Source organism: Lontra canadensis, unplaced genomic scaffold (genome assembly GCF_010015895.1).
Source record: "Lontra canadensis isolate GAN:19392208 unplaced genomic scaffold, GSC_riverotter_1.0 scaffold134, whole genome shotgun sequence".
Classification (NCBI taxonomy): domain Eukaryota; kingdom Metazoa; phylum Chordata; class Mammalia; order Carnivora; family Mustelidae; genus Lontra; species Lontra canadensis.
In genome coordinates this window covers 1,604,052-1,748,230 of record NW_022631128.1, presented here as the reverse complement: position 1 = coordinate 1,748,230, position 144,179 = coordinate 1,604,052, and the positions used below count along the sequence as shown (strand labels likewise).

Sequence of the window (144,179 nt, the reverse complement as noted above, 5' to 3'; positions counted from 1 at the left end):
GAAAACAGTATGGAGGTTCCTCAAAGAGTTAAAAAAATGGAGCTACCCTATGACCCAACAATTGCACTACTGGATATTTACCCCAAAGATACAAAAATACTGATTCAAAGGGACACATGCACCCTGATGTTCACAGCAGCCATGTCCACAATAGCCAAACTATGGAAGGAGGCCAAATGTCCATCGACTGGTAAGTGGATAAAGAACATGTGGTATGTATATACACACACACATATATGTATACATATGTACACACAATGGAATATTACTCAGCCATCAAAAAGAATTAAATCTTGCCCTTTGCAATAACATGAATAGAGCTAGAGGGTATTATGCTAAGCGAAATCAGAGAAAGACAAATACCATAGGATTTTGCTCATATGTGGAATTTAAGAAACAAAACAGATAAACATAAGGGAAAGGGGGAAAAAGAGTGGGAAGCAAACCATAAGGGACTCTTAGAGAACAGAGGGGTTATCTGGGGAGGTTGGTAGGGGGGTGGGTTAAATGGGTGATGGAGTCTAAGAAGGGCACTTGTTGGGATGAGCCCTGGGTGTTCTATGTAAGTGACAAATCACTGAATTCTACTCCTGAAGCCAATATTACACCATGTGTTAACCAACCAGAATTTCAATAAAGATTTGAGGGAAAAAAAGGAAGAAGAAATGGGGAAAAGACTTGAAGAGACATTTCACCAAGGAAGACATACAAATGATTAAGAAGCATATGAGAAGATGTTTATCATCAAGGAAATGTAAATTAAAGGCACAACTGAGATACCATTTTATAACCTACAGTTAAAATGACTGACCATACTGAAGGTCAGCAAGGATATAGAATGACTGGAACTCTCATAATTGACACTGGGGAAAGTAAAACAGTGCAGCCACTTTGGGAAACAATTTGCTAGTTTCTCAAAAAATTAAACATACGCTTTCCATCCAACCAACCAGTTTACTACTAGATATTTACCCTGGAGAAATGGAACATGTGTTCACATAAACACCTGTATGCGGAAGTTCATAGCAGCATTATTCATAATTTGGAAGCATTCCAAATGTTCACCTCCTGGTCAATGTATAATATGGTACATTCATATAACCAAACACTATTCAAAAATAAAAAGGAAAGAACTACTTATACAGGGGTGTCTCGGTGGCTCAGTGATTAAGTGTCTGCCTTCGGCTCGGGTCATGATCCCAGGGTCCTGGGATCGAGCCCCACATAGGGCTCCCTGCTGGGCAGGAAACCAGATTCTCACTCTCCTTCTGCCGCTGCCCCTGCTTGTGATCTCTCTCTCTGTGTCAAAGAAATAAATATATTTTTAAAAAAGTACTTATACACGTAACAACAGGAACGCATCTCAAAAACACTTTGTTAAGTAAAAGAAGCCAGACTCAAAAGAGTGTGCAAGTGTGTGTGTAGTATGATTCAATTCATGTACAATTCCTCGAAATGGTAGATCTGTGGAGACAGAAAGCAGACGGATCAGCAGGGGAGGGGGTTGGTTTAGGGGTGGGGACGGACTGCAACCTGGCGTGATGGAAACTCTTGGTGTGAATCGAAGTGTTCTAACTGGTTTGTGTGACAACCGTGCAAATTTGCTCAACATCACAAAACTGTCCATTTACAATGTGAGTTGTATGGGGTGTAAATTATAATTTCGAGAAAGCTTTCAACATTTTGAAAAGAATTTTTTTTCAAAATTGCCCTGTGGTCATGCAAGTGAATGTCCTCATTCCAAAGAGATTCACAAGTAAGTTTTTAAGGGTAAAGAGTCAGAATGTAGGGATGCCCGGGTGGCTGAGTCAGTTAAGCGTCTGCCTTCAGCTCGGGTCATGACCCCAGGGTCCCAGGATCAAGTGCCACATTGGGCTCCCTTCTCTCTCTGCCTGCCTGCTGTTATCCCTGCTTGTGCTGTCTCTCTAACCAATAAATAAATAAAAATCTAAAAAAGAGTCAGAATGTCTGCAACTTAACTATCAAATGGTTAAAAAAACCAATAAGCTGGAGATTGAGAAAAATGAAGGATATGGGGCAAAAGGTAAAAAATGGGTGAATGTGGATAAAGTGATATTGGATTTTTCTGAGCTATTCCTGTAATTTTTCTGTAGGTCTGAAATACTTCTCTTAGAAAGTTAAAGAGATTAATTGAAAAATCATGTATTTTGCATGGAAGGTTTTTTTAGGACACAATTTCTCCACCAGTCTGTGCTAAGTCTCCAACTCACCCTATGTTATTCACTGGGACCTGAAGAGCTAGAACAGGCAAGGGGAAATTTTTAGAAAGCTGCTTTGATTAAAAAACAAACAAACAAAAAAACGTTCTATGAAAGCTCTTGCACATTCCCAGATGGGGTATCAAACCTGGGCAGCTTAGGTGAAAAACGGGACTCCTACCTACTAGACCAGGGTTGGCAACCTGTGGTCTTTGAGCTAAGCAGAGCCTGCCACCTGTTTTTGCATGGCCTAGGAGCTAAGAAAGCTTTCCCATTTTAAAGTGATTGGAGGGCACCTGGGTGGCTCAGTCAGTTAAGTGTCTGCCTTCAGCTCAGGTCATGATCCCAGGGTCCTGGGATCAAGTCCCGCCCCCAGCTCTCTGCTCAGAAGGGAGCCTGCTTCTCCCTCTCCTACTCTCCCTACTTGTTCTTTCTCTCTGTCAAATAAATAAAATCTTTTTTGAAAAGTGGTTGAAAATAGTCACAAGATCTTGGGACATGTGAAAATGTTGTGAAATTCAAATTTTAGTGCCCGTAATTAAAGTTTTGAGTATGACACAGCCATCCCTGTTTGTTTTCAAATTGTCCAAAACTGCTTTGCCATTACCACGGCAGAGCTGAGTAGTTGTGACAGACACCACACACGGCCCAGAAAGCCTAAAGTAGTTACTACCTAGCCCTTCATAGAAAAAGTTTGCCGACTCCTATGGTAGAGGACATGAAACATCGTTTCTTCAGATCAGTGGTTCTCGGCTGGGGTCAGTTTTGTCCTTCAGGAGCCATTTGGCAATGCCTAAAGACTTTATTTCATTGTCACAACTGGAAAGGATGCTACTTTATCCAGTGAGAGGCTAGGGGGGCTGGCAAACATCCTTCGATGCACAGGTCAGCCCCCACAACAAAGAATGATCCAGACCCAAATGTCAGTAGTACTAAGGTTGAAGACCCTGGTCCAGAGAACAGAGACAATGACATGTTTAAGACTGGATACCACGGCCTCACCCTGAATAAACTAAGTACTTTATGCCTACCCTTGACTCCACCTCTATGTCTAGCCTCTCCATCCCTACACTACACTCACTACAGCCCGACTCTCTCCAAGGTATGTTCCCAGCAGGTCCTGCACACGGCCCTCACAATTCCTCGTCAGCCTCATTAACCTTCCATCCTTGCTGCCATGCTTTGCTGTCCTCTGGGATCTCATCTAATTCCACACAGCATCACCCTTCCAGTCTCAACTGGTCAGGCTATGTCAGTTCAGGCCCACCCCCCTTCCCTGGCTACCTACCCAGCTGGCTCTCCTGCTTCTCGGTCATTCCCCAGGCCCAGGCTGGGAAGGTCTCAATGGCAAGCCCATTTCCAGGGCTGGGAGGGGCAGAAACTGCACCTCATACCATCTTGATGGACCCACTCCCAATTTTTGCCCTGGGGAATGTTGTTTGGTGCAGAGCAGAGTCAGAGCTAAGTATTCAGGGATCTGTCCTCTTCCGTTATCGCCCTCCACCCAAAACACTGGTGCTGAAAGTGCAGTGGGGGATTATGTCATCAAGAGAGTGAGCATGCTGCATAGTGGCCTAGCTATTAGGTCCAGCTTTAGGGCTCCAGTCACCCACAGGAATCTCTGAATCCTACCTCAGATGCTGTGACAAGGGAACACCTGAACACCTTATTGCTAGGCCTTTTTGAGACTCCATTTTCTAATTTTTGAGTAGACAAGGGTGATCACACACACATGATGTGGGATGCCTGTGAGGTTTATAAATACCAAGGATTATCAGGGCACTGATAGTATCACTGGGGTGCCAATAATATTAGTCAGTTGAATGTCTGACTCTTGATCTCAGCTCAGGTCTTGATCTCGTGCCTGAGTTCAAGCCCCACAGGGGGCTCCATGCTTTACTTAAAATTAAATAAATACCAGGGATTATGATTATTACTGAAATATGGTAGTAAGCAGAGCATTCAGAACGAGGCTGTAAGCATCCTGAGGAGCCTATGGGGGTTTCCAGGGCGAGAATGGGGCATTCTGATTGGGGGGGGGATAGGGCTAGGCACTATATGGTAATAGAAATAATAATAGCCAAGGCCCACATAGCCTCTATTATGTTTCATGATGTCCTGTGCTAGGGGCTTTCTACCAAGAAGTTTGTTGAATCCTCCGCAAAGCCCTGTGAGGTAAATATCCCAACTTCACGTGTCAAATGTTTTAGTCACCAGTGCCATCTCCCAGCTCTCAGAACCCAAGAAGTAAAAGCTCTGAATGGAAAACACCAACCTGCACTACCCAGGTGCACGGGGAAGCCAGCCTCACCCATGGACACCAGCACAGGGCTCCTGAGAAACAGCAAGGCTCCTCCAGCCGGAGGGACAGCCACATCCTCAGAGGGCACAATTTGTAACCACACATTCCTGTCCACTCTGGTGATCAACACTGGGCAGTGTGGAAAACACAGGTGGGGATTTCTCATTGCTTTCCTAGACACACTGCTCTGGGGTGGGGGCGTGGGGGAGTTAGGTAGGGTTCCTACCCTAGAACAAGTCTGTGTTACACCTTGGGGAGAAACAGAAATCAAGAGAGGAAACGATGCCTCTAGATAGGAGGCCCGGAGAAGGACAGGGCCTCACTTCTGTGACATTCCTACCAAAGGTACAGAATCTGAAACCAATCAGGAGAAAACACCACACAGATCCAAACAGAGAGCTGTTCTAAAAGCAGGTAGAACCTTCAAGAGGGTTGAGGTCACGCAAATCAGGGATATTGCTTTGCTTGGGACACCATAATGAAGTACCACGGGCTGAGTGGCTCCAGCAGAGATTGATTTCCTCACAGTTCTGGAGGCCGAGAAGACCAAGAGCTCTGGTTTCATTCTGAGGCCTCGCTCCTTGGCTTGTAGACGGCTGCTGTCTCTCAGTGTCTTCCCATGGTCTTCCCTCTGTGTACATCTGTGTCCTAATTTCCTTTCCAAACTCTCAAATGGTTTGAAAAAAAATAGGTACAAAATACATATGAACGTGTATAGAGAGGGAAGGAGAGAGGGAAGAATCTTAAAGCAAATGTGTCAAAACACTAACAACCATGGAGAATAAAGGAGTTCTCTGTATTGTTTATGGAAATCATCTCAAAGTTTGAAATTACTTGTAAATAAAAGGAAAATTAACTGGTTAGTTCCTTTGGGGTATGGGATCATTAGGAATTAGAGCTGTATTTTTGAGCAATATTTATGGCATCTTTCCAATTTGGCTAGGTTCTCTTTATTGAAGATGATCCCCTTACTTGCCCACAATCTCGGTACCTTGTTCCTACACTTTTAGTGACCCTATCTTACTTCACGCTCTCTGCAGTTCTGTGTCTATAAGATAAGCAGCTTAGCATTATTCTAAAGACGAAGGTGTTGCAGCTGAGTGGGTCACCCAGGTCATCTTCATGAACGACCCCAGCCTGCTAGGATGGCTACTGCCCTGAAATTCACACAGGCACTACAAAGCATTTCCCTGTTCCCTGCAGGCACTTCGAGACATCTGTGTGTGTGAGACAGCGCATGGGTCCCTGACTGTGCCCGTCTAGAATATGACAAGGACTCAGGACACTTCCTCTTACCACCTCCCCTCTCCGTCTCACCCAAACCAAAAGGCCATCACCTTGACCCTAGAACCCAGTGATGCCACTTTGTGTCTCCTGTCCACAGGAAGGCAGAGCCCAAAGTCTTCCACATCCTGGCCCTGGCCGGGGAGATGGGACATGCTCAGAACCCTTCTGGAAGAACCCAGCTAGCTTCCACCTGGCCTCCAGGTCATGGTCAAGGCTCTCTCTGCTGCTGAGGGTGGAGGAGCACCCTTGTCAGCTCCCTTCACCCAGAGAGCCTCTTGGGGCCCATTCCCTAAGGGTCATCCAGCCCTGCCCTCCCCCCAAGTCTGGGAAACCTCTGCCCACACCCTCTTGGAAGAGTGACCCCTCAGCCCTTCCTGTGTGCAGTGTCTGTCTGTCCGCAACCATTGCTGCAGCTACTCTGCCCAGCACAGAAAAGACTTAAATTGAGGGGGAAGACTCTTCTGGGCCCCCCTGACCTCCGGCTGGGTGATCCCCCTCACTCCCCCCTCCCCGCATAGAGAACAGCCATCTCTTTTCAGGGAAAGCTTCAGAGACTTTGACTTGGTGTAAGCCTCAGGCAGAAATTTCCATTTTCCAGCTGAGAAGCAGATGGGCCTAGGTAAGGAAGAGCAGAACGGAGCAAGAAATGCTGTCACTCTGGCCTGGCCTGCGTCAAGATGCCCAGGGCGGGTGAGGGAGAGGAGGCGATGAAAGACCCCGACCCAGTACAAGGGAATGCGGAGCTCACTGTTCAGGATGTGGGTCTATACTTAGCACGAGGCAAAACAGGTGCTGAACAGATGAAAGGCTTCTACTAGAGGACTTTGAACAGTTCTGATGTGTAGTTAATAAAAAAAATCTTGCTCTTGGGGCACCTGCGTGGCTCAGTCGCTTAAGTGTCTGCCTTAAGCTCAGGTCGAGTCCTGGGATGGAGTCCCGCATTGGGCTCCTTGCTCAGCAGGGAATCTGCTTCTCTCTTTTTCTCTCCCTCTGCCTCTCCCCCCAACTCATTCTCTCTCTCTCGTTTGCTCGCTCTCTCAAATAAATAAATAAATAAATAAATAAATAAATAAAACCTTTTTAAAAAAATCTGCCTCTTTTTCTTTTTTTTTTTGTATGAGTGGGATAGACATTGTTGGGGTCCTTTAGGGGTTTTGACACTGTCACTTCCAGCCTAATGTTGGCTGCAGAGGGTATATCTGGTACTGATGGCATGCCCTTGGTTTCTGTCTCTGTCAAGCCTATATTACACAAGAAGCATTTTCTGGGGGTATAAACATTTTAAATAAAATAACTTCTCCATACAGTCCACCCAAGTAACCGCTGCCCTCTAGAACAGAGTAAAATTTGAGCTAGCCATTTGTGAAGAGCAGTTGGTTTCTTTTTTGCAGGCCCTCTGTGACAGGATTTGTGTCCTCACACCCTAGGACCTTCAGGGTTTCACTTTGGAAGAATTCCTTGGTGCAGAGGGGCAGATGAACCCCGGGTCCTGACTCTCCTGAACTGTATCTTCCCCCACTGGGGTTTTCCCACTTTGATAATCTCTGGCCCAAACAAACAAAAAAAAAGTGGTTTTTTTGGGGGGGGGATAAATGAGGGCAGAAGAATCTGGTTAACTTTGAACCTGACCCCATTTCCATATCACCAAATGGACTGGAAATCAGTAGGTCTCACAGGTATGCATAGCTCACAAGCAAACAGAACTCAGTGTGACCACCCTCATGCCTGATACCAAAAGACCAGACAACAAAAGCAAAACCAAACAAGTGGGACATCACACTAAAATGCTTCCGCACAGCAAAGGAAACCATCAACAAAATGAAAAGGCAACCTACTGAAGGGGAGAAAATATTTGCAAAGCATGGGTTCATTAAGGGGCTCATATCCAAAAAACATCAGGAATTCATATTTGAAAGTTGCCAGAAGAGTAGATCTGGAAAGTTTTCATCATGAGAATTTTTTGCAACTATGGATGGAAACAGATGGTAACTAGACTTACTGTGATCATTTCGCAACGTAGGCCAGAGTCAAATCATTACGCCGTACACCTGAGACTGACATAATGTGATGTCAATTACACCTCAAGTAAGAGAAAAGGTCAATCCACAGCAGAATGGATGAGGTCCTGTGGTACGTCTATAGAATGGCATACTTGAAAGTAATGGATATAAACTACAGGCAGATGCAACAATGTGGGTGAATCTTAGAAAGATAATGCTGGCTGGAAGGCTGAGGGCAAAGAGAATATACCACGTGATACCATTACACAGACACAACTAATCTAACCTAAGAGAACTCAGGGTAATGGTTACCTTTGAGGGTTGTGGTTACTGGTGGTAGACAGGAGGGAAATTCTGGGATGCTGGTGAGAACAGGGCAGCCCATGAGGCCAGGAAGCTGGCCAGACACAGCTGGGCCTTGGTGTTCACCTGCTGAACCAGAACAATTTCGCAGACAGACTAAGTCCCTCTAGGACTGTGATGCATCAAGACAAAATCTCTCATCATGGCTGACAACAAAGACCTGAATCTTGCCCAAACCCCCAAAATGATCAAACCCCCCCACCTTTGTTACTTCGTATGAGTGACTCGTGCTTCTCTACCAATTAGTTGCAGTTTCTCTTCATTCCCTCCACCATATAGGTTTCCGATAGCCCTGCTTCCTGCCAGCACCCAATCTAGATCTACATCTGGCTTCTCCAATCCTCCCCCCCAAATCACCCCTCAGAGATTTCCCTTCCTGGAGGGGTTTATAGCCAGAGAGTAAGGGAGAGGTAAGGCTAGGTAGGGAGAGACAGGGAGGTGGCTCACAGAAATCCCAGATGTGGAGAAATGTTACAGACAAGATATTAACCAGAGAGAAAGGAGCATAACAATTCCACCAGGTTTGTCTTAAATGTTATAGACAAGGTATGTTACCAAGTTCCCTGGTCAGTTTTCTATAAACTACGCTCCATAAAAGCCCTCAGTAGCAACCCATTCCGGACCCCTCTCACTCTAGAGAGCTTTTTTTCTTTCCTTCCTGTTCTCACCTTCACTTAATAAGCTTTCACTTCACTCTACCCTTTTGTCCGCAAGATTCATTCTTGGACTCCATGAGACAAGCACCCCGCAGCCTTGCAATACCAGGAAACCTCGACACTTACATACTGTGCAGCCATGGAAAAGCAGTTTTGAAAGGTGCATCGTGTCCCCCAGGATGCTTGGGAAAAGGCATTTCCAGGTGGTCACATCAGGAGGGATAGGGTACGGATGCTGGATGAATGTGGTAGGTAACTGCGAACACCTGGGGATGAAGAATCTGCAACAGAGGGTATAAGATAATAGGTGTTTAGTTTCCTGTCTCAAAAACAAAACACCACGAAAAGGAAAAAAGAGTCTACAGACACCTCAAATTAGATTAAGATAAAATTAAGATGAAAACAAACAGAAGCAGGAACGAGAACAGAAACATAATTAAGATACCTAGGGACTTCTAAAGTATGAGAACACAATATGACTTTTTCAATTAAATATGGCGGACTGACCACAAGCATTTAAATCCGTTTTATCCGAAGACACAAAAATAACAAGTGTAAATGAATGCTCTTTTTAATGTATAAACTCACCATATGGGCAAAAGGAATAGAAGTCTTCAAAGCACAACAGATTTCTGGAAAGCAGCAGGGTGGGCACAGACCCATTGAGGAGACCAGTGAAAATATAGCCCAGATGGCTAGCGGAATCCAGGAGGGGCACAGAACATGGCAGACACCAGGTCCTAGGAAGGCAAGGGTAAGGGGTGGCTGGCAGCAGGGAAATGACTTTGTTTTTTAGAGGGGAATTGACTTGACTGGACCCCAGATCCCACCTCAAGTTTGGACTTTGGGGCAAGTCCAAAATTAAGTAAAACAAAGTTAGTGAAAAAATTGATTCAATTTTAGGGGGAGTGCTCAGTGGATCCAGTTTCTGGATCCAGAACAGGTCAGAAAAATGAAATAACATGGGTAAATGTTAGAGGTCCACAGAGCACTGTATGGTGTGTGGTGGGTGTGAGTTGGGTCTGGGAGGGGCCGATGTATTGTGGCCTTACTGTATCATGGGAGTACCACCAGGTCCGGTTGACCTTGTAATTCAGGTGGGTCTTGTTCTTGTGCGGTCCCCACAGCCCGGCCACTGCCTTCACAGCTGTAGGAACCACCATAGTGTCAAGGCAAGTCCATCCCTTGGGAGAGCATTTCGCCATCCCAAGAGTGCCGGGAGAGCAGAGGATTCACAAGCAAGAGGATGTGACATAGGAGGCTTAAGGGCTCAGCAGAGAGGCCCAGCACCTGGAAGAATGTGTCCTGCACTGTCCTCCTTGGACTGATAAAATGGGGATGGATAATAATAGTACTCGGCACCTTCCTGATGAGGGAGCAGGAGGCTGGCTGAGGACAAAGCAAAAGCTGGCACCTTGCACCCCCTCTCCACCCACTCCCCTCGGTAATATGTGTGACATTCTTCAGGCACCTCTGACTGCCCTAAAAGAAAAACAAATAGCTAACTTGCAGAGATCACAATCCTGCAAGGCAGGAGTCTCCCTTGGTTTACAAATGTCCTTGAGATTTACAACAAAGAAGTCACCTTATCAATAGCCCAATTTCCAGAGGCACATAACTCATTTCCTCAAGCCCTAATGTCACCCTCCCCTCCATAAACAAAACTGAAGGAGGCTGAGGTAGAAGGAAAAGTAAATAAAGTTAAATTTCTTCTAAACCTAAATCTCACTAACAAGGACGCTTGATAGCAGGAATGTGACATTCCACCAGGAGACTCCCGATTGTCTTTATGTTAGTGCCTCATTAGAGGGAAAGCGGCCTTGGCTTGATAGTAACCAGGCCTTCAATATCCTGACAGTCTTCTTTACCCCATAGGCCTTCTGAACACCCCTTTGTCCTCACCTACCCAACTCCTGTGTATATAATCAGCCACTCCTCACATTCCCGGGGCAGCATCTCTGTCTGCCCACGGGACCTGTCCCCGTGCTCTAATAAACCACCTTTTTGCACCAAAGATGTCTTAAGAATTCTTTCTTAGCCGTCAGCTCCGAACCTCACCTAGGTTCAAGAACTTCATCATTGGGGCGGCTGGATGGCTCAGTTGGTTGAGCCCCTGCCTTCAGCTCCGGTCATGATCCTAGAGTCCTGGGATCGAGTCCCACATCCGGCTCCCTGCCCTGCAGGGAGCCTGCTTCTCCCTCTGCCTCTCCCCCTGCTTGTGCTCTCTCTGTCAAATAAATAAAAAATCTTAAAAAAAAAAGAACTTCATCATTCCTAGCAGATTAAAACAAGCTGAAGAAAGTAAAGCACTTAGCACAGTGCTAGCACCTAAGGGCTGAATGTTAACTATGTATATTATTTCTGTTAGCACTTGAATATATCCCCCTAATCAGGATGCCCCTTTCTTGCTCTAGAAAACCCATCACGGCCTAGGCTGGAACGCTCTGCACCAGTCAGGAGGTAGCTACAGCTACCATCTTCATTTTAATGTCGTAATTGAAGAAACTGAGGCACGGATAGGAAAAGAAAACAAAGTGGCCAAGTTTACGCAAACCATGAACTTCAGAGATTCAGTGTGTCCGCAGTTCAAGCTCAAAGGCTAGGTAACGCCTCAGCCACCCCGCAAGTGGGCGCAGCTCTCGCCCCAAAAGAGACGCTCACAACGGCGTCCAAGACCATCCCTTGCTCTGGAAGGCTCCCTCACCCCTCACCCGTCTGGTGGGTTGTGAGAAACCCTAGTGGTAGGGGCATGTGGGGTGCCTCTGAAGGCCCCACCCCCGTTAGAATGCCCCTGGACTCCCCGCCCCTTACGTAGGACTCTCTGAACCAACCTTCTTCCAAATACACCTCCCCTACACGCCCCTCCCTCCATGTAAACGCCAGCCCCTCACGTCCCGCTCACCAAGCAGTGTGCCCATGCCCCGCCTACCACGTTGGACCGCCCCACTCATCCCACCCTCACGTAGAGCGCCCCACACTCCAACCTCAACGTAGAACGCACAGGCCCTGCCCACCACGTAGACCGTGCCACTCGTCCCGCCCACACGTACAACGCCTTCACATGCCCTGCCCACTACGTTAGACCGCCCCACACGCCCCGCCTTCCAGGTAAAAAACGCCCTCTCGCCCCGCCCTCCACGTAACTCTTGCTCCCTCACCCCGCCCTCCATTTAGAACCACCCACATGCCCCGCCCACCACGTTAGACCGGGGCGCTCGCCCCGCCCTCCACGTAGAACGTCCCTCTGGCCCCGCCCCCACGTAGAACTACCCGCTCGCTCCGCCCACACGCAGAGCATTTCCCCCCAAACCCCGCCCGCTACGTAGGACCACCCACCTGTCCCGCCCACCACGTAGAGCGCGCTACTCGCCCCGCCCACACGTAGAACGACCTCTGCAGTCCTGCCCACTACGTTAGACCGCCCCCACGCCCCCTCCCTGCACGTAGACCTCCACGCTCGCTCCGCCCACACGTAGAACGCCCCCCCACACCCCGCCCTCTACGTAGAACAGCTCACGTGTCCCTCCCACCACGTAGAGCGGTCCACATGCCCCGCCCACACGTGGAACGCCTTTACACGTCCCTCTCACCACGCTGACTGTCCCTCCCTTCACGTAGAACGTCATGTTCGCTCCGCCCCCAACGCGGACCACCCCACACACCCCGCCCCTCACGTAACACGTCCCGCTGACCCCGCCCCTCCCGTGTAGAATGCCCCACGGGTTTCGCCCACCGTATAGATCGGTTGGAATGCCTCGCTCTGCAAGTAGAAAGATCGCCCAAGTTGTAACCTTACTAGTCCCGAGAATAGACTCGTACCTGAGACTCCCGCTGCTCCAGTACCCCGGAGCACTGCCTTTACCACCCCTCCGTGGAGGGGGCGAACCTGAGTGGAACCAAACTGGCCAATGAGAAGAGAAGGGCTGTGCTCTATAGAATTGGACGGATGGTGGAGGAATCTAGATTGGTGTTCAAGTGAGGATAGGACCAATGGGGACTGTGAGAGCTGTGTCTGGGTCCTATGGGGAGCGTGCATAGCAGCGGGGCGGGATTTAGTGGATTTCAAACGACGGTGGAGAGGCGGGACGCACAGGTGAATTCAAGGCAGGAGTGAAGCTGGAGTATGTGAAGGATGGGGACGTGGGTGCACCCCTATGTATGTAATAGCAGGGGCAACTTAGCAGTTGAAGTAATAGATGAATTAGATGTAACAGATGAAAATAGTAATAAATGTAAATAGTAAAGTGGGTCTAGGGTCATTGGCAAGAAAGCAGTAGTAACGAGAAGATGGTCTCTTTTTGGTATTTTACAGCTGCAGTATGACTTTGGGAGAAACAGTATTTCCTGTTAATTTCACAGTTGTCTTTATCTGTGCCCGTCACCTCAGCCCAATTAATAGCAAAGCTGCTTTTTTCTCACTCTGAGCTGATTTTCACTCTTTTACTCTTCCTTCTGGCCGAGGGCAGGTGAGGTCAACCATAGAACATTATTCTGTGAAATTCAGATTTTAACCATTGTCTGGCTTCCACTCATCTAATGATGGTTTGGAGAACACAGTTCGTGGTTGGATAAATGTACATTCTTCACCTTGCTTCAACAGCAGCTTAGTGCTGGATCCTCAGACAGGACAGTGCTGCATACCAGTATTCAAGACACTGGAGGGCCCACATTTGAACCCTGTAATATAGACAAATACTGTCAGAATGATGATAGAATGTGTAGTCCACTTGTAAGTCAGCAGCCAAGTTTAGCCAAGTTAAACGAAAAGAGCGGATCCCATTTTTAATCTGAAGAGCATGCAGAATCAGATGTTGGGGCACTAGCAAAAATACCAAATATATTGATTTGCTTGTTTGTTTCTCTGATTTTTTTTTTTTTTTAGTAATGTTCAACATCTCAGAGAATCTGTTGCCTGGGTAGCTCTCAGTTGGTTAAGCAACTGCCTTCGGCTCAGGTCATGATCCTTAAGTCCTGGGATCTAGTCCTGCATTGGGCTCCCAGCTCCAGGGGCAGTCTGCTTCTCCCTCTGACCTCCCCTCTCATGTTCTCTCTCTCAAATAAATAAATAAAATTTTTTTAAAAAAAGATCTCAGAGAGTCTATTGGAACATAGGTACAACATTCCTCCACCCTGATGGTGTGGTTTGGAGTTGTGGGGTCCGGACCCGATGGCCATGAAAGAATTCTTGAGGCATCTTTGGTGCAAAAAGGTAGTTATATTAAAGCATGGGGACAGGAGCCATGGGCAGAACGGGCTGCACTGGGGTTGTGAGGATCAGCTGATTATATAAGATTTTCTATCCTGTGGAGAGGAGGGTGATGATAGGGCTCTGAGAAATTGAGTCTACAGGTTTCTGGAGATTGCTTTTTTTTCCCTTGTAAATCATTAAGACAGTTGCAAACTGATAGAGACTCTTGTCCTCCATGACTGCTCTCCATCAGTTAACCATTTGGTTTTCTCTTTCCTTTGTTCTCAGGCAGCCAGGAGTGCCTGAGAAATGTGACACACATCCCACCTGGGGCGGGGCGGGGGGGGCGGTTGTTAGCTTAAGCTTTGCCCTCAGCTTGTCTTCTGTTCCTCATAACACAAACAAATGGACCGATGTTCCATGTTCACGGATTGGAAGAATAAATATTGTTAAATTGTCTATACTACCGAAAGCAATCTGCAGATTTAATGTAATCTCTATGAAAATACCAACAGCATTTTCCACAGAATTGTAACAAATAATACTAAAATTTGTAGGATATTTATATTGGATGTAATTATTAATATTTGGATTTATGTCATAACTTATTATTACTTTGTTTTTATTAAAGATTTCATTTATTTGAGAGAGAGAGAGTGCACAGAGTGAGAGTGAGAGAGCGCAAGCAGGGCCTGGGGCAGAAGCAGGCTCCCTGCTGAGTGGGGAGCCCCTTGATCCCAGGACACCGAGATCATAACCTGAGCAGAAGGCAGATGCTTAACCACTGAGCCACCCAGGCACCCCTATTATTACTTTTCTGATTGTTTCTTCTGTTTTTTCTCTCTTTCTCCTGCCTTCTTTTCAATTATTTAAATATTTTCAGCATTAATTTGGCTTAATACATTTTTTGCTATATCCCTTTTAATATATATATTTTAGGGGCATATCTATGATTTAAATATATATTAACTTTTCAGGAACTTATTAGAATTCATATTTTAAAACGCATTTGAGAGACACCTGGATGGCTCAGTTGGTTAAGTCATGATCCAAGGGTCCTGGGATTGAGCCTTGAATCTGGCTCCCTGCCTATCGGGGAGTCTGCTTCTCCCTCTGCCTGCCGCTCCCCTGCTTGTGCGCTCTCTCTTTTCTCTCTCTTTCTCTCTGGCATATAAATAAATAAAACCTTAAAAAAAAACAATAAAACTTCATGTGGAATGTAGAAAGCTTTCCCCTTTGTATTATTATCCCTATATGTTTTACATCTATGTGTCACTTATCAATTTGTTGCATCCCAGCTGTGAATACACTCTTCAATATAGACTTTATGATCAACAGCCAATTTCCTTCAAGCATTACTCCTTTGAAGTGAGCATGTTAAGCTTTCTCCTTGGAGGGCACTCACGCACTGGAGGGACAGGCCAGGAGGAAGCAGCTTCCTACAATTTCTGGTGTAGGGGAACCAAGGAATCTTCCCTGTGGGTTTTGAGGACATCCAGTGGAACCTACCTAAGTCACAGGCCCAGAACATCACCTCTCTGTGACCTTGCAGCCTCAGCCTGGCAAAAACCTGCCCACTGCCCTCTCAGCACAGATCTCCTACTCTGCAATCCCCACCCCCACCACATTCCTTGACCCTGCAAAACCCATATGCTGTACAAGGGACCAGGAAGAGTAGTTCAGTCGTATGCAGGTTACCCTTCTGCACATTGCACCTGGACTCTGAAGGCCATTTGTCCGGAGTGACTGTTGAGAAAGAATCCTTGAGACATTTTCAGGGCAGAAAGGTGTTTTTATTAAAGCATGGGGGTTGGGGGAGACAGGACAGTGGGCAGGAAGAGCTGCACTGGGATTGTGAGGAGCAATTCATTAAATACTTTTAAGTTGGGGGGAGGGGTTTAGAGCTCAAGGAAGTTTCCAGAAGGATTTTTGGATGTTAAAGAAGACCTACTGGATCCTGGAGGTCTGGCTCTTGTCATTCTAAGGTGGCTTTTTGCCTGTAGCAAAGCATTGATGTGAAGGTATTTGGGACCTCCTTGACCATTGTCATACTCTGCCTGTCTCTGGTATTTATCAATGGGATGCAAATTGTAAGGAAAATTTATCTCCATTTCTTTTGCCTTTGTTCTCCTCCTCAGCATCAAGACTCCCACTGCGTGCCCACATGGTAAGCTGCTGATCACTGTACCTCCACCTCCACTCCTATTTGTCTAGGAATCTCAGACCAGCTCAAGTCTGGCTAAACCAGCCAACTCTTCTGCTCTCTGGTGGTAGAAACACACCTTCTCCAACAAGGTCTGAACTCCTTCCAGGTTTGTCCTAGATTGGTGTTTTAGTCAGTTAGATTTTTTAAAAAATTTATGTAATCTTTTCACCCCGTGTGGAGCTCAAACTCACAACCTTGAGAACAAGAGTTGCATGCTTTTCCCCCCAGTTCAAGCTTGTTCAACACAAAAGCCCAGCACTTGGGCCAGGCCAAGTCAACAAACCAGGGCTTAGTATCTAATCTAATTGCAGTTTAAACTTCCCGCAGAACTGTTAAGTCTTAACCTGTCAACCAGGAATTTTCTGATCAGTACCAATAAGGTAAAGTGACACATGAATCCTCTCCATCCCCCAAAGGAAGATGAGGTAATCCACCTAAAGACCCCTTGTCCTTCCACCTAAGAGAAGGTGAACTTGCTTGGAACAATCCTGTCTTTTCTTTTGCTAATAACTTTCTTGACTCTCCTTCCAAAAACACTTCCATTTTGTACAACTCCTCAGAGCTCCCCTCTACTTGCTAGATGGGATGTTTCCCCATGCATGAATCACTTAATAAAGCTAGTTAGATCTTCAAACTTGGTTGGTTGAATTTTTGTTTTTTAACAGTCTGCTATAACACAATATCATAGGCTAGATGGCTTATAAAAAAATAAATTTGGGGGTGCCTGGGTGGCTCAGTTGGTTAAGCGACTGCCTTAGGCTCAGGTCATGATCCTGGAGTCCTGGGATCAAGTCCCGCATCGGGATCCCTGCTCGGCAGGGAGTCTGCTTCTCCCTCTGACCCTCCCCCTTCTCATGCTCTCCCTCTCTCTCTCATTCTCTCTCTCAAATAAATAAATAAAATCTTTTTTAAAATCCCAGAAATTTATTTCTCATAGTTCTGGTGGCTGGGAAGTCCAAGGTCAAGGTATTCAAGAGATTCTTCGTCAGATGAGAGATATATTTCCTCATTCATAGAAGGCAGTCTTCTCATGGTGTCCTCACATGGCAGAAGGGGCAAGGGAGCCCTCTGAGGTCACCTTTGTAAGGGAACTAATTCCATTCATGACAGGTTCACCCTTGTGACCTAATTACCTTCCAAAGGCTCCACCACCAAATGAATCATGTTGGGGACTGGTTTCAACATATGCATTTTGAGGGGACACAAACATTTAGTCTGTAGCATTCTGCCCCTGGTCCTCTAAAGTTCACATCCTTCTCACATGCAAAGTACATGCATTCCATCCTAATAACCCTCAAAGTCTTAACTCATTCCAGCATCACTCTAACGTCTAAGTTCAAAGTCTCATGTAAATATCATCTAAATCAGATATGGGTGAGACTCAAACTATGATATTTCCCAAGGCAAATTCCTCTCCAGCTGTGAACCTGTGAAACAGAACAAGTTAGGTGCTTCCAAAACACAATGGTGGGGCAGACATACAGTAGACATTCCCATTCCAAAAGGGTGAAATAGGAAAGAAGAAAGGGGTAGTGGTTCCAAGTAGGTCCCAAATGCAACAGGGCAAACAACAGGAAACTCTAAAGCTGGAGTATAATCCTCTGTGGATCAATGTTCCACCCTGTGGGCCCTTTGAGGGGTAATGTCACCCCTACCGGGTGCTACCCACAATGAAACTCTCTGAGGTGGCCCCACTCATGCAGTCCCATCTTTTGAAACTGCTCTGGGCCACAGGGCACAGCACTCTGGGCCTATGGTGGCAGTGACAGCCCTGAGGATCTCTGAATCACCTGCAGGGTCATTCTTCCATAGTCTTGAAGAAGAGTGCTTGGCTTCTGTTTAGATGGCTAGTCCATACTAATTTCCTTATCCTTGGCCACACTGTTGGCATGCTGATAGGATCCAGAATGCAACAACTACATACACAAAAAACCTACCAGACAATGCTTTGATTTTTACTTTCAACCACAATGCACATCTTAAAGAGCTCAAGAGAACAGAATCTGTACCTAGCTATTTCACTAAGTTGTTCTTCCTTCATTCCTGATGTTCCAAGTATCCCTCTGTTACCATTTCCCTTCTATTTGAAATACTTTCCTTTAACTATGTTGGAGGGTGGGAGAATGGGAGAGAAAAGGTAGAGAGCATAAGCACTCTGTTTTTTTTTTTTTTTTAATAAAAGCACCAGTCCCATCGGGGGACTCCACCTTCATGATCTCATCTAAGCCCAAGCACCTCCCAAAGACCCCACCTCTTAATGGTTTCAACATATAAACATTGGAGGGACAGAGTCAGCCCATAGTAGCAACTAGTCTGATTGGGGTCAGGCTACTCGTTTCCAGCAGCCTTCTGTATAGATTGCAGTTATATATATATATTTTTAAAGATTATTTATTTATTTATTTATTTGAGAGAGAGAAAGAGAGAGATAGCACAGAAGGAGAACGAGAGAGAGAAGCAGACTCCCGCAGAGCAGAGAGCCCGATGCAGAGCTCTATCCCAGAACACTGGGATTGTGACCTGAGCCGAAGGCAGACGCTTAACCAACTGAGCCACCCAGGTGCCCCAACTGCAGTTCTGTTTTCAAAGCCTTTTCAGTACTGTTTGGATGCGTCCCATGTGTGTATTGGTCTATCTCTTGGCTCATAGAAAGTCTTTGGTATTAATTAGGAACAGATCCATGCATGAGGAAAGCAAAACATCAGTTTTCAAATTTACTGGCTTCACTTGAAAGAGTGTCAAGGAGGGGACTAAAGAGCACATTTATCATCATGAGCACTGGGTAATGTATAGACTTGTGGAATCACTATGTTGTATACCTGAAATGAACAGAAAACTGTGTGTTAACAATACTGGAATTGAAATTTTAAAAAATAATTTAAAAAAAAGAAAAAAGTTTCAGGAAATTGTATTTTTTTGTTTGTTTGTTTTTGTGTTTTGCTGTTACCTGTGGTAACTCATAGTACAAAGTCTCAGATGGGAACAGAAAATATGAAGGCCTTTAACAACTTCCAGAAATGCCCGGAAAACCACTGGTAATTGTCACCCCTTTGAATGGGTGTTGATGCATTTAGTCACACCTTCCCACCCTCACAGACTCTGTAGACGCTCCCAGCAGAGATTTCCCCATGTCACTATCTTGGACACTGTTGTTAAAATACCACTGAATCTGGGGCGCCTGGGTGACTCAGTTGTTAAGAGTCTGCCTTCAGCTCAGTTCCTGATCCCAGGGTCTGGGTTCGAGCCCCGCTTAAGACTCCTTGCTTGGCAGGAAGCCTGCTTCTCCCTCTCTCACTCTCCCTGCTTGTGTTCCCTCTCTTGATTGTGTCTCTGTCAAATAAATAAATAAAAATCTTAAAAAAAAATACCACGGAATCTGACTTCAGTTATATGTGGAATCTAAAAAACAACACAAATGAACAAACAACAACAACAACAACAACAGAAAAAGCCTCATAATATAGAAAACTAGTGGTTGCCAGAGGGGAGAAAGGTAGGGAGATGGGTGAAATAGGTGAAGGGGATTAGGACGTACAAACTTTCAGTTACAAAATAAGTCAGTCACAGGAATGAAAAGTACAACATAGAATATATAATCTATTATATTGTAATCACTTTGTGTGGTGATGGACATTTTGTAACCTATATAATTGTCAAATAACCATGTGGTACACCTGAAAATAATATAATTAGTAAAATAATATGTCAACTATACTTCAATTAAAAACAAAATTATATATATATAAAGTTGTATATATATTATAAAAATATATATAGATAAAATTTCTTTCCCCCTAATATTAAGCCATTCTTACATTTCTTTAAGATTGTATTTATTTATTTGACAGAGAGAGAGGGACAGAGAGAGAAGGAACACAAGGAGGGGGAGTGGGAGAGGGAGAAATGGGCTTCCCGTGAGCAAGGAGCCCGATCAATCCCAGGACCCTGGGATCATGACCTGAGCAGATGCTTAATGACTGAGCCATCCAGGTGCCCCAATTCTTACATTTCTGATAAAAACACTATTTGGTTTTAGTTTATTATTCTTTTGGTATATTACTTTAGTATATTTAGTATATTCTCTATCACTTTTGTATTTATATTGAAAATGAGATTGATACTGGTTTTCCATTTGGAGGTTCTCTGTTAGTTTTTGCTATCATGATTATGTTACCTTTGTAGAGTGAATTTGGAAGAATCCCATCTTTTTCAATGATTTAAAACAATTTAGGGGTGCCTGGGTGGCTCAGTGGGTTAAGTCTCAGCCTTTGGCTCAGGTCCTGATCTTGGGGTCCTGGGACTGAGCCCCGCATCAGGCTCTCTGCTCAGCGGGGAGCCTGCTTCCCCTTCTCTCTGCCTGCCTCTCTGTCTACTTGTGATCTCAATCTGTCAAAAAAAAATTTAGAATGGGAATAATCTATTCCTTGAGAATTCGAGAATGTGACCATACAATTATTTAGACATCCTTTGAGGGAATAACTCTTCAAGAATTTTTTGTCTCTCATGACTTAGTGATTTAAATTTTTTTTCTTCTTGAGTAGATTTTGGTCCACTGGTATTTACCTTGAAAATTGTCCATTTCAGAGAATTTTCACAAAATTTAAAAATGTACTAGTATATAGCTATCCACATAATATTGTCTTGTAATAAAAAAGTCACAAGCTCAAGAAGTAAAACTGTCACTTTGCAGATGACATGATACTATATATAGAAAGTACTAAAGACTTCATCAGAAAACTATTAGAATGAATAAACAAATTCGGTAAAGTTGCAGGATACAAAATTCATGTACAGGAATCTGTTGCATTTCTATATGCTAATAACAAAGCAGCAGAAAGAGAAAATACGAAAACAATCCCATTTATAATTGCATCAAAAAGAAGATACTTAAGAATAAATTTAACCAAGGAGGTGAAAGATCTGTACTCTGAAAACTATAAAACACTGATGAAAGAAATTGAAAATGACATAAACAGGGGTGCCTGGGTGGCCCAGTCAGTTATGTGGCCAGCTCTTGATTTCTGCTCAGACCATGATCTCAGGGTCCTGGGATAGAGCCCCGCATCAGACTCTGTGCTCAGCGGGGAGTCTACTTGAGGATTCTCTCTCTCCCTCTCCCTCTGTCCCTCCCCCTCCTCACTCTCTCTCTTTCTAAAACAAATAAAGAAATCTTAAAAAAAAAAGAGAAAATGACATAAATAAATGGAAGGATATACCATGCTCATGTATTGGAAGAAATAATATTGCCAAAATGTTCATACTACCCAAAGCAATCTGCAGATTCAATGCAATCTCGGTCAAAAAGTAATAGTATTTTTTCACAGAATTAGACCAAAGAATCCTAAAACTTGTATGGAACCACAAAATACTCCAAATAGCCAAAGCGTTCTTGAGAAAGAAGAACAAAGCTGGAGGTATTCCAATCCAAGACTTCAAGACATACCACAAAGCTGTAGTAACCAAAACAGTATGATATTGGCACAAAAAGAGGCACACAGATCGATAGAACAGAATAGGGAGCCCAGAAATACACCTGCACTTATATGGTCAATTAATCTACAACAAAGGGGGCAAAAATATACGAGTAAAAATATAATCTTTTCAATACATGGTGTTGGGAAACCTGGACAGCTACATGCAAAATAATGAAACCAGGCTACTTTCTTACATCATACGCAAAAATAAACTCAAAATGGATTAAAGACCCAAATGTGAGACGTGAAACCACAAAATGCCTTTAAAAAACATAGGCAGTATTCTCATGGGCATCAGCCTTAAAAATAATTTTCTAGATTTGTGTCCTTAAGCAAGGAAAACAAAAGCAAAATTAAACTATTGGGACTACACTAAAATAAAAGCTTTTGCATGGTGAAGGACACCATCAAAAAAGGGCAATCTACTGAATGGGAAAAGATATTTGCAAATAATATATCTAGTAAGGGGTTAATAGCCAAAATATACAAAGAGCATATATAACAACACACACACACACACACACACACACACACACACAAAACCCCAAAAAACAAAAACAAAAAACCCACAAAGAATCCAATTGAAAATGGGCAGAGGACCCGAATAGACATTTTCCCAAAGACATACAGGTGGCTAATAGACACATGCAAAGATGCTCAACATCATTAATCATCAGGAAAATGCAAACAAAAACCACCATGATAACTTCTCTTAGACCTGTCAGAATGGCTAATATCACAGAGAAGAAATAAGAGGATGTGGATGTGGAGAAAAGGAAAAGCTAGTGCACTGTTGATGAGAATGTAAATTGGTATAACTGCTGTGGAAAACAGTATGGAGAATCTTCAAGAAATACCATATGATCCAGTAATTCCTCTACTGGGTATTTACCCAAAGAAAACAAAAACACTACCTCAAAGAAAAAGATATATGCACACTTCTGTTTATTGCAGCATTTTTTTTTACAATAGTCAGGATATGGAAGCTACCCAAGGGTCCATCAATAGATGAATGGATAAAAAATATGTGATATATTACTCAGCCATTAAAAAGAATGAAATCTTGGCATTTGGGGCAACATGGGTAAACCTAGAGGGTATTATGCTAAGTGAAAAAAGTCAGACAGGGAAAAGACAAATACCATACAATTTTATTTATATGTGGAATCTAAAAAACAAAACAAATGAATAAACATACAAACAAAAACCAGAAACAGACCCATAAATAAAGAGAACAAACTGGTGGTTTCCAGAGGAAGGTGGAAGAATGGGCAAAAGAGGTGAAGGGGATTGGGAGGCAGAAAGTTCCAGTTATGAAATAAATAAGTCATGGGGATGAAAAGCATAGCATAGGGAATACAGTCCATAATATTGTAATAATATTTTATGGTGATTGATGGTAACTACACTTATTGTGGTGAGCATAGCTTAATGTGTAGAATTCTTTTAAAGATTTTATTTATTTGAAAGAAAAGAGAGAAAGCATGAGCAGGGGGAGGGCTAGGGGCAGGGGGAGAGGGAGAACCTGAGTAGGGAACCTGATATGGGGCTTGAACCCAGGACCCTGATATCATGATCTGAGCTGAAGGCAGACGCTTGACTGACTGAGCCACCCAGGTGCCTCTATTCTACAATGTTAAAAGAAGTGATAACTTCTTCCTTGGAAAAAGAAAACACTTCCTGATCTCTCACCACAACTGTGGGCTATGGTGGAGGGCATGGCCATGACAAGGAGCTACTGGAGCCCCATTCCTCCTCCAGAGTACATAGGATATTGTCCCTTGAAGCAATGGGGACCATGGATATAATGGGGCTGGAATGGGGCTTGGGGCATACTGGACACTGTCTCCTGTAGCTTCTTCAGATGTGCAAAGGAAACTGCCCACTTACCCTACATCAATTTTAAGTATCCAACAACAATTCTCTAACACCACTTCCCCACCTCCACCCCCTGCTGTCAACAGAGGCCAGGTGGAGAACTTGGGACTTCCAACCCTACCTGGCAATAAGGCAATCCTCTTCACCAACCACAGCACTGTCAGGGATTCCTACTAGAACAGAAGATTTAAATAAGATCCAGGGTCTCATAAGATAATACCTCAGATGTCCAGGGTACAGCAAAAATCCCTTGTCCTAGCAAGAACCAGAAAAATTTCCACTTGAGGGAGAAAAGACAATTGACAGATGCCAACACTGAAATGACACAGATGCTGGAATTATCTGACAAGACCTTGAAAGCAGCCATCATAAAAAGACATCAGTGGACAAATATAACACATTGGAAACAAATGATTCAGTTGGTCTGGGGCGGGCCTGAGCTTCTGCATTTCTAAATATATTCCAGGTGATACCCTAGCTGCTGGTCTATAGACCACCTCGATGTAGCAAATCCAGTTGTAGGAGGCCTGGTTGACACAGTTCTGAAAGGGGAAAATCTCTGACTCTCTTTGCTAGATAGGACACTGCTTTTAGATAACTGGGCTCCCAGAAGTGCAGTGGAAATATATAGACCAGGAAGACCTGACCTTGAGTTTAAGGACTTTCATCAATGTTTACAGTTTCAGGGTATACATCTTTTACCTCTTTGGTTAGGTTTATTCCTAGGTATCTTAGTATTTTTGGTGCAATTGTAAATGGGTTTGTCTTCTTAATTTCTCTTTCTGCTGCTTCGTTATGTCTGCACATTGATTTTGTATCTTATAACTTTGCTGAATTCATTGATCCGTTCTAGCAGTTTTTTTGATGTAGTCTTTGGGGTTTTCTGTAGTATCATGTCATCTGCAAATCATGATAGTTTTACTTCTTCCTTACTGACTTGGGAGTCCGTTCATTTCTGTTTTCTGATTGCTGTGCCTAGGACTTCCAGGACTATGTTAAATAAAAGTGGTGAGAATGGATATCTTGGTCTTGTTCCCGACATTAGGAGAAAAGCTTTCAGTTTTTCTCCATTAAAGATGTGAGCTGTTTTTCATATATGGCCTTTATTGAGGTTACACATTTTTTATTGAGTTATTTGAGTCACCATACAGTACAGCATTAGTTTTTGATGTAGTGTTCCATGATTGTTTGTATATAACACCCTTTTTTGATAAAACTATTACCCTTTGCTACAGAAGTGTAGCAAAAATACTATAGAAGTGCCCTTCTCAGTGCTGTATATTCAGAGACACATAACATCTATGTCATTTTCCTGGTGATATTAACTTTGATCAGCTGGTTAACCCAGGGCTGTCTGCCAGGTTTCTCAACCATAAAGTTCCTATTTTTCCCTTTGCAGTTAATAAATATCTTGGGAAAGATCTGTTGAGACTATGCAAATACACTGTTTCTCAGCAATCTTTCACCTACTAATTTTAGCACCCATGGATGGATCTTGTCTGCAACAATGATCTCAGTGATGTTCTAATACTGCTTTTCTAACGTCCTCATTCCTGTCGCATTAGAATTATTCTGTAAGTAAAAGTTGTCCCTCTCCCCTTATTTATTCAGTTAGTTATTTATATTAATTTGGACTCGTTTATTTTATTCTATGGGTTATAATCTAATAGTGTCATTATTTTCTGTTTCAAATTGTTGGCTATTGCAAGCTCTTTCAGGTTGCTATGGTGCCTGTTTGATATGCTCACATCCTTTTTTTTTTTTTTTTTTTTTTGTACTTCCTTAATTTCTGGGACTACAAGACTCTCCAACTCATCTTCTATCTTCCCTGCCCCAGTTCAACTACTTTTTCGGGGAACTCTAGTTCCCTATTATTAGAAAATATTTAGAAACTCAGTTCTGGTTACTACGAATGCTCTTTGGTATTCATTGGGCTATTATTGCTTCTAGGCCCTCTTAGGTAACTCGGAGACTTGGAAATATATGAATGTATTATTAACTCATGCCATACACATTTTGCCTGCCTGCCTGCCTTCCCTCCTTCCATTCTCCTTCCCTTCCTTTCTTCCCTCCTTCCTTCCTTTCCTCCCTCCCTCCATTCCTTCCTTCCTTTCTCTGTCTTCCATCTACCTACCGACCTACCTACTTACCTTTGTACTTACCTACCTATCAGCCTCTGATTCCAACCCAACACCACAGAGCTCATTCCAGCCTTACCACCCTTTCCCTTAATTATAACTTCTTTCACTCGCAGGAAGAAATCTGGCTCTCATTAACTACAGTATATATACTTATTTGTTCCAATACAGTATTTCCATGACGAAGTTTCAAAATTCCCAACCCATACCCCTGGGAGAAACAAATTTATTAATTACCATATAGTATTTATGTTCAGTTCTTTTCACCAATATCCAATGAAAATGCTGTTTTCCAGGTTATGCAGGTTATGTCTTTTCTTCCCCACCCTCTTCAGTGTGCTGTTATTAATTTGTCAAGTGATTAGGTTCATATTTGAAAGTTTGTGTTCCATTTTGGTCCCCCCCCATCCATTAAAAAAATTTACATATTATACAATTCACACTTTGGGGTAGACAAATGAAGAGTCCTGTAACTACTACCACAGTCATGATACACCAGTTGAAGAACACGAGTTGTTTCCAGCTTTTGGCAGTTATGAATGAAGCTGCTTAAACATGTACATATAGGTTTTAGTGTGAACATAAGTTTATCTTGGGTGAATACCTAAGAGTTAGACTGCTGTTTAATTTTATATGAAACTAATTTTATGAGAATATATGTTTAGGGGCACCTGGGTGGCTCAGTCAGTTAAGCATCTGCCTTCGGCTCAGGTCATGATCTTGGAGTCCTGGGATCAAGCCCCACGTCAGGCTCTCTGGTCAGCAGGGAGCCTGCTTCTCCCTCTCCCTCTGCCTGCCACTCTGCCTACTTGTGCTCTCTATCACTCTGTCAAATTAATAAATAAGATCTTAAAAAAGTATATGTTTAATTTTATATGAAACTGTATAATGTATGAAAGCTCTAGTTGGCCCATATTTTTCGAAGCAGTTGTTATTGTCACCCTCTTGTGTTTCAGTTATTTTAATAGGTGTGTAGGGGTATTTCACTGTGCTTTTAGTTTTCAATTTCCCAATGACAAATAAGGTTGAACATATTTTCATGTGCTTATTGCCCTTTTATTTGGTGAAGAGTCTGTTCAAGTCTTTTGCCCATTTTTATGTGTTATAAAGTCTTATTATACATTATAAACTTTTATAAACTTTTGAGAGTTTTTTTTAACATATTCTGGATACAAGTTAGATATGTGTTTTGAAATTATTTTCTCCTAGTCTTTGGCTTGTTATCTTCTCAAGAAGAACAGTTTCTTTGGTGAAGTCTAATTTATCTTTCCTTTTTTAACTGGACTGTGGGTTTCATGTCATATCTAAGAAATCTTTGCTAACCCAAGGTCACAAGCTCTTCTTCCATGTTTAGTTCTAGAGGTTTTATATCTTTATGTTTCACATTTAGGTCTATGACCCACTTTTTTGCGTTAAAATATACGTAACATAGGGGCGCCTGAGTGGCTCAGTTGTTAGGCATCTGCCTTCAGCTCGGGTCATGATCCCAGGGTCCTGAGCCCCACATGGGGCTTCTCCCTCTCCCACTCCCTCTGCTTGTGTTCCCTCTCTCGCTGTGTCTCTCTCTGTCAAATAAATAAATAAAATCTTTAAAAAATATACATGTAACATAAAATTAATCATTTTATCCATTTAGAAATGTACCATATGGTGGCATTTAGTGTATTTGGAATGTTGAACAACCATCACCACTATCTAGTTCCAGAATATTTTTATCACCTCACAAGGAAACCCCTATCCATTAAGCTGTCATCCCTCATCCCCCCAGCCCCTGGCAACAACTACTAATTCCTGTGTCTACAGATTTGCTTATTCTGGATATTTCCTTCAAATGGAACCATATGATACATGGCCTTTTGTAGCTGGCTTCTTTCGTGTAGCATAAAGTTTTCAAAGTGGACATAGTGGCATGCGTCCATGCTTCATTCCTTTTTATGGCTGAATAATATTGCATTGTGTGAATATACCACATTTTGTTTATCCACCCATCAGCTGATAGACACTTGGATTATTTCCACCTCTATGACTATCTATGTTTAAGTTTTTATTCGAACACATGTTTTCAACTATTTGGGGTATACATCTATAAGTAGAATTGCTGGATCATATGGTAATTCTGTGTTTAACTGATTGAGGAACTGCCAAACTATTTTCCACAGAGGTTGTTCAATTTTACATTCCCATAGCAAGGCCTGTAAGTTCCCATTTCCCCATATCCTTGCCAACATTTCAGAATACAGAATTTCTTTCAGAAGAAAAGGAGGGAACACTTTCCAACTCATTTTATTAGTCCAGCATTACCAAATACTAAAATCAAAAAAAGCTATGACACAAAAAGAAATCTGAAGACGAGTATCTCTCACAAACATGACACATTCAAGTATTAGTTATATAGGGGCACGAGGGTGGTGCAGAAGGTTAAGTTTCTGACTCTTGGTCTTGGCTCAGGTCATGATCTCAGGGTCATGGGATCGAGCCCTGCACTGGGCTCTGTGTTCAGTGCAGAGTCTGCTTTAAGACTCACTCTCCCAATGCCCCTTCCCCCTGCTCTCTCTCGCAAATGAATAGATCTTTTTAAAAAAGATTTTATTTATTTATTTGACAGAGAGAGAGAGACAGCAAGAGAGGGAACAGAAGCAGGAGGAGCTGGAGAGGGAGAAGTAGGCTTCCCGCCAAGCAGGGAATCCGACACAGGGCTTGATCCCAGGACCCTGGGATCATGACCTGAACAGAAGGCAGATGCTTAATGACTGAGCCACCCAGGCACCGCTTAAACAAATAAATCTTTAAAAAATATTAGTTACAGACTAGGTGGCTCAGTTGGTTAAGCTACTGCCTTTGGATCAGATCATGATTCATTCTGGAGTGTCAGGATCGAGTCCTGCTTTGGGTTCCCAGCTCAGCAGGGAGTCTGCTTCTCCCTCTGACCTTCTCCCCTCTCATGTTCTCTCTCTCACACACTCTCTCTCTCAAACAAATAAATAAAACCTTAAAAAATATATTAGTTATATATATGTAAATATATTTTATATATTTACATTTATTAAAAGATATAGAAAACATACAGGAGACTTATAAAAGAGATTACACACACAGACACACACACACACACATATGTATATATCACACATCATAACAATGAGGGTTCATGCCAGGAGTGTAAGGCTGTTTCAACATATGAAAATCATTTTAATTTACCATAGTAACAGACTAAGTAAGCCAAGCCATATAATCATCTCAGTACATGCAGAGAAAGCATTTTATGAAGTTAAATATCCACTTATTATAAAAGCTCAAAGCAAACTAGGAATATAATGGAAATTCCTTAACCTAACAAATGGCATCTATATAAAACCTACAAGTTACAGCACACTGAATGGTGAGAAATTGCACACTTTCTTCCTAAAATCAGATAAAAGGCAAGGATGTCCTCTCTGACTACTCCTAGTCAACATTCTTTCTTTTTAAAAAAAAGACCTTATTTATTTATTTGACAGACAGAGATCACAAGTAGGCAGAGAAGCAGGCAGAGAGGGAGGAAGGGAAGCAGGCTCCCTGCTGAGCAGAGAGCCCGATGCGGGGCTTGATCCCAGAACTCAGGGATCATGACCTGAGCTGAAGGCAGAGGCTGTAACCCACTGAGCCACCCAGGCGCCCCCTTAGTCAACATTCTGATGGAAGTCCTAGATAGTGCTGTTAGATAAGAAAAAGAAATAAGAGGCATTCAGATTAGAAAGAAAGAAATGACTCTATTTCCAGATAATACTTTTCCATGTGTAGGGATAATTTAAAAATCTACAACTAGCACTAGTGAGTTTACAAAAGTTTCAGGATATACTGTCAATATGTGAAAGTCAATTATAGCCTATATACCAGTTATGAACAATAGGAATTTGAAATTTAAAAATATAACACATACAATATTACCACAAAGATGAACTACTGAGGTAGATACCTAACAAAATATGTATGGGATCTATATACTGAAAAGTAAAAGACATCAATGAAAGAAATCAATCATCATCTAAAAAAAAAATGGTGGGGGGGGCAGTGCCTGGGTGGCTCAGTTGGTTAAGCCTCTGACTCTTGACTTTGGCTCAGGTCATGATCTCAGATTTGTGAGATCGAGCCCCGTGTCAGACTCTGCACTGGTTGTGGAGCCTGCTTAAGATTCTCTCTCTCTCTCTGCACCCCGCCCCCCTTTCCCTCTCTAAAACATAAATAATAAATGGGAAGACAGACCATACTCAAGGATTGTAAGACTCAAAAAATTAAGATGCCAATTCTCTCCAATTTGATCTATAGATACAACATAATTCCAGTCTAATTCCCAGAAAAACTTTTTTTTAGATACCAACAAAATAATTCTAAAATTAATATGGTAAAATAAAGGAGCAAGAATAGCCAAAACAATTGTGAAAAATAAAACAAAGTTGGAGTATTTGCATTACTTAATTTCAAGACTCACTGTAGAGCCCCAGTTATCAAGACAGTGTGGTATTGACAAAGTACAAGAAATGCAGATTGATGGAACAGAATAGAGAATGGAGAACAATACAAAGAACTCTAAATTTGGCCCACACAAATGGAGTTAGCTGGTTATCTTTCCTGTTAGAGAAAGAAGTACAAATAAGTAAGGACAGGGAGAAGGCTAAAGGAACCCTGTGGTACTGGGTTACTTAATTTTGAGTATAAACTCATGCTTATTTAAAAATAGATACAGCTAAAGAAGTAAAAATAAATATGTATGTATCCATGGGTTAGAATATATATAGGTATTTCCTCACTCTTTGACACTAGTAGCAGTGATATACCAGTAGCAACAAATACACCTCATATCGAGAGTTTGGTTTCTAATGCCACTTTCCAGCAAAGGAACCAGATCTCATTGGAGAAATTAATAGCTGATTCTAGATGTGGAATAGGGAAAATGCAAGATGAGCCTGGGCCAGCCTATACTATACAGGGAGTAGTAAATAAGGAAGTGCCCTCCTTTACAGTAAAAAATGGGGCCATGTCAGAGGGATGCAGGAGCCAACCTCAAAGACCTAAAAATGGCCAAACCTATAACAATTTGTGCCACATAATAAAAAATGCAGTACTGGAGCGTAAACAAAGAATAAAATAAATGTTCATTCATTCATACTGATATAAACAAATAATTGATTAAATAAATGGAGGATACAAAGGGCAAATCTTTCTTGCAGAAGAATCCCAATTAATAAATGTAGAAGCAGGGTGCCTGGGTGGCTCAGTCAGTTAAGTGTCTGCCTTCAGCTCAGGTCATGATTCTGGGGTCCTGGAATCGAGCCCCCTGTCGGGCTCTCTGGGAAGCGGGGAGTCTGCTTCTCCCTCTCCCTCTGCCCTTCCCCCCACCCCACTTGTGCTCTCTCTCATTGTCAAATAAACAAATAAAATCTCTTTAAAAAGGTAAATGTAGAAGCAATAAGGGAAACAGAAGATCACTATTAGAATAAGACAGCCATATTGCTAACGGGAAGATCCACTGATGAATGCTAAAATTACTGAGTAAAACTTTAAGGAAAAACAGGATGTTTGCATAACCTCAAAGTAATTCGCTTGTGGTGGTTTTAAGATACGACCATGAACTCTTTGATACCCCCCCATTCAAAATAGTGGAGCTTAATCCCCCTTCTCCTTTAGTACTGAGGACCTTGACTCATTTCTACTGAAGAGTGTGAAAACAGGAAAAATAGTAACTTTATAACAGAGAAACTTGGGAGATAGCAAAGTAACCAAGGTTAATATCACCAGTAATCAGTCATGTTGATATCAGCTGTCCTGGAATAACACAACGAGAAGGGCACATGATCTCATAACCTCATCCTCTGTTTATGATAAAACATTAGACAAACATAAGATGCATGACTACTCTTCAAAAGTGTCAAGCTCATGAAAGACAGACCAAGAAGCTGTCACAGACTGGAGAAGACTAAGGAGACATGACATCTAAAAAGAAAGTGATATCCTGGATTGGATCCTGGAATAGAAATAGCTGAGTAGGGGCGCCTGGGTGGCTCAGTGGGTTAAAGCCTCTGCCTTCAGCTCAGGTCATGATCCCAGGTCCTGGGATCAAGCCCCGCATCAGGCTCTCTGCTCAGCAGAGAGTCTGTTTCCTCCTATCTCTCTCTGCCTGCTTCTCCGCCTAGAGAGTCTGTTTCCTCCTATCTCTCTCTGCCTGCTTCTCTTCCTACTTGTGATCTCTGTCTGTCAAATAAATAAATAAAATCTTAAAAAAAAAAAAAGAAATAGCTGAGTAAAGGATTCACCTCGCCCAAAGAAAGGTTTGTCCCTTTGCCCTGGCTCCAACGGGGTAGCTTCAGCCTTTTGAGTGTCTTGTTTGATAAGAGAATCTGTTTACCTGAAGGCTTAAGCCATGCTGGACAGTTCATTCTAAAAATGTAATTTATGGTATGGGCTTTGAGGGCTGTGTGGTATCAGCTCAGCCTCTGGAGGGCTAGGGACTATATAGATATATATCATGGGAAAATATATACTTGCTAAAATTAATCAAAAGAAAAAATGGGGCACCTGTTTTGGATCAGTCAGTTAAGCATCTGCCTTCAGCTCAGGTCATGATCCCAGAGTCCTGGGATCGAGTCCCGCCTTGGGCTCCCTACTCAGTGGGGAGCCTGCTTCTCCCTCTCCTCCCTGCTCATGTTCTCTCTCACTATCTGTCACTACCTATGTCTCTCTCTCTCTCAAATAAATAAATACAATACAAAAAAAAAAAAGAAAAAAATGGAGTGGCTATTATAATTTTTTTAACCAGGATAGAGTCATTTCATAATGGAATAAATGGGAAGATATACCCTGTTCATGAATCTGAAAGCCCAATATTGTTAAAATGTCAATTATTTCCAAATATATCTACAGATTCAATTCAATCCCAGTCAAAACCCAAGCAGGCTCTTTTACTACTAGTAACCAACAAACTGATTCTAAAATTCACATGGAATTTCAAAAGACCGGGAATAGCCAAAACAACTGTGGACAAGAAGAGTCAAGTTGGAGGACTTACACTCTCTGAGATCTGACTTACTACGAAGCTATAGTAAGCAGCAAAATGCCATAGTAATATAGAAGCTACCACAATACCAGGAGTGGTACTGGCAGTAAGACAGAAAAACAGAACTGAAATACTTCAAGAAATACTGCCAACTGATTTTTTACAGAGATGGCATTGCAATTCAGTGGAGAAAGAATAATCTTTTTCAACAAATGGCTCTAGAACAATTGAACAGCCATATGGAAAACAAAATGAATTTAAATCTTTTCATAAGACAATATAGAAAGTTTAATCAAAATGGATCATAGAATCAAGAGGCAATAGTATAACATGTCTAGATGAATGCATAAGCTAAAATCTTAGTGACCTTGAGTTTTATAAAAATTTCTTGACCATTAGTCAAAAAGCATGACCTATGAAAGAAAGTATAAATGAACTGGAATTATTAAAATTAAAAACTTTTGCTCTTCTGTTATTCAAATGAAAGGGCAAACCCGGGAGAAAATGTTTGCAAAATAAGTATCTAATGGAGGATTTATGTCTAAGATATATAAAGGACTCTTACAACTCAATAACAAGGCAAATTTAAAAATGGGCAAAATATTTTTTTAAAAGATTTTATTTATTTCTTTGAGACACAGACAGTGAGAGAGAGCATGAGAGGGGAGAAGGTCAGAGGGAGACACAGACTCCCCTTGGAGCTGGGAGCCTGATGTGGGACTTGATCCTGGGACTCCAGGATCATGACCTGAGCTGAAGGCAGTTGCCCAACCAACTGAGCCACCCACGCACCCAAAATGGGCAAAATATTTTAAGGGAAACATCATCCAAGATGATATAAAGATGGCAAAAAAGTGGAAGATTCTCAGCAGCATTAGTTATTAGGAGAGAGTACATTAAAACCACAGTGTGGGGCACCAGGGAGGCTCAGTCAGTTTAAGCGTCTGACTTTGGCTCAGGTCACGATTCTGGGGTCCTGGGATTGAGCCCCGTGTCAGGCTCTCAGCTCAGCGGGGAGTCTTCTTCTCCTTCCCCGCCTCTCCCCCTGCTTGTGCTCTCTCACTCTCTCTCAAATTAATAAATGTTTTAAAAAATTAAAATAAAACACAGTGAGATACCACTTTACTCCCACTAAAATGGCTAGAATTAATAGGAATAATCATACCCAGTGAGGGGAAAGCTATGAAGCAAATGGAACAATTATAATACCGCCCGTGGGAATATAAAATTGGTATATGACTTCAGAAAACAGTTTAGCATTATTTTTTTCCTTCTATTTTTCATTAACATATAGTGTATTATTAGCCGCAGGGGTACAGGTCTGTGAATCGCCAGGATTACACACTTCACAGCACTCACCATAGCACATACCCTCCCCAATGTCCATAACCCAACCACCCTCTCCCTACCCCCTCCTCCCGGCAACCCTCAGTTTGTTTCCTGAGATTAAGAGTCTCTTATGGTTTGTCTCCCTCCCCGATCCCATCTTGTTTCATTTTTTCCTTCCCTACCCGCCAAACTCCCCACTTTCCCTCTCAAATTCCTCATCAGGGAGATCATATGATAATTGTCTTTCTCTGATTGACTTATTTCAGTTTAGCAGTTTCTTAAAAAGTTAAAATATACACTCACCATATGACTAAGCCATTCATTCCTAGATATTTGTACAAGATAAATGAAAGCTATATCCACACAAAGACTTACATATAAACGTTCATATCAGTTTTATTTGTAATATAAACAACCCATTTTAATCAACACATGAATGGATAAACAAATTTGGTATATATGTATATATATACATATATATATATGTTTGTATATAATGAAATTCCACTTAGTAATAAAAAGGAATGAATATAGATGCCTATAGCAACACAAATATATCACAAAAGAATTATGCTAAATGAAAGAAGCCAAACAAAAGTGCCTATTGTATGATTCCATTTATACAAAATTGTAGAAAATGCAACTAATCTATCATGACTGAAAACAGATCAGTGGTTGCCTGTGGATGGGGGAATGGTATAGGGAGGGACAGTTGGATGACAAGGGGGATAAGGAAACTTCTGAGAGTGATGAATCTGTTCATTATTTCTATTGTCATGAAGCTTTTAAAGGTACACATATATGTCAAAACTCATCAAATTCTATTTACTGTGTACTAATTATACTTCAATAAAGCTGTAAAATATACTCTGAGGACAATGGGAGAAATTGGAAAATAGACTGGCTATGAGATATCATAGAATTAGGTTGATAATGATAATCCAGTTATGTGGGAGAATGTCCTCATTTTTAGGAAACGGGTGCTCAAGTATTTATGAGTGTAGCGCTATGTCTATAACTTACCATCAAGTTTTCAGGAAAAAATTTACATATACGTTGTTGAATCTAGATGAAATTTAGACACGTGTGTTCACGGTACTGTTCTTTCTGTATTTCTACACGGTTAGAAATTTGCATAATTAAAATGTGGGAAAAGTAATATTGCTGTATCATTTTATTGCCCCTCCTCCTCTTTGGAGAGAGAAACATCTTTATCCTACAGGAATGCAGGCAGAACTTTTCTGGGAATTTCTCCAGGGAGAAAAACATTCTCTATCTTTATTGCCCAGGAATATAAACAAATCTGAGCACATTGGCTGTTAATGTCCAGACAATAAGAACCATGAGAGATTCATGAAGAACTATCTTTGAATAGGAGGTGGGGGACAATCACTCACAAGCAAAAATAATATTGATATGAAATGAATGTAGACTGGTATGAAATGGGTGGAGGAGATGACAAAGACATATTATATAGGCAATAACTGACATCCTTGGAGAAGAAATGGATCAGAAAAAAAATACATCAGAAAAAAATTTTATAAAATACTTCACTGAAATGAAAGGCTTGAATCACGATCGAAACAGCTCATTGTAACTAAAATTACTTCACAAACATTAAGACCTAGGCATATGCTTCTAAAGATCCTTAACTTCGTGCATAAAAAAGGATTATGGCAGAGAGGTACCAGAAAAAAAAGGAAGGGGATTAGTCTAAGACTTCTCAATGGCATCACTCAATTTTAAAAGAGCAACATTTAACAGATTCTCAGGAAAAGGAAGTAACTTACCAATGAGGGTTCAATCAGGGAAGTGGATTCTATAATTATTATGGAATAAGGAATTTTTTATATGAATTTGACCAGGCACAACCGTGGGGGTAGCTGGGGAAGTAAAGGTATGGAAAGGGGAGTTGGAGGGTGAGAGAAGTCACTAAACCACCCTTTAGAAATGCTGGCATGGGTGGTGGGTAAGTCCCAGCTTGTAGGAAAATCTGAGAAGCCAGGCACATCCAACTGCTGAACTGAGAAGGGCAAGGTAGAGCTTCTAGACAGGACTATGAAAAGCTGCCGCCATTGTGGGCCTCAGCCAAGCATCTGATGGTGGGCCTGGGACCACTGGTGGTCAGCAGTGCTGAGAGACACAAAGAAGGGCTGAATACAGAATGGAAGAGAGTGAGGAAAAATTAAAACGTCCTGGGTACCACTGCATCTGTCCTTCACTGTATCTAATCTTAAACTCGTAGAGTAATGGTTGCTCCTTCACTGTGATCTCCCAAATCTCACACAATCTCTACTTCTGGCCAACTCCAGCCTGGAGCCAAATAGGATTCTTGAAAATGCATTTCTCAGTATAACCCAGACAACAATAGAGTAATACAGCCCAGTGATCTAATATTTTTCTATCGAAAAAGTTTTGTGGTGAAGTAACATTATTTGAGTTCAGAAATTCCTTCAGGTTTGCTCAGTTTTTTTCTTTAGTTAAATTCACTTCTAAAATAACACTCATCAAAGTTAACAGTGACATCCTTATCACAAATTCCTAGAACCAATTTTCTGTTTTCATACAAACTGACCTCCAGTCCGGACAATTCGCCCACTGAAACACTGCTTCCACGGTGTTTCCAACACAGTCTTCTGGGAGCCTCTTGCTCACCTGGTATGTTTTTACCTCTCTGGCTGCTCCTTCCCATTATCCTCTGTAGATGAATCCCTCTTGGCCTGGTCCTCAAATATCGGTAGCACAAACCTTGGTCCTAGGCCTGCTTTTCCAGTTACCCAATACATTTTCTTTAGGTACCTAGATGAGACTAAGATGCCACAGACAAGCTCTCATATCCTGGCCAAGCATAGAGAATTATAGGGGGACCTGAGCAAGTACAGGAAGTGGGGTACATCTAATACTCACTGAGAACTTCTCTTCATGCATAGTTCTAAGTGCTTTATAAAAACAAGTACGTTAACTCCTTGTTATGGGTAATTGTCCCCCCCCCCAAAAAAAAACATGTCTAAGTTCTAACCCACAGTATCTCAGAACATAAAGTTATTTGGGAATTGTCTTTACAGAAGTATTCAAGTTAAAATGAGGCCATTAGGGTGGGCTTAATTTGATATGACTTGTGTCCTTACAAGAAGGGGAAAATCAGACACAGAGACAGACATGCAAAGGGAACACAATGTGAAGATAAACAGGGAGAAAATGGGCATCTAATGTCAAGGAATGCCTGAGGCTACCAGAAACTAGGAGAGAGGCACCAAACAGCTCCTTTCTTAGAGCTTTCAGACAGAATATGGCCATGCTGACTCCTTAATTTCAGAGTTTTGGCCTCCATAACTGTCAGACCAAGCAATTTCTGTTGTTTTGGGCCACTCAAGCTATGTTGCTTAGTTACGGTGGCCCTGAGCAGCTAATACACTTCTCATATCAAATCTAGGAGATGCGTACTAATGTGAACATCCTTTACAGCTGAAGAAACTAGGACAAAAGGATAGCTAACCTGCTTAAGGTAACATAGCTAGTAACTAGTAGAGCTAGGACTAAAACCTTAGCAGACTGGTTCCTGAGCCCATCTACCTAACCACTGTGCAAACTACCTTTTAATATTTTGTTATTAACATATAATGTATTATTTGCTTCAGGGGTACAGGTCTGTGAATCATCAGTCTTACACAATTCACAGCACTCACCATAGCACATACCCTTCCCAAAGTCCATAACCCAGCCACCTTATCCCTACCCCCACCCAGCAATCCTCAATTTATTTCCTGAGATTAAGAGTCTCTCATGGTTTGTCTCCCTTCCCAATCCCATCTTGTTTCATATTTTCCCTCCCTACCCCCCATGACCCCCTGCCCTCAAATTCCTCATATCAGAGAGATCATATAATAATTATCTTTCTCTGATTGACTTACTTTGCCTAGCATAAAAATATTAAGAGATTAAAAGGTGAGATAACTCTTAATATTTTTAACAGCATTGTTCCTAGTGACAAAAAAGTTAAAAAAAGAAGGTGTGTGTGTGGATAAATCTTAATAAGAAAAAGATTGAACAAATTATTGCATATCCATTCAAAATAATTGTTGAGTAATAAAGCAAGATGCAGAGATAGTTGTATGACATGATCCCATTATTTGAAAATCAAGGAAGAAAACAATCTTCATATAGCTTCTATCTGATTATAAGCATGGGAATGTATGTATGTTTATATATAATTAAAAGCACAGATTAAAACACGAAAGTGTTCATAGTAGTCGATTAGTATTGGTTATCTATTGGAGATGAATAGTGGAGGAGGAAATCTGATAAATAATAAATGTGTTAGTTAGCTTTCTTTTGGGTAACAAGCCCCCCAAAACTTAGCACTTAAAACAATCAATACTTAATCCATGATTCTGAGTTGTCTGGGGTGGGTGGGATGGATGGCAGAGCTTTTCTAGTCTGTGCCAGTGTATTACTGATCTATTACTACATAACCAGTTACCCTAAAATTTAGCAGCTTAAAACAACAAGTATTTATTATCTCACGGTTTCCATGGGTCAGGAATTCAGGTGAGGCTCAGAAGGGTATCTCTGGCTGAAGGTCTTCATAAGGTTGCAGCCAAGCTGTCATTTAGGGCTATGGTCTCATCTGAAGGCTAGCCTGGGAAGATATGCTCCCAAACTCACTCCCATGGGTCTCTCCATAGATCTGCCTCGTGAGATGGCAGCTGGCTTCCCCTAAGGTGAGCCATCTGAGACAGTACCTGAAAACAGAAGCCACAGTTTCTCTGTAACCTAATCTTGGAAGTGACATTCCATTACCTCAGCGTCATTCTGTTTACTAGAACCAAGTCACTAAATCCAGCCCCAGCTCGAGGAGGGGATTCTACAAAGGTGTGGCTACCAGGAAATGGGGATCATGCAGGGTCATCTCAGATGCTACTGACCACAGTGGGCTTGACCAGGGCTGGATGGCTAGTATAGCTTCATTTGTATGTCTGGCAGATGAAAATCTGGTTGGTGTAGGGAACTGCAACGGGGATGGTTCACCTCTATGCCATCATGGCTCCATGAAGTCTCTCAGCATCTAACAGCATAACCCAGGCCTTCTCATACTTCTCCTTAGGACAAAGAGGAGCAAAAGTGGGCAAACCTCAGTGTGTCAGCACTTCTCAAACATCAACTTGTGTCGTATTTGCTAATGTCCCATTGGCCAAAGAAATGGCTAAGCCCGGTTTTAAGGGTTGGAGAAGTGGACTCTATCTCTTGATGGGTGAAGTGGAAGAGTCACATTGAAAGGGGGGCATACATTCTGATGTTAATGGCCAAAGGAGACCATTCAGACTTCTGTCTTCTGCCTAGGATGTAGACATCTGTAAAGAGCATAGCTCCCATTCTTAGAAGAAAAAAAATATGGGCAATCTACAAAATGATAATTTTTCTTAACTCATCAAAGAACTAAGACTGCAGAGAACCAATTATCTTGATGTATAAGACAAGTGTCTCAGAGGAGATAGGAAGTTGTCACTGGGTCACCTGTGGCAAAGCAAGAAGGAAGATGGGTCCACAGTACCAGCAGTAAGATTTCAGCAAGAAGTTTTAATGAAGTTCTAAAGGCTGAGTGTGGAATAGCATGAGGATATAGAACCCCTGAGAACTGGAGACCTAAGGGTAGTTGGCTTTCACATGCAGGCTCTTTGCTACAGACCTCCACTGGATGCTCACAAGAAATGATGGGGGTAGGGAGGGAGACCGGAGAAGGCCTCTCTCTGTGGTGTAGGCATGCAAGGGGACAGCCGCTGATACAGAAATGGCAAAAAGCCCCAGTGGGACCTTACTTCCTTACAGAACAAAAGCCTTACACCACTGGGGAAGTGATGCAAACCCAGTCACCCCCAGGACACAGGTGCAGATCCACTGTGGCTAGAGAAAAAGGAAAAGGAAAAAAATCTTCCATTCATGGGGGAAGGGCAGATAATCATCCTGAGCCAAAACACTAAAGGCTGTTTACCAACAGGGAGGAATGGGATCACTGAAAAAACAAAACAAAACAAAACAAAACAAACCCACCCTCAAGACCTAGGGATACAAGTCCTGCAAGACCTAGGGATATAAGTCCTGCCTAAAACTGAGGTTGGCCCAGGACAACTCCTGACCCTTACTCAATCAGGTTACCAAGACCCAAGTAATAACAGCAGTCTACTACTACGGGAGGGACATGGGCATGAAGAGAGATCTTCCCTGAGATGCAGGCACACAGGAAGGGCCTAAAGGCAAGGGTGGTACAAGAATACTGAGAAAAATTATCTGGAAAACCAGTGCCTACCCTAAGCCCAAGGTAATCCTTGAGAAATTTGAAGTCTATAGTTCAATGCAGGTACCACAGCAACAACAAAACCTAAACCCAGTCCAAATTCTGACTAGATGGACTCCCCCTTCCCCGCCTTAATGATTTATCAGAAGAGCAGTCATGACTATTTCCAGGAATAAATATTATTTACCTCGGTTTCTACTCTCCGACATACAACATCTGACATTCAGCCAGAAATTATTAGATGCAAAACAGCAAGAATAAACAGTCCACTGTTAAGAGACAAAGCAATAAAAAAAATCCAGACTCGGCTGACCTAGTCGTTAGTACTATCAAATAGGGAATTAAAATTAACAATGACCAATATGTTATAGAGGATGGTGGGAAGTGTGAACAACGGGTATGAACAGATGGGGAATTTCAGCAGAAAAGATGAAAACTCTTAAGAGTCAGATGGAAATACTAGAAATTAAAAAAAAAAAACAACATAACTGAGATGAAGAATGCCTTTAATGAGTTCATCAGCAGACCTAACAGAAGTAGGGGTTAAACAGACCTAACAGGGTAAGGGGTTAAAATCCATGAACCTGAAGATAGGGTAATAGAAATTAGCCCAACTGAAACACAAAGCAAAATGAAGATCGAAAAGGGACACACATATAGGGAGGGTAGAAATTTGTTAACATTTTTCTATCTAACACTATCTTCTGGTCATTAATTATTTTATATTACCACACCATGCAAAATATGTTCACCCTCATTCCAAGGCCTCCAAATGTCTCATTCCAAATTAGGGCATCAGGCTCAAATACAGGACTTCAGGTCTTCTGTATCAGGTTCAGATGTGGCTGAGACTCCTTGGGTACAATTTCTCAGTTTCTTGATCCAGAGACCTGTGAGCTAAATGACAAGTTATTTGACTATCACCCCCGCCCATACACACACACACACACACACACACACACACACACACAGTGGTGAGCTAGGGACTACTGAACTGCAGTAGATACTCTCATTTAAAAGAAGGGAGGAAGATGAGGCACATCTTAGTCACTGTTCCTTAACAACTCTGAAGTCCCACAGAGCAAATGTTGATAAGTCTCCCCGCTCCAGAAGCACATGATTCTTGACTGGGTCACAGTTCTACCTGGGAATGGCTTCCCAGTCCATTTTAATATATTGTTGTCAGGTCTTCTCTCTGAGACATCCTTCTTTTACCATAAGAAATGGCAGCTGAGTAACTTTCTCTGCTTGCTTCCCATTCATAGAAGGTAGTCCAAGGCTGCTTTTCATTTTGGACTGTTTCAATTCCTTTAAGTCTAACCTGAAGGTAGTAAAACTCTATTAGAAACCTTATAGGTGTTCCACAAATCTCATTTGTATTTACTCCATGCCCCAAATGTCACATTGACAATTCTTTTTAAGACAGGCCCCTCTCTACTTTAGCCATGTGTCGGGCTATTGGACAGATGATGTAATGAAGTTTTTAGAAGCCATTTGATTTAGCTGAGAGAGTCCCCAAAACACCAACTTAAACATTTCACACATTTTAACAGAGGGTCTTAATAGCCATTTCCATGATTTGATCTCTACCCTGAGACCATTTTTCATCTTGAGATTATTTTGATGACTGGAGAAACTTGGAGATGTGAGAAATAGTTATTTTCCAACCCAGCAAGTCCTGGATTTTTTTTTTTATTTCTTCTGAATTCTGCTTGTAAGTGGAACAGTTATTTCCTTAGTTCATCTCTCTTTTCTAGCTGAAAAGTAGCAAATTGATATTTCCAACATTCTGATGGAAATCTCCTTAGCCAGATCCACAAGTTCATTCGGTAGATTCTCTATCTTCTCACAGAGCATGGTGACTGTTTTGCTATTCTTTTCCTTAGTAAATTATATGAGCTGCTGTCTTTTCCAGTCTTTCTTAACAGTTTTCCTCATTGTTTCCAGTCTCCACCTGCCACCCAGGCCCAGAGCTAATGCCACCTGTCTTATGTTTTGTATAATCCCCCCAACAAGTATACACTTTAAGGTATCGCTTAGCGTTTTCCGTGCAACAAACTACCCAAAACTTAGTAGCTTAAAACAAGAAGCATTTTATGTATCTCATAATTCTTTTGGTCGGCTGCAGCAACTGGTATGGCTCTTCTGGCGTGGGCCAGTTTGGCTGGGGCTGGAGGTTGAGGAAAGTCTCACTTTCATGACTGGAAGTTGGTCTAAGAGGCCTCCTATCTGTGCTCGCTCATCTCTGTTTCACGTGGTTTCTCATATCCCCAGCAGAGTACTCTTGAGTTTCTTCATGTGAAGGTCTTAGAATTCCAGAAAGCAGCAAGAGAAGACTCAAGGCAGACTTTTCTCCAGCCTCTTGAATCTCTTTGCAAATGTACGTTGGCCAAAGCAAATCACATGGCCAAGCTCAGAGTCAAGGAGTAGAGAGCTCTCTACCTCTTAATAAAAGAAAGAAAAAAAAAAGAGAAAGAGAGTAACATTGCAAATGGGTAGGCATAAAGGATGGGAGAGGTCTCTGGCTATTTTGCCACTGTACCACAATGAAAGAAGAAAAACAAACGATGTCGTGGAAACCAGTATGAATGCTAAGATTGTATTTATGTGTTCAAGTGACATTATGTCTGCCGATGGGTATATATATAAAACCATAATGACTTTAAAACTGTGGATTCACATGAGGATTCAATAGGAAAGATATTTGATGGACACAGTTATATTAAATTCTAAAAAGAATTTCAATTCAATAACTCCTCCTGTTGTGTAATGGGTTCTGCCACAAACACCCTATGGAACTGAGAGTAGGTCTACATACCAGATACATGATTTTGTTTTCTTCCTTTCATTTTGTTGCCACTTCACATGGCTTAATAAAACACAGTAAACGTGACTGTCCTTCACATACGTTTGTATGTATACAATACATACAAATGGAGCTCCATCTATAAAGAATTTGGTAACAATTTGCTTTATAATACTTTCTATAGGGAGGCTTTTCTGAACGCATCAAACCGACAGCATTTTTCCCAGTATGAATTCTATTATAGTGTGTGAGGCCCTGCAAACATGAAAAGTCCCTTTTATTCGACACATTCGTAGAGGGTCTCTTTTGAATAATTTTTCTCATCTCAGGTGGGAGAGGCTGGATGGATGCTTTGGATCACGCAGCGTATTCATACAGGATCTGTCTTGGATGGATTTTATAACACACACTTGGACCTGACTTCAGTGATAAGGCTTGCTCATTTGAAAGAAAAAGGGTTCCTTTCATGTATGAATATTGCGATGCATGCTCAGGACTGATTTCTGAGTGAAGCCCTTTCCACAGTCACTGCATTTATAGGGTTTATCTCCGGTGTGAATTGTCTGGTGCTTATTGAAATTGGACCGGTCAGTGAATGCCTTCCCACATTCTGCACACATGTACGGTTTCTCTCCCGTGTGAATTCGCTGATGTACTTTGAGATGTGGTTTCTTGGAGAAGGACTTCTCACACTCAGGACATTTATAAGGCTTCTCTGTGGTATGAATTCTCTGATGTGTAATTAACTCTGATTTCTGGATGAAGGCCCTCCCACAATCAGCACAAACATAGGGTTTCTCTCCGGTATGAATGGTCTGGTGCTTATTGAAATTTGACCTGTCCGTGAAGGCTTTTCCACACTCGGCACATATATAAGACTTCTCTCCAGTATGAGATTTCTGGTGAGTATTGAGATTGGACCTGTTGGTAAAGGCCTTCCCACATTCAGTGCATATATACGGTTTCTCTCCTGTGTGAATTCGCTTATGCATCTGGAGTTGTGACTTAGAAGGGAAAGATTTCCCACAGTCACTGCATTCATAGGGCTTCTCTCCAGTGTGGATTCTCTGATGGGCAATCAAGTGTGCCTTCTGGATGAAGGCCTGCCCACATTCAGTACATATGTAAGATCTCTCTCCTGTATGAATTCTCTGATGCATCCTGAGTGTGGATTTTTGGGTAAAGGCTTTCCCACACTCCCCACACTTGTGGTGTCTCTCTCCAGTATGAATTTTCTGATGTACATTGAGGGCTGAGTTCAGGGAGAAGCCTTTCCCACATTCGCTGCATTCATAGAGTTTTTCTCCAGTGTGAGTTGTCTGATGTCTAAGTAGAGAGGACACCTGGAAAAATGATTTTCCACACTCATTGCATTTATAGGGTTTTTCTCTAGTGTGGGTTTTCTTATGCACAATTAATTCTGAATTCTGGATGAAAGCCTTCCCACACTCAGTACATATATAGAGTTTTTCATCTCTGTGAACTCTCAGATATATACTGAGTAGTGGCTTCTGTGTAAACACATCTACACACTTGCTAAGTTCATGAGGTTTTTCCATAGTGTGGATTCTCTGAGGTGGAAAGAGGTGTGACTTCTGGGTGAAGATCTTCCCAAATTCAGAACACATGTCTGCTTTCTCCCCAGCAGGAAATTTCAGATTGTGACTGAATGCTTGTTTGAGACTGAGGACCTTTCCACACTGATCACTTTCACAGAACTGCACTCCTGTATGAGTGTTTTCATGGTTAGTATAAGAAGAGCTCTGTGTGAAAACTTGACCATGTCCAGTATTTTTATCAAAGTTCTTCGTTGCATTATTTTTACTAGGAATATGTATGTCTAAATTATGCCTAAAACTCTTTCCAAATGAGTCACATTTATGGGGTCTTTTCGGTGAAGGAATATGATTTGGGCTTGGATGAACAAATTTTCCACTGTCTTTATATTCAAAATCCCACTCTGTATTCAGTACTTTCTTATTGATGAAAGCAGCATGACTCAGAGGTTTGCTCTGTTTTTCCTGGTATCTTTTTATCTGCTCAGAATCTTGCCACAGTTCTTCTAAAATGGAATACAGTGAGTCATCTCTTGTATCTTCACCCTCCATTTCACCATGAAAGGAAGCTTTTCCAGAAATTCTTTTTTGTGAGGTCTTAATCCCAAACTTCCCATCTAAAAAGAGAAAGAGAGTAAGATTGACAAAATGAATAGGTATCAGAGGATTAAAAGGTACTCATAAGCTAATATAAATTGAACACGTGGGAAACCAGCAAATATGATGATGATGGCCACAATGATAACAAGAAAGACACATACAGCATTTATGTGCCAAATTCCTACATAACATTTATGATGTTCCAAGCATTGCTCTAAGAAATATATATACATATGTGTGTGTGTGTGTGTGTGTGTGTGTGCGTGCGCGCACACACAACCCTACTCACTCAATCCTTTCGAAAGCCACTTGAGGTATTTTCGATTATTATCTCCCTATTGTAGATAAGGAAAGTGAAGCTCAGAATGGTTATTTATATAATTTGCCTTAAAACATATAGTTATTAAGTGTTGAAGACTGGCGTTCAACAGAAGCATTCTAGCTCTATTTTGGTAGGATATAAAGTAGGTGGATAGAGAGATATAAAGTAGGATGGACTGAAGATTAAAAAGACAAAGTTTTTAAGGGAAAATATCTGTGCAGAGACTAGGTTTGGAGGCGGTAATTCAGAGTCCAAGTTCACATTAGCTTTTGATTCTACATCCTCATGACTCTTGCTCCTTTTTGCTTGTTAGCAATAGTACCAAATCAGTGTGCTCAAAAATCAACTTAATTTGCTAACATAGTAGGTTCTAAGAGTTCTCATTACAAGGAAAAAACACTTTTTTCTTTTTTTGGCATCTTTATGAGATGGATTTTAACTAGGCTTATTGTGGTAAGCATTTCACAATGGATTTAAGTCAAGTCATTACGCAGTACACCTTAAACATATACAGTGATGTGTGTCGATATCTCAATAGAACCAAGAAAAAACTAATTTATTCATACCTATAGGAAACATACTGTAGCCATAGCCATCCTGTCCTATACAAACAATAATCGGGTATCTATACTCCAACTCTCCACCTAGGTCAAATTGTTTCCTTGGCCCTAAAAACATATACATCTAACAAGAAGCTTAGAATCAGAGAGAAGACAAGCTATCTGGGTAGGCTGAAAACTGTCCACTAGAATCTGTTTCATCGTTCTTTTTCAGTAACAGAGTAGAAGTTAGGCATATGACTGCCTAGTCATATAACATTTCGCAGCCTCCTTTGAAACTGGGTATGGCCACGTGACAATGTTCTCATCCGCAGAATGCGAGAGAAAATGATGGGTGCCACTTTCAAGCCAGAGCACTGAAACAGTAGGCGTGTTTTCTCTATACCTTCTTGCTTACTAAAATCTGGAGTTGGCAATAACACAGATACAAATGTGCAGGTGCCCCCAAAAAAGCCCCAAGAGATGGTGGGGTTATGTGCTGGAAGGAACCTGGATTCTGTAATAAACATGAGCAATGAGGTGTTCCAAAGGCCTGTGATATTAGAAAGAGAAGTACAATTCTTTAGCATGTAAGTCACTGTACCTTATAATATCTTTATTGCTACAAAAAAACTTTAACATAATTCATAAACTAGTTTTACCCAGAGTGGGAATCACAGATGTTTCCATTACCAGAATAATGCATGAGACATCAGAGTCTCAAAAATCTGCTCCTGCAATAGTAAGCTTCTCTATACCTTTCCTGAGCCCACAGATTCAATGAACAGCACATAAATGGAGTGTCAGCAGTCTAGATAACAGCCGCGTGTGCAAGCTTGCATTCTACTTGCCACTCACAAAACTGCCTCCAAAAGTCCCGTTTACTCGCGAATCAAAAGACACATTCATGCCTTCTCCTTCATTTAGCCTGCTTAGCATTTTCTTTTGTGCCATATGAACATGTACTTATGCTTCATTAAGCAGTTTAAGCCTTTTGCTTTGAAAAATTAATCTGATCATAGTGCTAGGGAGACTTTTTTTCCCCTAAAGCTCAACAGCAGACACTTTCTGTGCTATTCATTTTAATGGATTTCTATCATAATAGAAATACAATGCCTAAGCAGGAAACTCTTATTATCTGGTACTGCTGCTTTTACTTCCCAATTACAGTCTGTGTTCTACTGAAACCTCTCAGTAGAGTTTTTTAAAGTCCCTCCGGAAGGGAGAGAAGAACGATCATCATCAACGGCAAATGGCAGTTACAAAAAAGCAACACCAAAAGCCAGCTTCACGCTCAGGAGAGAACACTGTGCCTCTTCCTCGTGGTTTCGGGTACTCTACACATTCAGAGAAACTTCTCTAGTAACAAACTATAGAAATGAGCCCTGAAAGTATAGTCTTTTAAAAGTCCCTCCGAAATATAGCAAAATCCTCTTATATTCTTATCCCCCACAAATTCAATGAGTTAATACTGTTAAGTGTTCCCTTCATGCTTAGTGTTCAAATACTGAAAATAACATACTCATATTGTTTTCAGGGACTTCCAAAAATTACTAGGAGCAGAAGCATCTGAGGGGCAGGGGAATAGAAACAGAGAAGGGCAATAAATTTGCCATTTCATGGAATAGATGATAACCTGAAATGAAACAATAGGAAAGTGTCTATTACCTGGATAGGCAGAACACAAGATAATAAAGATCCTGGATGCAGAGACGAACTTCATCTATGGTAAGCATTAAAGACCAGGTGAAAATTTGAGGAATGCATGAATTAAGGAACTGTATGGATACAACTTGAACTGGAACTACATGGGCCACACTGGTCATGTGTTATATAATAGGGAATAATTGTACGTTTACTTCATAAAGCCAGTGACAAAGATAAATGCAATGTTTTAGGTAATGAAATCTATCAGGAGCATTTAGGATGGACTAGATAGAAGAAGCGAATCTGCAAATCTCATTAGGAATAAAAGAAGCCAAGCATAAGAAAATACAGATCTGCTTTTGGGTGATGCCACTAGGAATTAAGATGAGAGTGTATCTGGATAGTATTCTTAAAAAAAAAAGGAATTGCAAAGTAATTAGTAAGAGAAGATAACAAAGAGGGAAGAAATAAGAAACAGAATCTGACAAAATTTGTAACGTGAGGATTCCTGATGTGAGCAATGATGATGCCAATTCTTCACATACTAAGGAAGGATAAATAAAGTAAAATAGCCTATGGTAATTGGCTAATATGCACGTAAATGTGGTACTAGAATCCAGTTATAATATAGCAACTAGTGGTGTCAGCATAGAAGTCATCAGAATACAAATCAAAAGCTTAAGTGTTCAGAAAGGAAGACTCTTTTGAGTTAATTCCTATAGGAACAAATATTCAGAAGATAGTAAATAACACCCATAACCAGGGGCACCTCAGTGGGGGGAAAGCCTCTGTGGAAAAGAAAATGAGCAGATTAGCTGTAAATCAAGGAGAAAACAACTATGTCATTAGAAAAGATGAAATAATAGGAATAAGCTAATTCACAGAAGGGGAAACCCAAATGGATAACTGATATCAGAAAGAGCAAAAAACAGGGCGCCTGGTTGGCTCAGTCAGTTAAGGGTCTGCCTTCAGGGCAAGCCATGATCTCAGGGGCCTGGGCTCAAGTCCCACACTGGGATCCCTGCTTGGTGGGGAGTCTGCTTCTCCCTCTGCCTTCTGCCCCCCACTCGTGTTCTCTCTCTTATGTTCTCTCTCACACTCTCAAATAAATAAATAAAATCTTAAAAAAAAAAGAAAGCGCAAGAAACAATACCACTTTATACTCATTAGATGGGCCACAAAATAAGAAATGCACATAATTCCAAGTATTGACATAGATGTAATGAAATGGGCATACTTAGTGCACTGCATGTATATCCCAATGATCAAGTAATACCATTTCTATATAAATATCCCCAAGGAATAATCTCATAGGCTCATAAGATGATGTGTTTAAGAAATTCTTTGTTTTTAAAAAATTGAGGTATAATTTCTACATAGTACAATTCAGATCTTAACTGCAGAGCTCAGTGAATTTTTTATACATATATACCCATGTAACCACCATCTAGATGAAAATATAAAACATTTTAATTGTTCCAGAAAGTTCCATTGCAGCTCTTCCTGGTCAATCACTGACTCTCAGAGATAACCACCACTCTGATCACAGACCACTAATCACTTATCATCAGAGATTAGTTTTGCTTATCTTTGAACTTTACATAAGTTGAGCTATATATACAGCGTGTATTCATCTGCACACGGGGCTTTTCTGTTCAATAAATTTCTTGAGATTCATCCAAGTTCTTGTGTATGTCAGTAGCTCTTTCTTTTTCATTGCTGTGTATTATCATATTGTAAGCAAACAATACAACAGTAATCCATTCTCCTGTTGATGGACACTTGGGGTGTTTCATGTTCTTGGCAATTTTGCTAATGCTGATATGAACATTCTGTACCTTTCTTTTGGTGGACATATGTATTCATTTCTCTTAAGTAAATGCCTAGGAGTGGCATTGCTGGGATATAGGACAGCTAGCTATACATTTAGCACCATTAGGTACTGCCTGTTTCCCAACGTGGTTGAAAGTACTTACATTCCTACCATCGACGTATGTAAATTCCAGTTGCTCCAAATACTCATTAACACTTGATACTGTAAGTCTTTTTAGTTATATCCATTCTTTTGTGTGTATGTGTCTGTGTAGGGTTGTCCCATTGGGGTTTAATTTTCATTTCCTGGATAAGCAGTGATGTACAGCACCTTTTTGTTGGGCTGGCAGAAAGGGCTACTTAAGATGGCGAAAGTTCCCGCCACAAGACCTGAGCTCGGACAGGAGAACAAAGGCCCAAGCAGGAATCTGAGACCCCCGCCCCGGGCTCCCATGGACCAATGGGACCCTGACAAGCGGGAACCTGAGACCCCCGCCCCGGACTCCAGTGGACCAATGGGACCCTGACGAGCAGGTGAAATATCCAAATAAGGGAAACTTGCCAAAAGACCCCTGAACTCCCCTCGAGGCCCCTTAAAAGCCCCCTTCTCCCTGCCTTGGGCGCAACTTCTGCCACTCTGCCTTCCAGAGTCTCGGAACCTCGCTGGAGGGTGCCCACTTCCTCCTGGCGCAACCTTCCTGGCTCCCCTTCTCCTGAGCCCTGAAACTTCGCCGGAGAGTGCCTTTAATAAATCTTGCCTTGCACCCACTTTGCCTGGTGTTGTGTTCATCTCGCCAGAAAAACTTTACACTTTTCATATACATAATGACCATTTATTTGGATACCTCTTTTTTTTAAGATTTTAGTTATTTATTTGAGAGAGAGAGAGATCACAAGTAGGCAGAGAGGCAGGCAGAGAGAGAGGGGGAAGCAGACTCCCTGCTGAGCAGAGAGCCCAATGTGGGGCTCGATCCCAGGACCCTGAGACCATGACCTGAGCCGAAGGCAGAGGCTTAACCCACTGAGCCACCCAGCCGCCCCTGGATACCTCTTTTTTTAAAGTACCTACTCACGTCTCTTACCCATTTCTTTTACTACTGGGTTGTTGTCTTTCTCTTTTTGATTTCTAAGAGTTCATTATATATTCTGAATATAAGCCATTTATCAAATCTATGTATTACAATTATCTTCTTCCAGTTTGTGGCTTCCTACTCACTTTCCTTTTTTTCTTTTTTAAAAGATTTTATTTATCTGCCAGAGAGAGAGAGAGAGAGTGTACACACAAGCAGGCAGAGAGGCAGGCAGAGGCAGTGAGAGAAGCAGGCTCCCTGCCGAGCATGGAGCCCAATGCGGGACTCGATCCCAGGACCCTGGGATCATGACCTGAGCCGAAGGCAGCGGCTTAACCAACTGAGCCATCCAGGCGTCCCCCTACTCACCTACTCACTCCCCCTATTCTTAATATCTTTTTGAAGGAGTGTAATTCTGCATTCTAATACCGGTCCACCTACTATCAAATGGGATAGGAAGTGCTCTCTTTGTCTCCAAAAGAACTTGAATGAGATTGGCATTATTCCTTCTTTAAATAACAGGAAGAATTCACCAATGAAGTCATGTGGGCTGGGAGCTTGTTTGTAGGAAGATTTTATTTTATTTTAAAGATTTTATTTATTTAATTATGAGAGAGAGAGAGAGAGAGAGCACATGCAGGGGGAGGAGCAGAGGCAGAGGGAGAGAAAAAGAGAATCTCAAACGGAGTGTGCACTGAGTGTGGAGCCTGACATAGGGCTTGATCCCTTGGCCCTGAGATCATGACCCTAATGAAAACCAAGAGACATTTAACTGACTGAGCCACCCAGGTGCCCCTGCAGAAAGATTTTAAGTTATAAATTAATATTTTCAATAGATAAAAAGACTACTAAGATTTTTTTCTTTCTTTTTGTGGTATTCCTTTTAATTTGTGATTTTTAGAACTGTGTCCATCTAGTCTCAATTATAAAATGTATTGGCAAATGGTTGGTAATAACATCTTTTTAATATCCTTTTGATATATGTAGGATTTGTAGTGACGTTTCTTTTTCCATTTGCGGCATTAATAATCTGTGTTTTCTCTTTCTTTTTCTTGATTGTCTTGTTAAAGATTTATCAGTTGTATTAACCTTTTCAAAGAACCAAATTTTGGCTTTGTTAGTTTTCATTATTTTATGTCCTGAATTGCAAAGTTAGATCACCAATTTTTAAACTTTCTAATTTTCTGGTAGATATATATAAACCAATATATTTTTTAAAAAGATTTTATTTATTTATTTATTTATTAACATTTTATTTATTTATTTGACAGACAGAAATCACAAGCAGGCAGAGTCAGGCAGAGAGAGAGGGGGAAGCAGGCTCCCCACTGAGCAGAGAGCCCAATGCGGGGCTCAATCCCAGGACCCTGAGACCATGGCCTGAGCTGAAGGCAGAGGCTTAACCCACTGAGCACCCAGGCGCCCCGTGATTTTATTTATTTATTTATTTGACAGAGATCACAAGTAGGCAGAGAAGCAGGCAGAGAGAGGAGGAAGCAGGCTCCCTGCTGAGCAGAGAGCCCCATGTGGGGCTTGATCCCAGGACGCTGGGATCATGACCTGAGCCGAAGGCAGAGGCTTTAACCCACTGAGCCACCCAGGCGCCCCATAGACCAATATATTTCTATCTGAGTAGTGCTTCAACTTCATCCCACATTCTGATGTTCTGATGTGCCATATTTTCATTATCATTCTGCTCAAAATAGTTTCTAATTCCACTGTGATTTCTTCTTTGACTTCTGGGATATTTCCATGTTTGTTGCTTACTTTCCAAACATTTGGATATTTTCTGGTGTCTTTCTGTTCAGTTTTAATTTATTTCAACAGTAATTAGAGAACATTTAGCATATGATTTCAATCATTTGGAATCTGCTGCAATTAGCCTTATATCCTAAAATTGGGTCTATTTTGCTCCGTGTGCCATACGCAATTGAAAAAAGTGTATATTCTACAGTTGTGGGATGTAGTGACCTATTGTATGTCAATTAGGTCACATTGGTTTATCATGTTCAAATCTTCTATTGTTTTTTAAAATATTTATTTATTTATTTTAGAGAGGGAGAGACAGCATGTGTGGGAGAGGGAGGAGCAGAAGGAGAGGGACAGAGAGAATCTCAAGCGGACTCCCACTGAGTGTGGAGCCCAATGTGGGGCTCAATCCCATAACCCCGAGACTATGACCTGAGCCCAAATCAAGAGCCAAATGCTCAACCAACTGAGCCACCTAGGCTCTCCTCAAATCTTCTATATCTTTAAAGGTTCTTCAGTCTCTAAACAGACAAAAATCAGTTATAGAGATAGATATGTTAAAATCTGTAACTATGATTACACATTTTGTCTGTTTCTTCTTTTAGCACTGTCAATGTTTACTTTATATATCTTGAAGCTATGCTATTAAGTACATAAAAATATAGATTTTTAATATATTCCCTGCTGAACCGAAGTTTTATCAATTTCAGAGAAAAGAGAGTACATTGTGGAAGATAAAACAGACATTAAAACAATGATACAGGAATATTATGAAACAACCACATGCCAAAAATTTGGTAAATAGGTAAGATGTATAAATTCAAAGAAATCAAAATAAGAAGAAATTGAAAATCTGAATATTTCCATATCTGTTAAAGACACTGAATTTCAAAATTAAAGGTGATCCCACAAAGAAAACTTCTGATCCATATGAGTTCACTGGCATATTTTATCATCTATTTACAGAAAAATTATAAAATTTAAAGCAATATTACACAAAATCACAAAACAGAGGAATGAACATTAAAAATTCCTAGCAAATATAGCAACTTTACACAAACTCTTTCAGAAGATAAAGTGGGCATGAAATTTTCCAGATCATTTTATGAGGCTAGCATTAATATGATAACAAAATCAAAGATATTGTAAACAAAATATCCCCTAAAACTGAATACTAATATCTCACTTAAACACAGAGCTAAAAATCCTTACCAATTATTGCAAACTGATTCAAGAAATACATAAAAAAGTTAATAATCATGATCAAGTAGGGTTTATCCCAGTAAGGCAATGTCAGTTTAACATCTGAAAATCTATGAAATTTACCATACCAGCAGAATAAAATGTTCATCCCAAATGCAAAAAAAGCACCCAGGAAATCTAATATCCATTTATGTTAAAGACCTTCATCAAACTAGGAATAGAAAGAGATTGCCACAAGTTAATAAAGGACATCTAAGGAAAACCACAGCTAATATACTCAATGCTGAAAGACTGAAAACTTTTGCTCTCAAGATAAAATAAAAATAAAGGGCATGCAGACTAAAAAGTAAGACATGGTAATTGATGCAAAAAATTTTAAGGAATTTACAGAAATACTCACTAGAATTAATACATGAATTTATTAGCAAGGTCTCAGAATACAGGTTCAATGCACAAGAATAAATTGTAAGAGTTCCACCTCTAGTTCCACCTCTAGTATGGGGAAGCAAGCTCCTAAAAAAAAATCCTTCTACAGACAATAACTATATTCTCTAGAAAAACAAAACAAAACATGTACTAGTAGAGTAAACAAAAGCAGGCAGATTTTGAAGAGGAGTTAGAAGTTAGAACAAGTCTGAACAGAGATCTAAGTTGCTACCTACTATAGGTGAGACAGCATCTCCAGCTCGAGTCTAACCTAGTTAACAGCCTACTATGACAAAAACTGCCTACTGTAACAGAAAATGGTGTTACTATAACATAACCCTGATAATATTTGGTGTAAAAATCCAAAATTACTCAATATAAGATGACCCAGAAAAATTCCCCTTGGTCACTATCCAGTTCCTTCAGTAGTTTTTCTCCCCACAGTTTTTATTTAAATTCTAGTTAGTTAAAGTATAGTGTAATATTGGTTTCAGGAGCAGAATTTAGTGATAAATCACTTACATACAATACCCAGTGCTCATCATAACAAGTGCCCTCCCTGATACCTATTACCTATTTACCCACCCCACCCACCTCCCCCATCAACCCTCAGTTTGTTTTCTAGTCTCTTATGGTTTGCTTCCCTCTCTTTTTTCCCCTCTCCATATGTTCATCTGTTTTGTTTCTTAAATTCCACATATTAGTGAAATCATATGGTATTTGTCTTTCAGTAGTTTTTAAAGTATATTTATCATAGTTAACAGTTTATATCTATTAGATGAGTTGGTCTAACAGAAACAATTTAATCATATTAAACTCAAGTTATTTTTATATATGGTGTGAGGTACGGGTCAAGGGTATTTTTCTTCCAGTACTGATATCCATTTGTCCCAGCACAATTTGTTCAAAAACAAAATTCCCTTCCCCCACTGAATTGCACCTTTGTCAAAACTCAGTTGTCCATATATGTGTGGGTCTATTTTCGGACTCTCTCTTCTATTCCATTTATATGTGTTTGTCCTTACATCAAAACCACACTATCTGGATTATTGTAGCTTTACAATAAATCTTAATTAATACTTTTCCTTCTTTTTCAAGACTGCTATTGGCTATTCTAAGGCCTTTCCATATCCATATAAACTTTAAAATCTCTGTCAGCTTTTATCCCCTAAAATGACAAATAATTGATTGAACAAGTAGAATACAATTCATTAAAGCAACAGATTTCAACAACATGCAACCACCTTGATTTATACCCTATAGAACACAATACCCATCAACAGCTGAATATACATTCTTTTCAGACACATGGAAAAAAAGACCAAACACAGAAATCATAGATTATATTCTCAGGCTACAACAGAATTAAATCAGATAACATAAATAGACAAGTTTCTTGAAAAATACAACTTACTATGTCTGACAAAAGAGGAAAGAGAAAAATCTGAATAACCCTGTCTATTACAGAAATTGAATTTGTTATTCAAACTTTCCCGGGGTGCCTGGGTGGTTCAGTCAGTTAAGCATCTGCCTTTGGCTCAGGTCATGATCCCGGAGTCCTGGGATCGAGCCCTGCATCATCGCATTATCAGGCTCCCTACTCAGCAGGGAGTCTGCTTCTCCATCTGCCCCTTACCCTGCTTGTGCTCTCTCTGTCTTATTCTCTCTGCCTAAAAAAACAAAACAAAAAAACTTTCCCATCAAGAAAATTCCAGGTCCAGATGGTTTCCATTAGTGAATTCCATGAAACAGTAAAAGAAGAAATAATAATTTTACACAAACTATTTCAGAAAAGGGAACACTTCACAACTCATTTATGTGGCCAGCAGAAACCTAATACCAAAGTCTGACAAAAACGTTGCAGAGAAAGAAAACTACAACCAATATCACTCATAAAAAATGCAAATACTTTAAAACAAAACATCAGTAATTATAATCCAATAATATATAGTAAGGGTTATATATATATCATAATCAACTAATATTTTATCTCAGAAATACAAAGTTAACTTAACATTTGTAAAATCAACAGGGAAGCCTGGGTGACTCAGTGGGTTGGGCCTCTGCCTTCCGCTCAGGTCATGATCTCAGGGTCCTGGGATCAAGCCCCGCATCGGGCTCTCTGCTCAGTAGGAAGCCTGCTTCCTCCTCTCTCTCTGTCTGCCTCTCTGCCTGCTTGTGCTCTCTCTATGTGTGTGTGTGTGTGTGTGTGTGTGTGAAATAAATAAATAAATAAAATCTTTAAGAAAAATCAACAAATAAACTCACATATTAACAAAATAAAAGCAACAACTCACATGATTACTCTAATTAGATGAAGAAAAAGGAGTTGACAAAGTTCAACATATAACCATGATTTAAAAAAAAAACTCTTCAACAAGCTAAGATTTAAAAAGAACTTCTATAACCTGATAAAGGGCAGCTTCAAAAAACATCAGACATAATGGTACGCATATTTTATCCCTGATATTGGGAACACAGGAGGCATGCCCACACTCAACACTTCTATTTAACATCAAACTGAAGGTGTTAGTGCAATAAGGAAAGGAAAAGAAACAAAAAGCATGAAATTGGAGATGAAAAAGTGTCTCTAAAGTGATGACTACTTAAATGAAAAACCTCAAAGAACCTACAAGAAAACTAGTAGGTGGATGTAGGAATGCCTCAGGATACAAAGTCAACGTACAAAAATAAATCATGAGCAATTTTTACTAACAATGAACAATCCGAAATAAATTGGGAAAAAAATGTCATTTATAAAACTGTCAAGGTGCATCAAGTATGTAGGGATAAATTCAATGAAGGATGCAGAAGACTTCTACACTGAAAACTATAAAAACATTGCTGAAGGAATTCAAACATCTAAATAAATATAGAAAATATGCCATGCTCTTGGATTAGAAGGCCCAATATTGTGAAGATATCAATTCCCCTAACATCGATCTATAGAGTGAACTCTACTCCAAACAAAACCCCAGCAGGCTTTAAAAAAAAAAAAGTGTGAACTACTTATGAAATTTATATAGAAATGCAAATGATCTAGAAGAGCCAAAGTAATTAAAAAAAAAGGCAAAGTTGGAGAACTTATCCTACCTGATTCAAGACTCATTATAAAAGCTACAGTAATAAAGAAAATGTGCGTTTGCCAAAAAGACAGTATATTGGGGCGCCTGGGTGGCTCAGTGGGTTAAAGCCTCTGCCTTAGGCTCGGATCATGATCCCAGGGTCCTGGGATGGAGCCCTGCATTGGGCTTTCTGCTCAGCAGGGAGCCTGCCCTCCTCTCTCTCTGCCTGTCTCTCTGCCTACTTGTGATCTCTCTCTCTGTCAAATAAGTAAATAAAGTCTTAAAAAAAGTATATTAACTATATTTTCTGTGTTTTTAAAAAGTTTTAAATTTTAATTTTAGTATAATTAACATACAGTGTTATATTAGTTTCAGGTGTACAATATTGTGATTTAACAATTCTATACATTACCCAGTGCTCATCAGGGTAAGCATGCTCTTAATTCCCATCACCTATTTCACCCATCCCCACCCCCCACAACCATCAGTTTGTTCTCTATAGTTAAAAGTCTGTTTCTTGGGGCACCTGGGTGGCTCAGTGGGTTAAAGCTTCTGCCTTCGGCTCAGGTCATGATCCCAGGGTCCTGGGATTGAGTCCCGCATTGGGCTCTCTGCTCAGCGGGGAGCCTGCTTCCCCCCTCTCTCTCTGCTGACTCTCTGCCTACTTGTGATCTCTCTCTCTCTCTCTGTGTCAAATAAGTAAATAAAATCTTTTTTTAAAAAAGGCTATTTCTTGTTTTATTCTCTTTTTTCCCTTTGTTCATTTGTTTTGTTTCTTAAATTCCACATACGAGTGAAATCATGAGGTATCTCTGTCTTTCTCTGACTGACTTATTTCCCTTAGCATGATACTCTCTGGCTCCATCCATGTTGTTGCCAATGGTAAGATTTTGTTCTTTTTTTATGGCTGAATAATATGCCATTGTATGTATATCACATATTTTTGTTGTTCCTGCTCTTGTTTTTGTTTTTAAGATTTTACTTATTTATTTGAGAGAGAGATCGAAAGAATGAGAGAGAGAGAGAGCATCAGAGGAGAGAGAGAGGTCAGGGGGAGAAGCAGACTCCCTGCTGAGCTGGGAGCCTGATGTGGGACTGGATCCCAGGACTCCAGGATCATGACCTGAGCCGAAGACAGTTGCTTAACCAACTGAGCCACCCAGGCACCCACATCTTCTTTATCTTATTTTCTGTATTATTGATGCTTGGGCCATCTGGTGCCTTCCTCCTCCTGGACAGACCTGCCTCTCTCAGTGCTAGTTAATTCCTGGAGATAACAAATGAATTCCCTGGAAGCACACCTTTTATATGCAAACCAACCAATCCAGAGTCCACTTCCACCAACTCTCCTCCTTTGTTACACTCTCCCAGGTTGAGCCACTATCCTCCTGCTCTAATCCCTCAGTGCCCAGTACCAGGTTACTAGACGCAGTCCGTACAGCCCTGGAGCCCCACTGAAATTACTCAAACTAGCCAATCCGAAGCCTCCCCAGCCTGCTTACTCTGTTTCACTCATGCTTCCCCATGCAAATAACAATTAAGGCTCTTATCCATGCTTTCCCCTAAATCTTTGGCCTCCTGACTGATGCTGGTGCTTCCTGATATGGCCAGGCATGGTATGGCATGTCTCTTCCTCTTGGGAACTGTGAATTACAAACTATCTTTTTAATGGCAGTCATCTCACCTTGCCTGAATGATATTAAAGCCTACCATTATAAAACAGAAAGACATATATAGATCAACTGAGCAGAATAAAGAGTCCAGAAATAGGCTCACATATAAAAAGTCAATTGATTTTGATAAACACGACTAGGAAATGCAATGGGAAAAAAAAAACCCTCTTCAGCAAATGTTTCTGGAACAATTGGGTATTGTAATGATAAAAACAAACATTGTGGGCACCTGGGTGGCTCAGTGGGTTAAGCCTCTGCCTTTGGCTCAGGTCATGATCTCAGGGTCCTGGGATGGAGTCCCGCATCGGGCTCTCTCCTCAGCAGGGAGCTTGTGTCCTTCTCTCTCTCTCTCTCTCTCTTTGCCTGCCTCTCTGCCTACTTGTGATCTCTCTCTGTGTGTCAAACAAATAAATAAAATCTTTAAAAACAAAAACAAAAATGAACATCGGTCCTTACATCAAACATACAAAGTGAATTGTAGGTCTAAACTGAGAAAGCAAAAGTGCTATAACTTAGGGAACGAAATAGGAAAAAATCTTTGTAGCAGGCTACGATTTCTTAAACAGATCACAGAAAGCACTAGAAAATTTTAAAAGACGATAAATTAGACTCCATCAAAATCAAAATATTTGCTCCTCTGATAGGCACCAGTAAGAAGAGAAAAGTGAAAGCCACGAAATGGAACAAAATACTGGCGATGTATATATCTGGTGTAGGAGTTACATCTAGCAAATATCGACAGCTCTGAAAACTCATCAAGCAAGCAAGCAACTCAATTAAAAAACAGGAAAGATATCAGAATAGACACCTGAAACAAAAACGTACAAATGGTCAATAAGCACATGAAATGATACTTATCATTACTTGTCAGAAGAATACAACTTAAAATCATAATGAGATACCATTACATCCACTATGACAGCAAAAATTAAAGTGATTGATGGCTAACAGGTGTTGGCAAGGATGCGGAACAACAGAAATTCTCGTGTACTGCTGCTGGAAGGGTAGACTCACACAGCCACTTTGGAAGATAGCTTGGCAATTTCTTATAAAGGCACGCATACACTTACTTATACAATTATATGACCCACCAACTCCACTCCTAGGTGTTCACCCAAGAGAAATGTAAACATATAGTCACACAACGACATGCCAGAATGTTCGCTACACTGTACTCAAAATAACCAAATAACAGCCACCTGTTATTAACAGGTATATGGATAAACAAATTACAGTCTGTTCCTATCATGGAATAGTCTTTAGCATTTCAAAGCAATAAACCAGCAATATACTCAGTAACATGGATGAATTGCAGAATCATGATGTTGAACAAATGGAGCCAGACCTAAAAGGGTATAGACAGTAGGATTCCACTCACATGAAACCCTAATAAAGACAGATTTAATCTACAGTGACAGAAAGCCTGTCAATGGTTTGCCTGGGGGCCTACTGACTACAAGGGGCATGGAGGCTCATTTTCACAAAACAGAATGTTCTCCATATCATGACTGGGGTGGTGGTTAATGGCAGCGTGGACCTTCATCAAACTGGGCACTTCAAATGGAGACATGTTACTGTATGTAAATTATACCTTAATACAGTTGATTGATTTAAGACAAAAATGCTAAGTGGCAGTGATCCAAGGTCAGAAGATGGGAGAGAGGCATGGCAGCAGGGGAGACGGGAGAGGAGTGAGGAATCTGGAAAGAGAAGAGGAGGGGAAGTTGGTTGTCGATGTGTTTATTGGTATCTTAGAGATCAGAAGAAGAAAATGAGGAGGATGAAAGTGAAAAGGTCCTCAGACGAACAGGAGTGTAGCAACCAAGTGGTTTTCAAACAGGGCAAATCCATTAAAACCTGACCATATGTATTGTTAAGAATCTCAGATTCTGGGGGGTGGGACTTAAGGAATGAAGGATAAAAATGGGATGGAAGGAGAAAACATTCAAAGAAGCAAGATCTGTAGGGAGGAAGCCTGGCATATGATTCTGCCTGTAGGAAATGCAGCAATTCTCCTTGGAGGAAAGCCAGGCAAAAAAGACAGCTGCTCACACTAAGGGAAATAAAGGGAGAGAACAGTCTGGTACCTAAAAGGCCAATGTTATCTCTTCTCAAGCAGTTTCCAAAGTTGAGATCCTTCAAGAAGGCAGCAAGAAATAGCATTTTAAAGGCATAAGCTTCTGAGGAAAAGCGTTTCCATGTCCCCCATCTGCCTGGGTCACACTCACTCACCCGTATGGCTCTGATGTGGGGTTTTTCTCTCCAAAATCCATGGCTCCTCTCCTTGTTCCAACTTGAAGATGACCTCTGGTTTGGGAACTTCATACCCTGTTAATAGGACATGACAGAATTGGGTCCAGCTAATTGCTTTCCACTTGGTGGGTTTCTTTTTTTTTTTTTGAAAAAGTAACCACTTTTCTTTGGGAAAAGAGTAATAACCACAGAGGTCAACGCACTGAAGGATCTCAGGCCCACCGGGGACGCCACCAGCACACACTTCAGGTGGCTCAGGGTACTCAGCAGCTGAGAATGGAAATACTTTCATGGAGGCTCTGTGTTTGGTTCCTCGGGCTGCCGTAAAAAAATACTAAAACCTGGGTGGCTCAAAGCAGCAGAAAGTCATTGTCTCATGCTTCTGGGGCCTCAAGTCTGAAATCAGTGTTAGCAGGGTCAGGCTCTCTCTGGCAGATGTGAGGGAGCATCCTTCCTTGTGTCTTCCAGCTTGTTTGCTGGCAATCTTTGATGTTTCTTTAGCTTGTAAATGCATCACTCCAGTTGCATGCCCTTCTCCCCGTGTATCTTCACACTGACTTCCCTCTATATGTATCTATTTCTTTTCTTTTTTTAAAAAAGATTTTATTTATTTATTTGCAAGAGAGAGAGAGAGAGAGAGCGCCAGCACAAGCTGGGGAGAGAGGCAGAGGGAGAGGGAGAAGCAGAGCCCCTGCTGAGCAGGAGCCCGATGTGGGGCTTGATCCCAGGACCCTGGGATCAGGACCTGAGCCGAAGGCAGACGCTTAACTGACTGAGCCACCCAGGTGCCCACATATGTGTCTATGTCTTTTTTTTTTTAAGATTTAATTTATTTTATTTGACAGATAGAGATCACAAGTAGGCAGAGAGGCAGGCAGAGAGGGAGGAGAAAGCAGACTCCCCGCCGAGCAGAGAGCCCGATGCGGGGCTCGATCCCAGGATCCTGGGATCATGACCTGAGCCGAAGGCAGGGGTTTAACCCACTGAGCCACCCAGGCACCCCTATGTGTCTATTTCTTTGACCAGATTTCCCTTTTTTTATAAGCACACCAATCATATTAAATTAGGGCCCACTCCCATGAACTCCTTTTAACTTGATTACCTCTATAAAGACACTATGTTCAAATAAGGTCACATTCTGGAGTACTGGAGGTTCAGATTTCCACTTTTTTTTTCAGGGGGACACATGATTCAACCCATTAAAAATCTGCCCTTGGACAACCCCCCCACCAAATTCATGTCCTTCCCAGGTGCAAAATATACTAACTCCATGCCAATATCCCCAAAAGTCTTGATCATTCCAGCATCAAGTCTTAAATTCAAAATCTATCTAAACATCAACTCCAAGTGTCAAATCTTATCATCCAGATCACCTAGGTCAGTTATGGGTGTGATATGAGTATGAGTCGTTTCAGGGCAGCTTCTCTCCACACAAACCTGTGAAATCAGACAAGTCATCTGCTTCCAAAATGTAATGGTAGGACAGGCATTCCCATTTCAAAAGGGAGGGACTGGAATGAAAAAAAGGATCACAGATCCCAAGAAAGTCCAAAACCTAGCAAGACAAAGCCCATGGGATTTTAAGGCTTGAGGGTAATTCTTATTGGCTCCCTTTTCTGTCCTCCAAGCCTACCAAGGGGGGGATGGCCCCACCCTGTGGGCCCAGGGCCAGGAGTGGCACCATTCACTACTACCTCTACCGGTCCACTAGCAAAATATTTCCTGCCTGTTCCTGTGCCCCTTCCACTCCGCTGTTCTCTGTCTTAGTTCCAAAGGGAGGAATGCGTCTGCCAGGAGACACAGTAGTGATTCCACTGAACTGGAAGTTAAGTCTGTCACGTGGACACTTTGGGCTCCTCAAGTCTCTGAATCAAAAGGTAAAGAAAGGAGTTACTGTGCTGGCTGGAGTGACTGATCCTGACTACTCAGGGGAAATTGGACTGCTACCCCACAGTGGAAATAAGGAAGAGAGTATCTGGAACACACATAATCCCTTAGGGCATTTCTTGGTACTACTGTGTGCCCTGTGATGAAAGTCAATAGGAACTACAACAATCCAATTCAGGCAGGACTACTAATGGCCCAGATCCTTTAAGAATGAAGTTTTCTTTTTGGCGGGGAGGGCTGCGTGGCTCAGTCATTTAAGCGCCTGCCTTTGGGTCAGGTCGAGATCCCAGTGTCCTGGGATCGAGTCCTGGGTTAGGCTCCCTGGTCAGTGGGGAACCTGCTTCTCCCTCTCCCTCTGCTCTGCCCACCCTCTTGCGCACACATGCGTGTGCACACACATGCTCGCTCCCTCTTTCAAATACATAAATCAAATCTTAAAAAAAAGAAGAATGAAGTTTTGGGTCACACCACCAGGTAAAGAACCACAATCTGTTGTGTTGGCTGCGGGCAAAGAGAACAAGGAATCATTAGTGCAAGAAGGAATTCTACCTTAAGACTGCAACACAGATACCTTGTCTTGGTTTGCGGTCTACTGGCCCGTCCTGCAGATTTTGAATTTAAGGTTACAGCATCACCTCACTTGAATTTCCAGCTTGTAGGCCTGGCCTTTAAATTTCAGACTTGTCGGTTCAGGCAAGCCAGTTCCTTAAAACAAATCTCTTCTCTGGAATCTGTGACTGTATTCATTCTGTCTGTCTTTCTCTAGGTATGTCTGTATGTATTTACAGTGTGTGTGTGTGTGTGTGTGTGTGTGTGTACTCTGTATATGTATATACCCATATCATATTGGTTCCATTTCTCTGGAGAACCATAATGAAGATTTTGAGAGTGGTGCTAGAGGAAGAGAATCCTAAGAATGAATTTTCTGAATGGGTTATGGGTTTTCTAGAATTGGTTCCCTACTCTGATCACATTTGAAGGCACTAATGACTCTCTTTCCAGTACTACAGAGCACACTGACAGTCCATGGGATGATGTGGCAAAAGAGATATGCAAAATATCCCCACTGGATACCTAGATGCTCTTTATCAAATGCTTGTGAGAGGTATGGTTCTGGGTGACCTTGTATTTGACACCTTAGAAATTTTTGTCAAACTTACAAGTATAATAAGATTGCCAGATTGCTCCTAATTGTGCTGGACAAAGTAGAGGGGGTTAAAGGATGAACTCAGGGATTTGAGTTCCCAGCTCAAGAACTGCATAGATGACCTGAAAATTTCTACGTCTGTCCTGAAAGACACCCCTAACTTCTGTAGCTACAGAACTGATGCTGCTAAAAACGAAACCCAGAGTCTCATCCTGGCAGTGGCCACATTACAACACAAATTGAATTCCCAACCTTATAGGGTGCGGGCTACTAAGGTAATGGAACTGACTGAAAAGAAATGGGATCCAGAAATTTAGAATGGACATAGATGAGGACACTGAACTTCTAAGCTCTGATGAGTATTCTTTTGAGTAGAAGCAGCCCTCCTGCCCTCATCTGAGAAGATTAACCCTACTTTGCCTGAGGACCCTACAACGACCTCCCTTGAGGTACTTGCCTTGAAAGGTACTGCTGATTTCTCTCACCACCTAGCCCTACCACCCTGATTTGCTTTTAGACCTAGAACTAGACTCAAATCTCATCAGGGCCCAAGAGGGTAGGTATAGCATAATCCACGAGGCATAAAAGAACTGCATTATTGGTCCAATTTATACAGACAGAAAACTGGGAAACCCAGGTGCAAATGGATATTCAAGAGTGTGGGATAATGGAAAGGACATAAAGTTGGATCGATCAGGCCAAATGTTTGGTATGTGCACACTAAGCAGATTGTGAATTTAATGTTGCTGCTTGAGGGGTTAGAGAGGGCTTGAACATTTTGTTTGGTTGGCTGAAACATGGATCAAAATGTGGTTCGTACAAACTGCAACTGAAATGGAGAAGTGTTTTGGAAGAACTCTCTATACTACAGAGAAAGGCATCCAAAGGCTTGGGAGCTTGGCATATTAGACTCGATTTCGTGTGTAAGGCATGCTCTCACACACTGGGAGGGTCCAGAGGACATGCCTGGGACATGCAAATTTGTGAGGTGGGGGGGGTTGCCCAGTATTCTTGAAGAACTCTGTGATTGCTTTTCTCTGCAGGACACAAATTGGGAAACCCCAATGCAATAAGACTAACTGGATTCTGGGGTGACAGGGGCCAAATGGGGGCACTGAATTGCTAAATGCAAGATGGACATGGTTATTACAGTGCACAGCAGGGTTAAAGCAGTAATCAGAACGGTCTGACCTACAGAGACCCATGGTGTTGACCAGTTGCTTATGCTGTCCCTAGAAACGAAACAGATGAGCTACTGCATTCTTACTTGATCTGCATTAGGAGAAGAGTTCTAGGGCAAGTGAATGAAGTCTAACGTGAAATGTAAAAAGAATCTCAGCTCCTCAGTCAATTTTCAGGCTTGAGCCAGTTTACAGACCCAGAGCGCTTTGAATGAAGGGGACCCCGGGTCCCTTGAGGAAGGACCCTGCTGTCAAAATGTATACTGCTAATCTCTCTCTTCCCTAAAAAGATTTGCAGCCCTTTGTCAGGGTGACTGTGCAGGGAGGGAAAGGACATAATGAGGCTTTTCCGAGATTACTGGAGACCAGTTCTGAACTGACACAAATTCCAGGAGACCCAGGATGTCACCGTGGCCCACCAGACAGCATAGGGGCTTATGAGAGTGAAGTCATCAACGGAGTTTCAGCTCAGCTCCATCTCACGGGAGGCCCAGCAGGCACCCCAGTCCATCCCGTGGTTATTTCCCAGGTTCAGAATGCAAAATTAGAATACAGATACTCAGCAACCAGCAGAATACCCATACTGGTTCCCTGACCTGTGCAGTGAGGACTATTATGGTGAGAAGGGCCAAGTGGAAGCCACTAGAACTGCCTCTACTAGAAAAAGAGTAAACCCAAAGAAACACTGCATTTTTGTAGGAACTGCAGAGATCAATGCTACCATCAAGAACCTAAAGGATGCAGGGGGAGTGAGTCCCGCCACATGCCCATTCAACTCGCCTCTCTGGCCTGTGCAGAGGACAAACAGATCTTAGAGAAGGACTATGGACCATCAGGAGCTTAACCAGGTGCTAACTCCAATAGCAGCTGCTGTACCAGATGTGGGTTCATTGCTGAAACCAATTAACACATCCCTTGGTGTCCGGTGAATAGTTATTGATCTGGCAAATGTGTGGGGGTTTTTTGTTTGTTTTATTTTCGTTGTTGCATGTTTTTTTTTTTTGCAATACCTGTTATTAAAGGTTACTAGAAGCAGTTTGCTTTCAGTTGGCAAGGCCAACTATATATATATATATATACACACACACACACACACACACACAGATATAGATACATAGATAGATAGATATAGACATCTATATATATCTTCACTGTCCTACCTCAGAGATATATCAGCCCTCCAGTCCTAATGTCATAATTTAGTCTGTAGGGATTCTGATTGACTTTCCCTCCCACAAGATACCACGTTGGTCCATTACACTGATGACATTATGCTGACTGCACCTGATGAATGAGAAGTAAGAACCACTCTTAACTTACTGGTAAGATAATTTGTATGGCAGAGGGTAGGAAATAAATCTGACCACAATTTAGGGGCCTTCCACCTCAGGGAAATTTCTATGGGTAGAGCAGTATGGATCCAGGGGACCCCTAGAAATTTTTTTTTTAAGATTTTGTCAGAGAGAGAGAGAGTGAGGGAGGGAGCACAAGCTGGGGGGAGCAGCAGGCAGAGGGAGAAGCAGGCTCCCTGCTGAGCAAGGAGCCCAATGTGGGGCTCAATCCCAGGACCCCAAGATCATGATCTGAGCTGAAGGCAGCCATCTAACCTACTGAGCCACCCAGGCGTCCCCCTACCCTTAGAAATTTCCAAGTGAAGAGTAAGTTTTTGCCTCTGGCTCTTCCTACAAGTAAAAAGAGGGACAATGGCTACTGGGCCTCTGTGGACTTCAGAGGCAATATATTCCACACCTGCATGTGTTACTCTGCTCCATTTACCATGTGATCCAAAAAACTGCTAGTTTTGAGCAGCGCCCGGAACAAAAGAAGGCTATGCAACAGGTCCAGAGTGCCATACAAGCTGCTCTCTCACTAGGGCAATAGGATCTGGTGGATCCAGTGGTGCTTGAAATGTCAGTGGCAGTTGGGGATGGAGCCTTGGGTAGGCCCCTAGAGGTGAACCACAGAGCCAACCTTGGGATTTTGGAGCAAAGCCCTATCATCCTCTGAGGATAACTGCTTTCCTGTTGACAAAGAGCTTTTGGCTCGCTACTGGGTCTCAGTTTACTTGCTCGCTGAATTTAAGCCTATTAGTCAGTGGAAGAAAGGAAACTCAGCAAGGACTCCTTCGGTAATGGTCAGCAAACACAGAAGAGCCTGGTGCTGAATCCTCACACCATGGTGGGACATGAGAACTATGGCAAGCGGTAGAGACCCACTCAGAGGGGGCCCAAGTCCTTCTGATCAGGCCCCAGCTGGTGGATGGTGTGAGGTCAGTAGCAGCTCCTGGAGCACTGAGCCTGAGTCTTTCCGGAGTTGTGCTGCTCTGGCATGCAGGCTGAGGTGGGTGACAAGTTCTTCTAAGGCTAAATAATGGCACAAACTCAATTGTCAACAAGTACTGGAAGGGAAGGAATGCTAAAGAGAGCATGATGTTGTTAGCAGGTGAGACTTCAGGTGGGATGTGGCAACTCCACAGCCTTGACCTTGACCTTGAAGCTGCTCTGCCCCTTCAGGCCTGGAACCAAGTAGGTGGCTTGCCCTGTGGAACTGAGGAGGTGAGGGTCTTTCACATTCCATTTTCCCAGCCTGGGCTCTCTGGGCCTGTGGTGCCAGTAGCAGCCATCCTGGCCTCACAACCATCCTTGGAGTCATTCATTCCTCTTCCAGAAGGCTAACGCATGGGCACAGCTGAACAGTTTTATCAGCCTCTTTCCTACCAGCAGAATCCCAGCTACCCCACAGCCTTCCCTCATTGTTTCCTGTCTCTGTCCTCTTCAGTCGAAGCTGACTGACGTAGTTGAAGAAATCCACAAGTCATACAACTGATCTCTTTCACAACTGGTTGTCCACATTTTTGGTTCTTTCCAGAGTCTCATCCCATTTTTCGCATATGGACAGGCTGAGTATTTTCCAAATCTTCAAGCTCTGCTTCTTCTCTTACTAATGATTCCTTTCTAATATTTTTCTTTTCTCCTACATTTTATGGTAAGCAGCAAGGAAAACACAGGCTATGCCTTTAACACTTTTGTTTAGAAACTTCCACAGCTAACTACCCAAGTTTATCACTTACACTTTCTGCTTTTCACCCAACAGAACATAATTCAGTCAGGTTCCCTGCCACTTTGTAACAAGGATCTCCTTTTTTCCAGTTTCCAGTAACACGCTCCTCACTCTATCTGAGACCAAAGCCCCATTAGCGTCCCCATTTCTACCAGTGAATCTCTTCAAGGCAATCTAGGCTTTCTGTCAAGCACCTTTCCAGCCTCTACCCACTGTCTGATTCCAAAACCACTTCTGTGTCTTTTTCAGTATTTGCTATGGCAGCATCCCCCTTGCCAAGGACAAAAATCTATCTTAGTTTCCTAGGGCTGCTTTAACAAAGTGCCACAAGCTGGACAGCTCAAAACAACAGACATGCACTGTATCACAGTTCTGGAGACCAGAAGTCCAAAATCAAGGTGTCAGTAAGGCCAATGCTCTTTTTGAAGGAGAACCTTCAAAACAGGAAGGAACTCTTCCATGCTTCTCTCTCTGACCTCTTGGTGGCCTCTGGCATGTCTCGGCTTACAGATTCATCACTTCAGTGACCTGGCCATCTTCTTTTCCTTCACACTGTCTTTCCTCTGTGTGTGTCTGTCTCTATGTCTAGATTTCCCTTATTTTAAGCATACCAGTCATACTGGATTAGGACCCACCGAAAAGACCCAGTTTGAGCTTGGCTACTTCTGTAAAGACCCCCAATTCCAAAAAAAGATCATATCCCAAGGTGCTTAGTCCTAACAGGTTAGGCTTTCAACAGAGTTTCCTTGGAGGAATACAATTTTATGCATAACACGCTCCTTGTAGTTTCTCCGAAGGGCTGTGCTTACCCACTGAGCGCAGATGGCTGTAATTCTCCAGCGTCACATCCCGGTACAAGCGTCTCTGAGCAGGGTCCAGTTGCTGCCACTCTTCCTTGCTGAAGTCCACAGTCACGTCCTCGAATGACACAGAGACCTGTAACAACACAGTCCCGTTCAAGGCGACAGGGTCAGCAGTGGGCGATAGGGAGAGGATCATTAAGGAATTATTTTTTAAGGATTTGTTTTTCACCAGAATATGCTATACAGTATGACTATTAAATACCTAGTTATATGTAGTGTTGTGTAACATACAAATATCTAATCATAAATTTTTGCAATTCATTGTATTCAACATTTAGTCAGTTTGTTTAAAGATCTGATTTATTTATTCATGAGAGAGAGAGAGGCAGAGGTGGAGGGAGAAGCAGGCTCCCCCATGGAGCAGGGCTCTATCCCAGGACCCTGGGGTCATGACGTGAACTGAAGGCAGAGGCTTCACTGACCGAGCCACCCAGGCACCCCCAGTCTTTCATTTTTAAAAATAACAATTTTGTACAGGATTTGTCCTTGATCCCATTTTGTTGTTCATTTTAATGGGAAGTTTGTGTTCTATAATTTTTTTTTATTTTGTTTTACTTTACAGTCATTTATTGTGCTCCAGTGAAAGAGAAAAAGAAAGTGCTTGCATTACAAACACCACGGTCAAGTCCACATATGCCGGTCGCTGCAAACCAAACCATGTGTGTCCGCCAGGTCTCTGGGCATGCAGTTTGCTTCCACTGTAGGAATGGGGAGGGGGCAGGGCAGGCCTGGGCTCTGGGGGTTTTGCTTGGGGGAGAGAAATTTTTGTCCTGGGGGGCACCCACCTGTAAGGGAGTCAGGAGACAGCTAGGGATAGCTTTGCTCAGCGTGTCCTTTGGATGCTGTTGGGAACACCCAGCTCAATGCTGGATCCTGCAGCACTGAGGAGGAGGGCCCCTTCCCCCACCACAGACACCTCAGAGTGCCCCCCCAATGCTAACCCTGTAAGCAGATCCAAGGGGGCTAGAGGACACCATGCAGGGTGAGGGGGTTGGTGGGGCCAGCTCAATCCTGCCAAGAGCACCAGCCAGCCTCCCTGGAGGGAAGGAGTGAGGCCCCAGGGCCCCAGGCTGAGTTGTAGCAGTTGTGTGGGTGGTGGTTGTGGGCAGGCTGGCCCAGCTCTGAGTGTTCAAGTGTCAGGCAGTTTGGGGGGTCACAGACCTGGCACAGCGGCCCATAGACGGTCATGCCCTGCCACGATGCCCCCTTGTTGCTGTCCATCTGCAGGCTGACATTGAACATGTCACAGTGTTCCATGCCCAGCCCAGGCTTGAGGATCTGTTGCTTGGTCCCAGGTGCAGTCAGCCTGGCTTGGCTGTCTCCCTTATTGGTGGCCTGGTCTAGGGGCGGGTTCTTGCTCAGCTTGGGGTCATAGAGGTGGTGCCGGGTGCCATAGGCTGTCATACCCTGCTGGCTAGCAAATCTGTTGGTCCCATCTGTAGCCCGATGATGTTCTCTTAGCTTCTTTGGCTCAAATTTCTGTTCCTGCTTCTCTGCATGCTTCACCCCTAAATTCACCTTATTCCTTTTCGTCTTGGCCATGACTGGGAGGGAGGACTGCACCTGGGTGTGGTTGGTTTTCTCAAACAAGTCATTGCCTCAAAAATGTCACGGGACTTCACCCCATACTCGGTGATGGCCTTGATGCAGTTGCCAATGTTTTCTAGCTGGTGCCAATTTTGGGTCGACTCATCGAACTTCTTCATGGAGCCTGGCTGGAACTTACTGATGCTATCTTTGAGGCTGTCTGTGAAACTGTTGCTGATGTGGTGCCCTGTCAACCCCTCGATCCATTCTCAAAGCTCCTGCTCCTGCTTGTGGTCGTACTTTTGGGCCAGCTTGTTCTTGACCTCAACAGACAAGCCACAGGAGGGACCCTGGTTGAAGTGAGCAGAGGACATGCTGGCTGGTGGTGGGCAGTGGTGGTAGTGGTGCTGAGGACCGAGGCGGCAGCTAAGGCTCCATCTGCCTGTGTTCTATAACTTCTAGAAGGAAGCATGCACACTTTTTTTTTAACTTTACATAGCTCCCTCTACTGTTGTTTTAATTAATTCTTCACAAATAAGGCCATTTTCTCTTCATGCCTTTTTAAAAAAGATTTTATTTAACTATTAGAGTGAGAATAAGAGAGAGAGAGAGAGAGAGAGAAAATGAGGGGGGAGGGTCAGGGAGAAACAGACGCCCTGCTGAGCAGGGAGCCTATGTGGGACTTGATCTGGGGACTCCAGGATCATGACCTGAGCCGAAGGCAGTTGCTTAACCAACTGAGCCACCCAGGCGCCCTCTCTTCATGCCTTTTTATTGCTCATTTCTAATTTAATTCTGTAATGGTGAGAAAATATACTCTGTATGATTTCAACTTATGGTCTATCTAGGAGAATGGTTCGTGTGTCCCTGGAAAAGAATGTGTATTCAGCTGTTGATGGCTGTAGTATTCTATAATATATAAATCAAGTTGGCTGAGTGTTGTTGAAATTTTCTACCACCATAGTCATTTGTCCTCTACTTGTTCAACCAATTATTTATCAACTTTCTGGTAAAAATTGGCATGGAAGTGTTAAAGTTTATGTGGCTATGCAAAGGACCTAGAATAGCCAAAGCAAGGAATACGTAATGATAAGTCTTATTATAAAGCTATGATACTTTACACAGTGTGGTACTCATGTAAGTACAGACAGATTTATCAATGGAGCAGAACAGAGAGTCCAGAAACAGGACACACCTATGGACAACTGTTTTTTCACAAAGGTACCAAAGTACTTCAATGGGGAAAAGGAAAGTCTTTTCAAAAAATTGTGCTAGAACAATGGATAAAAGTTTTAGAGGAAAAAAAACAAACCTTGACCCACACCTTACACCACATACAAAAATTAACAATAATTAAGTTCCAGGACGACTGAATTAAATTTTATCAGACCAACTTTCACATAGGTAACAACTATACTCTGAGCAAAATATAAAAAAAAAATCTGAGGTACTGAAAAGTAACAAAAATCAGGTATTTACTGGAAGAGAACTGACAATTAGAAGAAGGGATGGCACTGGTTGGGTTTACCAAGTTTACAGCCTTTAGCTTGTAAACAGGCCTAGTCAATGCCATGCAGGGTAACTACAATTCCACTGGAAAAACTTCAGTCTTACTGAACTTGAAGAGTCAAAGGAGAGTTTTGCAGTCATCATGACCACCAGAAAGACAAGGGAGAATTCAGACAGAAAAGGGTGCCTGAGATCTGTGTGTTAACTCTTCTTAATTTCTGGTTGAGTAAATAAATTTAACTAAAATTTGAGTTACCATAAACCACAGAGGAGACCATTGCCAACTGGAGTCCAGCCAAATTAAGTGCTTACTAAACCAAATGAAACAAACAAAAAAAAAATCAGCAATCTTCAGGGGAACTAAACAGAATTCAAAAGGTCTACAGTATGATTCAAAACATACAAGATACAGTTGAAAATAATCAACATAGAAACAGAAAGCTCCCAAGAGAAATAAAAGAGGTTCAAGAGGAAATGCAATCAGAGACTGACCCTGAACTGATTCAAATGCTGGAATTAGTGGTAAAGGATTTTAAACCAGGTATCTATAAGTACGCTTATGAACATAAAGAAAAATACATTCACAGTGAAAGAATAATAGGATAGTTCAACTGAGAAGCACTATAAAAATAACCAACTAGACTACTATGAACAATTATATGCAAACAAACTGGACAACCTAGAAGAAATGGATACATTCCTAGAAACACACAACCTATCACGATTGAATCATGAAAAAATAGAAAATCTAAACAGACTGAATACTAACAAGAAGACTGAATCAGTAATCAAAAACCTCCTAACAAAGAAAAGTCCAGAATCAAATAGCTTCACTAAGAATCCCACTGAACATTCAAAAAAGAATACCAATCTTTCTCAAACTCTTCCAAAAAAACAGCAGAGAAATTCATCTAAGGAGGCCAAATTTACCCTGAAACCAAAGCCACATAAGGGCACAAGACAAGAAAATTACAGCTTAATACCCATGAAGAATACAGATGCAAAAATCCTCAAAAAATTTTACCAAAATGAATTCAACAATACATTAAAAGAATCATACAAAATGGCCAAATGGGACTTATTCCAGTGATAAGGATGGCTCAACATCTGCAAATCAATCAATGTGACACACCACATTAATAAAATAAGGATAAAATCATATGATCATCTCAACAGATGCAGAAAAAACAATTAACAAAGTTCAACATCCATTTATGATAAAAACTCTCAACAAAACAGGTACAGAGAGAAGGTATCTCAACACAATAAAAACCACATATGACAAGCCCACAACTAACATCATAATCAATAGTGGAAAGTTGAAAGCTTTTCTAAGATCAGAAACAAGACAAAGATGCCCACTCTTGCCACTTTAATTCAAGAGTACTGGAAGTCCTAGCCAAAGCAATTAGACAAGAAAAAGAAATAAAAAGCATCCAAATCAAAAAGGAAGATGGAAAACTGTCACTATTTGTAGATGACATCTTATTATACATAGAAAACACTAAAGACTCCACCAAAAAATCTGTTAGAACTAAAAAATGAATCAATAAAGTGTTAGGACACAAAAATCAATATACGAAAATCTGTTGTGTTTCTGTACACTAATAATGAATTACCAGAAAAAGAAATTAAGAAAATGACCCCATTTATAACTGCATCAAGAAAAATACCTATGTTAAAAAAAAGAAAAAGAAAAAAAAAAAGAAAAATACCCTGGAATAAATTACCCAAGGAGGTTAAAGAACTATACACTGAAAATTTTAACACACTGATGAAAGAAACTAAATAAGACAAGTAAATAGAAAGATATTCTGTGCTTATGGATAGGAAGAATTAATATTGTTAAAATATTACCAATTTACCAAATATATTTACCAAATATATTGCAGATTCACTGCAATCCCTGTCAAAATTCCAATGGCATTTTTCAGAGAAATAGAACAAACCTAAAATATTTATGGAACCAGAGATGACCCTAAAACAGCCAAAGCAATCTTCAGAAAGAACAAAGCTGGAGGTATCACAACCCAGATTTCAAACTATATTACAAAGTTATAACAATCAAAACAGTATGTTATAGCATAAAAACAGATACTTTAGAGCAGAGCCCAGAAATTAACCCACCATAGATGGTCAGTTAATTTACAACAAAAGGGACAAAAAATACAGTGGAGAAAGGACAGTCTCTTCAATAAATGGTGTTGGAAAAACTGGACAACTACATGCAAAACAATGAAACTGGACCACCTTCTGACACCATACACAAAAATTAATTCAAGATGGACTAAAGACTTAAATGTGAGACCTGCAACCATAAAGCTCCTAGAAGAAAACATAGCCAGTAATCTCACTGACATCAGTCTTAGCAACATTTTTTGTAGATACATTACCTCAGGCAAGGGAAACAAAAGCAAACATAAACTACTGGGACCACACCAAAATAAAAAGCCTTTGCACAGCAAAGGAAACCATCAACAAAACAAAAAGGCAACCTAGTGAATGGTAGAAGATATTTGCAAATGATATATCCAATAAGAGGTTAATATCCAAAAACTCAGTTTTAACCCCCCCCAAATAATCTGATTTAACAACAGTCAGAAGACCTGAACAGAAATTTTTCCATAAAAGACATACATAAAAAGATGCTCCATTGTCAGGTTACCTTGCATTTTTGTATATTTTGTAACATAAGTAAATTTTCATGAAGTAATATGTAATAGATGAATAAAATAATAAATTATATATATTGGGGAAAAAAAGATGCTCAACATCAGTGATCATCAGGGAAATGCAAAGCAAAACCACAGTGAGATATTACCTTAATACCTATCAGAATGGCTAGAATCTAAAAGAAATAACAACTGTTGGAGAGGATGTGGAGAAACAGGAACCCTTGTGTACTGTTGGTGGGAATGGAAATTAGTGCAGTCACTGGGGAAAACAGTGTGGCAGTTCCTCAAAAAATTAAAAATAAAATATCATATGATGCAGAAATGCCACTATTGGATATTTACCCAAAGAAAAGGAAATCACTAATTCAAAAAGATACATGCACCCCTATGTTAACTGCAGCGTTATTTACAATATTTATAATAGCCAAGATATGGAAGCAACCTAAGTGTCCACTGATAGGTGAATGGGTAAAGAAAATGTGGTATGTGGGCACCTGGCTGGCTCAGTTGTTAAGCGTCTGCCTTCACCTCAGGTCATGATCCCAAGGTCCTGGGACTGAGTTCTGCATTGGGCTTCTTGCTCAGCGGGGAGCCTGCTTCTCCCTCTAACTTTCTTCCTTGTGTGTGATCTCTCTCTCTCTCTCTCTCTCTCTCAAATAAATAAAAATAAACTCTTAAAAAAAGAAGATGTGGTATATAAAATGAAATATTACTCAGCCACAAGAAAGAATGAGATCTTGCCATTTGTGACAACATGGGTGGGCCTAGAAGGTACTATCCTAAGTAAAATAAGTCAGACAGAGAAAACAGATGCCATGACTTCACTTATATGTGGAATCTATAAAACAAAACAAATGAACAAACAAGTGAAAAGACAGACTCTTAAATACAGAGAACAAACTGGTGGTTGCCAGAAGGGAGATGACAGGGGAGATGGGTGAAATAAAGGGGCTTAAGAGGTACAAACTTGCAGTTATAAAATAAGTGAGTCATGAGATGAAAAGTACAGCAAAGGAAATAGTCAATGATACTGTAATAACGTACGGTGACTACACTTACTATAATGAGCACTGACTAATGTATAGAATTGTTGAATCAAGATGCTGTATATGCAAAACTAACACGACATTTTTTTAAAAAGATTTTTATTTATTTATTTGACAGAGAGAGAGATCACAAGTAAGCAGAGAGTCAGGCAGAGGGACACTGGGATCATGACCTGAGCCGAAGGCAGAGGCTTAACCCACTGAGCCATCCAGGCACCCCCTAACATGACATTTTATGTTAGTTATATTTCAATTTTATTTTCTTTCCTTCTTTATTTTAAATATTTTATTTATTTATTTATTTGTTTGAGAAAGAGAAAGTAGAGTGAGAAAGGGAGAATGAGTTGGGGGTGAGGGGTAGAGGAAGAGGGACAAGCAAGACTCCCTGCTGAGCAGGGAGCTTGACGTGGAGCTTGATCCCAGGACCCTGGGATCATGACCTAAGCCAAAGGCAGACGCTTTAACCCACTGGGCCACCCAGGTGCCCGGCAGTTATATTTCAATTTTTAAAAAAGGAAAAAAACCCTAAAACTCAAAGTGCCCTAGAAGAAAACATAAGAGAATATCTTTGCAACACTGGGTCCAACAAGGATTTCTTGACATAGTACAAAAAAAACCATAAAGATAAAAGAACATTTTGATAAATGAGGCCTTATCAAAATTAAAACTTCTGCACATAAAAAGATGCCATTAAGAAAATGAAAAATCAAGACATAGCCTGGGAAAAGATATCTGCAATACATATACAAAACACCTGTAGTGAGAATGTAGAAAGAACGCCTACAAAATAATAACTAAGAGACACATTATGCAACTTTTTTAAATGGGCAAATTCCTTGAACAGACACCAAAAAAGATCTCCAAATGGCCAATAAAGCACATGAAAAGATGTTCAACAGCTTTATCCATGAAAACCAAACACTAGAAACATTCAAAATGTTCATCAGCAGGTGTACAGAGATTGTGCTATATTCATACAACGGAACACCCAGCCATAGCAAGGAGAGATCTGGACAGACACAACCTGAATGACTCTCCAAAATATTTTGTTCATTTAGAAACAGAAGCCAAACACAGACCAAATGATTCTGTTTATATGAGAATCAAGAACAAGCCTGGGACGCCTGGGTGGCTCAGTGGGTTAAGCGACTGCCTTCAGCTCAGGTCATGATCCCAGAGTCCTGGGATCGAGCCGCGAATCAGGCTCCCTGCTCAGTATAGAGCCTGCTTCCTCCTCTCTCTCTCTGCCTGCCTGTCTGCCTACTTGTGATTTCTCTGTCAAATAAATAAATAAAATCTTTAAAAAAAAAAAAAGAACAAACAGAGCTAATATATAGGGATTAGAAATCTTAAAAAATGGTTGCCTCAGGGGTAGGATACTGACTGGTCAGGAGGGTGATGGACGGGCTCTGTACTTTGGTTTGAGTGGTGGTTACTTGGATATATTTGTCAAAACTCATCAAACTATACATAATTCAACATCTTTCAAATATAGCTCAGTTTCAAAAGACACAGAAAACCAAAGCGTATGTTAGAAATATACTTAAGGTACACTGTGGGCCCCAAAGGGAAAGTAGTTCTACTGGGTGTGTAGGGTTAGGGTCTTTAGAGTTGGTACAGTTTAAATAGGATCTTGGAGGGGGAAAGTAAGTATAATGGAGATAAACAGGGGAAAATACTTTCTAGAAAAGATAAAGAGAAAGGTATGGAGAAAGGAAAATACATGGTAATTAAGGAAAGAATGAACAGCTCTGTAAAAAGGAGAGAAGACAATCAAGTATGTTAGGCAGGTGATTATAAGAAAAAAAAAATCCAAGGAAGTATGCTAGAGTCTGATCATGAAAACAGTGTAAATTCCTTTCATGATACAGTCGTACCTTGTTTTATCGGGGTTCACTTTATTGCATTTTGCTGATATTGCGTTTTTTACAAATGGAAGGTTTGTTGCAACCCTGCCTTGAGCAAATCAGACCCATTAATAACCCTACAGCAGCCTCCAAGTGTTTAAGTGAAAGGAAAAGTCACATGTCTCTCACTTTAGACTGAAAGCTAGAAATGATTAACCTTAGTGACTAAGGCCTATCAAAAATGGAGATAAACCAAAAAGCTAGGCCTCTTGCCCCAGGTAGCCAAGTTGTGAACACCAAGAAAAGTTCTTGAAGGAAACTGAAAGTGCTCCTTTGATGAACACAGGAATGATAAGCAAATAAAACAACCTTCTTGCTGATCTGGACAAAGCTGTAGTGGTCTGGGAAGGAAGACCAAATCGGTAGACACGTTCCCCTAAGCCAAAGCCTCATCCAGAGCAAGGCCCTAACTCTCCTCAATTCCGTGAAAGCTGACAGAGGTGAGGAAGCTACAGAAGAAAAGTTGGAAGCGAGGAGAGGTTGGTTCATGAAGTGTAAGAAAAGAAGCTGTCCCCTTAACATAAAAGTGCCTGGAGAATCAGCCAAGTCCTGATGGAGAAACTGCAGCAAGGTATCCCGAAGATCTAGCTAAGATCCTTCATGAAGATGGCTACATTAGAAAACATATTTTAACATCAATGAAACCGCATTCTGTTGAAAGAAGATGCCAGCTGGGACTTTCAGAGCAAGAGGGAAGTCCATGCCTGGCTTCAAAGCTTGAGACTAGATTCACTCTCTTGTTAGGGGCTAATGCGTTTGGTAACTTTAGGTGGAAGCTGGTGCTCATTTACCATTCTGAAAATCCTAGGATTCTTAAGAATGATGCTAAATTGGGGCGCCTCGGTGGCTCAGCTGGTTAAGCGTCTGCCTTGGGCTCAGGTCATGATCCCAGGGTCCTGGGATCCAGCCCCGAGGTGGGCTCACTGCTCAGCAGGAAGCCTGCTTCTCCCTCTGCCTTTCCCCCTGCCTGTGTTCTCTCTCTCTGTGTCTCTCTCTCTGTCAAATAAATAAATAAGATCTTTAAAAATACAAGAATGATGCTGAATCAACTCCGCCCGTGCTCTGTAAATGGAACAACAAAGCCCGGATGACAGCGTCTCTGTTTACAACACGGTTTACTGAATATCCTAAGCCCACTGTTGAGACCCGCTGTTCAGAAACAAAGATTCCCTTCAAAATACTCACTGACAATGCACCTGGTCACCCAAGAGCTCTGCTGGAGATGGACACGGAGAATAATGCTGTTCTCATGCCCACTAACACAACATGCATTCTGCAGCCCATGGGTCAAGGAGTAATTTTAACTTTCAAGCCCGACTATTTAAGAAACCCACTTTGTAAAACTATCGCTGCCATAGATGGTGATTCCTCTGATGGATCTGGGCAAAGAACATTGAAAACCTTCTGGAAAGGATTCACTGTTCTAGATGCCACTAAGAACATTCGGGATTCGTGGGAAGAGGTCAAAATATCAACATGAACAGGAGTTTAGAAGACACTGATTCCAACCTACCCTCATGGATGCACTGGAGGGGCTCAAGACTTCAGTGCAGGAAGTAACTGCAGATGTGGTGGAAACAGCAAGAGAACCAGAACGAGAAGTGGAGCCCGAAGATGTCAGAGAATTGCAGTCTCATGATGAAACTTTAATGGATGAGGAGTTGCTTCTTATGCATAAGCAAAGAAAATGGCTTTCTCTCTCTCTCTCTCTCTCTCTCTCTCTCTTTTTAAAGTAAGCTCTACACCCAACGTTGGGCTAGAACTCATGACCTCAAGATCAAGAGTCACATGCTTTACTGATTGAGCCAGCCAGGTGCCCCAGCAAGTGGCTTCTTGAGATAGAATCTATTCCTGATGAAGATGCTGTGAGGATCATTGAAATGAACACAAAGGGTTCAGAATAGGACATAATTTGGTGGCTAGAGCAGTGGCAAGGTTTGAGAGGATGAACTCCAGTTTTAAAAGAAATTCTACTCTGGGTAAAATGCTATCAAACAACATCACATGCTACAGAGAAATCATTTGTGAAAGGAAGAGTCAATCGATGTAGCAAACTTCACTGTTGTGTATTCTTTTTTTAAAGATTTTTATTTATTTATTTGACAGACAGAGATTACAAATAGGCAGAGAGGCAGGCAGAGAGAGAGGAGGAAGCAGGCTCCCTGCTGAGCAGGGAGCCCGATGCAGGGCTCAATCCCAGGACCCTGGGATCATGACATAAGCCGAAGGCAGAGGCTTTAACCCACTGAGCCACCCAGGCGCCCTGTGTCTTTTCTTTTTTTAAAAGATTTCACTTACTTATTTGAGAGAGAGAGAGAGAGCGAGAGTGAGCCACATGAGCTGGGGGGAGGGGCAGAGGGAGAAGCAGGCTCCCTGCTAAGCAAGAAGCCCGATGTGGGACTTGATCCCAGAACCCCGGGATCATGATCTGAGCTGAAGGCAGACGTTTAACCAACTGAGCCAGCCAGGCAGCCCCCCAACCCCCCAAACTGTCTTTTCAAGCATGCTTGAAAACAGCCTTAAAGATAGAGTAGTAAGGCAGCAAACAGCCTTAAAAGATAGAGTTCCCCGGCACCTGGGTGGCTCAGTGGGTTAAGCCTCTGCCTTCAGCTCAGGTCATGATCTCAGGGTCCTGGGATCAAGCCCCACATCGGGCTCTCTGTTCACCAGGGAGCCTGCTTCCTTCCTCTCTCTGTCTCTGCATCTCTGCCTACTTGTGATCTCTCTATCAAATAAATAAATAAAATCTTTAAAAAAAAAAAGAGTTCCCCAACTCCAGAGCAAGGGATAGGTTATATAAATTATACTCAAGGTAATTTTGGGCACCTGGGTGGCTCAACAGGAAGGCTCAGCCTCTCCCTCTGCCACCCCCCACTTGGGCTCTCTCTCCCTCTCTCTGTCAAATAACTCAACAAAGTCTTTGTTTAAAAAAAGACAATTTCTCCCTCCAAGCAAAGATCAGGAAGGCTTACTGCTCATGATGAAAGATTTGGGGTCCACAGGCTTGGGGGTTCCTCCCCTACAACAGAATCCACAGCATGTGCAAGTATCATCCAGCCGTCTTTGTGGCACCCTGTGAGAACTGGGGCCTAGAGAAGGGGCAGTGGCACTTAGAGAAGGGCACAGCAGCGCCCACGACTGACCTGAGTATTCAAGTCCTTTGTCTCTGACTCAGCAGGCTCATGTCTCCTGCCAGCCGCCACAAAACTGGGGCAGGCTGTTAGCTTGCAAATGGGATAAAATTTCAGGCCCTTCATAGTTCTTGGACGTTTGCGTGATTAGGAATGGTCGCACGCAGAGATGTGGCTTTTTGGAAGAGGAAGAATGAGGGCCTCACAGGCCTCTCCGGTAGGCAGAATGGATGACCCTACCTCCACCACCACAAAGATGTTCCCATCCTAATTCCTGGGACCTGTGACCTTTGAGGGAAGCCCATGGGAACCAGCAATGAATATGTTGACCTTATGAAGGCTCCCCTGTCACATTAAACTTCTATTAGTAAATATGTATGCTCTTCTCCTATTAATCTGTCTTTGTCAGTTTTCATTTTCAGAACCAGCTGGGGAACCTAAGAAGGTCAAGGAAAACTTTCTCCTCCCTTATGCGGCCATGAAAATGGGCCGTGAGTGCCCCCCAATTAAAGTGAATATCCTAAAAAGAAAAAAGTACCACTGTCCTTGGAAAGCCTGAGTTAGCCAATGGGCTCAGCTAGAAGGCAGTGCGGCTGTGGGATTGAGACAGCCCCGAAGCTGAAACATGAGGACCCAGCCACCTGACACAGAGCTCTGTGCATCCTGGAAACATGAGATGTTCATAGGCCCTGAGTAGCCGCTCCATGATTCAAATCCAAAAGTAAATGTAAAGACTTCCTGGCTGGCATGGATCCGCCCCTCCCACCCCATGCCTCATCCCTTCCTCTCTTTCTACCCTGAGATCAGTTGCTTTGAAGAAATGATTAGGGGTGGGACAGAGGCTCCCTGTTCCCAAGAGGGACGGACCAAGGGCCATACACACCCTCCTGAGTACTCTGGAGAACTTCAGGGATGGGAGCGCTCAGATTTTTTTTTAATCATTTTTTAAAATTTATTTTCAGCATAACAGTATTCATTGTTTTTGTACCACACCCAGAGCTCCATGCAATCCGTGCCCTCTCTAATACCCACCACCTGGTTCCCTCAACCTCCCACCCCCCCACCTCTTCAAACCCTTCAGATTGTTTTTCAGAGTCCATAGTCTCTCATGGTTCACCTCCCCCTTCCAATTTCCCCCAACTCCCTTCTCCTAACTCCCCATGTCCTCCATGCTATTTGTTATGCTCCACAAATAAGTGAAACCATAAGGCTTTGTTGGAGACAGGTACCGGGACCATCCTATCTGATCTCGAGGGGCAAGGGAACACCCAAATTAACCGATGGAGTTTTGGCATGGGTTGGCGAGGAAAGGAAGGGAAAGTGACGGGGGTGAGATGGGGCTTTGGGCCAATTCAATGCAGTTATTGTGGCTTCCATGGCTAAAAGCATCACCGGTAAAATGATTCATGGGCTTGTTCTGTGAATGTTCATAAAGTCCAAAAGGGATCCTCCCATTCAGGGACTGCCCTAGGCAAAGATATGGTGGTGAGACATGCAAATTGCTCCCCAATTTGCTCCCCAAATCCTCTCCCAGCTGGGCCAACAGAAACAGCAGAGAATTGCTAGAGGACAAAGGGGAGTCACTGCCTTATGTTTTTCTGTCCCATTGGCATTGAAGATGCTCTTCCATGGGTCTCTTGTGCTCTGCTGGGTAGGACAAGAAAGCAAGGCTCTAAACGCTTGTTTCCCTGGCATTTCTCAGGTTCATGTGTGAGGCAAGCAACTTTGAGGCTAGCTTCCAGGCTGCTAGTAAGCAGACTGCCCAGGCTCTGTCATGCAACACACTGCCTTCACAGGCAGCTGTCAAGGACAACCTGAGCTGCCCCTGGGAGAACTGTGGCTTGGGTAAGGTTAAAAACAAGGAAAAATGTCCCACATCACTTGCCATCAGGAAAATATGAATCAAAACCACAATGAGATACCACCTTACACCAGTTAGAATGGTTAAAATTAACAACACAAGAAACAACAGATTTTGGTGAGGATGCAGAGGAAGGGGAACCCTCTTACACTGTTGGTATGAATGCAAGCTGGTACAGCCACTTTGGAAAACAGCATGGAGGTTCCTCAAGATGTTAAAAATAGAGCTAACCTACAGCCCAGCAATCGCACTACTGGGTTTTTACCCCTAAGATACAGAAGTAGTGAGAATAAGGGGCATGTGCACCCCAATGTTAATAGCATCAATGTCCACAATAGCCAAACTATGGAAAGAGCCTAGATGTTCATCAACAGATGAATGGATAAGGAAAATGTGATATACACACACACATACACACAATGGAATACTATGCAGCCATCAAAAATGAAATCTTGACATTTGCAACAACGTGGAGGCTATTATGCTAAGTGAAATAAGTCAATCAGAGAAAGACAATCATCATATGATCCCACTGATATGAGGAATTTGAGAAATAAAACAGAGGATCATAGGGGAAGGGAGGGAAAAACAAAACAAGATGAAACCAGAGAGGGACACATATAATAAGAGACTCAATCTCAGGAAACAAACTGAGGGTTACTGGAGTGGAGAGGAGAAGGGATGGAGTCGCTGGGTGATGGACACTGGGGAGGGTATGTGCTATGGTGAGTGCTGTGAACTGTTAAGAATGATGAATCACAGGGGCACCTGGGTAGCTCAGTGGGTTAAAGCCTCTGCCTTCGGTTCAGGTCATGATCCCAGGGTCCTGGGATCGAGCCCCACATCGGGCTCTCTGCTCAGCAGGGATCCTGCTTCCTCCTCTCTCTCTGCCTGTCTCTTTGCCTACTTGTGAGCTCTGTCTGTCGAATAAATAAATAAAATCTTTAAAAAAAAAGACTGATGAATCACTGACCTGTACCCCTGAAACAAATAATACACATATGTTAATAAAAGATAAAAAAAATAAAGTATACAAAAAAAATAAATCAGAGAATAACAACAACAAAAAATGTGGCTCATATACACAATGGAATGTTACTCAACCCTCAGAAATGATGAATACCTACTAGTCACATCCACATGCATGTAACTGGAAGGGATTATGCTGAGCGAAATAAGTCCAGCAGAGAAAGACAATTATCATATGGTTTCACTTATATGTGGAACATAAGGAATAGCGAAAAGGACCACAGGGGAAGGGAGAGAAAATTGGACGGGAAGGAATCAGAGAGGGAAACAAACTGAGGGTCACTGAAAGGGAAGCGGGTGGGGGGATGGGGTAATCGGGTGACGAGCATTAAGGAGGGCATGTAATGTGATGGGCACTGGGTGTTATATGCAACTGATGAATCATCAAACACTACATCTGAAACTAATGATGTAGTCTATGTTGGCTAACTGAATATAAATTAAAAAATAAAAAATAAAAACAAGAAATTTCCCTGTAGCCAAAATGGAGACCCTTCTCCTTTCCCTTAGAGCATTTCCTTAAGAAAAGGGATACTTGTATATCCTTCCTCTGCCCCTTGGATATATATGTAAATCTTTAAAAAGGTTAAATAAGACTTTTGTTAGTATTACAACCCAGGAATGTTTTTCTTAGGGGCCTGGAAGCCATTTGAAATGGAAACATCAAGGAAGATAGCCTTCCTAACGCCCCCCACCCAAGTTGTACTATCATCAGCTTATCACTGAGCCAGGGAAATCTGATTTTGCCTTTTATTTTATTTTTTTTTTTTTGAGAGAGAGAGAGAGAGAATGAGAAAGAGAGAGCATGAGAGGGGGAGGGTCAGAGGGAGAAGCAGACTCCCCACTGAGCAGGGATCGAACCCGGGACTCCAGGATCAGGACCTGAGCTGAAGGTAGTCACTTAACCAAGTGAGCCAGCCAGGTGCCCTGATTTTGCCTTTAAGCCATTAACTTAGCAATTAACTAGCACAAATGGCCCCTCCAATTACCAGGGGAATTTAGGATGAACTATGCAAGAACGTATAGTAAATGGTGCTGTCAGGTCCTCTCTCCATGACTAGTTACCATTTATCTCGAAAACATGCAGATAATGGACTATTATCTGCTCAGCACAAAAGAGGGTGAGAGTTCTATCTTTGCGATCTCTTTAGCGGATTACCCATAATGCAAATCACAGTCTGGTTTAATACTCAGAAACAAAATTCTTTTCCTTCTTTCTTTTTTTTTACATTTGTAGAAATAATTTCTTAGATTGCCAGGAGGTTTTATTTTTAATTTTCCCCAACAATCTGCTGATAAGGATGGGATAGCCTCAAAGTTCCTAAACCGAAGGGCGCCTGGGTGGCTGAGTCAGTTAAGCGTCTGACTCTTGGTTTCAGCTCAGGTCATGATCTCGGGGGTTTTGAGATCAAACCCCGTGTCAGGTTCCGTGCTCAGCACGGAGTTTGCTTGAGATTTTTTCCCCTCCCTCCCCTTCTCCCTCTGTTTCTACCTGTGCCACCCCAGCCTCCCCTCCCTCTCTCTCAAAAAAAAGAAAAAAATTCCTGAACTTAACAGAGCTGAAGGTGAATTATAAAATATCTCCCTTCTAGCTCTGTGTAATTTTCAAATACCAGCTGGACAAGTCATGCTCTCCAATTTCAGATTTTATCCTTGAGTATGTATAATACAGGACCCAAAATCCATCAGTATCACCACTAGTTTTGATGGTGGAAAAATATGGTTACCCAGGAATGTTGCCTGCAGGTCTTTCTCTTAAAGAGCTAACATATCTCTATATAACATTTGGAATGGAATCTATTTGGAATGAGAATCCAGTATTACAGTGGCCCGAGGACAAGGCCTTTGGTTTGAGTGAATTGACTTATCGGTGGTGGTTTTTAGAAGAACCTCATCTTCAGCCACTGAATTACTTGTGTTTCTGGGATGAATCTCACTCCAGGGAAAAAGGTTAAAAATTATTTGAAAAGACTGTGCAAAACTGAAGAAGAAATGAAAGAATTAAAGCCACGTTTTCTTTACCAAACTCTCCTCCTTTCTCTGCCTTCCCCTAGATATCTTTATCCCTTCCTGTCTCAAACTAAGTCCTTGTAAGAGGGAAGCTATGATCTTTGAGATGGGCAGTTCTGTTAATTAGCAGATTGCCCTACAAAGAAGGACAAGGGCACAACTTTTTGAGCCAGTAATGAATTAAGTGCTCTGTAGTGATGAGGTCTGTGCACCTCACGCCCTAGCTCGGATTCGATTTCACGCTTCAGCTAGCCTCCACCTCAAGAGTCCTTCTTATCCACATACCCTGTGGCTAGGAAAACAGAGATGGTAAAACAACACTGGTCCGGGAATAATTGGGAACTTCGATAAAAGACTGTGTCCTCCTAAGATGGCAACAGGATAGAGAGTAGCAAGGGCAGTAGCTTGCAAAAGACAAACCAAGAAGGTGCTAGGCTGAAAAATACCAACACAGGGATACCAAATCCCCTATATGTGATACCAGACTGTCATGTAAGTCTACGTTTTTCCTGATTCACTGAGAAGACAGACAGCCCTTCCTAACCACATCACGTCGATGTCATGAAGAAGCTCCCTGGGCTCCCCAGAAGGGACTTGGAAGAGGAAGAATGCCCTTTTACTCTGTCAACGTTACTCATCAAAGGCCTTTTCCTGTGCCCAGGGAAGACCCACCGAAGTTCACACAAGTGTTTGCCAGGGTTTTTGCAGCTTACAACCCCGCACATGGAGATGTTCACCCGCTGCTGCAGAGAATTCTGCAGCCAGCGGGCTTTTGACTGTTTGGCGGAACAATCCCGTCAGGACTTGAAGATGACCCATTGCATCAGGGGGTATCATGGCCAAAAGACTCCAACCATCTACTGTACCCCCCCCAACAATCCCAGAAAAACAAAGGGCTTGGGGCGCCTGGGTGGCTCAGTTGGTTAAGCGTCTGCCTTCAGCTCAGGTCACGATCTCAGGGTCCTGGGATCGAGCCCCGCATTGGGTTCCCTGCTCAGCAGAGAGTCTGCTTCTCCCTCTGCCCCTTCCCCCCTGCTCGTGCTTTCTGTGTCTCTCAAATAAATAAAATCTAAAACAAAAACAACAACAACAAAAAAAAAAACCTAAGGGCTTTGGGGACCCACTGAAAGAGGCTGCAAATGGCCACGAATGAATCCTTCCTAGCTACAAGTGAGTTGAGAGAAATGACAGCAGTGTACCCAGAATAGGAGTGAGTTTCCTGTTGATGTCCATCCGCAGTTTGTTGAGGTTTTCTCACAAGATACTGTGAGGGATCCAGGGGCAGACCAAAGTCACCTGCTGGTACTACCCACTTCAGTCCCTGCCTAGGATGGCTACTGCTCAAGTCCTAGCAGTAGCTGCTGAGTCTGGAGATGATCTAGAGAAAGACAATGAAGAAGAGAAACAACTAAAAACCACTACGTTAACTGCTTGGTCACAAGTATTTTCTAAGGGAATATCCCTACTCTGGACAATAGGAAGGGAGCCAAGGCAGGTGAAAACTGTATGTCATTGTTGCAAGAAGCCAAGCCATTGGAAGAAGGTTTATAGAAAGAGGCTCCAAGAGGACAGACGTAAGAACAAGGAACAAGGGAATCAGGAGCCCTGGCGAAAACCCTCAGTCAGGGAATAATAGGCAAATGGCTCAAAACTGACTAGTCGAGGAAGCCTTCGAGGTAGGAACCTGTGAACCATAAGTTCAATAACTTTCCCTCAGGCTAAACGATGCATGCCTTTTCTGGTAAATACTGATGCTACTTATTCTGCAATTCCTTCAGAAATGTGTCACTTGCATCTAGTGGTAGGTCCACCCCAGTTGTTGACATTTCAGGGCAGCCTTCTACGTGTTCCTTTTTTTCCATGATCTCTTTACAGATGGGTCATCTGATGAAGAACATGCCTTCTTTCTCCTGTAAACCCATCAGCAAGATACCTGCTTGAGAATGAGCTATGCAAAAGAAAAGCCACCATATTTTGTGCTCTGGACGGAGTGTTATGGTGCTCCCTGCTGAAAAGACACGCAATTTGGTGGTTCAGAAAGAAAATGAGCATGAGAGAGAGTAGCAGGCTCAGGCTGTGCTGGAAAAATAGCCCAGACTGGGACAAATCAATGCATTGCTTTGGGACCTAGAAAATAATGATACTGATTCAACTAAAGAGCTAGAATTGAGGGACGCCTGGGTGGCTCAGTTGGTTAAGCAGCTGCCTTCGGCTCAGGTCATGATCCCAGCGTCCTGGGATCGAGTCCCACATCGGGCTCCTTGCTCTGCAGGGAACCTGCTTCTCCCTCTGCCTCTGCCTGCCATTCTGTCTGCCTGTGCTCGCTCTCTCTCTCTCTCTCATAAATAAATAAAATCTTTAAAAAAAAAAAAAAGAGCTAGAATTGATCAAAGAAGTGTACCAATAAGATAAGCTCTGGCCATGTGTAAAACAATATCCTTTGTTGAGAGACACGTTCGGGAGAATAAAATCAGTTATAAGAGAGTTAGGAAAAACAAGGATAATTTAAAAAGGGAATTCACCCTATAATACTCCCATACTTCCAGTAAAGAAGGAAGGTAAATTTGACAAAGATGGACAATCACTACATAGATTTGTACAAGATTTGGGGTGCCTAGGTGGCTCAGTTGGGTAAGCATCTGCCTTTGGCTCAGGTCATGATCCCAGGGTCCTGGGATCGAGTCCCACATTGGGCTCCCTGCTTGGCCAGGGAACCTGGTTCTCCCTCTGCCTCTGTCCCTCCACCGCTCATGGTCTCTCTCATTCACTCTCTCTGTCTCAAATAAATAAAAATTTTTAAAAAAGATTTGTACAAGGTTTTAGAGAAGTTAATAAATCTGTTGTTCCATTAATCCCTAGAGTTCCTAACCCAGTAACTATTCTGACTTCGGTACCAGAGTCTGCAAAGTTTTCTGTAATTAATGGGTGTTCTGGGTTTTTTTTTTTTCTTTCTGTTCCTCTAGCTTATGAGTCAAATTCCTAAGGATTTTACTTCTTAAGGACTCCAGTATTTACAGCAAGGGACTCTCCTACTACTCACTCTAGCCACTCGCAGGAAAGCTTCGTGAAATCTGTTCCACTAGAGGAATCGATAATTATTCAATATGTAGATTATTTGCTCTGCAACTAAAGAACAATGCAAAATGGGTACTGTGGCTTTGTTACAATTCCCTGCTTCACTGGGGCATAAGGCCTCTCTGGACAAATTCTAGTATCGCCATGCTGGAGTGAAATATTGAAGGGATCTGTTGTCATGTAAAGGTCGTAATTTAGCTGATGAAAGGCTATATTCCAATAAGACATTCAGACCATAGCAGGGACTAGTGCACAGCAGATCCCAGTTTCCCAGCTTCCACAGGGGAAGGGGCGTGGTTCGCAGAAGCTCTAGTGAGAAACACTCACAAAGTGGAATCTACAGAGTCTCTGGTTTGGTCCCTAGAACCTGAAGAGGCTTGTAAGCAGCTGAAATTCACTGTAGGCTCTCCTCCGCCTTTGGAGAGTCCAAATCTTGTAAAACCTTCCCGCTTGTCTTATGCAACGTTAACTCCAGAGGTGGGGCTCAACTACAGACCACTGGCACATTTCTCAGTTGCAGATGCTTTGGGCTGGCGGAAACAGCCACCACGCTTAATGAGAAGACTCAAGCCTTTCCGTGGGATCGCTGGACTTATCTGTACATCCCACATGCTAGGACAGCTAACCTACAAGTACATAAGACCCAGCATTTATTGGTGCCCCCATCGGACTATGAATAAACATTATTATCCGGTCTTAATCTTGGGCTTGCAAGATGCAGCCTCTTAAGCCCTGCTGCTCTTTTGCCAGATCTTGGCCAAATAGATGAGCATGAGTGTGTAACAGTAACGGAAGGCAATAGGAAGCAATCTGATGTTTCGGATTTTCCTGTTCAAAATGTGTATTTGGTAAGGTTTACTGATGGGTCACTGGCCCAGGAGGAAAAGGGCCATCCTGAGGCTTCATGCATTGTGGCCACTCCTCAGGAAATCTTGGAAGCTTATGTTTTGCCTGGAATTAAATCAGCAGGAGAAGCTGAGTTCATAGCAGCTCTAGGATGCAATTCTTGGTTTAGGACTTAAAAGTGAATCTATATACCGATCGTAAATACGCGTTTGGTGTCTGTTATGTCATAGGGAAAAATGTGAAAAAATAGGGGAGTCTTGACTTCAGTGGGGACTAAAATATCTCACAGGAAGTGAATATCCCAGAGGGTAGTGGATTCCCAACTGCCTGCTCAGATTCCAGTAATCCATTGCAGAGTGCTCATGGGGAAAAATGACTGAACTTTGAAAGGCAAGGATTTTGCTGGCAGAGCTACAAAAGTCTTACTCATAAAATGTGGTGGACTCAACTTAAACACCCACTTCTGATACACGAAGAAACTTTCATCCTTTTTTAAAACAGATGCCTTCTAAAAGGAAATGGACAAACAGATTACGAATGGGGATAAAAAGAAATTCAGCTGTACCGTGGTTATTACCCAACAATGTAATTCCTGGTCCACAGTCTTCACAAATTTGGTGAGTACTGTTAGGTCATCAACAAAATCAGCCAAGTTGGAGAGGGATTTTAAAGGCCTTAGCCTCTTACGATGCTCACCGAAAAGATGAACTTATTCAAAACATATTAAAGAGATGTGCTATTTGTCAGCAGAATTCTTTCTAGGCTGTTCCCAAGGTAAGCGCCAGAAATTTTCCCCCAACTAACTTTACCAGGACCGGGTGGCCATTGGATTTCACAAAATCAATGCTTGTAACAAGGTAAGAGGCTTTGTCTAGGTATGGTATACGTGATGTCTGAAGAGCCTGAAGTTTTCCTTTCTTCAAAAGCTAATGCTCAGGCAATGGTAAACATTCTTTTAATAAACAGAATTCCCACTTTGGCGATGCCAGAGCATACTGAATCAGACAGAGGAGGTCAATTTATTTCCAAGCTTGTTAGGAACAACACAAATGATTTCTATAAGCTATCACATAGCTTATCATTCTTTGTTCTATGGACATGCAGAGTGAATGAGTCAAACTCTAAGAAAAAAAAAGTCACTGGCCACAATTCAGTGACCAACTGGGGTAAAAACGGCCTATAGCTTTATCACTAGCTTTGTTAAAAATTAGAACCTCTGTCAGCAAGCACAAAATCTCTCTTTTTGAACTTATGGTTGGCAGGCCTACGAATTTTGGTCCGAGACCATGTCCTGTACCTAACTAAATGCTCTCATAATCATATTCAATACTTAAAAGGGTTTCTCCCTTCCCTAGAAGCTCGAGGACATAAAGTAGTAAGATCCTGGAAGGACCCCCTGAAGAAAGTCTGCCACCTCTATCAACCAGAAGATGGAGAGCCATCTATCATGCTAATGGACATCAAAAGAAAGCCCGGTAGCCATACTTCTATCAGACAAACTAGATTTTTAAAACAAAGACTGTAACAGAGATGAAAAAGGGCACTGTATCATAATTAAGGGGTCTATCCATCAAGAAGATCTAATAATTGTAAATATTTATGCCCCCAAACTGGGAGCACCCAAATACATAAATCAATTAATAACAAACGTAAAGAACTTCACTGCTAATGACACAAAAATAGTAGGGAACTTTAACACCCCACTTACAACAATGGACAGATCATCTAAGCAGAAGATCAACAAGGAAACAAGGGCTTTGAAATACATACTGGACCAGATGGACTTAACAGATATATTCAAAACATTTCATCCTAAAGCAGCAGAAGACACTTTTTTTTTCAAGCACATATGGAACATTCTCCAGAATAAATCACATACTGGGTCACAAATCAGCCCTCAACAAGTACAAAGAGACTGAGATCATACCATGCATGTTTTCAGACCACAACGCTATGAAACTTGAAGTCAAACACGAGAAAAAAATGTGGAAAGAACACAAATATATGGAGGTTAAAGAACATCCTACAAAAGAATGAAGGGTTAAGCAGGAAATAAAAGAAGAAATTTAGTAGGGACGCCTGGGTGGCTCAGTTTGTTAAGTAGCTGCCTTCGGCTCAGGTTGTGATACCAGGGTCCTGGAATCGTGTCCCACATCTGGCTCCTGACTCAGCAGAGAGCCTGCTCCTCCCTCCCACTCTGCCTGCTGCTCTCCCGCTTGCACTCTCCCGCTCTGTTAAATGAATAAATAAAACCTTAAAAAAATTTCTTTAAAAAAATATGGAAGCAAATGAAAATGAAAACACAACAGTCCAAAACATGATTCTGGATTTCAAGCTATATCACAAAGCTGTAGTCATCAAGATAGTATGGTACTGGCACAAAAACAGACACACAGATCAAGGTGTCCAGAAATGGACCCACAACTATATGGTCAACTAACCTTGGACAAAGGAGGAAAGATTGTCCAATGGAAAAAAGGCAGTCTCTTCAACAAATGGTTTTGGGAAAACTGCACAGCAACATGCAAAAGAATGAAACTGGACCCCTTTCTTATACCATACACAAAATAAATTCAAAAGGAATGAAAGACCTAAATGTGAGACAAGAAACCATCAAAATCCTAGAGAAGAACATAGAAGAACTTCTTTGATATCAGACATAGCACCCTCTTACTAGACACATCACTGATGGCAAGGGAAACAAAAGCAAAAATGAACTATTGGGACTTCATTAAGAGAAAAGCTTTTGCACAGCAAAGGAAACAATCAACAAAACTAAAAGGCAGCCTATGGAACATGAGAATATATTTGCAAATGACACATCTAAGAAAGGGTTAGTATCCAAACTCTATAAAGAACTTATCAAACTCAACACCCAAAAAACAAATAATCCAATTATGAAATGGGCAGAAGACATGAATAGGCACTTTTCCAAAGATATCCAGATGGCTAACAGACACATGAAAAGATGCTTAACATCACTCATCATCAGGGAAATACAAATCAAAGCTACAATGAGATACCACCTCACACCTATCAGAATGGCTAAAATTAATAATACAAGAAACAGCAGGTTTGGTGAGGATGTGGAGAAAGGGGAACCCTCTTACACTGTCGGTGGGAATGCAAACTGGCGCAGCTACTCTGGAAAATAATATAGAGATTCCTGAAAAGTTTTTAAGTAGATCTATCCTATGACCCAATAATTGTACTACTAGGTATTTACCCAAAGGATAAAAAAATACCGAATCAAAGGGGGCACATTCACCTCAAAGTTTATAGCAGCATCATCAACAGCCAAACTATGGAGAGAGCCCAAATGTGCATCAGCTGATGAGTGGATAAAGAAGATGTGGTATATGTGTGTATATGTGTATACACACACATTAAAAAATGAATATATTCATTCAAAAAGAATGAATCTTGCCATTTGCAACTATGTGGATGGAGCCAGAGTTTATTATGCTAAGCAAAATAATCAAAGACAAATACCACATGCTTTCACTCATATATAGAATTTAATAAAGAAAACAGATGAACATATGGGAAAGGAGAAAGCAAGAGGAAAGGGGGAGAAACAAGCCATAGGAGACTTCCAGTGATAGAGAACAAAGTGAGGGCTGATGGAGGGAGGTGGGTGGGGGATGAGCTAGAAGAGTGATGGGGATTAAAGAGGGCACTTGCTGTGATGAGCAGTGGGTGTTGTATGCAAGTGATCAATCACTGAATTCTTCTCCAATAACCAATACTGCACTGTATGTTAACTAAAATTTAAGTAACAAAAAAAATAAAGTGAAGACACCTGAAAAAAAAAAGTTAATCAATGAAAACAACTTTAGATCCTATCAATCTGGAGATGGCATCTCCATTAACAGTTTACTAACTAGCCTTTATCTACATTAGTTTCCTCCCATATATTTACCTTCCCACAGTCTGGTGTCATTGGAAGCCTAAAACTGTTCTGTTTTTGTTTTGTTTTTGTCCTATCATTTCTCCATTAATGTATTGTTCTTTGTTGCAGAGTTCTAAGCTACCACTTTGTGTTCCTCATTCTCCCTTGGGTACCTCCCATGAATACAAGATATATACATGTTTGTTTGTTTTTTTAAAGATCTTATTTATTCATTTGACAGAGAGAGAGAGAGAGAGAGAGAGAGAACGCAAGCAGGGGGAGTGGTAGAGGGAGAGGCAGGCTTCCCGTGGAACAGGGAGCACGGTTGCAGGGCTCGATTCCAGGACCCCGGGCTCATGACCTGAGCCAAAGGCAGATGCCCAACAACTGAGCCACCCAGTACCCCGAGATATACGTATTAATATGGTTAATAAACGTCTTTTTGTTTTTCTCTTGTTGATCTGTATTTTAGTAAAGGGCTCAGCCAAGAACTTAGAAAGGATGGGACAAAAATTATTTTTTCCTCCCTTATAAGGCATTCTAGTGAACTTACTACTATTCCCATATACTGCCTTGCTGTCCTAGTAACAGTAGGGTTATTTCAATTACTTAAGAATCACATTTCACTAGAAAACAAACATGTTATTTGTTACACTACTTTTTCTGTACTTCCAGTAACTATCTCCACAATTACATATTTCCAATCGATTCCATATTGTATTCCCAGAATAGACACGACATAGATTTGTAATTCCAACAATCCAATTATTGGCAGACTAAAGGTGGAACCATCTTCATTAGTAATTTTTTATAATACCAAAGTAAAGTAACTAATAGGCATCAAGATACTCAAGCCCTAATTTGATCCACAATGTTCTGTTAACTGCTTTGATAAAAAAGATCACTATAAAACAAAGAAATTATAGAACAAAACAAAGAAAAAACTACACTACAGTCAAGAGAACTGTAAGGAGTAACTCCACTAGCAAATTATTCTCTTACCTTTACTACGGTAGAAACTACTAATAGATGTAAAGAGAGTGATAGTAAGTTATATCCAAACTGGTGGAAATCCTTTCAACAGACCCCTCAAGATTCATACTTTTATATACTGCATATATATAATATAGAGGTCTTCCTTCTATATTTGGAACATGGCAACACCCTGAGCCTATTTTAATACCCACCCCCAACAGAATTATAGGTGGATGGTTTCTCTTAATATATCTGAGGCCAATATCAGTTTTCACAACCAGACATGTAATCCTTGAGCCCTCCCATTATGGAATCTGTTTAAGAGGCCTGTTTGAAGCCAGACAAGGGCTAAAGAAGATTTATTAGAATACAATCCTGGGAGGAACAAGAACAGGCACAGGTACAGTGATCCCTTATGATACTGAGACTTTGAATAATAAACTTAGAGCTTTGAGAGAATTACAAAAACACACAATACAACTGCAAACCGCATTGAATCATATCATGCAAGATGGTTAAAAGCCATGGGAGTTCAAGTAGGATGGAAATGGAGAACATTTTGGAATTGGACTGTTTGGAATAATTTAACGACAGAACAAAAGATCACCATAAAGGTCTCAGAGCTACCCATCTGCACAGCCAAGAAGCAATTAGCTATCAAATAGCTCTGTGACAGCATCACAGTTCAGAGTTACAGGACCTTTCATATTTAAGGGAACAAACAGATATCAGACTATGACTACATCAGAAGGGATAGAGAAGAATGGTATAAAAAAAGCATCTAATTAACAGACAAATCTGGCATTTATATAAGTGAAATAAGTCAGTCGGGAGAAAGATGATATCGTATGATTTCGCTCATATGTGGAATTTCAGGAACAAAAACAAATAAGCAAAGGGGAAAAGAGAGGGGGCAAACCAAGAAACAGACTCTTAACTATAGAGAACAAACTGATGGTTACCAGAGGGGAGTGGGGGGGAAATGGGTGAAATAGGTGACGGGGATCAAGGAATACACTTGTAACCAGAATACATGATACTGGGTCATGTATGGAAGTGGTGAGTCACCATATTCTACACCTGAAACTAATAACTCATATTACACTGTACCTCAACGAACTGGAGTTGAAATAACTTGAAAACAAGAAGAAGAAAATCTATTTTAAATCTTCGCATTTATAGAGACTGTGGAAGATAGGTCTAACATCACTTGGTTAGTTTTAGGATGCAAATTCTCTCCACTCCCAGTATGGATCGATAAACAAAAATGGATGCCTGTTATTGATGGAGGTTTGTGTTATAATAATACAATTATTGATTAGGACCAACGCGAAAAAATGGCCCAGAGGCTGGTATAAGGGCCTATTTAGCCAGAGACGCTCCATCCTGACCCTGCTCTCCCCCTCAGGGAACTTACTTAAAAACAAGTCCTGGAAACCAGTCCCAGGTAACAAAGCCCAAATACAAGGGCAGGTCAGGCCAGGTGGAGGTATCCAATCAGTGGGGGCGCATACTGTCTCCCTAGCTACCAAGGAGTATGGGCCCCGCCCTTTGGACGCCAATTCTGACCAAGGTGATAGGCTAGTTCAAATGTCTACTAGGGTAAATTGTAATTCAATTGGTCACTTATGTGTGACCTAGCATGACTGTGCAGCTTTCTCTGTGTGTTACAAACTCATTGGTCACCTGTGCGTGGCCAGGCCCAACCACGTGGCCTTTGCCCTTAAAAGCTAGTCTGTAAGGCAGAGGGTGGTTGCCTCTTTGCAAGAGACGGCCCTGGCCGGTCAGTTTGATTCTCCACGCTTGGTGCGAAATAAAGCTTTGCTTGACCTTCGCTTTGTATCAGTCTGGCTCCTTTGACCATGGACCCAACAGCTGGTTTTTTCCCTCAAGACTTAAAACAATTAGGGTCCAATACATGAATCACTGGAAATTCAGTCTGCACCCTTCAAAACATGTCTTGTCATAATACACTACATAATGACCATGGGTGTCTTTGTGCTTTGCATCTGGGAAATCTTACTTGGGCAGACAGAACAACTAATGCAGGAGTAAATTATGTAAACATGATGTTACTTGAATTATAGGAACTCAGGAGAAATTTATCAACCTTACAAGAAAAAACTCTGATTAAAAATTAGATTATCAGACTTCTAGAGAGCTACTCTTTAGATGTGGATTGGGTAAGACTTCTAAGGAATTACAAAACAATACTAATCATTTGAAAAAGCAAGTCACAGACAATACAACAGTTTGTAAAAGTAATCTGTGAGAATGGGCAAATTTTGCACACAGCTAATTAAGAATATGCTTTAACTACTGGTAAAACATACTGAAAGGTTGATTCCCTAAGGCAAATACTACACTGAGTTTTCCACGTGTGCTATGGAAATTTTCATAATTGCTCTGCTTTGTTATTGTGTGGACTTGTTGGACATTTAGGTGACTGTAAATTGCCCAGAGAAAGGTAGAAACTTCAATGGATATAATTAGAAAATTGTGGTATTATTGTTTAAATATTTTATTTATTTATTTATTTATTTATTTATTTATTTATTTATTTGAGAGAGAGAAAGCATGAGCAATGGGCAGGGGCAGAGTGAGAGGGAGAAACAGATTCCCCACTAAGCAGAGAGTCTGACGTGGGGCTCGAGCCCAGGACCCTGAGATCTTGACCTGAGCAGAAGGCACCTGCTTAACCAACTGAGCCACCCAGGAGCCCAAAAATTGTGGCCTTATTATAAAAGAAGGGGAAATTGCAGGGTTGAGAAAAATTGAATTTTCCCTGTTGTCAAAAGGGAGAAAGACCTTTTCTTCCCTCTCTTTTCTTAGAGCATCTCTTTGAGACAACTGGTATTTGGAAATCCTTCCTCTGCCCCTTGGCTCTGTATATAAATCTTTAAAAAGGCTAAATAAGCCTTTTGTAGGCATCACAGCCCAGGAATGTTTTTCTTAAGGGCCTGGGAGCTAGCTCCCTGAAATGTAAACAGCAAGGAAAATAGCATCCTTATCTCCCTATCATGCTGAGAGCTCGGCCTGGGCACCTGGCTTGAAGCTCTAACTACCTGCTTGTCACAGAAACAGAAGCTTGATTTTGCCTTTGAATAGAGACAATTAACGAGCACAGATGGCCACTCCACCTGCCAGGTGAATTTAGGATGAAAGAATTAGAGTGAAACGAGCTTTCAAGTCCTCTTTCAGGAGGACAAGTTATCATTTACCTTGAGAACATGCACGTAAGGGACTCTCTCTGCTCCGCAACACAAAAGGGCTGATATTTCTTTCTGTCTCTGCAATCTCTTTAGTTAATTGCTTGTGATGTGCATTTCAATCTGATTTAATGCTCATTCAGTAAAATGGTTTTCTTTCTATTCTCCGTTTGTAGAGATTTCCTGGGCTGCCAGATTTTACTTTTTTTTTCCCCCCTAACGTGCAACCAAGCTGATTCTGGCCACTGTGTTTTCTGTAACAGTCTTTCACTGGGGCGCCTGGGTGGCTCAGTCTGTTAAGCATCTGCCTTTGGCTCAGGTCATGATCCCAGGGTCCGGGGATTGAGCCCCCATCAGGCCTCCTGCTCTGGGGGAAGCGTGCTTCTCCCTCTCCCTCTGCCCCTGCTTGTGTTCCCTCTCTTGCTATCTCTCTTTCTCTCTCTGTCAAATATATAAATAAAATCTTTAAAAAAAAAAGTTGTTGCTTAAAAAAAGAAACACACATTGAGATACCACCTTACACCAGTTAGAATGGCAAAAATCAATGAGGCAAGAAACAACAAGTGTTGGAAAAGTTGTGGAGAAAGGGGAACCCTCTTACAGTGTTGGTGGGAATGCAAACTGGTGCAGCCACTTTGGAAAACAGAATGGAGGTTCCTCAAAAAATTAAAAATAGAGCTACCCTACGACCCAGCAATTGCACTCACTACTGGGTATTTACCCCAAAGATGCAGATGTAGTGAAAAGAAGGGCCATCTGCACCCCAATGTTCATAGCAGCAATGGCCACAACAGCCAAACTGTGGAAAGAGCCAAGATGCCCTTCAAGGATGAATGGAAAAGATGATGTGGTCCACATACACCATGGAACATTATTCAGCCATCAGAAAGGATGAATACCCAACTTTTGCAACAAAATGGATGAATCTAGAGATCATGCTGAATGAAATAAGACAAACAGAGAAAGTCAAGTATCATATGGTTTCACTAACTTGTGGAACATAAGGAATACCATGGAGGACATTAGGAGAAGGAAGGGAAAAATGAAGGGGGATAAATCAGAGGGGGAGATGACGCATGAGAGACTATGGACTCCGGGAAACAAACTGAGGGTTTTAGAGGGGAGGGAAGTGGGGGGGGGAATGGGTGAGCCCGGTGGTGGGTATTAAGAAGGGCACAGATCACATGGAGCACTGGGTGCTATACACAAGCAATGAATCATGGAACATTACATCAAAAACGAATGATGGACCATATATATGGTGACTAATGTAACACAATAAAAAAAAAAGTCTTTCATCACTGACTCATGAGTTTCCTGAGTTCTGCCCGTACTCGAAACTGTGGCAAGCCAACTTGTTAGCTTACAGGTAGGGGGCAAATCTCAGACCCTTCACAGTTCTTGACAGCAAGGACCAAGACCACTCTGTGTTCACATGGCAAGGCCTCTTGAGTACTTCTGCAGTGTACTCACGGGGTTAACAGGAATACCTTGGTATTTCACACCAGTGAGTAGGTTAGTTTAGCAAGACTGTGTCTACCCTCTGCTGTCCAAACTTTTCACTATACAGATGAAGTCCCCTTGGTTGGCCAGTTAGAAGCCTTAGTCTCAATGGCTCTGCTGATGTTTTATCATCATGCCTTTGCCATCAGAGGTGGCTGGTAAACCCTGTCAAAATTCAGGGGTCTGCTCACCAAGTAAAGTGTCTGCGACCTCTGGGTGGATTCACAATACTCTACCCTTCTTGCAATCAAGGCAAAACTTCCACTTCTTTGAACCCAACCCCCAAAAAGGGAAGCCCAGCATTGTACTGGACCCTTTGGATATGGGAGATGGTAAGTGCCTTACCTTGACATTCTTGATCCTTTATATCGGCAAAACGCCAAACCAGTGGTTTTTGAACGGGACCCAGACCAACAGGCAGTGTAGGATGCTGTCTAGCAAAGCTATGGCATGTTCTCTGTTCTCTGCCTTCAGGGTCTTAAAAGCTCAATGAGCCTATTGAGCTAACAGTTGCTATAACTGATGATTTCACCAATTGGGGTCACTAGTAAAGGGAGGTAACCTCTACTTGGAAAAGCCCCCTGGGGTTTTGGCCTTGTCATCTTTCTGCTACAGCTGCTAGCCCCGCGCCTTATGAAAGGGTAGTAACACGCTTGTTACTGGACCCTTGTCAAAACTGAACACCCGGGGCACCTGGGTGGCTCAGTGGGTTAAAACCTCTGCCTTCGGCTCGGGTCATGATCCTGGGGTCCTGGGATCGAGCCCCACATCGGGCTCTCTGCTCAGCAGGGAGCCTACTTCCTTCTCTCTCTCTCTGCCTGCTTCTCTGCCTACTTGTGATCTCTGTCAAATAAATAAATAAAAATCTTTAAAAAATAAATAAAAAAACAAAAACAAACAAAAACTGAACACCCGACGGATTGAGGTCATAAAACTCTCTAGCCTGACACTCCCACTTTGGGGTAGGTGAATTCAGACTTGATGACTCACAAGATGGGAAGGACCCCCCTGCCCAACCCATCCCCAAATTCTTACTTGTCTAAAGGAAAGAGTATATTCAAGAGCACGGTGGCCCTGGCTCCAACAGTATCTTAGCTTTATAGGAAAATGGGACAGCTCTCCCTCTGGAGGAAATTTATTTCCCGCTTTGCCAAGCAGAGCAGTGCTGCTGGACCTAATGGGGCCCTTGATTCACAAAGGTTTTTTCCCCCAAAATGCCTGGACCTATTCCACTGATGGTTTGGCCAAGCTGGACTCTAATGGCTTCCACTGGGCCCTGTCACTGGTCTACCTCAGCAGAAGCAAGAATGGATGCAGGCGCTCTACTCAGCAGGCCGAACTCAAGGCCATTCTCAGTAACACTGGTGAATATTCCCTTTGATAGTTATTGATCCTCGGCATATTGCCAATGTCCAGCTGTTCATTCTCCCACTTGGAAGACTACAGACTGAGAGACGGGGCAGCCCTCTTTGGTAGCGTGGACCGTGGAAATAAACCGCAGCTATTAACTGGAACCATCTGGGTCACTCAAACAGATGCCTATGAGAAGCGTCCATTCTCCGATGACACTGACCGGACTCAAGCTGCTGGTTGAGCCTTCTCTGCCCAGGTTACTGCCACTGCTTTGTGCACCCATCAGCACACTGGCCATGGCAACACCTCCATCAGACTGGGCACACGTTACAGGACTCTACCTTTCTGAGGCCGAAGCTATCATTGTGCACCAAACGTGTTACTTCTGCCAGAAAATGACCAGTTGTGATGAGGAAGGGCACATGCCATGAAGTACCACCCGCCTGCTCATGACAAACCGACTCTATGGCACCTCAAGCCCCTTCCCTCAGAGCTCTCACTGGTGTTGCAGCATCGTTGCACCATTTTTTTTTTTTCAGGTTAAAGTGTTAACATTTCGATCTGCTTATCTGGCTCCAGCCACACAACTGTGGCTCTTAGAATTAGACATGTGTCGAGTTTTTAGCTTTCTGCACTATTTGCAGCCTGAAAATAGTTCACCTTTTATTGCAAAGGCCATGTAACAATGGGCCGATAGTCAAGATAGTTCACGGACTTCCACACCGGCATCTGGTACTGGTTTTTTTTTTTTTTTTTTGACAGAGATCAGAAGTAGGCAGAGAGGCAGGCAGAGAGAGAGAGAGAGAGAGGAGGAAGCAGGCTCCCCGCCGAGCAGAGAGCCCAACGTGGGGCTCGATCCCAGGACCCTGGGATCATGACCTGAGCCGAAGGCAGAGGCTTTAACCCACTGAGCCACCCAAGCGCCCCGGCATCTGGTACTGTTGAGCACTGGAATGGTCTCCTCCAAAAATGGGCTCAAAAGAATTTCAGACTCTCTTTCCCCCACCGCTTCCTGGTCTATATACCCTAGCGAGGCAGTTTGGTCAATGAATATGGCTGTCCCCAGAATAATCTTTCAGCCATTCCCTGAGTACTGATCCAAATGAAAGGTATTAGGGGTTATATGGACCTATTTTGACAATTTGGGATCCCGTCTTAAATGTTCCTGGGTGTAATATTCTTTTTTCACCTAACGGTAACCCCAGACCAGTAACCCTCTGGATGGCAGCCCAGCCAGAAGGCAGGGAGCCCAAGAGATTGAAACTGAATTCTGGTTCAGTCACTTGAATTCTCCAGTTGGATTGACAGCGTCCTAGATCATGAGGATAATTACCACTCATTTTTAGCACATTATGCACTGTGTCCCCCTGCAGTGACTTACATGGGCCAAAGTACAGAATGTAACAGACCTCTATAAATGTATAAAAATGCCCTTGTTCCTCCTGTACCTGACCCAGTCAGATGAAAAGACTGGGAACTAAGAGCAGACAGCTGATCGGGAGACTTGAATTTATAGTAACCAGAATAGGCCCGAATGATTTTTTGTCAGTAAAGGGTGAGCAACAACACAGAACCTGAAGAGGAGACACATAAAGACCCTTAGAGGTCCAGAAAAAGGAGGGAAAGTCTTTGTCTTTCAGAACCACCCCATGGAGACTTCCTCACAAAGGAAAGTGCCTCAGTACACTTCCCCCCAAATGCTGCAAGGCCTTGAAATTTAACTACCTAGGTCTGCCAATACATGCAACCAGGACGTTATCACCTTCTCCTTAACCTTGCTGAGCACTCTGTCAGAAACCGCAGGGAGGGGCCCCGGCTCCTGCAGCCTACCAGCGAAACAGCGGTCAACACCTCTAAATGTCCTCTCGAACCACTTCCCTTAGCCATCACTCAGTCATTCTGTGAGGCAGAATCATGCCACGTGGCTAGTGACGTGGACACACGGGACTAGTCTCAAGTTTCCAAACAGTACCGAGAACCCTTGACAATGCTGAACTACTGCACCTGAGCCCTGAAAATAGCCACAGTTAAGAATTACCCCCACCTGGGGATGCCTGGGTGGTTGTCCTTAAGTTAAGCGTGTCTTCAGTTCAGGTCAGGATCCCAGTGTCCTAGGATCGAGCCCCATGTTAGGCTCCCTGCTCCCTCTCCCTCTGTCTGCCACAGCCCCTGCTTGTGCTCTCTCTCTCTCACAAAAAAATAAATGTTTTAAATCCTTAAAAAAAGGGAAAGAAAGAAGAGAAATACCCCTACCTGTTTGTGTTCTTCCTCGAGAAGTGACTTGCCACAAAAAAATTCATTCTTCCCAGAGAACTTAGATAAGGCTGGCTGTCCATTCTTTCTCATGACTCCCAGAAGATTCTCAAATGACTCCCTTGTTTACCCATGACAAGACCAAATGCAGACCTTTCCCCCTTTTGCCTGAACCTGTGGACAAGGCCAGCACAGACCCTCCAACTCCCTGTTCTTTGTCTCATAAATGATTAACTAAGATGTGAAATCTGCCCCTCTTAAACTAGGCAGGCACAATAAACACTTCTTTTTCAGCTAACTGATTTGACTTTCCCTGCTTGAAAACAATGCCACCCATAAACCTCCCCACTATAACTTGTACACCCCTCCCTGTGAAAGTAAAAGACAAAACCACTGTGCCCAGACACCCCAATGTTCAGATCTTAAGTACTCTCTCAATTGCAATAGCCTGAATAAAATCAATTTTCTTGCTCATTCAGTTTTTGCCTTGGACAGTTTGGTGCCATGACTTGAAGAGGACTGGAAACCTATCTCTGGAACCCCATCTTCCCCAGCCAGGTAGTGAGACCATGGCGAGCACACTGTGTTCCTTCCCTGACTGGTGATCCATGGGTCCTATGATGAGTTCAACTCCTGATCCCTATGCCCTGGCACCACCCGTGGTTGTACACTAAGGATGTGATTTTCATTCTTCTTTTGGCTTTATCTTGTTGCTGGATTTTGTTTAACCTTGGTACTCGTTGGAAACTCTCAATCTGGTTCTCTACCCCTTCATAAAACTCCTGTAAATTATATGCCTCATCGCTATGGCAACAATTCACTATCTCCAAAAATAGGCTAATTTGTAATTAAGGACAACTGAGAACTCCAATGTCCCCCTTGGGGCTTTGGAGAGCTCCCTTAACGTGTTCATTTTTGAAGCACTCTTAAATCTTGGGGTTCTAAGATCTTCCTTCACCAATGGTAAGCTTATATTGTTTGGCACAAAGAGGTTGAAAAATGAGAAATTACCTCCAATCTACCCCAAACTAGACAGTCCCATAGGGACTATCTCTCACTACCAATATACCCCTCCTGCTCCTCCTATACCCCCAACTAACCCTCACAACCTTTGCCTCACCAGCACCCTCATGGGTGCCACCCCAGTTCTTTCCCCTAGTCACTATTCCTCCTTATTCTGTAGATTCCTTTTATCTCCACTTCAGCCCCTACTCCCCCTCTTCTACCCTCTGTGGCTCCATTAAACTCTCCAGCTCCCAAATATCCACCCTAACCTAGATTGCTACCTTCTCCAACTGTGCTGGAAGGTCAACAACCTGAGTGCCTAGCTGAACAAGGCCTGCTCTTGTTCAGATCTACATGCTATTGTTAAAGACTTCCCAGACCTCTGTAAGAACAGAGAAGAATTTAGTAATCAATTCAGACTGGTCTGTGAGGGACAGTCTCCTGGGTTCCCTGATTATATCAACTAATGAAACTGCTAGCGGGCCCCAAAGATGGACCTTCAAAAAATCAGAATACCTCCGAGGCTAATATGCAAGTTAAAACCACAGGAGAGAGCAAAGCACTCTACAGATTCAATGCAATCCTTATCAAAATAACAACAGCATTTTTCACGAAACTAGAACAAATAATCCTAAAATTCATACAGAATCACAAAAGACCCCAAATGGCCAAAGCAATCTTGAGAAAGAACAACACTGGGGGTTATCACAATCCTACATTTCAAGATTTACTACAAAGTTGTAGAATTCAAAACAGTATAGCACTAGCACAAAAACAGACACACAGATCAATGGAACAGAATAGAGAGCCCAGAAATAAACCCACAATTATAGGTCAATTAATTTCTAGCAAAGGAAGCAAGAATATACAGTGGACAAAAGACTGTCTCTTCAAAAAATGGTGCTGGGAAAAATGGACAGCTACATGGAGAAAAATGAAACTGGATTACTTTCTAACATCATTCACAAAAATAAACTCAAAATGGATTAAAGACCTAAATATAAGACCTGAAACCATAAAAATCTGAGGAGAGAACATAGTAATTTCTCTAACATCACCTGTAGCAACATTTTTCTAGATAGGTCTTGTCTCTTCAAGCAGGGGAGACAAAAACAAAAACTCCTGGGACTACACCAAAATAAAAGGTTTTGCACAGCAAAGGAAACCATCAATAAAACAAAAAGATAACCTACTATATGGTAGAAAATATTTGCAAATGATATATCCAATAAGGGGTTAATATTCAGAATACATAAAAATCATATACAACTCAACACCAAAAACACAAACAGCCCAATTAGAAAATGGGCACGGAATCTGAATAGGAGACAGATGGCCAACAGACACATGTAAAGATACTCAGCATCACTAATCATTGGAGAAATGCAAATCAAAATCACACTGAGATATCACCTTGTACCTGCCAGAACGTTTAGAATCAAAAGACCAGAAATAACAGCTGTTGGCCAGGATATGGAGAAAAACAAACCCTCATGCACTGTTGGTGGGAATCCACACTGGTGCAGCCACTGTGGAAAAACCATATGGAGGCTTCTCAAAAAATTAAAAACAGAAATACCATAAAGATCCAGTAATTCCACTCCTGGGTATTTACCCCAAGAAAACAAAAACACTAATTTGAAAAGATATATGCACCCCTATGTTTATTGCAGTATTACTTATAATACCCAAGATACAAAAGCAACCTAAATGTCCGTTGATAAATAAATGGATAAGGAAGTTTATATATATATATGTATATATATATATACATATATATATATATGTATATATATATATACACACACACACACACACACACACATACACACACATACACACACACACTGGAATATTATGCATCTATAAAAAGGGATGAGATTATGCCATTTGCAACAACATGGGTAGACCCAGAGGGTATTATGCTAAGCGAAAGAAGTCCAACACAGAAAGACAAATACTAGATGTTTTCACTCATATGTGGAATCTAAAAAAAATTAATAAGCAAACAAAAGGCAGAATTGGATCTATAAATAAAAGAGAACAAACCAGTGGTTGCCAGAGGGGAGGGGAGTGAGAGGATGGGCAAAATGGGTGAAGGGGAGGGGCAGATATAGGTTTCCAGTTATGGAATGAATCATTTAGGGGAATAAAAGGCACAGCATAGGGAATACAGTTAATGGAATTATAATAGTGTCACCTGGTGCCAGATGGTGGCTACACTGGTGGTGAGCACAGCATAGAGAAGTTGAATCACCATGTTGGGGAGAGACTTTTAGAATCCATTCCCACTCGATTCCCTCAAAAATGCATTAGTCAAAGATACAAGACTGCAGACAACAAAGAGATGAACTGATCTCTCACTAGAGACACAGATTAGAAAATATTTGAAAAGATTACTCCGGTCTTGCTTTCAACAATCAACCCACAACCACCTTGGTCACTAACTCTTCATGGTCCACAACCAGAAATTACAGACATTATCCAAAAACATAATGTAAACTGGTAAACCACTCTTCTCTCTGAAATACACTAGATCTATACCTTAAGGACTCTACAAATCAACACACTGTGAACCCATGACTTTTCAACTTAAATAGTTAGAAGGACACAAGTCAGGGCAATCTGTTCCCCACAAAAACTCCCCAGATAGGGACACTTGCAGATACCATCATTAAAGAAAAGGAAAGGGGCATGAGACTTGGGATTTCTTGCCCTTAAAATACAAAAGGGAGGGGTGTCTGGGTGACTCAGTGGGTTAAGCCTCTGCCTTCAGCTCAGGTCAGGGTCTCAGGGTCCTGGGATCGAGCCCTGCATCAGGCTCTCCGCTCGATGGGGAGCCTGCTCCCCCCCCCCACCTGCCTCTCTGCCTACTTGTGATCTCTCTCTCTGTCAAATAAATAAATAAAATCTTTAAAAAAATACAAAAGGGAACAAGAGTCTCCAAATCCCTCTTCCCAGTGGCTTTCCTCAAAGGGACCCTCCCACTGGTGCCCACAACTGACTCAGTGTGTGAGAGGAAATAATCATCCCCAAGCCAGGACATTCTACCACCTTCTACTACCAACACCTCTTCTTCTCCTATTGCACTCCCTCTGAATATACAAACCGTACCCATGGTGAAACTGGATAATGTGCAACACAACTTCCTTCCATCTAAACCTCCTTCTGTCTTACCAGGTTCTCTTAGTACCCAGGCACAGGGTTCCGTCTAACTCCACTACCTCAGGAAGCCCCCTAGGGAAAAAAAAAACAGCTCTTTTACATGAACCAGGGACCTATAAGCCCTCTATTTGTGTCCATATGTGTGTTTACGTGTCTGTGAGTAAGTAATATTTTCCTACCTCTAAGGAAAAACATGAATAGTCCTAACTCCTCCCCAAATTAGATAACTTGGAACTTCTAATACTTTCAATGTGCTCAGAACAAAGTATTCTTACAGAAACTGACTCAAATATTTTAAGAATTCAAGTACAAGCAACTGAGGTAAATCTTTGACAAATGAGACCAATTCAACACTGTTGGTTTAAGGTTACGAAAAATGTAAATCCGTACTTAACCAAATTGAACCATCATTCTGACAAACTTTACTTCAAAAATAATTATGTTTTGTAGTGTGTTAGTTTGAAGATAGTTTCCAGTGTGTTTAGGTAACTAATAACCTTGGACTTATGTTAAATTATGTGAATGGATATCCATTAGATGCCTATGTCATTTAAAGGTAAGACTGAGGGCGCCTGGGTGGCTCAGTGGGTTAAAGCCTCTGCCTTCAGCTCAGGTCATGATCTCAGGGTCCTGGGATCGAGTCCTGCATCGGGCTCTCTGCTCAGCAGGAAGCATGTTTCCTTCTCTCTCTCTCTCTCTGCCTGCCTCTCTGCCTACTTGTGATCTCTCTCTCTCTGTCAAATAAATAAATAAATTCTTTAAAAAAATAAAGATAAGACAGAAAACTGAAGCATTAAGCATAATTTTAAGTTTACATACCTTTTGCATCTTATTTTTATAAAGTACAGGGAGGCTACATATATTGATTCTGTTAATGAACATGTTCAGTTTCGCTAGTGTGAGAAGTTGTACTACAAAGGCTATTAATGGCTATGAAAAACCGTGAGATGTATATTCATAAGACCTGCTAGTCAGCTATAAAATGCTGATGCGGGGCAGACAATTCAGTTATTTACAGCTCTTAGTTTTCTCTGTGAAATAGAAGTTATTGTAGTTAAAAAGCTGTAATCAATAGGAGTGTTTGGCTGGCTCAGTTGGTGGAGCATGCAACTCCTGATCTTGGGGTTGTGAGTTTGAGACCCATATTGGTTGTAGAGATTACTTAATAATAAAATCTTAAGATGGTAATCACTTTGTTTCCGAGGAGTTTAGTAGCCCTCCTACTACTATAATCATCAGTGAACCTTCCTTGAGTTTGAGCAAGGCAGTACACTAAGCAGGAGACAAAGAGGCTTATTTTAACAAAAAATCAAAGCACACCTAGTTAAAGGTCCAAACACTCCCCACTGTAAGCAAGGAAGAACTCTGCAGAGGACTGACCTGTGGGGAAGAACAGCCAAAACACATCAGCAGAGTACACACAGCATACACCAGAAACACTTTTTGAAGCACCAGGCCCTGGACAGTGTATGATGCCTTCTTAATATAGCATTACTCTCAGAAACAGGAAACATAACAAGCTTTCATAATATGCAAAAGGCAGAAACCTAGACATAATGACAAGATGGAGGAATTCTCCCCAAAAGAAAGATCAAGAAGAAATCACAGCCAGGGATTTACTCAAAACAGATAAATGCAATATGTTTGGACAAGAATTTAGAAGAACAGTCATAATAATACTAGCTGGGTTTGAAAAAAGCATAGAAGACACCAGAGAAACCCTTGCTGCAGAGATAAAAGACCTAAAAACTAGTCAGGCCAAAATAAAAAATACTATAATTGAGATACAAAACCGACTGGATGTAATCACAATGAGGATGGAAGAAGAAGACAAGAGGATAGGTAATATAGAAGATAAAATTATGGAAAATAATGAAGTTGAAAAGAATAGGAAAAGAAAAATATAACATGGATATAGACTTAGGGAACTCAGCAATTCCACAAAGTGCAATAATATCCATATCATAAGTGTTCCAATAGAAGTAGAGAGGGAAAAGGGGGTAGAAGGTTTATTTGAACAAATTATAGCTGAGAACTTCCCTAATCTGGGGAAGGAAACAGGCATTCAAGTCGAAGAGACATAGAGAACTCCCCTCAAAATCAATAAAAACAGGTCAACACCAAGACATATCAAGTGAAACTTGCAAAACACAAAGATAAAAAGAGAATTCTGAAAGCAACTAGGAACAGTCAGTAAACTATAAGGGTAGACATATAAGGTTAGCAGCAGAGCTGTCCACAGAAACATGGCAGGCCAGAAAAGAGCGGCATGATGTACTCAACATGCTAAATGGGAAAAATATGCAACCAAGAATACTTTATCCAGCAAGGCTGTCATTCAGAATAGAAGGAGAGATAAAGAATTTCTAAGATAAGCAAAACTAGAGGAGTTTGTGAACACTAAACCAGTTCTGCAAGAAATATTAAAGGGGACCCTTTGAGTGGGAAAGAGACAACAAAGCAACAAAGACTAGAAAGGACAGAGACAACCTATAGGAATAGTGACTTTACACATAATACAATGGCACAAAATTCATATCTATCAATAATTACTCTGAATGTAAATTGACTAAATGTTCCAATCAAAAGACACAGGGTATCAGAATGGATAAAAAAACAAGACACACATTTTAGACCCAAAGACACCTCCAGATTAAAAGTGAGTGACTGGAGAACCATTTATCATGCTAATGAACATCAAAAAAGCTGGAGTAGCCATACTTACATCAGACAAACCAGATTTTAAACCAAAGACTGTAATAAGAGAAGGAGGAGGGCAATAATTCATAATAAAGGGGTCTATCTCATCAAGGAGATCTAACAATTATAAATAAATATTTATGCCTCCAACTTGGGAGCAGCCAAATATATAAACAATTAATAACAAACTTAAGAAACTCATTGATAATAATACAATAATAGTAAGGGACTCTAACAGCCCACTCACAGTAATACAGATCATCTAAGCAGAAGATCAACAACAAAATAATGGCTTTGAATGATACACTGGACCATAGGGACTTAACAGAGATATTCAAAACATTTCAGTCTAAAGCAGGAGAATACACATTCTTTTTGAGTGCACATATAACATTCTCCAGAACAAATCACATACTGGGTCATAAATCAGGCCCCAACAAGTACAAAGAGACTGAGATCGTACCACACATATTTTCAGACCACAACGTTGTGAAACTTGAAGTCAACCACGAGAAAAAAATGTGGAAAGACCACAAATACATGGAGGTTAAAGAACATCTTAACTAGAGAATGAGTGGGTTAGCTAGGAAATTAAAGAAGAAATGAAAAAGACTTGGAAGCAAATGAAAATGAAAACACAACAGTCCAAAACCTCTGGGACACATCAAAGGCAGTCCTAAGAGGTGAGTATATACCAATACAGCCCTTCCTCAGGAAACAAGAAAAGTCTAAAGTACACAACTTCACCTTACACCTAAAGGAGCTGGAAAAAGAACAGTAAATAAAGCTTAAAACCAGGAGAAGGGAAATAATAAAGATAAGAGCAAAAACAAATGATAATGAAACAAGAAAAGCCAATAGAACAGATTAATGAAGCTAAGAGTTGGTTCTTCAAACAAATTAATAAAATTGATAAATCCTGAGCCAGACTTATCAAAAAGAAAAGATAATAGATTCAGATACATAAAATCCTCAAAAAAAATGAAGAGCAATCACAACCAATACCACTGAAATACAAACAATTTTGAGACTACTATGAAAGACTATATGCCAAAAAAATTGGACAATCTGGAAGAAATAGTTTCCTAGAAATTTACAAACTACAAAAACTGAAACAGGAAGAAATAAAAAATTTGAACAGATACGTAACCAGCAAAGAAATAGAATCAATAATCAAAAATCTCCCAACCAACAAAAGTCCTGGGTCAGATGGCTTCCCAGAGGAATTCCACCAGACATTTAAAGAAGAGTTAATACCTAGTCTTCTCACTGTTCCAATAAATAGAAATGGAAGGAAAACTTCCAAACTCATTCTATGAGGCCAGTATTACCTTGATCCCAAAATCACACAAAGACCTCACTAAAAAGGAGAATTACAGGTCAATATCCCTGATAAACACGGATGCAAAAATTCTCAACAAAATACTAGTAAATTGAATCCAACAGTACATTAAAAGAATCATTCACCATGGTCAAGTGGGATTTATTCCTGGGCTGCAGGGGTGGGTCAATATCCATAAACCAATCAACGTGATATACTGCATTAATAAAAGAAGTGGTAAGTTTCATATGATTCTCTCAATAGATGCAGAAAGAGCATCTGATAAAATACAGCACCTTTCTTGATTAAAAAAAAAATTTGGATAGAAAGAACATACCTCAACATCACAAAGGCCATATATGAAAGACCCACAGCTAATATCATCCTCAATGGGGAAAAACTTAGAGCTTCTCCCCTAAAGTCAGGAACACAACAGGGATGTCTACTCTCCCCACTGCTGTTCAACATAGTACTAGAAGTCCTAGGCTCAGCAATCACACAACAGAAAGAAATAAAAGGTGTCCAAATTGGCAAGGAAGTGTCAAACATTCACTCTTCACAGATGACATGATACTCTATGAAGAAAACATGAAAGACCCCACCAAAAAAAATTGCTAGAACTAAAAAATGAATAAGCAAAGTCACAGGATATAAAATCAATGTACAGAAATCTGTTGCATTTCTATACACCCATAATGAAGCAGCAGAAAGAGAAATCAAACAATCAATCCCACTTACAATTGCACCCAAAACCATAATAGGAATAAAACTAACCAAAGAGGTAAAAGACCTGTACTATGAAAATTATTTTATGAAAGAAATTAAAGATGACACACACAAAAAAATGGGAAAACATTCCATGCTCATGGATTGAAAGAATATTGTTAAAATGTCTATACAACCCAAAGAAATCTACACATTCAGTGCAATCCCTATCAAAATACCAATACCATTTTTCACAGAGCTAGAACAAACAACCCTAAAGTTTGTATGGAAACCACAAAAGGCCCCAAATAGCCAAAGCAGTCCTGAAAAAGAAAAGCAAAACTGGAGGCATCACAAGTCCAGACTTCAAGCTCTATTACAAAGCTGTAGTGGTCAAGAAAGTATGGTACTTGCACAAAACCAGAAACATAGGCCAATGGAACAGAATGGAGAGCCCAGAAATTGATCCACACTATATGGTCAACTAATCTTCAACAATGCAGGAAAGCACAGCCAATGGAAAAAGGACAGTCTCTTCAACAAACGGTGTTGGGAAAACTGGACAGCAACATGCAGAAGAATGAAACTGGACCCGTTTCTTACACCATCCACAAAAATAAATTTGAAATGGATGAAAGACCTAAATGTGAGACCCGAAACCACAAAAATCCTAAAGGAGAAGACAGGCAGCAACCTCTTTGACCTTGGCTGCAGCAACTTCTTACTAGACACGTCTCTGGAGCCAAGGGAAACAAAAGCAAAAATGAACAATTGGGACTTCCTTAAGAAAAAAACTTCTGCACAGTGAAGGAAACAGTAAAAACAAACAAACAAACAAACAAACAAACAAACAAAAAAACCAAAAACTAAAAGGCAACCTACAGAATGGGAGAAGACATTTGCAAATGACATATCTGATAAAGGGCTAGTATCCAAAATCCATAAAGAACTTATGAAACTCCACACCCCCAAAATAAATAATCCAGTTAAGAAATGGGCAGAAGACTTGAGGAGACATTTCTCCAAAGAAGACATCCAGATGGCCAACAGACACATGAGAAGATGTTCAACATCACTCACCATCAGGGAAATACAAATCGAAACCACAGTGAGATACCACCTCACACCTGTCAGAATGGCCAAAATTAATAACACAGGAAACGACAGATGTTGAGAATGTGGAGAAAGGATGTGCATTGTTGGTGGGAACGCAAGCTGGTGCAGCCACTCTGGAAAACAGTATGGAGGTTCCTCAAAAAGTTAAAAATAGAACTACCCTAAGACCCAGCAATTGTACTACTGGGTATTTATCCACAGGATACAAAAATACTGATTCAAAGGGGCACATTCACCCCAGTGTTTAGAGCAGCATTATCAATAATAGCCAATTATGGAAAGAGCCCAAATGCCCACTGACAGATGAATAGCCAAAGTAGATGTGGTATATATTTACAATGGAATATTACTAAGCCATATAAAACATATATATCTGAGCACTGTTCATCCCTGATAACCACGATTTTCTCCCCTACCACTTTCCAATCGGCCTTTTGGACTTTGCTTAGTTCTACCCAAAGCCTCTTCCCTCCTGAGGGGCCACGGCCAAGGTTAACCACAACCATTTATTCATAAGGGTTCCCACAATGCCCACACTATCTGTAACCCCTATGGATACTACTTTTTATGTGGCTGTCAGCCTACCTCTGCCTTCCTCACACCAATCTTTCCTGAGTTTGCAATCCTTGGCTGTGACCTTCGAATGTTGAAAACCACCCCCCCCCGCCAACCTGCTGACCACGTGACCCTTTGGAGACTTGTACAGTCACTCCAAAATGAGGGAACTACAGGGTGCTCTTGAACTTCCCTGGGAAATGAGCAATTCCCTCTTTTACACACCGCCTCTTTCTGAGGGCCATTTTGCCCACCAAGAGAATTCTCCAACTAGAATTCTTAAACTAGAATTCTTTAGTTCAAATTCTCTCCTTCAACCTTGCAGAAGTAATAAATGATACCACTTCTATCTTAGGAGCACAGTAAATACATTTAACCTCACTGGCCCAAGTCACAATGGACGCTTGTGTAACTTTTGACTTCCTTCCTAGTCGGGGAGGCATCTGTGCCAGAGCCAACAACACATCTCGTTGCACTTGGACAGACACCACAGGCCAAACAGGACAGGTCATCACTAAATTCAAGAAAGTGACTTGCATTTCTAAGGTTGATATGAATGGCTTATGAAACATGTTCTCCTGGCCAGAATATGGGATCCTGGCTGTGAGGTATATTGCAAGGATCATCAGTCCTTCTGTTTCTCATCTTCTGCCTTGTGGTTGGGGATGCATCCTTCCCATAGTCTTGGATGCTACTGTTCAGCCAGTCTTGACAAATGATTCAACAACATATAATCCAGCAGACCTGAAAACAACTTCACCTTCAACTGACTTTGCATACAGAGGCGAAAACTGAGCTGACAGTTTTACATGCAGAGACCAAATGTGGACTGACAACTGTATAGACCAGGGCATTCCCATACTGCCTTGTTTCCAGACATAATTGTTCAAGGACAACCTTGTGGTTATCTTGACCAAGAGGGGGCCTGACAATGGGGAATACCACTTGAGGCCTGCACAGAGCGATAGCTAAGAAACCACCTCACCCTTGTGTGCTCTTGGAAATGATTTATGGCAAAGAACACCTTTTCCCCATATGCTTTAGATAAGACTTGCTGTCCTCTTGTTCTCACGACCCCCCTAGGACTCCTGGATTTACCTGTGATGAGGACAAACACAGACCTCTCCCCTTTTGTTGAACCTGCTGAAAGGCCAAACACAGACCCTCCGACTTCCCCATTCTTTGTCTCATGAATGATTAACTGACCTTGGCTGTCTGTCCCACATAAAGCAAATAGACACAGAGATAAATATTTTCCTTTAAGCTGAGACTTCCCCTGACTGCAGAAACAATCACACCTGCCAATCACCCTACTATAACTCGTCTGCTCCTCCCTATGAGTGTAGAAGACAAAACCACCCTACTGAGACAATCTGATCTTCAGATCTGGGGTGCTCTCCTCACTGCAACAGCCTGAACGTAATCCACTTCCTTTCTAGTTCAGTTTTGTCTAAAGTTAAATTTAAAAACTATCAGCTGGCTGACAGGTGGCATTGGAGGCAATCCCAACCTGTGTCCCCTCACCCCTAGGGATCCTATTTAGAGGGCACCACTCATTGTAAACACCACTTTCATCTGGGTGGGGGGACACCCTGAAATTGTACTTTATGCGTGGAAGCCAGACATTAACTTGCCTTCTCTCCTCTTCAAATCATAGTGATTGGCATTTTAGGAGTGGTCGTAAGTGACCTCCAAGTGTTTAAGGTAGAGACTGGGGGTTGAGGTAGCCCTTAAATGATTCTGGAGATCTCTCCAGAAGGAAGCTACCTTTGGTTTGCTACGAGGAGCTTCCTAGAAGGATAAATGGCTTGTAAATTGATATGCACCCTGAGGGCACTTAGTCCTATAACGGGGATCATCCGATTAGAAAAGGTGGTAAGAAATGTGGCCCTGACTTTAGCCTAGGTGATCAATCATCCCACCTTGGCCTCGGAAGGCATTCAGTCAGCCTCAGCTTACTTGTCCAGGGTTGATACAGAGGATGAGATCGTCCCATGGGGCCCAGGAAGAATCTGTGCAATTGCTAATATGGGCCACTGCCCCTTCATACCTCGGGCCAGGCGGAAAGGTCAGTATAGCAACCTAAGGAGAAAAGCCCCTGGCTTTGGACCGCAGACCTTAATGACTTCCGGGATCTGTATAGCTGCTTGAGTCTAGGATCCTGGAGGTCCTGCTTGAGCAAAATACTGCAGCATGGCCTCATTCTGCCACTTGGAGTCCTGAATAACAGCTTTAATCAAATGCTGCAGGAGACAGACAACAGATTAGGCCCTCGCCTCTGGCCAACAGAGTAGCGTACCCATGAGACGATCCGCAGAAGGCAAGGCAATACAGAAATGACACCAGATACTGTGGATGTGCGAGGGCTAGCCAGTGGATACTGCTGGGAGGCAATCCTCCACGGGACTCTCCCGCTTCTGTGTGTCTAGTAAGCACAGGCACGGGCTGCCCTCTGTTCCGGACTATCTTTTCGAGGATGTTCACAAGGCCAACAGCCTTGGAACACACTGGTGCCATCCCCCAGGGCAGAGGACAGGTCTGCTTACTATTCATTATCAAAGATTCAGGTAACCCAAGGAACCTGCGGCGTGTGCAGATGCCATGTGGGCATCTTCAGGTCACCTTGAAGGGAACTGGCACACGGGCTAAGACAACGGCTAGTATTGCCACGGGCCTTAAGTCCTCTTTCTCTGACCTAGGCGCCTCGAGCCTTCTGCCAGCACCCAGACCACTGTGGCGGGCTCACCGGTTAGCTTGGAAGTAAGAAAAAATCTCAGACCCTTCCCAGTTCTTTTTTTTTTTAAGATTTTATTTATTTATTTGACAGGGAGAGACATAGCGAGAGAAAGAACACAAACAGGGGGAGTGGGAAGGGGTGGAAGCAGGCTTCCCACTGAGCAGGGAGCCCTAGGACTTGATCCCAGAACCCTGGGATCATGACTTGAGCCGAAGGCAGACGCTTAACCCACTGAACCACCCAGGCGCCCCCCTACCCCCGGTTCTGGACAGAGACACAGGAACAAAATATAATGCCATGGATAGAGCTAGAGAGTATAATGCTAAGTGAAATAAGTCAGAGAAATATAAATACCCTGTGATTTCACGTATATGTGGAATATAAGAAACAGACAAATGGGGGCACCTGGGTGGCTCAGTCGGTTAAGCATCTGCCTTCAGCTCAGGTTGTGATCCCAGGGTCCTGGGATCGAGCCCTACATCGGGCTCCTTGCTCAGCAGAGAGCCTGCTTCTCCCTCTCCCTCTGCCTTCCACTTGGGCTTGCTCGCTCTCTCTCTCAAATAAATAAATAAATAAATACTTTTTTAAAAGAAAGAAACAAAACAAATGAGCAAAGGGGGAAAAAAGAGACAAAAAAAACAGACTCTTAATCACAGAGAACAATCTGATGGTTACGGAGGGGTGGTGGGTGGGGAATGGGTGAAATGGGATGGGGCTTAGGGAGGGGCCCTTGTGATGCACGCTGGGTGATGTATGGAACTGCTGAGTCACTGTATCATACACCTGAAACTAGTATTACATTGTATTTTAACTAACTGGAATTAAAATAAAAACTTTGGAAAAATGCCATGTGTGAACTTCATTTGGATTCTGATTCGAAGTAACTTCGAAAAGACATTTGCTTGAGCTGCCTTCAAAATTTGTGTTAATACACTGGCAGACCTCAATAAAAAAGTGAAAAACAAACAAACAAACAAGATACACAAATGAAGTCTTTAACAGTTCCTGCCCAGATGGCAGGGGACTAAGAATTACGCCTAGTAAACAAAGTGAAGTGGAAATGAATCACGACTTTAAAATATAATAGAGAAAAAAATGACAAAACTATGGAAAAGAGGAAATTCAATATATGTATCATTTGTGTCCATAGATTACCCAAAACAAATTGAACAGACAAGCTCTCAGAGTTCAAGGAAAGCTTACAACAAATAAAATAACTCTTGAAAGAGCAGTATACACATCTTGTCACTACTCATATTGGACAGTTAACAGACACTGTTTCAACAATTGCAATATTAATCATCTTTTATAAGATTAATGCTATAAAGGTAACCATGGAAAGAACCAAAAAAGAATTCAACTCTTTCAAATTACTAGAAGGAACCCAAAACAAAGCAAAATAGACCATATAGTGAAAGATATTTTTAAAAAGCAGCATGAAAACTAGAAGGCATAATATAAAACATGCCTTTTCAAGCGTTGTATAGGAAAAATGCAAAAAGACGATGGTAAAAAGAATGAGCAAAGGTGCATCAGGAAAAGCCAGCAGAAAGGCAGCAAGGTCTTCATTTTAATATCAATCAGAGTAGAATTCTGGGACCAAAAAAAAATGAGACAGAGTAAGTCACTTCCTAAAGATAAAAGACTCAATCCAAAATAAAGAATTCTGGACATCATCAACATATTAGGAAGTCCCCACAGAAAGGAAGCAAGGTCTCCATTTTAATATCAACCCGAGGAGAATTCTGGAAAAGTATTAAATGAGACAAAGGAAGATAATTCGTAAAGGTAAAGGACTCAATTCAAAATGAATAATTCTCGATTTTTTTTAAAGAAGTTCTATTTTTTTAAAAGATTTTATTTATTTATTTGACAGAGATCACAAGTAGGCAGAGAGACAGGCAGAGAGAGAGGAAGGGAAGCAGGCTCCCTGCTGAGCAGAGAGCCCAATGTGGGCCTCGATCCCAGGACCCTGGGATCATGACCTGAGCTGAAAGCAGATGCTTAACCGACTGGCCACCCAGGTGCCTCGAGGCTCATTTCTTTTTAACAGGAAGGAAAGTCCGTGGAAAAAGAGAAGGAATAAGTAAACACCTTCAAATCTGTTATTTCCCCTCTACCTACAAGTTTTGCTTTAGTGCATAAACTTTAATATGTGTGGCTTGAAATTCACCTCTGTAATGGCCTGGAAGCTTGTGTCCCCCTAGAATTCGTATGTGGAAGCCCTAACCCCAGTGAAATGGTTCCTTTTGGAGGCAATCAGGATTATATGAGGTCATGAGGATGGGGCCCTCACGTTGGGCTTCAGACTGGGGCGTTCCTATAACCAGCCTTGTAAGAAATACCAGAGAGCCTGCTTACCCTCTGCAATCCCCCTCCGCGTGCAGAGATCATATGAAGACAGTGAGATAGATGGTGGCCACCTACAAGCCAGGAGGAGGGTCCTGCTGGCACCTGGATCTCTGGATCTCAGACTTCCAGCCTCCAGAATTGTGAGAAAAAGAAAATTTCCTGTTGCTTAAGCCGCTGAATCTAAGGTATTTTCTTGTGGCAGCTCGGGTCAAGACGACCTCTGTGTATTCTGTGAGATTACTTGTTTTCTATTTAACACATAGACATGTAAAATATTTTATTGTTTGTAAGACATGATTTATTTTTGCTAGCTTTTTATTTTTTATTTTGAATTTAATTCCCAGTGGTTATAGAATATGATAATCTACATTAGAGCAAGCTTTAGATTACTTTTCTTTGTGTGATCAAGGGTAGGTTAAAAACCATTAACGGTAGAATTAACTATTTCTGCTAGTTTTAATTTTACATAGTTTAGCTGTATGTGTGCTGATAATTTTTATATTTCTTAGTATTTCACAGTTTGAACCATTTACCTTCATCCCTTGTGATGTTTTTCCATTCCCTCTGGTCTGATTAAAAATGCAACCCCAGGGGTGCCTGGGTGCCTCAGTGGGTTGAGCCTCTGCCTTCGGCTCGGGTCATGATCTTGGGGTCCCGGGATTGAGCCCCACATCGGGCTCTCTGCTCGGCGGGGAGCCTGCTTCCCCCCCCTCCGCCTGCCTCTCTGCCTGCTTGTGCTCTCTCTGTGTATCAAATAAATAAATAAAATCTTTAAAAAAAATGTAACCCCAGATTTCCATTGGTTCTTGTTTGCCAAGTGTATCATTTTTTGTGTCCCTTTGTTTTCACATTTCCTGGCTCTTTTCATTTTAAGTGTACTTAAAAGTTTATAAGGTAATGCTTGACGTTGGACAGTTTTTGCTTTTTTCCCCCCATCCAGTCTGAGAATCCCTTTTAAAGAATGATTTTAACTGAATCATCCTATGTGATTATTATAACACTAAGACTGATTTCTGCTATTTATGTAGTTCATTTCATTTCTTTTAATCTCGACAAATCAAACTTTGGGTGTTTCCCCACTTAACGCTCATCTGAAAATTACCCATTCTACTTTATTCTTCTGCTTACTTATTCCAACCTAAGACCATAATTACATAAATGTTTCTTTAACAAGCTCTATCCATATCCTTCTCCTAAACAAGACTAAGAGAACCATAGTACTCTGTTTTTCCTTTCACTCACTCTCCAATGACCTCTTGTGCATATAATTGTAATTTTAATTCCAATTTGTAATATACGCTCATATATATTTGCATTGTATTTTTTCCTTTAGATAACAGAAACAAAAACTGATGTCAAAAATATAGCTAAAGATTTGCACCTGGGTGGCTTAGGTGGTTAAGCATCTGCCTTTAGCTCAGGTCATGATCTCAGGGTCCTCACCCTCCCTCATTTTTCCCTCGCCTTGCTCATGCGCTCTCTCTTTCCCTCACTTGTGCTCTTCCTCTCTAATAAATAAAATATTTAAAACATATAAATACATATATTTGAAGAAAATATTAACACACTAATGGATTGAAATGCAAAGATTACTTGAAGAAGTACAGACACCATACCTTATTCTTTAGCAGGAATTCTGAATTGACATAAAGGGACAAATGATTCTTAAAATATAAATGTAATACAAGCTCACTGACAACAGCAAGGACATTCATTTTTAAATTTGGTAAGCTGATTACAAATTGTGAACAGAAATTAAAGCAATCAAGAAAGTGGTAAATTTTTGAAAAAGGGCAATTGGAGACTTAGCCCTACAATCTTTCCTTTTTTTAAGTAGGTCGACTTCTTTTTTTTTTTTAAGACTTTATTTATTGACAGAGAGAGGAACAACAAGAGAGGGAACACACGCAGGGGGAGTGGGAGAGAGAGAAGCAGGCTTCTTGCTGAGCAGGGAGCCCGATGTGGGGCTCAATACCAGGACCCCAGGATCATGACCTGAGCTGAAGGCAGGCACTTAATGACTGAGCCACCCAGGTGCCCTATCCCTACAATCTATTAGAATAAATTATGAAAACAGAGGAATTAGAATCAAAGATTAGGACTATTATTATTATTTTTTGGTTTCTGTTTCAAGTTTTTATTTAAATTCTAATTAGTTAACATATAGTATAATATTGGCTTCAGGAGTAGAATTTAGTGATTCATCAGCATTTTGACTATTATTAGGTCAACGGCACAGAATAAGGTCCATAAATACAACCAGAGTTATATACTGGAATGTATACACATACTACTGTAGTAGTGTATGTTAGTGGGGAAATACAGATTATTCAATAAACGGTGTTGGGACAGATGAGTAGGCATCTTGAAGGAAATGAAAATGGAGGAGTGCCTGGGTGGCTCAGTTGGCTAAGTGTCCAACTCATGATTTCAGCTCAGGTCATGATTTCATTGGTGGTGAGATTGAGCCCTGAGCTGGGAGTCTGCCTAAGATTCTCTCCTCCCTCTGCCCCTCCCCTATGCACACACACGTGATCTCTCTCTCTCTCTCTCTCAAATAAATAAACAAATCTTTAAAAAAAAGAATTAAAATGGATTCCTAGCTAAGGCTTTTACAACCACCACCAAAACTCTAGATAGTGAGAGAAGTAAAGGTTAAAACTAAAGATTGAAAGTACTAAACACACACACACAGAGGTTTTTTTTTTTTTTTAAGCATAGTTGAGCATTGGGGAAGGCCCTTCTAGTTCTGACACAAAACTTGGAGAACATAAAATATTCATAAATACAATTATGTGAAATGCATGGAGAAAACACTAAAAAAATAAAATTAAATTAAAAAAAAGTAAAAGACAAATGAGAAGTTGAGGAAAAATATTCAGGTCCCCTACAAAAGAGCTATTCTCCTTAATATATAAATAGCAACAATCTGATAGAAAAAGGAGCAAAGGAAATTTATATCAGCTCAGGAAGAACATCATAAATGGCTCTTTAAACACAGTCAAATATATTTAACCTTGGCCATACTAAAAGAAATGCAAATTAAATCTGTACTGAGATACCATATTTTAACCTATCTGAGGTGCCAAAAAGAAAAAATGATTATGACAAGACACTGCTCCAAAGTAAAAACAGGCACTCTTTTATAACTGATACAACCCACAAGGAAAGCCACTTGACTATATCTATCAAAAAATGAAAATGCATGTATCATTTGTCCAGAGAATTCCATTTGCAGAATTTCTCTTCAAACATACTCCCTTTTGTGTTAAGTGAAATCTGTATAAGGACTTTCACTGCAGCACTATAATAGCAAAAGATTGGAAATACCTTAAAATGTTCATATATTAGAGTAAGATTCCAATTCACGCTTTAATAAGAATAAGGGGGGGGGCACCTGGGTGGCTCAGTGGGTTAAAGTCTCTGCCTTCGGCTCGGGTCGTGATCTCAGGGTACTGGGATCGAGCCCCGCATCGGTCTCTCTGCTCAGCAGAGAGCCTGCTTCCCCATTCTCTCTGCCTGCCTCTCTGCCTACTTGTGATCTCTGTCTGTCAAATAAATAAATAAAATCTTGGGCGCCTGGGTGGCTCAGTGGGTTAAGCCTCTGCCTTCGGCCCAGGTCATGATCCCAGGGTCCTGGGATCGAGCCCCGCATTGGGCTCTCTGCTCATCAGGGAGCCTGCTTCCTCCTCTCTCTCTGCCTGCCTCTCTGCCTACTTCTGCCTACTTGTGATCTCTGTCTGTCAAATAAATAAATAAATAAATAATCTTTTAAAATAAATAAATAAATAAAATCTTTATTAAAAAAAAAGAAGAAGGAACTAGGGGCACCTGGGTGGCTCAGCTGGTTAAGCGTCCAACTCTTGTTTTTTTTTTTTTTTAGCTCTGGTCACAATCTCAGAGTGGTGAGATCGAGACCCCTCTCAGGCTCCATGCTCAGCATGGAGTCTGCCTGAGATTCCTTCCCTCTGCCCTTCCCCCTGCTCATGCTCAGGTTCTCTCTCAAATAAGGAAGTCTTAAAAAAAAAAGAAAAAGTCAACTCATCACACTGAATGATCACAAAGATTTGTTATTAAATAAGAAAAGCAAGTGTTGGAAGTGTAAAAACGGATACAGGGGTATGGGGGGGCGCTGCCTTTGCAAGAAAGTGTATATGGGAGGAGACTGAGGTCAAAATCAGAGGGTACAGTCGTGTATTGTTGGTGGGAATGCAAACTGTGTAGCCCTGTGGAAAACAGTATGGGGGGGCTCCACAAAAAGTTAAAAATAGAATACCCTATGATCCAGTAATCACACTACTGGGTATTTACCCCCGAAATACAAAAACACTAATTCAAAGAGATACATGCACCCCTATGTTTATTCATTATTTACAATACCCAAATTATGAAAGCAACCCGAGTGTCCATCCATAGATGAATGGATAAAGATGGGGTGTGTGTGTGTGTGTGTATAATGGAATATCATTCTGCCATAAAGAATGAAATCTTGCCATTTGCAACAACATGGATAGATCCAGAAAGTACAGTAGTAAGCGAAATAAGCCAATCAGAGAAAGACAAATACCTTGGGACTATGACCTCACTCATATGTAGAGTTTAAGAAATGAAACAAATGAGCAAAGGGAAAAAAAAAAAAGAGGTGAGAGACAAACCAAGAAATAGACTCTCAACTATAGAGAACAAACTGATGGTTACCAGAGGGGAGATGGGTGGCAGATGGGTCAAACAGGTGAAGGGGATTAAGAGCACACGTACTGTGATGAGCATTATATAATTATATAAGTCATATAATTATATAAATTACCGTGATGAGCATTATGAGCATTATATAATGTATAAAATTATTAAATCATTATATTGCATACTTGAAACTTATATAACACTGTATGTTAATACTGGAATTAAAAATTTAAAACTTAGTAAAATAATTAGAGGGTACATATATTTTTCCTTTTTAAGAGATTTTTATTATGAAAAACAGTATTCACGTAAAGATACGGGAAACAAATATTTGGCTTACTAATTATTCAAGGCAAATACCTACCTAATTCTCATTCTGGTGTGGGAACAGAACATGGCCAGCTCCTTGCCCAGAAGCCTTCCTCATGCCTCTTTTCCTCCTCCAACCCCCAACCCCCACCAATCAAGGAAACCACTGTACTGCCTCTAACAGTAAACACTTCCCTGTTTGTTTTCTAGTTTTACCCCCTCACTATACACCCCTGTACAATACAGATTTGTTCGGCCTGTCTTAAAACTTTCTGCGAATGGTAATCATACAAATTCTTTTGTGTCTGGCTTCTTTCACTCGATATTGTGTTCAACTTCTTTATCCGGTCTGCTATTAATGGACATTAAAGTTATTTCTAGGTTCTGGCTGTTACAAGGAATGCTACGGTGAGCGTTTATACATGTGTTCTGGTGTATCAGCCAAGGATTTCTGTTGCATTTTTTCTTAGGAGAACTGTTTCCACATATGGTCTACACGTGCCTGGATGAAGAAGGCTATAATGTTTTTCAAAGAGGTTGTGCCAATTTACGGTCCCACCGGCAGTACAGACGTCCAGATATGAGCTAATATATCAACAGCTGTATGTGCTGACATGAGCACGAGCTGCTGATATGGCTCTATAGCCTCCCAATGCTTGTCATTGTCAGTCTTATTTTAAGATTTTTCTTTATTCATTTGAGAGAGAGAAAGAGAGAGAGCACGAGCCGGGGGGAGAGGCAGAGGGAGAGGGACAAGCAGACTCCTGGCTGAGCCAGAAATCCAATGTGGGGCTCGATCCCAGGACCGAGAGATCATGGCCTGAGTTGAAGGCAGATGCTTAACTGACTGAGCCACCCAGGTGCCCCTCGGTCTTCTAAATTTTAGCCATTCTGGTGAAAGTGTAGTGGTATTACACTGTACTTTAAATTGTGTATTTCCCTGATGACTAATGAGATTGAGCACTGTCTCAGGTGTTTATTAGCTATTTGGGTATCTTCTTTTGTTTCCTATCTGTTCAAATAAAGCCTGACTACTGGGCAGTCGGCTTTTTCTTTTTTTTTTTTAACAGACAGAGATCACAAGAAGGCAGAGAGGCAGGCAGAGACAGAGAAGGAAGCAGGCTCCCTGCTGAGCAAAGAGCCCCAGACGTGGGGCTCGATCCCAGGACCCTGGGATCATGACCTGAACCGAAGGCAGAGGCTTTAACCCACTGAGCCATCCAGGCGCCCCAGTCGGCTTTTTCTTATTGTTTGGTTGTTCTTTATATATGCTTGGTATATGTCCAGTCTTGTCTATCTCTTCTCCCACTCTGTGGCTTATAATCTTCTTCTTAATGGAAGTGATAGTAGTTACCACTTATCAGGATAGCAGTTATCTTTGGGAGTAGGAGGACTCTGGAATGTTAACTCTGGATACTTTCTAGATCTACACAGTGAAAAAAATCACTGAGCTAGATATGTCTGTCTTGCACACTTTTCTGTACATATGTTGTATTTTACAATAAATATCTTTTAAAGATAGGCTTAATCTATGACCCATTAACTCCACCACCATGTACATAGTTAAGAGATAGGGGTACACATGTATATTAGGGGACATGATAAAAATGTTCACAGCAGCATTGTTTGTAGTTCATATTATATTTCACCAAAATTAACAAAACTGATAAAAATTTATTTAGTAGCTCACTGTTTTGTGAAATAAAAAGGATAAAATAAGAATGTGTTTTCAGCTGCTTTTATTTGCATAAAAAATCCCCAATCACACAGAGAAAACTAACTAACCTGGTTAAATGTATTAGAGAGAACTGAGCTGAGGAGAAAGATAATTTAGACTATGTACTTTTATATTTTTAAATTTTATATAGTTGTATATTTTTAAATTTTTGAGCCTTGTGTTGATATCATTAAACTAAAAAAAACTCATTAATATCCTTATAGTGATAAGATGCTGCATCCATAAAACAAAAACAGCATGTGGGGTGCGGGGGTGGCTCAGTCAGTTAAGTGTCTGACTGATTTTGGCTCAGGTCATGATCTCAGGGTTGTGGGATCGAGCCCCACATTGGGCTCCCTGCTAAACAGGGAGCCTGCTTCTCCCTCTCCAATTCCCCCATGCTTGTGCTCTCTCTGTGTCAAATAAATAAATAAAATCTTTTTTAAAAAATTCCAGGGAGGGAGGAGTCAAGATGGCGGAGAAGTAGCAGGCTGAGACTACTTCAGGTAGCAGGAGATCAGCTACATAGCTTATCTAAAGATCATAAACACCTACAAATCCAACGGGAGATCGAAGAGAAGAAGAACAGCAATTCTAGAAACAGAAAATCAACCACTTTCTGAAAGGTAGGATGTGCACCCAAATGTTTATAGCAGTAATGTCTACAATAGCCAAACTATGGAAAGAACCTAGATGTCCATCAACAGATGAATGGATAAAGAAGATGTGGTATATATACACAATGGAATACTATACAGCCATCAAAAGAAATGAAATCTTGCCATTTGCGATGACGTGGATGGAACTAGAGGGTATCATGCTTAGCGAAATAAGTCAATCGGAGAAAGACAACTATCATATGATCTCCCTGATATGAGGGAGAGGAGATGCAACATGGGGGGTTAAGGGGGTAGAAGAAGAGTAAATGAGACAAGATGGGATTGGGAGGGAGACAAACCATAAGTGACTCTTAATCTCACAAAACAAACTGAGGGTTGATGGGGGAAGGGGGGTTGGGGGGGTGGCGTTATGGACATTGGGGAGGGTATGTGCTATGGTGAGTGCTGTGAAGTGTGTAAACCTGGCGATTCACAGACCTGTACCCCTGGGGATAAAAATATATGTTTATAAAAAATAAAATTTAAAATAAAATAAAATAAAAATTCCAGGAAAAAGAAAGAATTGTGCAGAAATAGTAAGCATAGCATAGATACTCCATGACTCAACTATAAACAGTCAGTTTTAATGAACACCGATGAGGAAGCTGATCAAAACAATACTATTCATAGGTAAATGTGTATGTTAGTGGGGGTGTATGGAAAAGCTAAATCTCCATCTTCCATTTTAATGGGAAGTCAAACGTTAAGGGCCAAAATTTTTTTAAAAATAACAAATCCATTAAGCAGAGTAAGAGCGCTTGCCTCCAAGGAGCCAAAATCTGGCAAAAAACAAAAGAGGAAAGAGCCATTTTTAAAAGACAACTTCAAAAGCTGTTTGCCACCCTTTACCACTTGTAAATAAAACTAAAAACTAATGTCAACTTACAAAGTGGCAAAAAATATTAACAAAAACATACAAGAACCATAATGGGTCATGAACCCTAACATTAAAAAAAAAAAACCTTTAAAAATCCTTAATCTATGAAACCAGAAATCAAGTAGAAGAAAAACTCTGGAAAGAATACAAACACATGGAGGCTAACAACATGCTAGTGAACCACAAATGGGTCAATCAAGAGGTCAAAGAGGAAATGAAAAATGAAGGAAAGGAAAAATGAAAACACAATGGTCCCAAATCTTTGGGACTCGGCAAAAACAGTTCTAAGAGGGAAGTGTACTGAGATCAGGCCTACCTCAAGAGGCAAGAACAATCTGAAATAACCTAACCTTACAGCTGAAGGAGCCAGAGAAAGAAGAACAAACAAAGACCAAATCTAGAGAAGGAAGGAAATAATAAATATTAGAGCAGAAATAAATGAGACAAAGACAAAAAAAAAAAAAAACAGAAAAGGGGGCAATGAAACTAAGAGCTGCTTCTGCAGATCAACAAAATTGATAAACCCTGATCTCATCGAGAAAAAAAAGAGAATACTCAAATAAATAAAATCAGAAATGAAAAAGGACACAGGACAAGTGACCTCACAGAAATACAGAGGATCATAAGAGAATATCATGAAACATAATATGCCAACAAATTGGATAGCCTAGAAGAAACAGATACATTCCTAGAAATATCATCTCCCAAAACTGATTGGAGGAAGAAACAGAAAATTTGAACAGACTGATTAACAGCAATGAAATTGAGTCAGTAGTCAAAAAACTCCCAATGAACAGAAGTCCAGAACCAGATGGTTTCACAGGTGAATTCTAAAGAATTACTACTGGGGTGCCTGGGTGTGCAGTTGGTTGAGTGCCCAACTCTTGGTTTCAGCTCAGGTTGTGATCTCCGGGTCGTGGGATGGAGACCGTCATCAGGCTCCACACTCAGCTTGGAGTCTGCTTAAGATTCTCTCTCTCCTCCCTCCTCTCCCTCTGCCCCTACATACATACACACTCTCTCTCTCAAATAAATAAACAAGTCTTTTTAAAAAATAAAAAAGTTACTATCTATTCTTTTTAAATTATTTTAAAAAGTAGAAGAGGAAGGAAAACTTTCAAATTCATTCTACAAGGCCAGCATTTCCCTGATACCAAAACCAGACAAGGATACTACAAAGAAAGAGAACTATAGGCCAGTATCTCTGATGAACATAGATGCAAAAATCCTCAACAAAATATTAGCAAACTGAATCCAACAATATATTTTTAAAAATCCTAACCCTAACTCTAATCCACAGTCAAGTGAAATTTATTCCAGGGATGTAACGGGGGTTTAACACTCATAAACCAGTGAATGTCATACAACACATTAACAAGAGAAAGGATAAAAACCATATGATCATCTCAACAGATGCAGAAAAAGCATGTGACAAAGTACAACATCCATTCATAATAAAAACTCTCAATAAAGCGGGTTTAGAGGGAACATGCTTCAACATAATAAAGGCCATATATAAAAAACTCAAGGCTAACATCATAGTCAATGGTGAAAACCTGAAAGCTTTTCCTGTAGGATCAGGAACAAGACAGCTACATGCAAAAGAATGAAAATGGGGTACTTCTTAACAACATATATAAAAATAAACTCAAAATGGATTAAAGATCTAAATGTGAGACCTGAAGCTACAGTAATCCTAAAAGAAAATACAGGTAGTAATCTCTTGGACATTGCCCTTAGCAACATATTTATGGATATGTCTCCTGAGGCAAGAGAAACAAAAGCAAAAATAAACTATTGGGACTGTACCAAAATAAAAAGGTTTGCACAGCAAAGGAAACCATCAACAAAATAAGAAGGCAAGGGGTGCCTGGGTGGCTCAGTGGGTTAAAGTCTCTCCCTTCGGCTCAGGTCACGATCCCAGGGTCCTGAGATCGAGCCCCACATCAGGGTCTCCGCTCAGCGGTGAGCCTGCTTCCTCCTCTCTTTCTGCCTGCCTCTCTGCCTACTTGTGATCTCTCTCTGTGTGTCAAATAAATAAATAAAATCTTTTTAAAAAATAAAAAAATAAGAAGGCAAACTAGTGAAAAGGAAAGGATATATGCAAATATATGTCCAATAAGGGGTTAATATCCAAAATATACAAAGAACCCTAAAATCATCTGATTAAAAACAAGGCAGAGGACCTGAATAGATACTTTTCCAAAAAAGACATACAGATGGCCAACTGGCTCATGAAAAGATGCTCAACATCACTAATTATCAGGAAAGTGCCAATCAAAACCACACGAAATGTCACCTCACAACAGCCAAAATGCCTAGATTCAAACAGGGAAGAAATAACAGGTGTGGGGGAGGATGTGGAGAAGAGGGAAGCCTCGTGCACTGCGGGTGGGAATGGAATCAGGTACAATCACCTTGGTAGACAGTGGGGAGGTTACTCAAAACATTAAAAATAGAATTACTCCACGATCCACTGATACAACTGGGTACTTACCCAAGGAAAATGAAAATACATATTCAAAAATGTATGTGTACCCCTATGTTTATTGAAACATTATTCACAATAGTTAAGATTAAGGAAGGAACCCAGGTGTCCATCAATAGATGAAAGCATAGAGAAGATGTGGTACACACACACACACACACACACTCTCTCTCTCTCTCTCACTGGAATGTTACTCAGCCATAAAATAGCATGAAACCCTGGGACTCCTGGCTGGCTCAGTTGGTGGGGCCTGTGACTCGATCTTGGGGTTGTGGGTTCAAGCCCCATGTTAGGTAAAAAGATTACTTAAAAATGGAATATAAAAAAAAAAGAATGGACAGGAGATCACACAAGGAAAACACTTCCCCAGAGGCACTGACTGGGAAAATGAGAGGGGCTGATCATTGTGAGTTCTTATAAGAGGTGGAGCTCAAAGACTAGAGTTTTAGAGGTCTGTGCCATGGCTGGTGTGAGCCCAGCAGGTGCCCTGGCTTTCCTGCAGAGAAGGAGGGCGGAGACCTCAGGGCCAACGGCATGCTCTGAGGATTCCCTGGGACACACTGGGAGAGACGGTTTCCCTCCTTGGAGGACATTGGGGAGAAGTGGCCTTGCCTCTCAGGGGCCAAAAGAGCCAGCAGGCACCATTGTGCTCCCCTGCCACTTAGCATAGGAGCAGAGACACCTGCTGAGGGCAGCTAACCTGGACACTGGCATTTTGTTGTGTTTTACTCTAAACTCCAAGCCCCTGTGCTTTGGTGTGACTGCCCTTTTGGAACAAACTGGCACCAGCCCCAGTGCGTCAAGACCCGCCCCCAGAGGACCACTGAAGGACCACACCATGCTGGGTCCCTAAAGTTTGGAGTTTTGAAATGCAGCTGGCCTGCCTGGAATAAAAGACAGGTGCCCTGAACTGCAAGGCAGGCAGGTGGCCTGGACATGAACAGGGTGAAGGCAGGGATCTAAGGGACACCTGGGACATACGAGGGGAGAGGGTCTGCTCTTCTGTGAGGGCTTCCTGGACAGCAATGGGCACAGACTCCCCTCGCCGGGGATGAGAGAGGGGGCTGGTGTGATTTTTTTCCCCTGCCCAGTAGGATGCACTGAAGTCAAGGAGCAGCACAGCACCCACAGTCGGGGCTGGAGCCACTTACACCAAGCCCCACCTCTCTATGCTCAGCAGGTGTTTCTCTACTAGGGCCAGTGTACCTGAGACCCAAGGCAGCAGGCTCCTCCCCGAGAAGACCAGCACAACCCCCTCCACCCCCGCATATACCACATCTCCTGACCACAGAGTGCTGCAAAGCTTCAGCTCGACTGGAAATAGCATCAGGTCTCTTTTCAGCAAGCAGACCAGAGCACACCTGGTTAAAACTCGCCACACTCTGGCCAAGGTCCAAATGCTCCCCACCGCAGGCAAGGAGATACTCTGCAGGGGACTGACCGGATGGAAAGAGCAGCAAAAACACAGCAGCAGAAGGCACACAGCATACACCAGAGACACTTCCTGAAGCATCAGGTGCTGGACAGTATAAGACTACTTCTTCATTAGGCCATTACTCTCAGAAGCAAGATACATTATAGACTTTCCTAACACAGAGGAGAAAACAGAGACTTAGGGGCGCCTGGGGGGCTCAGTCAGTTAAGTGTCTGCCTTCAGCTCAGATCAGATCTCAGGGTCCTGGGATAGAGCCCCATGTCAGGGTCTATATCACCAGAAAGTCTGCTTCTTCCTCTCCCTCTGCCCCTCCCCACTGCTTGTGCTCTCTGTCTCAAAAAAATAAATAAAATCTTTAAAAAAAAAAAAAACAGCCCAGAGACCAAGACAAAATGCCAGGATAGGGGATTCATCCCAAAAGAAAGAACAAGACAAGTTCAGGCCAGGGATCTAACTGAAATGGATATAAGTAATATGCCTGACCCAAAGCAACAACCATTAGGATACTAGCTGGGCTTGAGAAGAGCATAGAAGATGCCAGAGAAACCCTGGCTGCAGAGATAAAAGACCTAACTCAAACTATCAGGCCAAAATTTAAAAAGCTATAACTGAGATGTGAAATGGGCTGGATGTAATGACCACAAGGATGGAGGAAGCAGAAGAATGAATAAATGATACAGAGGACAAAATTATGGAAAATAATGATAGAATTGGGAACTCAGGAACTCCATAAAGCATAATAACATTCATATTATAGGAGTCCCAAAAGAAGAAAAGAGATGGAAAATGGAGCTGAGGTTTATTTGAAGAAATTATAGGTGAAAACTTCTTTAATCTGGGGAAGGAAACAGACATCCAAATACAGGAGGCACAGAAAACTACATCAAAATCAACAAAAGCAGGCCAACACCAAGACACATTGTAGTAAAATTTGCAAAATACAGAGATAAGGGGAAAATTCCTTAAAGCAGCAAGGGAAAAGAAGTCCCTAATTTATAAGGGAAGACAAGTAAGGTTAGCAGCAGATTTTGCCATGGAAACCTGGCAGGCCAGAAGAGAGGGGCAGGACATATTCAATGTGCTGAATGGGAAAAATATGCAGCCAAGAATATTGTATCCAGTGAGGCTGTCATTCAGAATAGAAGGAGAGATGAAGAGTTTCCCAGACAAAAACTAAAGGAGTTTGAGACCACCAAACCAGCCCTGCAAGAAATATTAAAGGGGACTCTTTGCGTGGGAAAGAAAGACTGAAAGCAACAAAGACTAGAAAGGAAAAGAGAAAAGCTCCAGAAACAACCACTTAACAAATAATACAATGGCAACAAATTTTTATCTTTCAGTAATCACTCTGAATGTAAATGGGCTACATGCCCCGTCAACAGTTATGGGGTATCAGAATGGATATAAAAAACAAGACACACATTTTAGACCCAAAGACACCTCCAGATTAAAAGGGAGGGTCATGTTATGGACATCAAAAAAAGCTGGAGTAGCCATACTAACATCAGACAAGATTTTAAAACAAAGCCTGTAACAAGAGATGTAGAAGAGCATTAAATCATAATTAAGGGGTCTATCCATCAAGAAGATCTAACAATTATAAATATTTATGCCCTCAACTTGGGAGCAGCCAAATATATAAATCAATTAATAACAAATATAAAGAACTTATTGATAATAATATAATGATAGTAGGGGACTTTAACACCTCACTTACAGCAATGGACAGATCATCTAAGCAGAAGATCAACAAGGAAACAAAGGCTTTGAATGACACACTGGATCTGATGGACTTAACAGATATACCCAAAACATTTTCTCCTAAGGCAGCCAAATATACATTCTTTCCGAGTACACGTGGGACATTCTCCAGAATAGATAACATCCTGGGTCACAAATCAGGCCTCAACCAGTACAAAGAGACTGAGATCATACCATGCATATTTTCAGACCACAACATTGTGAAACTTGAAGTCAACCACAAGAAAATATTTGGAAAGGCCACAAATACATGGAGGTTAAAGAATGTCCTACTAAAGAATGAGTGGGTTAACCAAGAAATTAAAGAAGAAATTTAAAAATACATGGAAGCAAATGAAAATGAAAACAGGATAGTCCAGAACCTTTGGGATGCAGCAAAGGCAGTCGTAAGAGGGAATTATATAGCAATACAGGCCTACCTCCAGAAGCAAGAAAAATCTCAAATATACAATCTAACCTTACACCTAAAGGAGCTAGAAAAAGAATATCAAATGAGTTTAAGCCAGCCAAAGAAGGGAAGTAATAAAGATTAGAACAAAAATAAATGACACAGAAACAAAAAAAAATAGGCTAGATCAATGAAACTAGGAGCTGGTTCTTTCAAAGAATTAACAAAATCGATAACCCCCTAGCCAGGCTTATCAAAAAGAAGAGAACAGACTCAAAAAGTAAAATCACAAACGAGAGAGGAGAGATCATAACAAATACCACAGAAATACGAACAATTATAAGAGAATATTATGAAAAATCATATGCCAACAAATTGGGCAATCTGGAAGAAATGGACAGATTCCTAGAAACTTACAAACTACCAAAACTGAAACAGAAAGGAAGAGAAAATTCGAACAGACCAATAACCAGCAAACAAATTGAATCAGGAATCAAAAATCTCCCAATAAACAAAATCAGGGCCAGATGGCTTCCCAGGTGAATTCTACCAGGCATTTAAAGAAGAGTTAATATCTAGTCTTTAAAAACTGTTCCAAAAAATAAAAATGGAAGGAAAACTTCCAAACTTATTCTACAAGGCCAGTATTTCCTTGATTCCAAAACCAAAGACCCCACTAAAAAGGAGAATTACACACCAATATCCCTGATGAACGTGGATGCAAAAATTCTCAACAACATACTAGCAAATCAAATCCAACAGTACTTTAAAGGAATCATTCACCATGATCAAGTGGGATTTATTCCTGGGCTGCAAGGTGGGTCTACAACCGCAAAGCAATCAACATGATATACCACATTAATAAAAGAAAGGATAAGAACCGTATGATCCTGTCAACAGATGCAGAAAAATCATTTGACAAAATATAGCACCCTATCTTAATAAGTTTACTCAAGAAAGTAGGATAGAAGGAACATACCTCAACATCATAAAGGGCATATACAAAAGACCTAAAGCTGATGTCATCTTCAATGGTGAAAAACAGAGCTTGACTCCTAATGTCAGAAACAAGACAAGGATACCCACTCTCATGTTATTTAATACAGTACTGGATATTCTAGTTTTAGCAGTCAGACAACAGAAAGAAATACAAGCATCCAAATTGGCAAGGAAGAAATCAAACTTTCACTCTTTGCAGACAACATGATACTGTATGTAGAAAATCCAAAAGACTTCACCAAAAAACTGCTAGAACTGCCAGATTCAGTAAAGTCACAGGATACAAAACCAATATACAGAAATCTCTTGCATTTCTATACACCAATAACGAAGCAGCAGAAAGAGATATCAAGAAATCAATCCCTTTTACAATAGCACAAAAAACACAAGATACCTAGGAATAAACCTAACCAAAGAGGTAAAAGATCTGTACTCTGGAAACTACAGAACACTCCTGAAGGAAACTGAAGAGGACACAAAGAAATGGAAATGCATTCCATGCTCATGGATTGGAAGAACAAACATTAGTAAAATGTCTTTACTTCCCAGAGCAATCTACACATTTAATGCAGTCCCTATCAAACACCACCAGCAATTTTCACAGAACGAGAACAAACAATCCTAAAATTTGTATGGAGCCACAACAGACTCTGAATAGCCAAAGAAATCTTGAAAAAGAAAAGCAAGGCTGGAGACATCACAATTCCAGACTTCAAGCTCTATCAAAAAGCTGTAGTCATCGAGACAGTATGGGACTGGCACAAAAACAAACACAGAAATCAATGGAAAAGAATAGAGAATCCAGAAATGGACCCACAACTGTATGGTCAACTAATCTTTTTTTTTTAAAGATTTTATTTATTTGACAGAGAGACCACAAGTAGGCAGAGAGGCAGGCGGGGGTGGGGGGCAGAGGGGAAGCAGACTCCCTGCTGAGCAGAGAGCCCAATTCAGCACTCAATCCCAGGACCCTGAGATCATGACCTGAGCCAAAGGCAGAGGCTTAACCCACTGAGCCACCCAGGCGCCTCATGGTCAACTAATCTTTGACAAAGCAGGAAAGAATATCCAATGGGAAGAAGTCTTTTCAACAAATGGTGTTGGGAAAATTGGACAGCAACATGCAAAATAATGAAACCGGACCCCTTACTTATACCATCCATAAAAATAAATTCAAAATGGATGAAAGACTTAAATGTGAGACAGAAAACCATCAAAATCCTACAGGAGAACACAGGCAGCAACCTCTTTGACCTTGGTCCCAGCAACTTCTTACTAGGTAGGTCTCTGGAGGCAAGGGAAATAAAAGCAAACTACTGGGACTACTGGGACTTCATCAAGACAAAAAGCTTTTCATAGCAAAAAAAAAAAATCAAAACTAAAAGACAACCTACAGAATGGGAGAAGATATTTGTAAATGACATATCAGATAAAGGGCTAGTATCCAAAATCTATAAAGAACGTATCAAACTGAATACCCATAAGACAAATATCAAGTTGAGAAACGGGCAGAAATATGAACAGACATTTCTCTAAAGAAGACATCCAGATGGCCAACAGCACATGAAAAGGTGCTCAGCATCACTCATCATCAGCGAAATACAAATCAAAACCATAGTGAGATATCACCTTACACCTGTCAGAATGGCTAAGATTAACAACACAGGAAACGACAGATGCTGAAAAGGATGCAGAGAAAGGGGAACCCTACTATGCTGCTGGTGGGAATGTAAATGGGTGCAGTCACTCTGCAAAACAGTATGGAGGTTCCTCAAAGAGTTAAAAAATGGAGCTACCCTATGACCCAGTAATTGCACTACTGGGTATTTACCCCAAAGATACAAAAATACTGATTCAAAGGGACACATGCACCCCAATGTTTATAGCAGCACTGTCAACAATAGCCAAATTATGGCAAGAGTCCAAGACGTCCATTGACTAATGCACGGATAAATAAGAATGATATATATATATATATATATATATATATATGGCCATAAAAAAGAATGAAACCTTGCCATGTACGATGGTGTGGATGGCACTAGCGAGTATTATGTTAAGCGAAATAAGTCAGATAGAGAAAGTCAAATATCATATGATTTCACGTATATGTGGAATCTGAAAAATAAAACAAATCAAAAAACCAGAAACAAACAGATTCTTAAATACAGAGAACAAACTGATGGTTGCCAGAAGAGAGATCGACGGGTTAATGGCAAAATAGATAAGGGGGATTAAAAGTACGAACTTCCAGGTATAAAATAAGTAAGTCATAGGAATGAAAGGTACAGCACAGGGAATAGAATCAATAATACCGTAGTAACATTTGTATGGTGACAGGCGGTGATTACCCTTACTGTGGTATTTAGCAATGTATATGACTTTCCAATCAATATGTTATACATCTGAGGTGCACCTGGGTGGATCAGTTGGTTAAGCATCTGACTCTGGATTTCAGCTCCGGTCATGACCTCAGGGTTTTAAGACTGAGCCCTGTGTCGGGCTCCGTACGGGGCAGGGAACCTGCTTAAGATTCTCTCTCTCCACCTGCCCTTCTCTGCATCCCCCCTCTAAAAAAATATGTTGTCCATCTACAAGTAATATAACATGGTATGTTAATTATCCTTCCACAGAAAAATCCATAAGCTAAGATAAATAAAGCAGCCACAGAAAAGAGAAGGAACTTCACACAAGGGACATGAATGACCCATAAAAATTCCCTGATTATGCTGCTTGCTTAAGGAAAAAGTCATACAAATCAAAATCACGAGACACTATCTTTCATTCTGGATGAATTCCTGGCCCTGGGCCCCTCTTCCTCCTCACCTCACAGGAGCCGTCACAGGTCCCCATGCCCAGAGCCAGGGATGGCCCAGGAGAGCTGCGGTTGGCTGGCATGTTCCCACTGGACATCAGCCCTCCAGCTCTCTTGCTGATGCTCCTCCCACAAGCCTGAAGCCAAGTGGGGTCCGTGGACTCCGTGAGAGCTGTTGGGGCCAGGAAGCAGCTCCTGCAGCCTCCACTACGGGGTCTGGCCCACAGGCTCCACGAAGACTCCAAGAAACCTGGAAAGACAGTGTCCACACGGTCAGTCATTCAGCATTCACCCCACAAATGCTTCCGGGGGGTACCAAAGTACAGTCCCTGGCCTTGCATACTGTGGGGTAGACACAGTCCAGTCAAATAAAAGGCATGACCTATTCTAGTCATCCATCCAAATGGAAAATGAGCAAGACCATGAGATATAGACGACCATCACTAAAGCCTTAAATTCTCGCTTTGGCAACTTGTAGTAACGAGAATATAAAAACGTTTCTCAAGTTTTCTTTTCAAAATGAGTCAAAACTCTTCACCTCAAGGGGTTGTGAAAATTCAATGAGATGATGTTTATAAGGCACCTGGCAGCAGGCTGGCACAGGGAACATTTTTTTTTCTTTAAAGTTTTTATTTATTTGAGTAACCTCTACACCCAACGTGGGGCTTAAACCCATGACCCCAAGATCAAGAGTCACATGCTCCTCTGATTGAGCCGGCCAGACCCCTCTAAGCTTTTTTTTCTTCTTCACAGTTTTACAGTATATCATTGTCGCCCAGGGAACATTTAATTCACATCAGCAAGTACTGTCATTACTTTAAGGGATCAGGTAATATGCGGAAGGGGGTACCTCACTTAATTTGCACAATGATCCTCTCACCCGTGTGTTGCCACAATTACTATTATTTCATTTTACGCACACAGAGACAGAGGCTTAGAGATATTAAGTCAAAGCCAGTCTACCTGGCTTCAAAATTCACCTTCTCAACACTAATGCACAGTACTTTTTGTGTGGTAGGCTTAAACGTGATTTTGTTTAACAGATGTTAAGAACCTGACTGTGATTTGGAACACACAGAAAAAGTAGATTTTTTTAAAACAGAAGAGATAGGCCATAAGGAAAATGCTAATAGCCTGGGATTCCAATGTCTGAACTACCTCAGAATAGTCAGAGGTAAATGTGTCTCTCCTCTCACAGGATCTAGGGAGGAGAGGATGTCTCTGTGTCTATGCTGAGGAACAATTTTATTCTGATCAACCAATAAAAGCAGTACAGATTTAGTCATTCTTGCTGGGAAAGGGAAAGTATCCTTTATAAGATGAAGAAGAACTTAATTAAGAAAAGCAGAAGTAAGAAATGGGATAAAGAGGAAACAAGAAAGTAAATAAGGAATAAAATAAAAGGCATGAACAAGTTGAATTTTAAACCCATAAACGTGATGTTATATCAGAGAAGGACTATGCTTTCTTTCCTGATGCGCATGGAACTTGTATACAATTCCATTAAATAACTTGGCCACGAAGAAAATCTAGTAGGGGCACCTGGGTGGCTCAGTTGGTTAAGTCAAGCAACTGACTCTGGGTTCCAGCTCAAGTCATGATGTTATGGGTCTTGGGATCCAGTCCCATGTAGGGCTCTGGGCTCAGCAGGGAGTCTGCTTGAAAGAGTCTCTCCCTCCCACCTTCCCCTCACTCACTCACTCACTCACTCACTTTCTCTCTAATAAATAAATCTTAAAAAAAAAAGAAAATCTGGTAGATGTTTTAATGTTGGGAATTGATAGGCTACATGGTCTGATCATAACATAAGATGTTCAGTATCATTAGTCATTAGGGAAATGCAAAGCAAAACCAAAATATTCCATTCATTAGCAGACCGCTTCACATCCCTGAGAATGGCTAAAAAAAAGACTGTAGCAGGTATTGGTGTGATGGGAATAAACTGGAGCTATCATATGTTGCTGGTAGAAATATAAAATGGTATAGAGCCACTCTGACAAACAGTTTGGCAGTTCCTCAAAATGTTACCCATAGAGTCACTATATGATCTGGCAACTCCACTCCTAGGTCCCTCGCCAGGAGAAATGGATACACATGTCCGCTCCAAAGCTTATATATACAACTGTTCACAGCAGTATTATTCATAGAAGCCAAAAAGTGGAAACCACCTCAATGGCCATCAAATGAAAATGAATAAACAAAATTTAGTATAGCCATACAATGGAATATTATTTGGCAATTAAAAAGAAGTACTGATACATGTGCTTCAGCATGAATAAACCTTGAAGTCAATATCTTATGGGAAAGAAGCCAGTTGCAAAAGACCCCATATTTTATGATTCCATTGATGTGAAATATTCAGAATAGGCAAATACATAGACACAGAAAATTGGTTAGTAGTTGCCTAGTCTGGGGGTGTGACCATGAATGGTCAATGTCGGCTAATGTGTATAAGGTTTCTTTTCAGAGGTATTGAAAATGTTCTAAAATCAGATTGTGGTGATGACTGTACAACTCTGTGAATGTAACACTAACCTCTGAACCATATGCTCTAAATAGATGAATTTTATGGTACTGGAATAGATCTAATCTATTTTGTATATCTAAATAAGTCTGTTTAAAAAAAAAAGGAAGACTTGCCTAAATAACCCAAGGGTCAAAGTGGAAAGTCAATACAGAAGCTACACGAGTCTTACGAAAAATCATGGAACACACTGAAGTCATACAGAGTGAAATTTACAGCTTTAAGTGACTTGATTATAATTAATAATAAATATAACAAAAAAGAGCTAAGTAATCAGCCTAAAACATTAGAATTAGAAAAAACAAAACTAGGTAAAGCCCCCCCAAATAAACTAGTCATTAATAAAAAGAAATTAATTAAAAATAAATTAAATATAAAAATAAATTTAAGGGGCGCCTGTGTGGCTCAGTGGGTTAAAGCCGCTGCCTTTGTCTTAGGTCATGATCCCAGGGTCCTGGGATCAAGCCCCACATTGGGCTCTCTGCTCAGTAGGGAGCCTGCTTCTTTCTCCCTCTCCTCTGCCTGCCTCTCTGCCTACTTGTGATCTCTGTCAAATAAATACTATAAAAAAAAATAAATAAATAATAAATTTAAAAATAAAAAAATTAAATAATTCAAATAAATATACTATGGGGTTTAAAGAAAATAAAGAGCTGGTCCTTTGAAATGACCAATGTCATAGATAACCCCCTAGAAAACTAGATAAAGGAGATGAGTTGTTGGGTTTTTTTTTAAGATTTTATTTATTTATTTGAGAGAGAGTATGTGAGAGAGAGAGCATGCGTGCACACACAAGTGGGGGGAGGGGCAGAGGCAGAGAAGACGCAGACTCCCTGCTGAGCAGGAAGCCCCATGCAGGGCTTGATCCCAGGACCCCAAGACCATGACCTGAGCCAAGGCAGATGCCCAACCAACTGAGTCACCCAGGCACCCCAAGGAGAAGAGTTTAAAAATATATATATATATATACATATATATATGCATATACAGAAATATATATATGTATATATATATTTTTTCCCAATATGTGGAAAATCTTTCTCAGGGCAGTATTTCAAAGTAGTTATTGTGGGATATTATGCATAACTGTATAGCAACATATTTTAATCCTGATGTGAAACAGGTGCTTCCCTAGCAAGGTGTAAATTAACAAAGTTAATACAGGAAAAAACAGAAGAGAAAAAAACATGTAGAAGAGACCAGGAAAAAATGACATAAGACAACAAATACAAATAGTGAGACTCTGACACGTAGAAAGGAAAGGCAAACCGTCCATGGATCTCAGGGCCTGAGGAACAACACACTCGTGAGTTCCCTAGGTTTCCTTTTCCTCCCATATATCAGAAACAGGACACTGGAGAAGTTTATAACTCAGAACTGTCAACAGCCATAAACGAAAAAGCTCTGGGAAATGCCTACTTACCTTAATCACAGGACCAAGAAGAGGGTTGCCTAACTGAATACCACCCCACTCCAGCCAAATACTAACAGAAAACACATTCTCTTAAAGCACCCAGGCAACATTCTCCAAGACATACCACACCGAGGGTCATTAAACAAACCTCCATCAATTGCAATCTATATCCTCTAATATCATCAAACTAGAAATCAACAACAGAAAGATAACAGGAGAGTCTCTAAACACTTGAAAATGAAACAATACATTTCTATATCACCCATGGATCAAAGAGGTGGTCTCAAGGCAAACTAAAAAGTCACAAATGAAAATAAAAATACATATCAAAAGTTGGAGGATGCAGATAAAGCAGTGTCAAGAGGGAAATTTATAGCACTAAGATGTTTATATGAGAAAAGAATTAAGGTCTTAAACCAATAATTTAAGCTCCCATCTCAAGAAACTAGAAAAAGAACAAAGTAAACCCAAAGCAAGCAGAAGGGAGAAAGCAATAAATATAAGAGCATAAAGCAATGAAACTGAAAACACTTACCAAATTGTTGAATCACTCTATTGTACACCTGAAAACAAACAAAAATAGTTGAGATAAAATATATATGTAAATACAGAAAAAAAGAAAGAAATTGAAAACAGAAAAACAATACAGAACAATCACTGAAACCAAAAGCTGGTTCTTTGAAAAGAGTGATAAAATTGGTAATCCACTAGCAAGCCTGATAAAAAGAAACAAGATACAAATTACCAATATTAGAACTGAAACATAAGATATAATTACAGATGCTGCAGCCATTAAACAAAAGTAAGGGAATACCACAAATAACTTAAATGCACATAAACTGAACAACTTGGATGAAATAGTCCAATTCTCCACAAAACACAAACTTCCACAACTCACCCACTATTAAATATATCTCTGAAAAGATTTAGATAGACAACCTGAAGCCATATAACTACTACAGAAGTTGAAGCCATCATCAAAAAGCTTCCAAAAGGAAATGTCCAGGCCCAGAGGGTTTCGCTGGAGGATTTTACCAAACGGTTAAAGGAAAAATTAGCATAATTCTACATAATCTCTTCCAGAAAATAATTCCTACCTCATTCTATGAGGTCAGTACTACTCTAACACTAAGACCAGACAAAAACAGTACAAAAAACTAAAACTGTAGACCAATATCTTTCATAAACGAAGTGGCAGAAAATCCTTAAAAAAAAAAAAAAAAGCAGTAGCTAATCCATTCCTGCAACACATGAAAAGAATTATACACTACAACCAAGTGAGGTTTATTCCAGGAATGTAAGGCTGGTTCAACACTCAGAAATCAATCAATGCACTCTCCCATATTAACAAGCTAAAGAAGAAAAATCACAAGACCACATGAATTCATACAGTACTGACGAATTTCAACACACATTCATGACAAAACCAGACAGACACACAGATCAATGGAACAGAATAAAGAACCTAAAAATAGCCCCACACAGTATGTGCGATTTATTTTTCACAAAGGTGCAAAATAAGTCAAGGAAGGAAGCATAGTCTTCAACAGATGGTGCCTGAGTAATTGGACGTCTAAACAGATGAGCTTCAATCTAAGTCTCACACTTTATACAACACTGAACTCAAAACGCATCGTGAACAGCAGCAGGAAGGAGAAACGGACCAATCACCAACAGGCTGGAGAATTTCTCTCCCCTCGGGAACAGAAGAAAAGGACAACAAAGAATGTAAATTTTGTATGACACGGGTGACAACCAAACAACTAAATATAATTTTTGATTAAAATATGGAACATTTATAAAAATTCACCATGGCCTAGGCCACGAGTCTCCTCCTGTTTCAAGGAATGAGCTGCACGTAGACATTTTTCTGACCATAGAAAACTAAGGCTAGAAATCTATTTAAAAAAATAAACTTCTGGAAACTAAAAACGCACTTCTAAATAACTCGCGGGCAGAAGAAAAATCAACTTTTAGGGAACATTTAGAACGTAATGTACCGAACCTTGGGGGTTTTAAAGTGAACTTCAGGACCTTAACATTGAGAGAAGAGGAAAGCCTGCAAAATAATGATCGAATCATCCAGCTACGGTTAAACAACCGATTCCACCACTGACCACACAGAATTCCCCAACACTCACGCTCCCCGGAGCCCCATCACCTCCACATCCCTCCGACACAGAGCACTGAGATCCTCCTGACAACTATTAAACCACTGCTGAGAACCGGAGCCGCTTCCGGTCACCACCCCTAGCACCGCCCCTTCTCAGAGTTTGGGGCGACGAACGAAGGGGGCGTGGTCCTGCACACGCGCAAAACCACATTCGAAGCCGCTGTCAGCCCAGAGTCAACATGGAGATGTTACGGAATCGATGCTTTGGCGCGTTCAGCGCCCCTCGGCCGCGTTGTCAGGAGGGGAACATGGCCGCGCCCGGGCTGCGCATCCGGTGGGGTGCGCCATGTTGGGGGAGTGACCATTCCGTACCGAGGGTAAAGAACCCTCTAAACTCACAGATTAGAGCCGTGGACCTGTCTCAGTGGCGGGAAGCATGGGAGGCGATGTTCTTTTGGGCGGTCTTCCTGGAGGAGGGGGTTTTTGGATCTGTACTCTGGATCTGTGTAATAATGTTCAGAGAAGCTGTAGGGCCTCTGGAAAGATGCAGAGGTGCCAGTGGCTATTCTCTCTCGGCAGATACCACACGATGTGAACGGAGGGGGAAGTCAGACTGGTTTACAGTCCTCTCCTGGAACATACCACGAGCAAAGAAGGGGAAGAAATTGGGGGTGAGCAAGCCTCCTAGGATATAGCACGGAGGGAAAAAGGGAAGTCAGTGTCAGATTCCCCTGTGTTATGCTTGTAGGGGTTGGCTGCGGGGTCTGACGCTCCCATAGTCTACATTATCTCCCACTCCAGCAGCCCCAGATGAAATAAAATATGTACCAATAATACTTTTTGACTTTTCCTTAATCTGAAGCAATATGTCAATAAAAACATGTTTAGGAAACTATTATTTTTATTTCCACATAGAATAAAATCTGCATTGTGATAGTGCCCTTAAGACACTATCTTAAGACAAGACTGATTCTACCCTTGAATTGGTTTGCCGTCCCTAATATTACTTCTAATAAAGAAATTCTGGAGATGCCCATAACCCTTCTAGGTCATGTCACTGGGGTAGGAAAGGAAGACGTCCTATTGGTCTTTACCTGGGAATGCCTACTTTTCCTTCAAAACCAAGTTCAAATATCTCCTCCAGGTAGAAGGCTCTGTACCCCGCTGAAGGCTTTTCCCAATTCTCAGGTGAGGAAGGTACTTTGAGGCGACCTGACACAGGCTCAAGTATGGACTTACTAGATGCTCTCTGTCCAGTCACATCCCCTCGGGGGCTCAGTTTCGCAATCTGGAATGTGAGGGTGCTGCACTCAGCCTGA

General features: G+C 41.5%; 1 protein-coding gene, 1 non-coding gene and 1 pseudogene across 3 annotated transcripts; all 3 read right to left on the bottom strand.

The window, feature by feature from the left end:
• Positions 1–41,631: 41,631 nt before the first annotated feature.
• Positions 41,632–142,977, bottom strand: ZNF81 (zinc finger protein 81). 2 transcript variants are annotated; one of them, XM_032842872.1, is made up of 6 exons: positions 142,889–142,977; positions 141,283–141,310; positions 136,821–137,059; positions 69,168–69,294; positions 61,063–61,158; positions 41,632–45,341 (listed from the first exon to the last, which is right to left on the bottom strand). In XM_032842872.1, the coding sequence occupies exons 3-6, from the start codon at positions 136,905–136,907 to the stop codon at positions 43,633–43,635; spliced, it is 2,019 nt and encodes a 672-aa protein (XP_032698763.1). In that variant the 5' UTR covers positions 136,908–137,059; positions 141,283–141,310; positions 142,889–142,977; the 3' UTR covers positions 41,632–43,632. The 2 variants fall into 2 exon arrangements, with proteins under 2 accessions (XP_032698763.1, XP_032698762.1); XM_032842871.1 differs by having other exon boundaries at positions 142,909–142,972.
• Positions 47,372–47,586, bottom strand: LOC116858331. The gene has a single exon (XR_004380891.1). It is a non-coding gene; the product is annotated as a small nucleolar RNA U3 (small nucleolar RNA).
• On the bottom strand, positions 70,227–71,122 carry LOC116858229 (annotated as a pseudogene).
• Positions 142,978–144,179: the final 1,202 nt, after the last annotated feature.

Coding starts and splice junctions, on each gene's coding strand:
- ZNF81 (XM_032842872.1), bottom strand. CDS start 136,907: ATGTCCAGTGGGAACATGCCAGCCAACCGCAGCTCTCCTGGGCCATCC. Junction 69,295..136,820: donor CCTGTGACGGCTCCTGTGAG/GTGAGGAGGAAG, acceptor GTGTTGTTACAG/GTCTCTGTGTCATTCGAGGA. Junction 45,342..61,062: donor CCCACATCAGAGCCATACGG/GTGAGTGAGTGT, acceptor TTCTCTTTTTAG/ATGGGAAGTTTGGGATTAAG.